This window comes from Ochotona curzoniae, unplaced genomic scaffold, assembly GCF_017591425.1.
Source record: "Ochotona curzoniae isolate NIBS_2020 unplaced genomic scaffold, NIBS_Ocur_1.0 scaffold_4701, whole genome shotgun sequence".
NCBI classification, from domain to species: Eukaryota; Metazoa; Chordata; class Mammalia; order Lagomorpha; family Ochotonidae; genus Ochotona; species Ochotona curzoniae.
In genome coordinates, this window is record NW_024467122.1 from 72,017,477 (window position 1) to 72,160,767 (window position 143,291).

A 143,291-nucleotide genomic window follows, 5' to 3' on the forward strand; every position below is an offset into this window, starting at 1 on the left:
ATCCTCTACCACTTTCCTAGGCCACAAACAGGGAGCTGGTTGGGAAGTGAAGCAGCCAGAACACAAACCAGCTCCCATATGGAATCCTGGCACCTGCAAGGTGAGGATTTAGCCACTGAGCCATCATGCCAGGAAGGTCTGCCTTTTAGAGCTTTCCAGAAAAGAAGCTATCATGTCTGCTCTTAGGTTGTGTTGCAAGTGTGAACGGCTTCATGAAGTCCACGAGGTGTGGGTAGGGCAGCCTCCCAGCCGGATGCTTCCTGGGGTGAGTGGGATAAATGCCCCTCGCTCTTGCAGTAGGGATGATCTCATGGAGCTGTGCCCACATGAGCAGGAATCCCCACATTCTGTCTTCTCTGGACAGCAGGCTAGCAAGACCTGGATGATCAGCTAATATGAATTCTGCTGTCCTACATCAGAGCATCCCATCCTTAACAGGCTGGGAGCTCACCATGAGGCTCCCGGAGTTATCAAAAGAGACCCTGCAGGTGGGCAGTGTTTGGTGCAGCAGTAAGGACCCTGCTTGGGAACCTCACATCCCATCTCAGAGTGCATGGGTTCGAGTCCCAGGCGGTGCCCTCAATTCTAACTTCCTGCTAATGTGTAGCTTGGGAGATAGCAAGCACGGGCTCAAGTGGTTGGGTGTTTGAAACTCACATAGGAGAATACATCGGAAGTTCTACTCCTGGCCCCACCAGTCTGTACAGGCATTCAGCACACCAAGAAGCGGAAGATATTTCTCCCTCTCAAACAAATCAGAAAAACTTTTAATAAGAGAAAACTGCAGCTAATGTCATTTTAAGCGGCACCCGGTGAGTTATAAAATGAGAAATGCCTAAATGAGGATGCAAAAATTGTGGCATATTCGAAATAACCACATTTTTTTTTTACATTGGCCCTTTTAATCCAAAAAGAGAAATAGCAGTGGCATTGATTATATTTGTGATAATCCAGAGATAAATGTAGAAGTCAGCAAAATACCAACAGCAGCTGTGTGGTGAGATGGTGGGCCACAAGTTGGAAGTTGCTGGCTAGATCCTGTGCTTGAGCTTTATTGGTGCCTCTCTGTGGTTCTGTGTGTAATCTCACCTGGGAGAAAGAATCACTTCTTAAAAGAATTTTTTTTTTCATTTGAAAGGCAGTTTTTACGGTGAGAGGAGAGACAGAGACAAAGAGAGGAATCAAAAGTGGAGCAGCAGGGCTCAGCACAGTGGCCTAGGAGCTAAAGTCCTCATCTTGCATGCACTGGCACACTGGGATCCTATATGAGCTTCAGTTCTAATCCCAGCAACCCCGCTTCGCATCCAGCTCCCTGCTTGTGGCCTGAGAAAACAGTCGAGGACAGCCCAAGGCTTTGGAACCCTGCACCCATGTGGGAGACCTGGAAGAGCTCCTGGCTCCTGGCTTCAGATTGGCACAGCGCTAGCCGTTGCAGTCACTTGGGTAGTGAATCATCGGCTGGAAGATCTTTGTCTTTCCTCCTCTCTATATATCTGCCTTTGCAATAAAAATAAATAAATCTCTCTTAAAAAAAAAAAAGTGGAGCAAGACACAAACCATTGCCTATATGGGATACTGACCCTGCAGGCTGAGGATTAGTGTGCTGCACCACTGTGCCGCACCCCCTCCTCCTTTTTTTTTTTCTTTTGATTTATTATTTTAGGATTCTATACTTAAGAATTCCTGTGGCCTGGAAGAATTCAGCAAAATTCTGGAGGCTGGGGAGCTGTCCTGAGGCCATGGAGTTGAGAGGTTCCTCAGAGTGGTGCTCCTCTCTTTGCTGAAGTTCTGCAGGGAGTAATATGAGTCAGCCCTCAGCTGGGCAGAACAAAGCCACGGGATCTGTTCATATATATAAGTGCATACGCACATGGACACACACACATGCATGCATGCTTTATTTTACCACAAGAAGGCACACAGGGAGTAGAGTAAGTACATTTAGTGATGTTACTTGGTGTTTACACTTATAGATGATTTTCACTGTGTATAAGGGAAGGTTGACTATGTTTTAAAATTCTGAAAGCTTTTAAAAATTACTTATTTTGAAGAGACATATACAGGGAGAACTTCCATTGCTGGTTCACTCCTTAAATGCTGATAACAGCTGGACACAGGCACGGCTGGACCCGGGAGCTGGGGACCCAATGTGGCTCTCCCATGTGAAGAGCAGGACCCTAAGTATTTGAGCAATCCCTGCTGCCAGGGTGCTACTTAGCAGGGAGATGGAAGTTAGGGACTGGAGCAGGGCATCGAACCTCAACACCCCAAACACTCCAGTAAGGAATGCAGGCATCTTAACCAGAGTCTGAACCACTGGGAAAAATGGCCCCTTTTAGTTTAGTTTAGTTTAGTTTTTAGAATTCTCATCCTCCATTTTCACTTTTAAAAAACTCTTCAGAAAATCTTGTAGTGGTACAAATATCAATGAAAAGAATGCAAGAATTGGACATGACACCAGGTAAAGCAGAATTCAGAGCAAAAATTTTACTAGGTACAAAGAGAGGCATTCCAAGATGACAGTGAAACTTACTCAACAAAAAGACACAGCAGCCCTGAGTGTGAATGTACCGGCAAACAAAGCTGTAAAATAACTGAAGGGAAACTGAGAGAACTGGAAGGACAGATGGACAAACCACAACTGCAGTGAAGACTCCAGCTCTCCTCTCCGCGTCAGCAAAGAAGAATTCAAATATACCATCAAGATCTCATCAACATTTATAGAACACTCAACTCCTAACCAGCAAAGTACAGTTTTCTTAAACATTTGGTAACAGCATGCCAAGATGGACCATACCCTGAGTCATGAAACAAACCTCAACAGGCATAAAAATGAAAAAGGGGGCTGGTGTTGTGGTGCAATGGATTGTGATCTGCTTCTAATCCCCTTTCCTGCTAATGCACCAGGGAAAGCAACAGACGATGGTCAGCGTGCTTGGGTCCCTGCTACCCATGTGGGAGACCTGGCTGGACGGCTGGAGTTCCTCTCTCTCGCTCTCTCTGCTTTCAAAGAAATGAACTTTTTCCAAATCCTCAAAGCAAGAAGGAAGGAATAATAAAGAAGAGAAGTTAATGAAATAAAAAAATAATAAGGATAAATCAATGAAATAGGCCACTTGTTCTTGGAAAAGATCAGTAGATTATCAAATCTCTAGGAAGATGGGCAAAGAAAGATTGAGGGGAGACATAAGTTATCAGTGACAAGAATGAAACTAGGTTTAAAATAGCACAATAAAAGAATGACAGTCCAATATCGGTCATGAATATAGATGCAACAGAAGATTGGAAAATGGTATATGGTGGCATGTAAAAAGAATTGTAACAAAATATTATTTACTCCAAGTATGTAAGACTGGCTGAATATTTGAAAATCAATTAATGTAACGCATATCAACAGGCCAAAGAAACAGTTGTTGAAGGAAAAATATCTGACATAATTCAACACTTATTTATGATTGAGACTCATAGAAAAAAAAAAGAATAAAGAGAAACTCCTCTACTTGGGCAAACAAATCTAACCAAATAGCTCTTCCTGGAGAAAGATGAAATGGGTTTTCCCAAGATACTGGGAGTAAGGTAAAGACACTTGCTTTTGTCCCTCTTATTCATCAGAGTGCAGGAAATTCTAGCCAGAGTATTAAGTCAAGAAAAGACTGTATAGCTACAAAGATTGAGAGGAAGAAACAACGCTACCTCAGCTAGCTTTGTGGCACAGAAGATTAAGCTGCCGTCTGGGACACCAGTATCTCATACAAACACTGGTTTGAGTCCTGGCCGCTCCTCTTCCAATCCAGCTCCCTGCTGATACATCTGAGAAATCCTCAGAAGACTGCCCAAGTTCTTGAGTCCCTACTACCCACATGGGAAACCTGGAAGAAGCTCCTTGCTCCTGGATTTGATTTGGTCTGTCCCTGGCCATTATATCCATTTGGGAAGTGAACCAATGGATGGAAGATCTCTCTCCATGTAATTCTACTTCTAAACTAGTAAAAATTTTAAAAAGTAAATGTTAAAAGGCAAAGAAAACTCCAAAAAATCACACATACTTCCTAGAATTAATAAAATGAGTTCAGTAAAGTCAAAATCAAGATAAGAAAATTAATTATAAGTTAACTACTAGTAGTAGTAGTATGTAAGCACTGAAATTTGCAATATCATTTTTTAATCCCTCAAAAACGAAAACCTTCAGTGTAACGCTAATATAACATGTATAGGGTTTGTGTAATGAAAACTCCAAGACATTAATGAAAAAATGAGAGTTTAATGAACAGAGAAACCCATTGTTCAACAGATCTGGAGGCTCAGCACAGTGAAGCTGTCACTTCTATCTAGACTGATATATAAGCAATGCAATTCATATCAAAGGCACAGGGAGTTTTTGGTAGACACAGACTAGATTTGTCTAAAATATGAAACAGCAAAGGGACTAGAATGGCTTAAATAATTTTGAAAATCAAGGATAAAGTCGGAACCATCAATCTATCTAATTTATAGGCTTTATTCAAGACTGTATATAACATGTATATAGGAACAGACAGATCTACTGAGCAGAGAATTCAGACAAGCCTACCCACACATACCCAGATCATGTTTGGGCAGGTGCACCAACAATTCCAAGGAGGAACAGAACCTTTGGGGAAAGAGGGTGTGATGAATGTGGAAGAAGAACCTGGACTGAAACTTCATGTTTTATGCAGAAATTATTTCAAAATGGACCAATGTGAAATAAAACTATAAAACTTTCAGAAAAAAGACAAAAAGAAATCTTCTAGATACACATTCACAAAAGGAAAAACTCGTAAGTTTAACTTCATCAAATTTAAAAATGTTTGCTCTCTAAAAAGCATGTTAAAAAGATGCTCAAAAGAAGCTCGAGGGGCCAGCATTGTGGCATAGTAAACCATATGAGTGCTGATGACCATATGATGCTGATGAGTCCCAGATGCTCTACTTCTGATCCAGCTCCCTGACAATGCACCTAGGAAAGAGGAGCTGGATGGCCCAAGTTCTTGGGCCCCTGCATCCATGTGGGCCTGAAGAAACTCTTGGCTCCTGGCTTCAGCCTAGCCCAGATCCAGCCATTGCAGCTATGTGAGGACTGACCAACAGAAAGAACTCTCTAGCTCCCTCACTCCCTCCCTCTCTGTCTGTAACTTTGCCTTTCAAATAAATAAATCATTAAAAAAGAAAAAAGAAGAATCTATAGACTGGATGAAGATATTTGTAAACTACGTTTTCAACAAAGGCCTAGTATCAAGTATATATAAAGAATTCTCAAAACTCAACTGTTAAAAAAAAATCCCATTGCAGAATGAACCCTAAACACTAGGAACTATTTCAGTAAAGAGGATAACCCTGTGGCAAATAAACACCCAAAAAGATGTTCAAAACTATTAGTCATTTGAGGAATGCTAATTAAATGTACCATGAGGTATTAACTGCACACCTATCAGAATTTTTAAAATAAATCCTAGCAGCAGCAACAAATGCTGGCAAGTGTGTTAGCAGCTGCGTCACTCTTGTCCCTGTGGGATGCAAAGTGCCACAGCCACTCTGGAAAAGGCTTGCCAGCTTTGAAAACTTGCTGTGCAACCAGCATCTCATTCAGTAATTACACTCCTGGGTACTGACCCCAGAAAAGTGAACACTTGCATTCCCACAAAAACCTGTAGGAGTATGTGTGTGTATGTGTGTGTATTATATATGTGTATATGTTTGTTTTCACCTGAAAGGCAGTTTTATAGAGAGAAGGAGAGACAGAAAGAAAGATCTTCTATCCACTGGTTCACTCTCCAAGTGGCTGAAATGACCGGAGTCAAGCCAATCCAAAATCAGGAGCCAGTAGCGGTCTCGTTCTCTCATATGGGTGCAAGCTCCCAAGGCTTTGGGACATCCTCTACTGCTTTCCCAGGCACAAGCAGGGAGCTACATGGAAGTGGAGCAGCTGGGACATGAACTGGCATCCATATGGGATGTCGCGCTTAGAGGTAGAAGATTAGCCGACTGGGGCAATGTACTGGCTCAGCAGTTTTTTTCTTTTATTTTATTTTAAAGAATTATTTATTTATTTTTGCTGGAAAGCCATATATACAGAGAGGAGGAGAGACAGAGAGAAAGATCTTCCATCTGTGGATTCACTCCCCAAGTGGCCCCAATGGCCAGAGTTGAACATTAGCTCAACTCTTTGGGGTCTCCCATGCAGGTGCAGGGTCCCAAAGCTTTGGGATGTCCTTGATTGCTTTCCCAGGCCTCAAGCAGGGAGCTGGATGGGAAGCGGGGCCGCCAGGATTAGAACCGGCGCCCATATGGGATCCTGGCACATGCAAGGCAAGGACTTTAGCCGCTAGGCCACCACACTAGACCCTATCAGATTTTTTTTATAACAACTCCAATCTGAAACCCAGATGTCCATCATGGAGTGAGTAGTTAATCCCCCACACATGCAAATGGTGGAGTATTACTGACAGATTCGTGCACTCCCCAGACAATTGTGCTGAGGACAATCCCAAAGAGCTACATAGTTTTGTACTGTATTGTTTGTTAACATTTCTGCAATAACTACACTGCTGCCATGTGGGGCAGGTTGGTGGTTTCCAGGAAGTAAGGAGGCACTGGGGGCAGGAGGGAAGCAGATGTGGCTACCAGAAAAGGCAACTGGATCACCGAGTGGCCCTTGTACTCACAGGAACCATCTCGATGTTGACTATGGCACTGTGCCCTGCCTTCCCAGGGTCTCACCACAGGGGGCAGCTGGGTAGCATGTGGGAGCTCTCCTGGGAGTTCTGACACCTACGCGTGAGCCTACAGTTACCCCCCAATCACAAATTTAATTTAAAAAGAGAAGGAAGAAGCTGGGAGAGGGGTCCATGATGAATCCATAAGGCATGGGATTGCGCTTTACAAAAATTATTTTTTGTATTTCTGTTCTCTGTATTTAGTTTTACAAAAACATCCACAAATTAATATGGTAATAAAAAAAACATCATTAGGATGATCAAGAATGCAAAAGAAATACAATCCACTTATAAATAGTTGGAAAAAGAAACATCCAATAATATTCAAAACTGAATTACTTTCAAAATTATCCCGTGATATACTCTTCCTAAGGTGGAACTGGTAAAAATATAAAGGATAAATTTTAGAAAATACCGAGATGATTAAATTTCAGGAAAATTAACCACTCTCATAATACCAGGTAGGTATGTAAACCGTATAACCTTTCTAGAAACAATGTGCTTATATTAAGCACTAAAAATGTTCGTAACTTCTGATCCAGCAAACCAAAACCAAAGAATGCATCCTAAGGAAAAACGAACGTGTGATCAAGGATGAATGCACAATAGCGTTCACTCCAGCTTTCTTTGCAGTTGAACGTCTTGGAAACGAGCCAACATCTAACAATAGGAAGTGATTCAACAGCTTATATATAGTGCACACAGACAACGGAATATACCACGATCTAAAAATCATGCTCTTGAAGAATATTTAATGATAGGACAAAGGTTCGAGATAAGGGAAAAAAGAAATATGCTAGCAGCTTGTTAAGTGATTTTTTTCCAGGTTATGATATTAGCAATACAAAAAAAACCCCACTATTTCCATTTCTCTGTACATTCCAGAATTTTTATAATGAGTTACTTTTTTAACCTAGGCCATAATGGATTACATTAACCTATCTTAGTTGAGTGTAAAAATACAAGATTAATGTTTTAGGTGATCAAAAAAAATTGCCATAATGTGTCTTTGCTTTACACATGATCTTCACACCACAATTTCACCATGAAATTTCTCCTACATGCAGAACAGTGGGAGATATGTTTACTACCCGGCTTCTATGACTAACATTTTACCATATTTACTTATCTCAAATCCATCTTATTTTTACACATTCCAAAATAAACTCCAGAAATTAATGCATTTCATTTCTAAACACTTCAGTGTGCATATTATTAATTAAGCATCAGTATTTATCTAATGGTTCTATATGTTTTAGCATCTGAAATGTGCTAATCTTAAATGTTTGATAAATCTTGCAAATGTATCATCTACACCCCAATTAGGATATTAAAAAGTCCCTTTCCAGTCACTCCCCATTCCAAAGCTCACAGAGGCAAACTGGTTTGACTTCCATCACTGTAGAATGATTTTGTTTGTTTTATATAAATCGGGGCCAGCATGTGTCATAGCCGATTAAGCCTCCTCTTGCAGTATTGGCATCTCCCATGAGTTCCCTGTTTAGTCCTGGATGCTCCACTTCTGACCCAGCTCCCTGCTTATGGCCTGAAAAAGCAGCGAAGGAACCCAATACTGTGGCATTGCAGCTAAACTCCTCGCCATATGGGCACCGGTTCTAATCCCGGCTGCCCTGCTTCCCATCCAGTTCCCTGCTTGTGGCCTGGGAAAGCAGTCAAGGACAGCCCAAAGCCTTGGGACCCTACACCTACGTGAGAGACCTGGAAGAGGCTCCAGGCTTCAGATTGGTGCAGCACTTCGGGAATGAATCAACGGAAGGAAGATCTTCCTCTCTATCTCTCCTCCTCTCTGTATATCTGTCTTTCCAATAAAAGTAAATAAATCTTGAAAAAAAAAAAAAGCAGTGAAGGATAAACCCTTGGGACCCTATACTCACATGGAAGACCCAGAAGGAGTCCCTGGTTCTTGACTTCAGACCTGCTCCGGTCATTGTTGTAATGTGGGGAGTGAACCAGTGGATGAAGATCTTGCTCTGTTTCTCCTTGCTCTAGGACTCTGCCATTTAAACAAAAATAAGTTTTTAAAAGATACAGAAATAGGATCCAACAGTGCAAGAAAACTTCAAAAAGTTCCCAAAGAATGAAATGAAAAGGTAAATGTGTTTAGGTGAAAAAATTTCATAATTGTTGTACAGGGAAGGGTTTCATAAAGCTTACAGAATATGTATATTATGGAGACTGTGTGTGGATTTCAGGTCTACCTTTCCCTGAAATTTTGAGGTGCCCTTATTTGTACTATAGCCTCTGCTTTGGTTTTACTCAGAAAAATGACTTGTGAGACTTTTCTGAGTTGTGTTCACCAATAATCCACTCCTTTGTGTGGTTGGGTGATGATATTTCATGTTGCAGAGATGCCACAATTTATTCATTCACCAGTTATCAGACACCTCCGTTGCTTCCAATTTAGAGTTACTCAAAAGAGAGTTGTTGTACATTTCCTTGCACAACTTCTTGGTGATTGAGTGTTTTTTTTTTCATTTTTTTTTTTAGGCTAATATCAAGGGGTGGAATTCCTTGGTCACAGGGTCTGCCTACAATTATATAGTTAAAAGAAATTGCTAGAATTTCCCTTTGAGGTTACATGATTCTTCACATTGTCATGATCATGAGTTCTAGTTGCTTCATGACATGTCAGTCTTGGATTTTCTTTTAATGGTAAGTGTGCGTGATAACTCAGTGTGAGTTTAAAATGCATTTGCCTGATGACTAAGGATGTTCTGGTTTTTGCTTTTGTTTGTGCTTTGACAAGAGAGGAGAGAGCATGAATGAGAGAGTGAGAGCTAGGGAGCTGATTCTCCAAATGCCTGCAGTGGCACAGCTGGGCAGTGCCAGTGCTAGAGGCTGGGATTTCAATCCAGGGCTCCACCTGCTGAAGTCCTTCCCGCTGTCTCTCGGGGTGGAGATTAGCAGGACACTGACACTGGAATCAGCGGCTGGGTTAACTGCTAAACACAGGCACTGGGATGTGAGAAGTGAGGTTTTCTGCTTCTTGTTTTCTGTTTGTTTTTTTTTTTTTTTTTTTTTTTAACATTTGTTTATCTATTTGGGCCCAATGCAATGGCTTGGTGGCCAAATCTTTGCCTTAAAGGCTGAGCTGATCCGAAGCCAGGAGCCAGCAGCTTTTTCCTGGCTTCCCATGTGAGTGCAAGGGCCCAATGATCTGGACCATCCTCCACTGCCTTCCCAGGCCACAGACTAGGAATTGGATGAGAAGTGGAGCATCTAGGACAAAGCCAGCAGGTACCCGTGTGGGACATCCTCCTCTGCATTTGAAGGAGGAGGATTAGCTTGTTGAGCCACTTTGCCTGCCCAGGGTACCGAGCTTTTATTGCAGCATTTCCTAAATGTACCACACAACAGGATTTCTCCTTGAACTGTTGAAAACACAGATTCCCAGGCTGCACCCGCAGTGCTAGTGAATCAGTTTGCAGGGGTGAGGGCTGGCTGTCCAACCAGCCCCAGCGAGGCTTATCAGGGATTTGGGTGTATAAGGGGAACCCGTTGGTTTTAGGCAACTTTAACAGTAATGTCTAACACAAAGCAGCCGCTAGTTGCTGAACACCTGTCCATGCTCAGTCTTTGAAATGTGGATGAGAATGAGAAGGGCTGAAATCAGCAACGAGCCATGTGACATCTGCTGTCCAGTGGACAGTGAATTCCAAGCATTGGGCGTTGTCCTTGTCCTGTGGTGCCTGATGGGGCTTGCGCATGTTGGGAGGGAACCTGCCGGGGAGCTGGCTCTGCAGGCTTCTGTGTCAGTTTCACTCTCCATCACTGTCTCAAGGGATATATCTCCACCTTCCCAGCCCAGCACCTTGAGTCTCATTTGCCAAATTCCAGGGGCCAAGATGCACTTGACAATTGATGTTCCAGGTCCCTCCTTATAACAGTGCTGGCAGGGTTAGGAGCCCTCTGATGGGCCAGCACTTAGTCCCTTGATTAACTTGGGAACCATGGAGGTGGTGGCAGGCGGGGAGAGGAGGCAGGGGGAACTTCAGAAACAAAGAATGGCTTGCAATGATGCCTTGGCACAACTGTGGGCCTGAAGGAACCAGTGCGGGTCAGGCAGCCCCCAGCAGCCGCCTGTACTTGTTCCTACACCACTGCCAGTCAGTAGCCATGAGTCAAGTTTGGATTTCTTTCCAACTCCCCTGATGGGATGGTCATGGCCAGCCTTGAGGGTGGCCTCCATCTCAGGCCTGTCCTTGTCTATGAAGCCATTTCCAGCTCCGGTCTGCCCTGCTCACTCGTAGGTTCAGCCTGCCAGCAGACCACCCAAGTCCACAGCTGCTGCTTAGGGACCCACTGTGGGAATCCTCCCAGTGGGAAACCATGAGCTTCGGAACAGCCAGGGAGAAGGGTATCACTTAGCCTCCTTCCCCCGCCTGTGCCAAGTAGAACAAGGTTTCAGCTCAGCCATGCAGGTCTGGGGCCTGACACAAGCCGGATTTCAGTTTCCCTTCTCTGTGAAATCTGTGAGGATTAAGGGAGGTGATGGCTAGGAAGCTCAGAGGCCAACTGGGAGGTCATAAGGTTGTAAGGTGTTTCTCGTTCCAGGCACTGGACAGCGCCAGGTGAGGTCCGGCCCTCCCTGCTGCTCGGAGGATCCAGGAGCCCAGTTGGCTGAAGATTATAAGAACAGGTGCTGCATCCCAGAGCCATGAGAAACACAGCTAGGCTGCCAGGACTCAGCCTGTCTCCGGTCACTGGGTTGGGTTCTATTGTCTCTGGAAGATGCTGCTGCTGGGCCACCGTCTGCCCCTGCCCCCACTCTGGACTTCTCTGTGACCACTCGGTCAGCAGCGGGGCCCAGGACGGGGTCTCCCTTGACAAGTGGCTTGGGCAGACACTGCTTGCCTCCTCTGACCTCTCTTCCACAGTCTCCTCCCTGCCCAGAGTCCCATCCTACTGGCTTTGGGCAGCCAGCACGCTGTGGGGAGGAGCCTCTGTACCTGGGCTGTTACTCCAGGTGCAGACTCTCCTACAGGTGGGCGCAGAGCATGGGGGCAGGAGATGGCTGACTGGGGCGGGGGCACTCGGGGCGAGGGCCAGGGTTTGCCCTGCAGTCACATCTGATACATTTCCCACAGTGCTGTTTCCTGGCTCTAAGGCCACGGGTGAGTCACTCACTGAGCCATCTGTTTATCAGGGATGATGGCACCTCCTGAAGGTGGCTGTGATGATTCAGTGAGATTAACGTGACACTGTATGTGTGGTGCAGGGCAGGCCTGGCACACACACTAGAGCTCAGTGAAGGTCAACTCTTCCCTGCCCCCCAGCTGGCCTTCCTCTCCTTCCATGCCACACACAACTAGGTTCAGTGAAGTTGAAGTGGTCTCAGACAGACTTAGGATCTATCCATTTTTTCCTCCCCACTCAGCCTCAATGTTCCTCATCTATAAAATGGGCATTAAAACATCCTTCTCACAGCTGTGAATGCTTGGTATGATGGGCCCAAGGTCATCATTCATCCATCACACCTTACACTCCATAAATCCCATTTCCTTATCTGCCAGTAAACTTGCAGCCTTCACAGAGGGCGCCTGGACCAGAAACCTGCGTCCACCAGCTCAGCACCTCACGGCCTCAGTACTCAGACCACACCTGGCCCACAGGCCACCTGCCCATCTTACATCTGGAGTCAGAGGCAACTTGTCTTAGAGGGCAGGTTGACCAAGGCTGGAACTGCAAGTGGATGTTAAGACATTGTGAGGAGCTAGGACGGGATAATGCAGAACACTTCAGAAGCTATTATGATTAGATCTGTATGGCAATCCAAACTTCTCTCAAGTAGAGTGACAGAGGAAGGCCGTCCACTCACTTTTCAAATACCTACAACAGCAGTGGCAGGCCAGACCTTGCTGAAGCCAGGAGCCCAGGAACTCCATCTGGGTCTCCCACTGGGGTGGCAGGGGCCCAAGCACTTGGACCCTCTTCCATTGCCTTCCCAGGCACATGAGCAGGAAGCTGGGTGGGAAGCGCTAACTAGCCTGAAAATGAACCAGGCACTGTGATGTGAGCCTCCCAAGAGGCAGCTTCGCCTTCTGTGCCTCTAATATGATCTTTAAATTCCATTCCCCCACAAACTGATGTACCCTCATCTGTGCAAACACAAGAGGAAAAGTGGGCATAGCCCTGCTGGAGAGCACAGTGCAAACTCATCCATGAGCCTGAAAAATATGGCATGCTAAAGAACTATCCAAACTAACCAGTGCAAGTTAAGGGTCTGTGATGTGGCCACGGGCGCTTATGCAAACCTTTTAGGGATGGACAGAAATGGTCACCATGACAGTTAAAAAAAAAAAAGTAGAAAAATAAAAACACCATTTATGAATCTCTGAGTTTGTGAAATAATTTGCTTTATACATTCCTGAGTTTTAGCATACATTCTTTTTGTACAGCATGAAAAACAAAACAGTGAAGATTCAAAACATGGTTAGTTCAGCAATGGGTCCAAGGTTTTGTTGCTCCAGTGTGTGTTTTCAAGCGACTCTTGGCATCTTTCCTGCTTGTATTCCAGTCCGCCATCTCTCTCCTGAGGACACACCACTGAACCCTACTTAGGGATCACAGATACTAGGATCAGGGTCTAGTCCCTACAAGCCCTTCCTATAAACAAACAAAAAAAAAGTGCTGCCTGATCCCTTTCCCCCTTACCTACCAACCCCGAGCTAGCAGCTTTTCCAGGATTCATCTCACACTAGCTCCGTGGCCTCCTACTGGACTCAAAAGAAGCCATCCCCCAAAAATTGTATAAAAAGATTTATTGAAATTTATCAATGACAAACATGTAAAACTCAAAAGTTTGGCTCTTCTGAGGGGCAGGAGAGAACCCGGGGCACAGGCTGCTTGTACAAGAGTTGGATGGAACATGGGTTAGAAAGGACACAGCACTGCTTACAGCGACCGTGGGAGGAACATGAACACACAAGGACATGAGCTAGGAATCCGCAGTCATTTCCGGTCCCTACTAGGTAAGAAAATACAATTTCACGTTAGCTTTTCCGTGCTCAGGTATACAGAAGAAACAACAAAAATCTCAAAGCAAACCAGACCTGCCGTGTCTCCTGTGTACAAGCCTGCCACCATGTTCTGGGCACGGCCATGGATGCATGGGAGAACTCCACCATCTAAAATCACGGGTTCCGGCACCTTCCAGAAAAACACAGGCCAGTTTTCTTGATGTTGCCGACAGACAGATGTCGGCAGGTGAATGCTACCAGGTCCAGTTTATTTGCCATTCCAGCTCACGGCCGCTGGGTTTGGTGTCCTGTCCCCCAGCCCTCAGGACACTGTGTCGTCTCAGCAGCGACAGGAGCCCGCCACCCTCTGGGCAAGGGACCAGGGAAGTGGAACGACAGGGAAGAGCCCTGGAACCCATGCCAAATCCACCTGCCTGCAGACCACTGTTTACAACCCAAGAACTGCAGGGAAATTGCGAGGACCAGAGCTAGACTTGAACAGACACAGCTTCAGGCCTGGGCCCTCCAGGGCTCAGAGTAAATGGATTGAGGTCTAGTGCCCCATCCCTCTGCCAACTCCAGGGACCCGGGACCCACCAGGAAATGTCCCAGCCCATGGCATCGGAGGGGGACAGATGCTTAGTCGGTGTGTACTTACAGGGACGAAACCAGACACAAAGGAAGAGGAGGGGGAAAAAATAAAGGATGGCAGTAAAAATAGTCTTTTATTCCACCCCTCCCGCCCCCCCCCCCGCGACCCCCAGTACACGGTTCCCCTCTCGTTCCCACGGCAACGTTACAATCAGAAAAAAATAAGTTTCAGGGGGGCAGGATTTGGAGGAGGGGGGAGGGGAGACGGGTAAAAACAGTCAAATCACAATAGGAATTTTTTTCAAAATAGTGATTCCGCTCAGTCGTCCTCTTCCCCTTCGTCTTCGGGGTCTCGTTTCCGCTTCTGACCCCTTTCTTCCTCTGCAAGGGCAAGGATTTCTGTTAGACCCCCATCCTGTCTTCGTCACTCCACCCACCAGCTGGGGCAACCCAAGGCAAGGTGGGGCTGGGGTGAGGGTGGGGTGAGCCAGTGTTGGGCATGGCCAGGCTGCTGGGAGCCTAGAGGGAAAGGCCGTCATACCGCCAGCATCTTCCTCTTCCTCCTCATCCACTTCCCCGTCGTTGTAACCTTCCTCATCCTCCTAGGAGAAAACATGACACCAGAAAGTCACAGTGTGCTGGGGTGGACTACGATCCTGCATGCAGGGAGCACGGAAGGATGGCTGCCAGCCCTAGGCCTCCGGGATCCCCAGCCCAGGCCTGCTGCCTCTAGGTCACAGCCCAGCATCAATTCTGAGCTCGGTGCCCCGGGTGTGCAAGCTGCAGGGCACCTGTGATCGCATGCCTGGACTGGGGACATGGGCCCTGAAGACCCTTGGAGGGAGGCAAGCAGGCAGAGAGCTGCTGGCCTGAGCAGATTCCCCCACTGTGCAAAGTAGGCCAGCCTTTCTCTCATCCGTCCGTCCTCAGTCTGGTCTTGAGGCTCAGGATCAGCCGCTGCCTCCCCCTCTTCAGTCCCTGCAGTGGTGTAGTCAAGGCCCCAGAGGCTGTCTGTAGCCCTCCCCCACTCCAACCTGCTCAGGATTCAGCCAGGGGTGTGGCTTCCCCACAACACACAGACACACACACACACACACACACACACACACACACACACACGCGCGGCATCCCTGGGTGGTGAACCCTGCGGCCCCTGGCTGCAAAGTCCTTGGCAACAGATTGCATTACATGAAGAGAAACATCCTTCGGTACTGTCATCAGATAGCACCCTCGCCTGCCTGCCTGCCTGCCTGCCTGCTGAGGCTGAGAGAGAGAGAGAGAGCGTGTGTGTGTGTGTGTGTGTGTGTATGCACACACGCCTTTTTGAGTTCCCCCACCCTAGAAGCGTGCAGATGGTCACTGAGATTACAGCCACAAAACAAGCCCGCACGCTGTCACGCTCGTGACAGGAAGGGCAAGGCCACTAGTCCATCAGCCACAGCACAACTCACTGGCCTGTCCAGCTGGGGGAGGGCAGTGCCTGCCTGTGACCCTGCAGAAGGGACTGTGGAGGGAGAACAAGATGGTCCAAGCCCCTCTCAACAGCTGTTGTATGTGTGCCAGCCTGGGGACACTAGCCGGGGCCGGGTCGAGTGGGGTCGGGCTGGACTGGGCTGGCGGGGAGGCTGCGTCTGAGCCAAGTCTGTGCCACAGCGGATGTCTGTGTCCTCCAGGGAGGGACAGGAAACAGGGAGCGGAGGGGGTGTGCAAGAGGGACACGCAGGCACCTGCTTGGGCCACTGTCCTGTTAAACCTTTCTAGAGCTGGTGCACTTCTGAGCAAGTTATAGAATATGACTCCACGACACCGAGACCGAATATTGACAGTAACAAAGCCCAGGTGCATTGTAGGGGATGGGGGAGGCAGGGCAGGAGCGTGGAGGAGGGCATGGTGTCCACAGCAGGTGGCCAAACTCACACTTTGCCAAATGCCGCCTCAGAGCAGCTTCCTCATGTCCTATCCTCTCAGTGGCCCAGTGAGGAAGGCACTGGGAGCCCTACTTTACAAAGGGACAGGTACAAGGAGGTCCAGTGCACACTCCAAGTGTGTGTGTACGTGCGTGTGTGTGGGGGTGGGCGGGGAATGGGAAGCAGCCTGCACCACGCTCTCCGCCTCTGTACTCTGCCACCCTCACGGCCACCTCCCCTCCAGGTTCGGGCCACCCCAAGGGGTACCATCTCCCCTTCCCCTGACTGGAGGCAGCACTGTCTCCTGCTGCTGCTCCCCCCCACCCGCCCCCGAACTCCGTGGAAGCTGGAAGGGGGCACGTGGACTCTGTCCTTTTCTAACAGACTCATTGGCGAGGAAGGAAAAGCCAGACCCACCTTTAGCAGGTGAATTCTTGCCCCCATCATCTTCTTCCTCACTCCCCAGCCACCCTCCCCAAACCTCCTGCAAACCGGCCCCGTTAAATGGATCCTATCCAGCACCCCTCCTCACCTCCTCCTCTCCACTCACGTCCTCCTCTTCGCCCTCCTCCTCCTCGTCCTCGTCCTCCTCGTCTTCCACTACCTGAGCGTCTTCGTCAAACAACTCTTCTGTGTGAAGGGGACAGGACTGGTGGTGAGCTGGCCTGGCTCACACAGCACAGCCCCGCAGCACCTCTCCCCCAGGCCCATTTAAGCCCAAGGGCAGATTCGAGGATTCAGGGCCAGCAGGGACTGGGATAGGAGCCCTTCTCCTCCCAAGGCCTCCAAAGCTACAGACTTCGTCAGGGAGCGGGTACCCAGGAAAGCCAAGATGGTTTTCTTTTTTTTTTGGGGGGGGGGGGGTAAGAGTGGAGGGGGCGTAGCCAGACTTCTTGATTTCACAGCAAGGAATCTAAGACAGGAGGAACCCATCTTGGTCAAGTACACACACCCAAGTCACTGCAGAGCCAGGTCCAACGCTGGCCCAGGTCCCTGCTTATCTGCAAGACCCTGCTCCTCTACTGTGCAAACCCAGCTCTGTGCCTGAGCAGCGTGGCAGGTGGCTGCTTCTTGAGCCCTTCAGCCAACCAAGCTGCCCTGCAGGTTTCCCCTTGTGTTCTTCCAGAAGTTTCTGCCTCCTGGCAGCGCTGCCAGGGAGCCCTGCAGCCTTCCTCATTTTCAATCCTTGGGGTCCCCAGAGTACCTGAGCAGGCACTCTAGGTGCTGGCCATGTGGTCCTGTGGGTGGCAGCCACCATGGGGCCCCAGTCCCTTGGCTCAGTCCTGCCACCACCTAGGATTCTCCCTCCTCCCCCCATATACAAAGAAGCTGGGGTACACTACAGACATATGGAGAACCTCCCTTCCCAGGATGCTCTGCAAATGAGGGAGACATGCGGGGGACTGTGGGGAGCTGGCCTACAGGGAAGTGACCATTGCAGCTGCAGGCTCTCAGGGCGCCTCTTGCGGTTCCTGCATCCCATTCTCCAGCTGAGTCCCCACAGCTCTCCACTTTGGCCACTCACCATCCTCCTCGTCCTCCTCATCCTCCTCCTCCTCGTCGTCATCCAGGCCCTCCACGTAGCCCTCGGCATCTGAGTCGGAGGCCTCCTTGTCATCCCGGTCGTAGCCATCGAGGTACGTGAGCTGCGGGAGGAGCTCAAACACGTTTTCCCGGTAGTCGTTCAGGTTGGTCACCTCGCAATTGAAAAGGTCTAAGCTCTTGAGGTTTTCTAACTTTTTCTGTAGGTGGCAAAACAGAGTCAAGAGTGAGCAATTTGCAGGTGGTGGGACAGAGAGGGTGGGCAAGAGGCAGTGGGTGACAGGAAACCTAGGTCAGGCTCAGCTCTTCACCAGCCCTGGGCTGTCGACCTCAGCGGACTCATTTGGAAGATGGGGCTTGGACTTGATGATGGTTAAAGCTGCACCCACCAAGTGCACTTTGATTCTGCAAGTGTAGCTTTTGCCTTAGCAGTGACCAGCTGGCCATGGACCAAGGCTCTGCTGGTGTGTGAACCAGGAAATCTACCCAGCCCTGTCTCCAGCGCCGGAGGGGAAGAGGAGGCACCCTGAGCTAACAAATGTCCTCCTCCTGCACCTGCTAAGGTGAACCCAGCGCCTTTTGGAAGTCGACATGTCCTGCCGCTTCTGCAGGTGAGCAGACGGAGCACAGAACCATGCTTTGTCTAACATCTCCCACGGCATCTCACCGAACGCCAGTGTGGGGAAGCTACTGAGGGAGGGACAGAGACACAGAGAGAAGGAGAGAGAGATCTCTAATGGTGAATGAGACACTCAGTGCCCTGCCACAGCCCCTATTCAACATAGCACTTCATAGCACTTGTATAATCAAGTAATGAGGATCAAAAAACTTCTAGGCAGACCTAGACAGTCCTGCCTGCTGCTCTGAGATCACAGCAGGGCTGGGAGGGACTTCCATGGCACGTGCATGCTAGAAGGCCTGGCACAGAAACACCAGCTCACTGCCTTGTAGCCCAGGCCCATGGACAAGCCCCCTGGACAACCATGGAAGACAGGGTGCCTGTTAGGCCAGAATTTACCAAGGCAAGCTGAGGGCTCCACCCTGTTGTTACCCAGCGTGGGGGTGGGGATATGGCTGAGTGTCCCCCTGGATGCTCTGTAGCTGTACTGACAATAGATATGCTGACTGCAGGCTTCCCTGCCCCAGCTGTCCCATCAGGGACACAGCAGCCCATTTTCCCGGACCCCCAGGAATTCGGTCATACAGCTGCTAGGACAAGACCACACTCTGCCTACAGCCCGCCCCTTTCTTTTGGCTGACTGGGGTGTGCTCAGCTCTGTTGAGGCCTCAAGCCTGGTTACCACCACCACCACCACTACCACCACCACACCACCACACCGGGACCAAAGGATTTGTCCACCCCAATCAAGGCTCTGGGTCAGGGCAGCCAGCCTCTGGCTGGGGATTCCGAATGCGAACAGCAGGAGGAGGAAGCCCAGCTTCCCTGGTGGGCAAAAGGCCATGGCCAGCTCCAGGGGCCTCAGTTCCCCTAGGGATGAAGCAGTGATCGCAGTTCTGATTCTACCATCCCACGGCACATCACAGAGTCAAAGGGATTAAGTGGGGAGGAGCAGGAACGTTGGGTACTGGCTCGTCCCTCCCACCTCCCCATCGGGGCCAGGGGAGCACCCAGATGACTTACCAGGGGCTCTATCGTGCTGAGGTCTTTAATTTTATTTCCGCTTAAGTTTAGATGCGTAAGGTTCGGACACTTTTCTGCCAATACTTCCAGGCCCCCTGAGATTCTGTTATCGCTTAGTTCAAGCTGAATGAGGCAGGTAGAGAGACAAGGCAGAAAAGGTGTTCAAACACCTGCTAAGCGGCCCCACCTTCAATCCCAGGAGCCTCGCTCCCCACTCCTTCCTCCCGTCGCCTTTCCGACTGCTCACACTCACCTTCTTGAGTTTGTTTAACTTTGGTAAGTTTGCGACTGAGGTGAGGCCGACGTTGATTGTACTCAAGAATTCCAGTTCTTCAAATTCATCTGTCAGGCCTTCAATTTTGCCTTCATTCGACCGACAGTTGTCCAGGACAAGCTCTTTCACCTGGAAGGGAGGTGCCAGGTCAGCGTGGGAGAGGCGGACGGGGAGGAGACAGAGGACACTAGGGCCCTTTTTTCCATCACTGCCCTGTTGGACAGCAGATAACAGCCTCGTTCATCTTGGCTTTTCCATCACTGGCAATGCTTGATTGAAGAGGGCAGCACCAGGCTGGGCAACAGCAGGAGCAGGCAAGTGACCGATGCCAATGGGAGATAGACCCCCTGACCCCTGCTGCCTTTAGCCAGGCTGGTGATCTCATTCCAACCCCGCAGCCACACTTCCCCAAAGCCCCTCCAGTTGTGAGGGGAGGGGCATCTTTGGACCTCACCCCACTGCTGCCTCCTGGGTGGCTAGCTGCCTGCTTCTTACTCCCAGAGCCCACCACCTTCCTGTCACCTCCATGTGTGTGCCAAGTGCTCTTCAGCCTGCTCCCCAGTTGGCATGTGTCACTGCAGTCACCTGCTTGGCCTGCCCCACCCCAGGGGATGGGGGGTGGGGGCAGCTCTAGGGACTGCTCCCAGACTTCCCTCTTCCAGCCCAGCGCCATCCTAGAGAATTCCCCAAGGATGGAAAGGTTCTGTGCTGGGCTGCATTTGCCATGTGTGGTCACTGAGCCCCTAATTTATGAATTTGGGTGTGCAGGGGCTCCTGGCTGGGCTTCTCAGAGCCCCACATGGAGACAGGGAAACCCACATGCCTGGGGGCGCACAGTGGAATGCTGAGGCCCAGGCCTGCCTGTCTGCCTTCTCCTCGTCCCACATCTGGGTGCTGCAACCCTTCATTTCTGATGAGCTTGACAGGACCAACGCGTGCATGAGGTGGTTAGTGGCACACGGAGCTGAAGGCGAGACAGCGGGCTTGAATGAAGAAGGTAGGAAGAGCACTGAGTTTTCAGCTTGAAATGCCTCCACATAATGAGGCCAGCAAGGGTACCCAGGCGCCTGGAGAAGCCTGCTGGGGTGACCTGACCTCTGAGGGGCGGGGAACTATGCCTGGTGGCACTGGGGCTGCTTGCTAGGCCCTTCAGCACTGTCCTCGCCAACCCCCAACCCCTTTGTAAGGCATGAGCCCCTCAGAGAGGCTTCCCATGGCACAGGCCTGCCCTCAGTCAGCTGCCCTTGTCCCTCAGAGCAGGTCACCTTGCTTCAGTCCCTGCCAGGTCCCTGCACTGGGCCGAGGGTTAACTTGGAAGAAAAGCAGATGGGAACAGAGAAGCTGCCTGCCCTTCCTCCCCATACCCTGGTACCCGAGGACCACTGCTTGGCAAGGGGACGGCTGTTCCCTCCCAGAGCCAACAAGCCTCTCACCATGCCCAGCTTCTTCCTGGGAGGGGACATCCAGTTCCCTAGAGAGGCCAGATGTCTAGGTCAAGCCACCTTCCCAAGGTCACTGGTAAGAAAGCCTGGGAAAAGATTCTGCAAAGCCTCAGGGGTCACGGCCAGTGGAGGGACAGGCAAGAGGGAGACCCACGCTGTTCCTACTGTAAATACTGCAGTAACAGGCCCACGGTCTGTTTTAGTTACTGCCTTCCCTGGGATGCCCTGGGGATTCCCAGGTCCCTGTAAGAGCATACAGTCTGGGCTGCCCTGGAACGGGACACATGTGGTTCTCCTGGACAGGTCAAGGGCTTCTCCCCTCACCACCATCAGTTGAAGACAGGAGGCTGCAGTGCTGGGAGACAAGGCCTTTGCCCTGGGGTGGCACCCTGAGTGCTGCCTGCTGACTGTCCCTGGCCACAACCCGCCTGGGATTCTATAAGCAAATACCAGCTACGCTTCTGGGCCGGCCAGCTCAGGCAGTCCCTGGCTGGTGGCATCACAGAGGCCACTCCTCTGGGGGACAGTGTTAAGCCATGGCTGCTAAGGCCTTTATTAGAAACAGTCATCAGCTCTTTCTGGAGTGTCTGCCAGGTCCACTTCAGTGCCACATGTGCACGCGTAAGACACACATGCACAAAGTCTCACTCCATCACCCTGTACATGGAGTACTTCTGCGGCACCCTCTCTATCTTAGCGTATCATCACTAGCGTGCCAAGGACACAGTAGTCCCCAGACATGATGCCACAGACAGCACCCAACTGCCTCTTCTCAGCATCCTAGTGGGGGAAGGGGAAGGCAGTGCAGGTGAGCTGCCTACCAAGTGTCCAAAACTGGGCGAAGGTCCTCTTGCCCAGCTACAGTCCTGGACACCCCATGGCCACTGTTAACCCTTCCACATGAAAAACCTTGCTTTTATTTCTGGGGGTTATGGAGTGGTATTCTGCTTAAAAAAAGAAACACACACACACTTTATAAAGCCCATTTGCCCTGCCAAGTCCTGGGTGTGAGTGATATGCAAAGTTAAAATTAACCTGAAAATTTGTACTTTGGGATTCGGCTCGCTTCCAATTCCACTGACCATTTAAAAATACCCAAATGTGGCTCCCATCGTAGTCTGACACCCGAAATTACTCTGCCTGCACCAGGAGCTTGTGAAACCCCCAGAGACCAATCTCTATGGGCCCCAGTGCTTCATTCCTTGAGCTGTGGGCAGGGAGCCCCAAAGGCTCCCCAGATGTCAGGCTGCCTGGCTCTGACATTTCCCTGGCTCAAACTTCTGTGACCAAATCAAACGCAATGTACACTCCTTACTCAGAGGGACAACTCGCCAAATTCAAAACTGGAGCTCTCCTGTCCATTCCCACGTTGTACCTTGGTCACCTCCAGTCATTTCTGAGACCGTGTTTGCCTCCAGATGAGGTTTGTGTGACCATGGGAATGGACGTGGTTAGAAGGCAGACTGGGCTACCGGACGACGCCAAGGATCTGACCAGCTCCCACGTATGTGCTTCTGCCTCTGCCACCAAGGTCGTCACCAGCATCTGTGGAACCCACATAGTGCAAACACCAGCCTGGAAATCAGCCCCGGCTTCCCTATGCTTCAAAACCACTTAGGTTCCTAAACATTGCCTCAACGTATGTCTTCTGCGTAAGCTCTACCACCTTCCTCGAATCTCAGGGCTCCTCCCCCAACCTATCCACCCCACAAATCTGGCTCAAGCCTCGCCCCGCTCCGGCTGAGACGCCTCGCATACCCCCAGCTTGAGAATCCCAGGGTGGCAGGCAGCTGCTGGATGAATCATTTAATCGTATATTAAGCACCCAAGCCTCCTAGAGGTCAGCGATTGTCCTTCCTCGTAATCAGACTAGTAGCAGCGCACACCATGCCAGGTGTGGGGCTGGGGACCCATGAGGCGGCAGGGTCTTGGACAGCACCAGGAGGCGAACCAATGCTGCACACACATTACCTTGAACAAGCAAGCCCCGCCACCACCACCACGACGTGGCAAGCCTGGGCCCCAGGAGGCAGGGCAGCTGTATGTGTGCCAACTGACCTGGTCTGCAGCCCTGTGTACACATGCCCTGCTGGCTGACGGCACACGGCGGGGGAGGGAGAATCTGACAGCAGCACAAGGGGTGGTGGCTGGCTGGGAGGAGACAGACGGGCAGCAGGAGGATGGAAGCTGGGAAAAGGGCACTTTTCAAATGCCTCTGCCAGAAGACAGGCACGCTCAGGGCAGACAAGGGGGACTTTGGGGGCAGAGCTAGCTCCAAGGACCCCAGGGTGGTGGTGCCGCCCCCGGCTCACGTGCCTCTAAGGAAGCAGCCAGAGTTGGAGAGGAGAGAAACGGGCAGTGAAAGGATGCTTTGTTTTCCCAGCACTTCCTGAGGCGATCTGGAGAGGTGGACAGAAGGTAGGCAGACCTGGCGCAGCGCCAGAACCTCTATTTATGAGCCTAGCATGCTCCTCGGAGCTTCCGCTTCCTCCGAGGACTGGAACGCAGGGAATCACGTGTCCAGGGCACCCTCCACCGGGAAAAGGGCCACTTGCCTGCCCTTCTATGCGCAGGCATCTTGCTGATGCACCTAGCCACAGCATGGGGCCCCAAGGCAGCTTAGCCAAGAGGCCACCAAGGCCACCATTAGGAAGTTAAGGGAAGACTGTTCCCGTAACACCTGTTGGCGAACCAGGTTGCTTTGCTAGGAGCACACCCTGCCTGGTTTTACTTTCACACTAACCTTGAGCCCGGATTTCCTTTCCCTTCACTGAGCAGGAACCCAAAATTCTTGTAGCTTTGTTTTCCCCCTTGTCCAATTTAGTGTTCAGGTCCCAGACTTTGCACAGAAGAGAAGACTCAAATTCGATTGACCCCGGGTTTTTTTTTTTTTTCAGTGCGTGTGGGCTCTAAATAGGTCAGCTTTTAAATGGGCCATCCCCTGTTGCAGATTCCATTTCTAGCTAGAAGGCCAAACTGTTGGAGACCCGGTTTCAGACAGGGGGTGAGAGAGAGGAGAGATACTTGTGATTTTGTTGCTTATCAATCCTACAGTTCTGCTTCACAGCTGCGGTGGCTGGCAGAACCCTCGCCAGATGCCTTGGAGACAGAAGCCAAGGCTCTGGGTGTTTGCAGGCCAGGGGTCTGACCCACAGACCCACAGCAAGAGGCAGCCTCCCAGCCGGCACCTCAGGGTGCCATGAGGTGTGCCTGGCTGAGGAGGCAGCTCACAGTAAATTTTCTTCTATTACTTAACATCTTTTTTTTTTTTTCCACCCATGACCCACTGTTTGCAAAATGCTGGTTTATCTAGAGCTGAAGTCGGGGAGCCCGAGCATAGTGACTTTGGAGAGACCCTGGGAGGAACAGATCCTGTTTTGGGGCGTGGGCAGCCACACCTGGCAAAGGGCAGGGTCCCACGTGACTTAAAAACAAAAGTATGTCCCTCAGGAAAAAAAAAAAAAACCTCTCTCGGGTATTCAGAACGTGTTTCCTGCCTGGAGAGGGCAAGCCTGGGGTGGGGCAGGTGCACGTGGCCTGGGAAGTGGGTGGCGCCATCCTCCCCATCTCAGGGAACCCAGAAGCAGGGCGCGCCCCCACTGCTGGTGGAGGGGAGGGCCCTGGCCCTGGCCCACACAAACCCTGTGACTCCAGCAGCTCTGAGCTGCCCGGAACCAGCTTTGCTTCTCCCCCAGGCTTCCCCAGGGGGCGTGGGGAGGACTCTGTGTGCCTTTGCCAAAGCAGAGGAGCTGGTTCTACCATGGAGATACCTCCAGCCAGGGCCCCTAATGACTCAGGTGGTGGTGCCTCCCCACTCCCACTCCCCGTGAGCAAGCCTCATTCCAGCCCAAACTGTTTCTGCTACTCCACTTCAAGGACTTGTCAGCTCCACCTCCTACAGGAAGACTTTCCTGATTGCCCAGACCCTACCTGTCCTGATTTAGACACCTACAGAATCAGGCGCTCCCAGAGCTGCAGCAGGGCTGCCCAGGGAGCTGTCTGGGGTCTTAGGTCTGACTTTGCTGGGAGTAGGGAGTCGCAAGCGGCAGGTGAGACGACCAGGTGAAAAATCTAGCGGTTGTTCATTTTCTCCCTGCAATACTGGGAGAGGCACGAATTGGAAGAAAGATCTAATGGTTGCGCTTGACAGAGCAGCTGGAGTTTGAATGAGAACGAGGAAGAGAAGGGAAGGGTGAGACGCACCCAGGTTTGGTGCCAGGAACACTGTCCAGTCAGAGCCCTAGAGCTCAGGCAGCTCACAGCCACTCTTCAGCCTTCTGCGGCTGTCTCATGCACACACTGGATAATGGGGTCCGGGTCCTCTCTGCCTCTGAGAGTCTATGGGTCCATACCCCACCACCACACACCCAAACGCCGTCAGTCCCAGAGGAGGTGGGCAATTTCACGGACCAGGGAGCCAGCACTTGTCGCCTGGGATGTGGGAAAGAAATCTGGGACATGGGGTGGGTCTCCTGGATGGTGAGTAGGATGTTTGGTCTCTGAACACAACAGCAGGAGCACAAGGGAGGAGTCTGGAGGGCACCAGGTCCCAAACATGGGGGCCGGGGGGGCATGGCCTCTGAGGGGGTTCCAGCTCAGACTCCTGGGGCACAGAAAAACCAGAGCACACAGCAGGCTCTCATACCACAGAGGAGCCAGGAGGAGACCCAGAGGCAAGGCAGGGAGGGAAGTGGGGTTCAAGTCAATTTCACCTCCTAAAATGCCACTCTGATCATATCACATCTGGCCTCTTCACTCCCTGGACCAAGGTCCTTCTCAGCTAGGCCTGTGGCTCAAGCACTGGTCCAGCAAGCCCCCACCCAAAGTCCCTCGACTGGAGGGCACTTATTAAAAAAATGTTTTTTGATGGATTTTAAATATTTATTTGGATGCAGACAAAACTTTGGACTCTTTGCTTTGTTCATACCTTGCATTTTCCATGTACTTTCTGAAGATCCCTCATGTATGGATTTCCAAATGCTTAGCACTGAAATAAGTTCATCTTTTAAAGGTTCATTGTCCATGAGCCTTTAAAAATGTTCTTGAATGGCCCGGCGCAGTGGCCTAGCGGCCAAAGTCCTCACCTTGCATCTGGCGGGATCCCATACGGGTGCCGTTTCTAATCCTGGTGGCCCCACTTCCCATCTAGCTCCCTGCTTGTGACCTGGGAAAGCAGTAGGGGAGTGTGGGAGACCCAGAAGAAGCTCCTGGCTCCTGATAGGCTCAGCTCCAGCCGTGAGGCTACTTGGGGAGTGAGCCAGCGGATGTAAGATCTTCCTCTCTGTACATCTGACTTTCCAATAAAAAAAAATCTTAAAGTGCTAAAGCACAGGAACAAACCAAAGAGGAGGGGCCCGCATGTGACAAGTGGTTAAGCTGCTGCTTGGGACACATGCCTCGCCTACAGAGTACTGGGTTCAAGTCCCACCTCCACTTTCAATCCTGCTTCTGAATGCTCATGTGCACCTGGGGAGGCAGGCAGCAAGCGGTGGCTTAGGGAGCTGTATCTCTGACACCCCCGTGGGAAACCCGGACAGAGTCCCACTCTCCAGGCTTTGGCCTGGCTTGGTTTTGGCTCTTGCAGGTCTCTGGAAGAGGGAATCCAACAGGGAAAAGATGGCTCTGTGCCTTTCAAATACATAAAGCTCATGCCAGCTGTGTGGATGGAAACAAGCAGGAGGGATCGAGTTCCTTGGTCAGGGTCCCTAGACATCCTGCACCAAGAGGACCAAACCTCAAATTCCCAAGCTTGAAGAAGGCAAAGGTGGCATCTCAAAACTGGGACAGGAACAAGCGGAGAAGCTCTGACATCTCGGCCTGGGGGCAGGGAGAAGCGTGATAGCTTGTTCTCTGCAATGGTTCTGTGCTACTAAGATATGCGTGCAGGAACAATTGAGAATGAGTTGTCTGCCCAATATAAACCCAACGATCTTTATTTTTACTTGAGAGGGAGAGACACATAACGTTCCCCATCTACTGGTTCAACCCCTAAATACCTGCAGCAGTTGGGGCTGGGGCGGAAGCAGAAGCCAGGGACACAATCCAGTTCTCCCATGAGACATCACTGCTGCTTTGCAGAAATCTGCATTAGGGAAAAGCTGCAGCCAGGAGACAGGAGCATGCTCACCGCAGGTCTAAACACCTGCTCCCAGAGAAGGCTTTAGTCCTTCCCCCTTTTTTTCCCAAATATTTACTTATTTATTTGAAAGGCATGGTGATAGCAAAAAAGGAAAACATCCTCCCATCAATTCATCCCTCAAATGCCTGCTACAGCTAGGGCTGGAAGGGGCCCGGATTCATGGACCATCTTTCATGCCGTCCCAGGTGCCTGAGCAGGAAGCTGGACTGGAAGCACAGGAGCCAGGACCAGAGCCACACTCCAATCTGGGACGCCAGTGTCAAAAGCAGCAGCTTAGCCTGCCAAGGCAATGGTCCTCTTGAGAGACCATCTTGAGACAGGGTCTTCAGATTGTGCCAGCTGTCTCACTGAAAAGGGTGGCTGCTCTGAAAACTGCGTGCCCCATCTCCCTGCAGGGACTCAGAAGGCTGCTCAGTGACCATCGGCAGAGGGCTCTGCGCTCCAAGTGCCAAGGTAACAATACTGTAAGCTCAAGCCCTGCAAAAAAAAAAAATTGAGCCTGGGGTCTTTTCAGCTCTGAGGATGTTGTGACTTGATTGTTTCCCCTTAAAGAAGCATGACTCGCTCAGGGCACAGGCCTGGTTGACTCACTTACCGCTCTTTTACACTCTGTCTATTCCACGCCAGCCATGGCAAGAGGCATTAGATGCGGTAACAACCCAAACTAGATGGCTGTCCTGGGGAGTTTAACATTCCACCACAAGTGCCAATAAACACACTCTGCGAGTAACGTGCATCAAGTCTGCTAAGGAATAAGAGAAAAGCAAGGACACCAAGGGGCCTTATTGTGGAAAAGGTGCTCGGGGCAGGCACAGCCCAGGTGCACGTTCAGTAGGAGATGAAACGGAGAAAATGTCTGGAAAGAGCATCCCAAGAAGGAACAGCCTTGACAAATGCTCTGGCAGTTTAAAAAAAAGTATTTGTCCCACTCACCCTTCCACACACAGCTGAGAGTGGGGTGGGAGACTGCACAGGTCAGATAAGACAGAACCACCTGGACCACTGCACCGGAGACAAGACCTAAAACCCAAGGTTCCCCGGGACCAGCACTGGGGTGCAGCAGGCTGAGCTGTCTGCTGGGGACACCAGCAAGTTATGACCACTCTGCTTCCAACCCAGCTCCTGTTGATGCACCTGGAAAGGTAGCAGAAGGTGCTTCACTTCCCACGCGGGAGGCCTGGATGTAAACCTGGCCTAGACTTTACTGCTGTGACCATCTGGGAGAGTGAACCAGAGAATAGAGATCTTTCTCTTGGCCTGTCAAAAAACTGAATTATTATTTTTAAAGGTTTTTTTTTTTCCCCCTGGCTTACAGGATAAAAGTGCAAGGAGTTATTTTCAGAACCGTGCTCACCCCAGATTTCCCGAGTGAATGGGCTTATGTCGTATCCCAGAAAGGAGCTTTGGGGAGTGCTCTTTTATTTGAAAGAATGACAGAGAGAGAGGGAGAGAAATATCTTCCATCCACAGGCTCACTCCCCAGTTGGCTGCAATGGTCAGGCTGGTCTGGAGCAGTCTGGAGCCAGGAGATTCTTCTGGGTCTTCCATGTGGGTGCAGGAGTCCGAGTACTCAGGCCACGTTCTGTTGAATTTCCAGGTACATTATCAGGAAACAGGATTGGAAGTGGAGCAACTGGTACTCGAACTGGTGCCCATATGGGAGGCAGTGCTCCTGATGAGCACAATGTTAGAAAACCTGGCGGGGCTCCTGGCTTTACCACTCAGGAGCTGTGTGTGGTTCTGGACAAGACTGCATTTCACTGAGACACCATTTGTTCATTTTTAAAACCAATCTCACACATCACCAAGGGCCCCATGAGAGAAGAGGTGTGTGGGGGGGGGCAGGAGGCAGGCAGTAGGAAAGCAGGCTGGCCTGGAGGCCGCTGTCATGAGCACAGTTCCCAGCCAGGACTTGAACCCCAGTGAGCAGAGACCAGCGGTCACGCAGCTCAGATCCCCCCACATTGCCCTGCATGGAGCTCCAAAGGACATCTGCTGAATTGAAAAGCATTACAAACTGGGAAAACACATTACCATCTCTGTCCCTGTTAATCGGTAGTGACCTGCCCACTGTAGAACCATCACTTGATGGAAAGAACACCCTGGGGTGGCGTGCTTAGAGGACCACCTGCAACAGGGTTGGGAATAGGGCCTCACACCTCTGCACTACCCAGGGAAGCAAGCCACGCAAGAAGAAGATAGGACACACACATGCCACCACACCAGACCAAGTCTTGAGCCAGTATCATTGCTTTGCTGCGTGGAGGAGCTAGATCAAGGCCCCTTTGTTCAGTATGATCCTTCTTGCAGTTTCCAACCCAAGAGAAAAAGAAGATACACAGGCTGCTCTTCCTCCCACGTGAGCCTCCATCTTGACCAGCCCACCCACTAGGCACGTCCCAGAGCCTGCTTACACATGGAAGAGCAAAGGGCCTAACTCAGGTCCCCACCCCGAATTCCGGTTTAGGTGCCAGCCTAACAGTCATGAGAACCACCCTTGGATCTGCCTCGCGAGTGCTTGGTATGGCACAGTGTCCCTGTATCATCAGCTTTTCTTATTGATGCAGATTTGGGTTGCTTCCCATCTTTCATTATAACTAACAATTTTGCGATGAAGAAGAGCTTGCCTGTGTCATTTTGCATCTCCCTAGCTTAGCTGTAACAGGGAGCTGGAATTGGCTCCTAGTTTTGACCCATGGAAGTTTCAGGGTCCTGCAATCTGGCCAACTCGCTGCCACCTGCCTGCTCACAGGAACAACTCACTGAACTCCTGTCCATTCATTAAATACTGGTTAGCCCTGGCTAAGTGCCAAGCATAGCAGTAGGTGCTGTCCCGCCCTTGCCGCTTGCCCCCACAGCGTCCAGTCTGAGTAGAACCCACAGAAGGAACCACCACGGTGGCCCTCATAAGCCATCCAACCTGGGGACCAGAACCCCTGCCTGAAAACGGGTGACCAGAGCTATACTTAAAGGTACAGGCTGCCAAGACCCTGGTGAACCCCATGCCAGGCTCTCGGGAAGTGCCCAGCAGCCAGAAAGTCTCGGCTGAACCCAAAGGGAATCTTAGTGAGGGTGGTGGCAAGGGCAGGGAGCGGCTCTGGGGAAAACCAGAAGGCAGGCAGGAATACACAATGGCTTCCTAGCTGGAGCAGCAGCCCAGGAGGGTCCCAGGGCACCTGCAAACCCTGACCCTGGCCCCATCATGAAGGCTCTGAGAAATGGGGAAGCAATCAGTTAAATTTGAAACCGGGAGGAAAATCGCAGAACCTCACACTTATTTGTTCTTAGTCATTCTGCCTCACAGTAAAACGTAAAAGGCAAAGTCTTGGTCTCATCTGTATCATGCTCCCAGGAAAACAATGCAGCAGATATCACTAGAGACAAGAGTATCAAAGATTTCTGTGCCACCCTTGTGCGATCACTGAAGGGGTGGCTGGGAAGCAGGGCAGGAGGCAGAGGCGGGGTGTGGATGGAAGATCACCCCAACATTCCAGGTTCCAAGTTTAGGTCTTCTCAAGGGTGAGGACCCAGCTTTGGACGCAAGCACAGCTCCTCGGGACCTCGTGACCTTTGGCAACCTCAATCCCCTCACCTGATACAGTGGAAAAGATTCCATTCATCTTGCAGCATTTTTGCACAGATTAACCAAGAATAAACACAGTATCTGGCACAGTGGCGCTCAACAAACAGAAAAAAAAAAGTAAAGAAAGAAAGTACACCTGCTTTTCTTATTCTTTAGTCAAAGGATGAAAATCCAGTGGCTTTTTGAGGTACAAAAACAGGAGGCATCAGGTGGTCTGGCCCTGCAACACTGCTCAAATGCTGCCTCCTCTGGGAGGCCTTCTTGAATCATCCATCTATTTAAAAATCTAGTTATTTGAAATAGCATAGGGCCGTCGCAGTAGCCTAGTGGCTAAAGTCTCGCCTTGCACACACTAGGATCCCATATGGGTGCCAGTTCTAATCCCTGCAGCCCCACTTCCCATCTAGCTCCCTGTTTGTGTCCTGGGAAAGCAGTCAAGGACGGCCCAAAGCCTTGGGACCCTGCACCCACGTGGGAGACCTGGAAAAAGTTTCTGGCTCCTGGCTTCGGATCAGCTCAGCTTCGGTCATTGCAGTCACTTGGGGAGTGAATTAGCGGACAGATCTTCCTCTCTGTATATCTGGCTCTTCAATAAAAGTAAATAAATCTTTAAAAAAAAAAAAGAGCAGATTACATGTGCAAATGTGAGAGAGAGAGAGAGAAAGAGAGAGAATCTTCGATCTGCTGGTTCACTCACTAGGTTGGACCCAGCTGAAGCCAAGAGCCAGAAAAGTCACCCTTCTCCCACGTGGGTGGCAGGGGCCCATGTACTTGGGTCAATCTTCACGGTTTTTCTAGGCACATCATCAGAGAGCCGGACCAGACGTGACTCCAGCTTGCTCTTAACACATAAGTGGTTGCTACACCCACTGTGCCAAGACACCAGGCCCCGCTCCATCTCCCTCAGCACAGGTGACGAGCTGCTTGCCTGGGTCACTGCTGTACCTGGCATGCCTAGAAGAGAATGCAGCACAGGGAGGGCACTGGGTCAGCATGAGGGAATGAATGAATGAGTCTTCAAGACTGGGGGTCGGCCAGAAGGAATTCCATTGCTATACCTCTTTTTGCCTCTGCCTCTGGCTAACACCTGATCAGGTTCTCTTGGCAGAAATCAAGCCCATGACCCTGGCTGACATCAGACAGGCTAGCCAAGTACTGATGTGGGACATTTGTGGCCATACAGGGCTCTTAAGGCTAATAAGGTTCCTGTCCCCAAATACGTCTGGTGCTGGGGACCACTCAGACCAACACACACACCTTGCTGGAGTCTCTAGTCAGTCCCTTCCATGTCTGGCCCAGCTCTGTGGTCACTCCTGCTAGTGCCCATGCTGGCCACTGGAACTGAGGGAAGCCTCCTGAGTGCCTAGCAAGGCCAACTGTGCCAAAACCAAGCACCCACTGAGCTCCAAGAGGACACTCAGCAGTCCATTTCTGCTCCTACCACCCCCAGCCCTGCACCAGCAGCCCTGGAGAACCCTCCCTTTAGAACAGGCTCCCAGACTCCAGACCACACCTAAAGGTAGACATACCAGCCCTCCTAGGCAAGACACATACGGGCATGTCTGCCACAGAATTGCCAACCAGACAGGGCCCAGAGGAGCAGAACCACTCATTATGGCTGCGGGCCAGCCTTTGCACATAGCCTTCCGCAGCGCCGACCAGAGGGAACACAGCCTGCTCTTCCTGGGCCACATCCAGGGGTTTGCCCCAAACTCCAGAGGGCATGCAAAATGAAGACCCACCTGGGTGGCTGTGAGAGCCAGTGTGAAGTCCTTAAGACAGAGCAGGAGCACTGCACCTGTCCTCACTGCCTGCCTCACTGGGGAGCCATGCTGAGCTGTGCTGAGCTGTGCCAGGCCTCTCAGTGCTGCCCACAGCAGGTGGTAGGGAGACACAGTAATCAGCATTAACAGAGTGGGGAGACACAGACACACGCCCAGGCCAGATGCTCACAGAACAAGCTGACTACTTGACCTCCATGCTACCTGGGTACACACAACTTGGTGCAGGATCTTCCACACAGTCCAGGAGGCCTTCCTGAGGAAGTGGACCTTGCAGAAGCTCCTAGCAGAGGCTGAGGACTGAAAGCCACCGACCACCCTCCCCCCAACCCAGTTCTACAGCCTGAGGAGGTGCTGGGGCAGAATAAGCCAGTGCCACAGCCCGATTACCTCCACGGAAGGAAGTCCTAGGTCCGGGGTTGCCCTCTAGCCCTTACTACTACTACGATAACAACAGGGGTCTCCGACCCTCACCCAGGAGCTCCCTGTCTGCTTCAGCAGCTTCCAGGGCTAGGCAAAGACCGCTCTCTGCTCTTCTAAGAACTACTACCTCCCCCGACCTCCTCAATCTCAGCAGGCAAAAGCCTTCCTGGGGAACTGGCTCCTGTCACTCAAGCAGCTCCCTCCAGCCTGGGCTTGGGCAGGAAGACTCATCCTCAACAAGCCCTGGGAAGCGGATATGGTCATTCGCTGTTTTGCAGGTGTGCCTACTTCGGACCTGACTGTGAAGAGGGCTGGTAACCTCTCCGTCTTCCAAAGCACCATGAATCTCCCAGTCCCTTGGGGACTGAGGATGAGTCAAACCCGGACCTGAGCAGCAAGTCTTGGGCTACACTCCTGGCAGCAGCCCCATGGGAGACACAGCTAAGTGTACAGTACTAAGTTCTGTATGGCTGGGGTCGCACAGCCAAGAAGCAGATCCCTGTTTCCCAGCAGGCTGGATCAAGCCCCTTCCATTCTGTTTCCAGGCCCCCAGTTTCCACTTTTATATCCTCTGGGTTGACATCTCCTGACCTGCTAGGAACTCCCACTCCCCCCACCCCAATGTAGTGGCTCCCAACTGAGTCTTCTTCAGAGCTTGCTAAAAATACCTGGTGCAGAGCGCCCACGCTGTGGAGTAGAAGCTCGAGTCTTCCCCTGCACCTGACATCCCAAACGGGCACCAGTTTCAGTCCTGGCTGTTCCACCTCCTGCTAAAGCACTGGGTAAGAAGTGGAAGATGGCCCAAATCTTTGGGCCCCTGTACCCTCATCAGACACCTGGAAGAAGCTCCTGGCTTTGGATCAGCCCAGCTCCGGACATTGTGGCCATTTGGGAAGTGAATTTACAGATAGAAGATCACTGTCTCTCTTCTCTATGCCTTTCAGGTAAAAATAAACAAATCTTTTTAAATAAAAAGTGCATGGTAGGAAGAGGGTGTGGGGAGGGGTTGGAGGAATCCCAGGGCCTATGAAACAATGTCATATAATGCAGTGTAATAATAATGATGATGATAATAATAATAATAATAATTAAAAGTGCATGGCACACTGGGCACCACCTAGGGTAGAGTTTAAGAATTTCCTTGGCACCTCCTGGGTGGTCCTGGCACACTGCTGGGATGGAAATCTGCCTTTTGACCATCCCCTTAGTGCCTGTTAATGAACCACCAAGTCCCCAGTGCCACCAAGGGAACCTCCAACCCAGCCCAACACATGTACCCTGGGTAGTAACTCTGTCACTTACTTTAGTGATATGGGCATCCAATTCCTGCTTCACCCTAGAGGCTGGGGCTGCCAGCCATGGCCGGCACACAGGACAAACCAGCAAAGTGCTTCCTGCCCTGTCCCTCACCACTTCATCCACTAGGGCCTGTGGGGAAGGCCACAGCCTGAGTAGAGAGCTGGAAGCCCAGGGTGGGGTTGATTCCCTCACTGATGCATGGTCCAGGAGAAATCAAAGTGTTTCTGGGTCCTTGCCTCTTCACTCCTTCACCAGCCCCTCCTTTCTCCTTCTGCAGGAGGCAGCAGAATCAGAATTCCAGTCTGGTCACAGGGTCCCTGCACCTGCAACAAAGCCTCACCCAGAAACACAGCCACGTTGGCCTCCTCCAAGCTTTGCTCAGATCCTGGGTCCCTGCCCTGCCACCTGCAGCAGACCCTGCCTTGCCACCTGCAGCAGACCCTGCCTCTGACTTCTTCCCAGCCCTAAGAAGGAGAAAGCTGCCCACCTATCTACCAGCTGACTCTAAGTCTATGGTGACGGAGTCCTCTCCCTCTCACTACTTCCAGGCCTCTCTTAACACAGGCACAGGGAGGTTTAGGGGAATGGAGCTATAGGAATGACCTGAGGGGAACTCAGGTGGACCTGGACGTGTGGCATCATCAAATGAACATGCAGCAACAATGGGCCCAGGAAGGCTGCATTACCAGAGAGGGGCTGGAATGTCCTCTGTCCTGCTCATCAGCTGCCAGGGCTGCAAAGAGCCTAACAAGGAGATGGTGTTTGCCAGGGTTCGAGCACCTGCTTCACAGTGGGATGTTCTGAAACTGAGCTACAAATAAACAATGAACTGCAGCAGTGCTCTCCTAAGATAATCTATTGTGGCCAAAGGGGAAAAAATTAAGACTGGAATATTTTTTAACTTCTCCTTTCTCACTTTTTATCCTTGCTGTCATGTTTTATGCTATAGATATGTATTTATATGTAGCATATGCAAATTATCCAGAATTTAAAAAGGTAGACACACACCAGGGCACTTCAAAGTTATCAGGGGCCCAGCGCGGTGGCCTAGTGGCTAAAGTCCTCGCCTTGAATGCGCCGGGATCCTATATGGGCACTGGTTCATATCCCAGCCAGCTTTACTTCCCATCCAGCTCCCTGCTTGTGGCCTGGGAAAGCAGTCAAGGACGGCCTGAAGACTTGGGACCCTACACCTGCGTGGGAGACCTGGAAAAAGTTCCTGGCTCCTGGCTTCAGATCGGTGCAGCACTGGCCGTTGCGCTCACTTGGGGAGTGAATCATCGGACGGAAGATCTTCCTCTCTGTCTCTCCTCCTTTCTGTGTATCTGCCTTTCCAATAAAAATAAATAAATAAATCTTCTTTAAAAATAGATGAACAAAGTTATCAGAAAAGTGAAATTAGAAGATCCATTTTCATGCACACAATTTAAAACAAGTGCATAACTTTTCCATAAAACACATTTTTGTGGATTTTTTCAAGATCCTTCATTTGTACAGATTTAAATATTACTTTTGCATTCAAATAAACTTACATTTTAGTGGTATTCTTCCTGAACTTGGAAGTCCCCATGTACTAAGGAGCTGAGGCTAAATTTCTTTTCTTTTTTCTTTTTTTTTTTTTTTTTTTGGTGATAATGGATGAAAAAAATTTTTTGAAAGACTTGCAGCCCACTGAGCTGGCAACAGCCTCCACCCAACATACACACACACACACACCCCAGAGTCCAGAGGTAGAACTCGTGTCAGCCTGGCAGGAAAGCTGGGTGCCTTGTCTCTGTGGCTTCATGCTTGGTTGCCCAGCCAATGGGTGATGCAAGAGATGGATGCCCTGCTGCTGTCAGTGCTTCCAGAAAGCCAAGTGCAGTGGGCAATGAGAACACATGTGATGGTGAGCAAGACCAGGTCCCCAGGATCACACACAAGGTGCCAGGCTACGATGTTCATCAAGTTCCTCCAGGACTGTGCAATCAAAAATAAAGCAATGGAGAGGCAAGGTTCTAGAAGAGTTTTAGAACAGAGACAGAATCAGCCCTGGATCTGAAGGGGAAGATGAAGGCAGATGAGAGGCCGTGCAGGACCTTGCAGATCTATGCTAAGGCTAACACGATGGCATCTATGTTTCGGTAAAGGTCATCCTGCTGAAGATGGGAGCCTGACTTCCGGGAAACTACGATGGGATGCACAGAGAACTTCAGGCTAGCAACAGGGGATGGTGTTCTGAACTCACAGGACTTGTGATGGATGGAAAGGGGGCCGGGCAGGAGGCGGAGCAGGACAGAGAGACCACAGGCTCCCTTTGGGACCACAGTGCTCTTTGAGCAGAGACCACAGCGAGGAGGCCAGCGTGGCACCTGCAGTGGTGTGTAAGGGAACTTGCACGCAGACAGAACGTAGCATCACAGAGCCCAGCACCAAGGCTTGATCAAGTGTAGTGAAGTCTCACAGGTGGCCAGAGGAACGCAGCTAGAGAACCAGAGACGCATCAGCTGTGGATGCTGAATGCAGAGGCCACAGACAGTTGAGGGATGACAGACACAACGGGAGGGAGAAGGCAGCTCCACGGGGTTGGGGAGCCACTAGAGATGTCTTTACGCTTGTTCTGGGAGGGTGGTTGGCAGTCGGAGTGTGAGGAGCATCCGTTGGGGGAATGGCAAAGTGCCCAGGAGAAGGAAGGAACCATCGGTAAGAAGCAGTGGATGAGAATACAGGATCGCTGAGCTGGGGAGGGGTCTGGGCCTGAATCATCCTTTAGGAAACAGAAGGGGGTGTCCCAGCTTGGACAGGGGCAGTCTGAGAGGTGGACACCTGAAATCGAAACTAATAGTAGTGGGAAAACGAGTGATGGTCAGGGCAACGGTGACACTCTCCCCTTGTAGAAACCACTGCCCCACATCGGGGTCAGGACGCTCCGTGCTGTTCAGATCTCGCGGCTCTACCGAGACCTGGACGCAGCTCAGTGACCAGCACACTGTCTGTGAGCAAAACGAACTGTGCCAGTTCAGTTCTCTAGTTTCTAACCTCTTTCCCATGGAAACAAATGTGACTTTTTTGTACCGTGTGTCTCTTGGTAATGTGTTTTTAAGTGATGCCAGCCATGAGTTCCAGCAGAACAGACCGTAGCATTAATGAATGTTTGCTGTGTGCCTGTGACGGATGGTTACATCTTCATTTCACAGACACCAGCTAGGCCCTGGGAGGGAGAGCAGCTGCCTGGGGGTCCCTGGCTAGAAGTGGGGGACACAGGATGCTCAGTCAGGAAGTTTGGATACAAGGCAATGAAGTGCACTTTCTCTACAACCTACTTAAAAACAAACAAAACTTTATTTTATTTGAAAGGCAAGGTTAGAGAGAGAGATTGGTCTGCCATCCGCTAATTCACTCCCCAGAAGGCCACACTAGCCAGTGCTTGGTCAGCTACCTGGAATGCCCTCCAGGTCTCGTACGTAGGTGTAGGGGTCCAAGTACTCAGGCCATCCTCCACTGCTTTTCCAATATAGTAGGGAGTTGGACTGGAAGTGAAGCAACTGGCACTTGAACCCCCTGTGCCTAGACGGAATGCTGGCACTGCAGGTAATGGCTTAACCTACAACGTCACAATCCAACCCCTCTGCAGGCTTCTCTGACTCAGAGCTGTAAAGTGTGGGTGCCTTCAAGCAACACCCGTAGTGTGCACAGGGATGGGGGGTTGAGAAAGGGGTGCGGCAGTGTGGGTGGCTGAAGGCCACAGGCGCAAGGGCAAGCGAGCTATGGAAGCTGTCTGCAAGGGGAAGGAGTTTAGTTAGGATAATGACGCCTTGTGTGGCTGAAAAGGTTGGGGCTGGGAGTCAGAGAGAGCAGGCAGCTTGAGAACACAGCATCCAGAGCTGATCTGGCTCCAAACAGGAGGCAGCATGACTGGCTCACAGTGCCAAGGGGTCCCCAGAGCAAAGAGTATTTTCTCATTCCCGCAAGCCACAACACAAAAACCCTTCAGTACATGGGGGGAACTTAACACTCACCTTTTAATGTCTTTCAAACATGAACAAGGGACAGAACCAAATCTACAGGTCAAAGCCAGCCAATTTCCTTTTTAACAAACCCCAAAGTATTTTGCATCAAGGAGCAGAGTACGTGGTCATTTCTTGAGTAAGGACTACATGGGTGCAGCAGTGGGTACAGGCCTCTGGGTAGCAGGTATGGAAGTCAACCAATCAGATCAGAACATCTGAACTCTGACCTTGTAATTCCACCACCCCACCTTAGAGTGGGGACGACCAAGGCCCAGGAGGCCCAGACAACGCACTCAGCTCTGTTAATAGCAAAGCTGAGAACAGAACCAAGTCTTTAATAGTTCTCTGGTAATTTCCTCACCAAACCGGAATCTCCAAACATAAATACGCCTGGGAAAAACAGGGCTGACTTTAATCCACGGCAGAGTTGGTAATAGCAGAGTACGTTCGCTGATCTTTCAGATTTGCAGCCTGCAGCCAGTGTGGGAAACGAATCAGTGGGGAGATGAATGCCAGGCACGGCTGCAGAGCCAAGCAAAGCAAACCCAAGCAAGCACCCAAGGGTCACAGGGAGCCCCGGAAGCCCAAGACCCCAGGGACCGGCCGTGGTCTTATTATTTACAGACAACTGGGCTCTTCCCTGCCTTGGCTAGTGGCTCATGGCCATGGGGGCCAGGCTCAGCACCAACGATGACAAATCGCTTTAAATGAGAAGTTCTCAGCACAGCTGCTTTTGCCAACCTCCACAGAGCACCAGTGCTGGGCATCTATTACTGGTGTTGCAGCTCTACTTCAAGGCGACATAGGAGCCACCAGCCAGGTCCCCGTTTCTCCGCTGGTTGGGGGACTGCTAGTGGGTACTTGCCAATAGGCTGGACAGCCAGCTAGAGCAGGAGGAGGACAGGCCAACATAGGACCGGGAGGGGAGGACAAGGTGGCTAGCATCTCCAACGGTGTGTTCCATCTGGACCCCTGAGACCCTCCTAAGCTGAGTCCCCTGCTTCCTTGCAGTGTCTTGATGCCAAGGTAGAGGAGCGGGCAGCCTGGCACTAAGGAGACAGCCTCCACCACAGACCATTAACGGCCCCAAGTTATTTTCTCAGTGTGGTGGGATACATTTGAACTGAACCTCTGGGACACTCAGCACTGAAAACTCAAACCCATGCTTTTACAACAGTGCTACCAACCACGGACATCTAGACCAAGTCCACTGGTGGTGTAGGGTGGCTGAGGAGGAACTGAGGCCTCCAAGTTCAGGATGCTGTGAGGTGAACCAGGATTTGTCATGAACCACCCCCAAACCCCTCTCCCCTGCATAATTCTCTTCCTCTCCAGGCCAGGTCAATCTTCCACTCACTAGCTCATGTCAAAGACACTGGAGAACAGGAAGGCCCCAAGAGCAGGAAACACACATCCCGGGGGCACACAGCACAGGCCAAGACCACCAGGCCCCAAGACTGTCTGTGGCTTCCCCCTCCCTCCTCAGGCAGGCCAGAAAACCTGAGGCTTGCCTTCCTGAACTCCTTTCACCTGACCCAGAGAAGACCAGTCACAGGGGAGGGTCACTGTTTAGCCCCTGAGAACTGGTTAGACACAAGAAGTGGACAAGAAGGCTGTGTGCCACCGAACCGGTCGGCTCCTGCAAACTGTAGGCCGGTTTTTACTCGGCACATATAGAAAGATGTGGAAAGGCTCCAGACACACTGCCCAAAGAAATGCGAGGCTTGCCTCATGCTGGAGAAGAAAACAAAAACAACCCTGGGGTCCCTCCTCCCAGGCGACTAAACCAAGGATGAACTACACGGAGAACATGACACACGAGCACTTTCACCGTAAGAACAAAAACAAATTTCAACGAATCTTTTTTAATTGATAAAACTCAAAATCATACTGGGTGCTTTTTTTTACAGGTCTGCTAAGGAGGTAGGTGGAACTTTCTTTGGAGGGGTAACATTTCACTCGGTTGGGATTCAGCGTGTGTATTTCACATCCAAGCCATTGCCATGTTTACATGTATTAATCATTCTTAGCTCATGAGCTGTCCAAACACAGGCAGCTCAGCCGTAATTTGGGGCTGACTACGATCAACTTCTACCCAGGAGTGGAGCCCGGACCTCTGCATCCCGCATGCTTCCCTGCTAATTTTGGTTAAAATAATAACATCACGCTGGACCCCGAGAGGATGACACCAGCAGTTCCTGAGGTCCACCTAAGGGCATCGGGTTTCACAGTACAAAGACCCAGGCTGCTGCTTGCCAGTTGTCCGGCGTTGCCTGAAAACCTCAGATGATTCACCCTCTGAACAGGGCTAACAGCACACCGCTTGGCATGCCGCTAAGGAGCTGTGGGGAGGATTAAGGGAGATGATCCAGGAGGTGTTAGGGGTATACAATGTCCCAGATACTAAGGACAGGCCAATGGTCAGTGTCCTGGCTGTGTAGTCAGAGGCCAACAGAGAAGGCATCACACGGGAGATGATACCATAGGAGCTGCTGTCTGAGGGGCCGCTCCCTGCCTGCCTGCTCTCAGCACCCAACAGGCCAGATCCTTGTAGACTAACTAGATGTGCCCGTGCTGAGCCGTCCTCAGCATGAGGTCCTCTCCAGGTCATGGTGGCCTTGGAGCTAGGATGTTGAGCTCCAGAACCCAAGAGGATAGGCAGTCTGCATGCGTGGACCTTCAGCTGCAGCTTAATTCCCTCCTTCCCTCCCTCCCTCCGGTGGCATCATTCCAAAGTAAGGGGAGAAAGAAAGGAGTGTCCCCCAAGATGGGGTGCCAAGGATCGCAGCACGAATCCAGGCTCTGCCTGACTCATCACACGATGACCTGCCTATGCCCCCTTGTCCAAGTGTGCAGCAAGAAAAGAACGCTCCCTCCTCCCACAGAGCTGTATGGTGTGTGGAATCTACTTACATACATGTGCCACACACAGCCCAGGTGCTGCAGAAGCAGCAGTTACTGCTGTAAACAATCAATTTTCAACTCAAGCCTCTGCTGTCACCGCCGTGGTACTCGGACCAGCGTTGAAGGCTCCAGCAAACCAGGGCGAAATGGGATTACCATCCCTCCCACCTTACACAGACAGCCTCAAAGATGCAACTGGGGTCAACCAGCAGAAAGCTCCTCCCTCTCTGTGCCCAGGGAATTGCAAGCCAGGCCTGGGCCCTGGTTGGAGCCCAGCTTCCCTACGGAGTCCCCAGCCTCAAAAAGTCCGGTGTGCAACCAAACTCAACTGGCAGTGACCAAGGACAACATGGGCTCAATGTTCTGAGTGACTCTCTAGCTGGCTCGCACAAAACTGGAGTTAACATCAGGCTCCTTGAACCCCATTAGGCAGCAAGTCAGCCTGCAAAACATCATGCGATGTATTCCAAAGGTCACAGTCAGAGCCGGCTTGCAGGGCAGTCTGGGCCGGACATGGCTCCGGCAGACGGAGGGGGGACGTACAGAACAGAGAAAGGCAGTTCACTTTTTTTCTAAAGTGATCCTGGTCTCTTCTTTAGGGTAGGGGTTACTCCGACTGACTATTTAAACTCCCTTCCCTGGGACAAAAATACAGAGTAAGGAGGGAAGCCCCTACAACACCCACCTGCAGCACCTACCTTCCTGGAGGGCGTTTCCCCAACACTTCTATCCACACCTCTGCCTCTGGGGGAAAGAGGCTGGCTATCCTGGGCTCCAGGCTGGCCTTAGAAACCCCCTCTTCCCTCCCCCTTCTCTCCCACCCTGCATCACCCGCAGACCCCTCCCGAGCAAGGCTACCCCCACCCCATCACTTCCGCCCAAGGAGCCAGCAGTGGTGGTGGTGGGGGATCTGGCCGTTCTTAAGGCTACATTTAACTATGTCTGCGCCTGCAGGAGGACCAGCGAACCCTGGAGAGAAGGGCGGGAGGGCAGAGAGCCGCGGGTAGGGGCGGCGCCTCCGGTGGAGTGCGGCCCTTCCAGCGACGCGAGGGGTGCAGACCCCAATCGGAGCACCTTACACAACCCTATGGGGGGGGGGGTCACTGGCGCTACTTCCAAGGTCTCCTCCTCGTTGGAGGCCGTCGGGTCGATGGCGCAAGACTTCACTGCCCCCACCCCCCACCGGCGACAACAGCCACGGTGACAAAATGGCAGCTCGGCGCCCGGCAGTCGTGCCACAGGCGCGCCAAGGGCCCTGGCGGTTCTCCCCAGCCGTACCTCGCAACCGCACCCCCTACCGCTGCCCCTGGCCCCAAGCACGCCTTGGAGCCCTTCAGGGTCGGCCCCAGGGTGGGTCTCAAAATAGGAAAAAAAAAAATTAAAAAAAATCACATTCACAAATGCCGCAGCCGGAGCTCGGAACCTGCTCGGAACGAGCCCACCGGCCCGCCTGGCGCGCGGCTCCCCGCGCCGCCTGCAGCCGCCGAGCCCGCACGCCGAGCCCCGCGCGCACCGCCGTGGGGGAGGGGCGGGGCGGGCCGCGCGAGACCGGGGAACATGGCTGCTCGTCCTAGTTCGCCGTCGCGGCGTGGCCACCAGCCCCGGAGCCGAGTTGGGAGAGGTCCCGAAGGTGGGTGTGGGTGTGTGTGTGTGTGTCTGTGTGCGCGCGGGAGACCGCCCCCGCCACGGGGGTGGGGGGTGGCGCAGAGGGAGGGCGCAGGGGGCGCTCCCCCGGAGCCGTTTGTCTCCGGAACCCGTGCAAAACCCCGGTTCTCCTCCCCCACCCCTTTTGTCCCTCGCTCGCTGGCTCTCGCCCCCTCCCCCGCCGCCTGCGCCCCACCCCGCCCGGAGGCCGGGGCCGGCGTGCGGGCCGCCAGGCTGGCGGGCCAAGGGGGCGCAGCGTGAGAATCCTCCCCGTCCGGCGCGCCGCCGCGCACACTCGCGAACTTTAAAGCCGGTTCGACCCGCTTGCCGTTGCGCTCCCAGGCGGCAGGCGGCCAGCTGCAATCACTCGGACCCTCTCCGCCCCTCCGGGGGCTTCCGGAAAGTACGCGGGAAGACGGAGGCTTCGGCCCCCTCCCCCATCACCACACCCAGCACCCCCCAAATGCTGGGCTGCGGGGTCCAGGCGGCGCGAGAAGCACTCCGCAGGAACTCCCGCCGGGCCAGGGCGCCCCCTCCCCGGCACCCCGCAGGCACTGGCACGTCCACCGGCCGCGGCGAGAGAAGGAGGGACAAAAAGGATCTTGTTTTCAAAAGTCTCACTCCAGCTCGGGGGAGGAACTAGGGGAAGAGGAAGCGAGGCCTGGCTGCGCCAGGGACTCAGGTTTAACGGGCCGGAGGGGCGACGGGTCCGCACTTGGGGGGTCACCCCCCCACCCCCCCGAGTCCCAACTCCGGGGCTTCCCAGAGCCTGCGAGGGTCCCGCCGGGGTCCGCACAGCAGCCCCCGGGGTTCCCCCCCCTTGCCGAGCCGCCAAGTCGCAAGAAATAGCCACGCGTGAAAGCGAGCAGGAGCCAGGAACACGTCCCCCAGCTCGCCTTCCCCTCGTTGGGGTGCGCTCCGGCCTCCCATCCGCGCGTAAGTGTTCCTCCTCCACCAGATCTCGCCGTTCACAGTAGCGGACAGGCGAAAAGTCCACGGCCGGGGCTGCGCGCGCGCCCTGCCCCGCACGACCGTGGGTCCCCCTCTCCACCCCAGCTTCCCGGCCGGCGCCCAGCTCCGCGTCCTAACAAAGTTTCCTGTGCTTGGGTCGGAGCCGGGCGCAGAGGGGGCTGCCGGGGAGTCCGCCCCGAGCTGAACTGGCTTGAAGGGAGGCCGGAAGGGGTTGGGGGGCGAGGACGGGGGAGGGGTAGGAGGAGGCACCCGGGACGCAGAGGCTCGGGGCAAGTTGCAGCTGCAACGGCGGGGAAGAGGCGGGTAGGCGCGGGGACCGCGGGCGCCCAGGGGCAGCGTGGAGAAGCCCTCCCCCTGCCGCGAATTTGTCCTCCGGTGGTCGCCGGGCGAGGAGGAAACCTCAGCATCTGGCCCGAAGGTGGTGTGGAAAGAGTGAGGGAGAAAGAGGAGGAGAGGAAGGCAGGCGGAGGGAGGGAGGGAGAGAAAGGGCGCGTTCACGAACACTACAAAGTTACAAATATGGCTCCCCAGTCTCTCGCTTCATCACTGCGAAGCAGCCAGGACGCACTTTCAACTCGAGCCGCCCCCAACTCCGCGGGCCTCGGCCCACACGGATCGCAAACTAAACCGGACTCGCGGCGCCCAAAACTTATTGTGTGTGTGTGTCTGTGTGCGTGTGTGTCTGTGTGCGTGTGTGTGCGCGCGTGAGAGCCAGCCAGCCAGCCCGGGCGAGCGCGGGAGGGGCGCGCGGTGGCCGCGAGCCCCCCTCCCCGGGACCGGGAAATCCGGCGGGCGGCCCCCTCGCCGCCGCCGCCGCCTCCCGCGCCCGTCCCTGCCCGGCCGAGTCACGGGAGCAGCGGGCCCAGAGGCTTCCGCGGCCCGCACGCGTGCGCCCGCCCGCCGCCCCGCCGCTGCACACTCGCACGCAGCGCCTCGCACCCACCTCGCACACGCGGGCGCACACACACAGGTAGTCACCCAGCAAGGGCAGCGGGCGGCACGGGCTCCGGGAATGGGCTGGGGGGCCTTGCAGCCCGCCGCCCTCCCACCCGCAGCCCTGCGACCCCCGACCCCACACCTCCCGGGCGCCCCCTCCCCTCGAGGAAAAGTGCCTCTCCCCCCACCTCCTCCTCCAGCACGCACACACACACACACATATACATACACACACACAAAGTAGGAGAATGGACCGCCCGAGATATTTTTGGCAAATGCTCACATCAGAGGGCGTCCTGTTCCGCAGCTCTAAATGAATCCGTTTGTCCATCTCCATCTCTCGCGCTCGCTCTCTGCAGAGGCTCCCGCGCCGGCGGAATTCAATCAATAAACCCCGAACCCACGGCCGCGCGTTTTAGGACTTTGAAGGCTCAACCAGCTCCGCGCTCGGTGCTCGAGCCCCCAGCACCCGCGGCGCACACGAACCTGATCGCCGCGGAGGCGGGATCTGCGGCCCCGCGCGGCCGAGCGGCAGCGCCTCGCGCCAATCGCCGCCGAGGGTCTCCGGGCCGCAGCCAATGGCGGCGGCGTGGGGGGGAGGGCCCAATGGGCGGGCTGCGCAGCCGGCCAGGGAGGTTCAGCCATTTGGTTTGTGGTGCCGGAGAACGGACCCCCGTTTAGATTTCGGGGCGGCCGAGGAGCGCGGCGGCTGCTCCCTGGCGGAGCGCGGGGGGTGGGCGGCCTGGCGGGGGTCGGGGAAAGGTGACTGCGCCTCCGGGGCCCGGGCCGCCCGGCCTCGCCAGCCCGCCGCCGCCTCCGCGCTGGGCCGGGGGCGGGGCCGCAGGTGCGTTCGTTCTGCGAGGGGCAGGGGTGCGGCCGGAGGGGGTCGGGTCGGGGTCCCCGCCGCCGGGGGCGGCCCTGCCGGGGCGGCGCAGAGAGGCTGGCAGCCTGAGGTTCCCCAGGGCCGCCCGACGCATGAAAGGCCGCGGGGCGAGGAGGAGGAGGAAAGGGCGCAGAAAGGGGAGGGTCTCCACCCGAGTCTTGGGGACCCTGAGGGTCGCTTTAAGGGTGAAGGGTCCCTGGGCTGCGGCGCCCCAGCCCCTCGGACCACCGCCACCGCCTGGGCCCGCTTGGAACCAGTACCTGACACAGCCCGCAGCAAGCACCTTTGCGTGACTTACCGCGCGGGTTCCTCTCGTCTCTTCTGCCTTCACCTAAGCCCAGCTTGGAGAGAGCGCTCGCCCCTGGGTGCGCGGGGGTCGTGTTTGGGCCCGAGGAGGGTGCTGGCCGTGCGTTGCATGCCTGTCTCGCTGGCTGTGCTGGTGGCTGAGCGGAGGGCAAGGCAGGGGCCGCGCCTCGCATCCCCGCCGCACGCCGACTGCGAACGGCGCGCAGTCCACCTGAGTCACTTGCTTCGACCTGGGTTGCCGGCGTGGCAGTCTTGGGCGTATTCTGCCCCGGTTTCTCGGCTTGCAGCCTTAAGAAAATGAAGTTTTTAAGAGACCTTGAAGCTCGTTGTCCTGGGCAGATTAAGAGACTCATGAGGACCCATCAGCTGCTCGGCTTCCTGCCTGTGGCTGTCCCCTAATCGCCTGCCTCGCGGTCCTGATCCTCCCCGACACCGTGCTTTGCACATGCTTCCCCAAGGTGCACAAACCCGAAGATAGCGTTCTTTTGGGGTGCTGGATACATTGCTTATTTTTGTCAGAGGCAAGGGAGTTGAGGGAGGGAGACCTGTGAAACAGGATTACATAACATCGATACAGTTTCATAAAGTTTGGGAGGAAACACAAAAAGCTACAGTGTAGATAAGACATACTTAGAACAACACACCGAGGGAGGAACCTAGCGTCTTGGATACTCCAACCTGCGGGATTGCAAGCCCGGAGCAAGCCGTGGCGAAGCGTTTCTGTGGCGACCATAAATGCACTTTGAAAGTTGGCCGCGTTTGGTTTACTCTGAGTAGCTGGGAAGCGCCAAGTAAAGCATCCAAGTCGTGGCTTCATTTAGTCCGGATATAAGTAGTATAATTTACTTGTTGGCTTAGCTGACGTCTCTGTCCGCCTCGGATTTTGTTCATCCTACGGAGAGCTATGTGTGTCATTTGGGTTCGTTTGCCTTTCAGTGTATTCTTTTTTGAGCCACGAGGTCTCCCAAGTTGTTGTTTCTGGCGAGGGTTATTTCAAATTGCCTTAAAACAATCTGGTGGGCTCCGTGTGATGACAGTCCTGCCAGTTAATGCTCTCTTGAAAGGCAGATGCTCGTGCTGGGTTTAAAATTCCACCCGCGGGCGGGACCACACTTAGCATGGCCCTGTGGCACGGTGCCTTTCCGGGCCAGTGATCTGCTCGCAGCCAGCCAATCAGAGGCGGAGATGCAGGCCTCCTCGCCCTGGTAAACAAGCGGGAGGCAGGGGAGGATCCCCGGGAAGCCCAAACTCCAGGAGCAAATAGAATTCTGGCTAGAAAAGCGTTACCTGAACACCCAGTCAGAAAGACAAGTGTCACCTGTTTCTACAAGCATTTTGCTTTTTGAAAATACGTTTTGATAGCAGTTCACTCAATGTCAGTCACTACAGAAGTTGAAATATCCAAAGTGTCACCCCATTGAATATTGCCCAGGAGGGAAAATGTCCATTTTGCCTTCGTAAATAAATTTGTAGTTTGGCTTCCAGAGAAATGGAGGCTGATTTTTGAGTTCTTATCAAAAGGAAATCGGGAAATACAGCTTAATTTAAGCTAAGCCATTGGCCAAATATCAGGAAATCTCCTAAATCCTTGTTTTCCAGGGTTCTTTTATTAAGTTCCAATGTAGTGGCTATCGTGATACTAACTAAATGTCCTGAATGAATCTGCATTTCAAAGAACATGGTAAGGAGAGAAGTCCTGTCCCGGGGGTAGCATGGAGTGGCTAACACAGTGGGAATGGGTGGGGTTCCTGACAGCTGGAGAGACCAAAGCAGAATGTGGGTGAGGAGGGAAGCGGGATCTGTCCTCTGCAACTGGATCGGATGCACGCTGAAGACAAATGCACAGTTCACAGTTCAAGCACCTGGAGAGACAGATGGCCTTCGGAAGTCAGGATCCATAGCATCCGGCCTTCCGAAATATTCTCCAGCGAGAATCCAAGAATCCTTGCAAGCCGGTGAGGGTGAGCAGTCCGTCTGCTCTCTGAGCCCTGTGAGCAACCTGTTCCCTCAGGCTCTTGCTGGAAAGTCCTGTGAGTAACCACTGCTATTGTAGCTCCTTCAACCGATTTGTTTGATCTCAAAAGATGCAGACCCTTTGCTTAGCATCCTTTTCTATTCACCATTGACTTTTTGTTCTTGAGCTGGTGTCACACACACTGGAACCAGGCCACAGAACTCTGTCCCCTCCGACAGGGTTCTGCTTGGACCCCAAAGACAATGCTATGGAAAGGCTCCAGGTTAATTACAGTTTCTTTTGTTGCTCTATATAAATAGCTTTTAGAAATGTAGATTATTCTTTTGAAATCCATGGTAACAAATGTGAGGACTACTGCATTTTGATGTGAATAGCAAAGGAATGTTGGGGCCCAAGATGTGAGAAGCCGCTCTTCATTTTTTTTTTTTTTTGCTATTAATCAACAATACTGGATTTTCTTAATAAATTACTTAAGTGACTGAATTATTATCAATGATTTTGATCCTGCAGAAAAAGCACCATTCCATTATGATTGTCCTCAATGACTAAAAATTAAACACTGCAGGCATTTGACCTTGCAGTCAAGACACCAGGTGACCCCGTATCCCACAGCGTGGTGCCCAGGTAGGTTAGGCTCTGCTCATTACTCCAGCTTCCTGCTGACACAGACCATGCCACGCACTAGGAAACTCGGCTTGGGGTCCCAGCTCCTGGCTTTGGCCTGGCCGGGCCTCGACTGTCTGTCTGCAGAGGCAAGCATTTGCAGAATCTAGCAGTGGATGGGAGAGAGTGCCCTACTGTCCGTCCACCCCATCCCACCTTTAGATAAGTAAAATTTAATTTGTTACTAGCAAAAATAAGAAAAATTGGCTCAGCAAGAAGAAAAATGAGAGCTATTGGCTTATATTTTAGCATTTAAATATGGCTATAACGGAAAAAATATCTGAAAGTCAAAATAATAAAGACTGAACATAGGTTGAAAAATTAGAAAAACAAACTGTCTAGACTGCTAATTCATTTTAACCCATCTGGAGTTGAAGAAAGGGACATTATCTATTCTGTTTGAGGCGCAGCGTCATAGCCTACTGGCACAATCCTCGCCATGCATTCACCAGGATCATCCAGCTCCCTGCTTGTGGCCTAGGAAAGCAGAGGAGGATGGCCCAAAGCCTTGGGACCCTGCACCCACGTAGGAGACCTGGAAGAGGCTCCTGGTTCCTGGCTTTGAATCAGCTCAGCTCTGGCCGTTGCAGTCACTTGCAGAATGAACCAGCAAATGGAAGATCTTTCTCTCTGTAAATCTGCCTTTCCAATAAAAACAAATCTTGAAAACTCTATGAAGCTTGAAGTAGTAAAGATCATACTTTACAAAAACGTTTAATATAGTCCCTATTTCCAAATACCACTTCAAGTTTTTAGTAACAGCAAAAAATGTCTCACAGGTTCTGTTTTGTAACAGAAGTTATTATTTGAACTTGTAAATAAGGATCCATTTTTAATTAGTCAACAGTTGTGCTTGAATTAGAGATCAGTTTAATTTACTCTAAAAAACTTGCACATTTTTTCTTAAAAAACATTTATTTATTTTTATCGGAAAGGCAGATTTACAGAGAGGAGAAACAGGAAGATCTTTCATCCTCATGTTCACTCCTCATGTGGCCAGAGCTTAGCCAACCCAAAGCCGGAAACCAGGAGCTTCTGCCAGATCGCCTGTGTGGGTGCAGGATCCTAAGGCTTTAAACCATCCTCAGCTGCTTTTTCAGGCCACAAACAGCTAGCTGGATGAGAAGTGGAGCAGCTGGAACACACAGCAGGGTCCATGCATCCCACGCATGCAAAGCGAGAGTTTACCCCAGTAGATCCCCACAACTGGCATATTTTTTTATGTATTTCCAGTTAAAATGTTATCAGGGGCCCGAAGCAGTGTCCTAGTGGCTCAAGTACTCTCCTTGAATGTGCCGGGATCCCACATGGACGCCAGTTCTAATCCCAGCAACCCTGCTTCCCATCCAGCTCCCTGCTTGTGGCTTGGGAAAGCAGTCGAGGACGGCCCAAAGCCTTAGAACCCTGCACCCTTGTGGGAGACCTGGAGGAAGCTCCTGGCTCCTGGCTTCAAATTGACTCAGCTCCGGCTGTTATGATCACTTGGGGAGTGAATCAGCAGACAGAAGATCTTCCTCTCTGTATATCTGACTTTGAAAAAAAATCTTTAAAAAATAAAGTAAAATGTTATCACAAGAGTGTATATTCTAAGCTTTCTCTGGAAGTTCTGAATCCCAGCGACCTGATTTTTAACATTCATGTGCACGTGGTCAGGCGAGAGTTGGGCGAGGTGTCTGAAGCCTCCACCCTAGTAGAAGGGCATGGCTCTATCTGCAACATTGCTTTTCTGGCCCAGCTGTGTACCTGGACTCAAATTCTCATGCCTCCTTTTGTAAGACCGGTCTGCCACTTTTGCATAGATTTATTCAAAGGAAGCTTGAATCAGTGTGACACCTGCTTTCCACCAGGCTGGACCAACTACTGAGTGAACTCAGAGAAGCTCTGCTCTGGGTAAGGTAGAGTAATAGGCAAATTTGGGATGCAAAAATGTGTGGCAGGGGCTTCAATCACAGCTTTTTGTAATACGGAAAGCAGGGCTGTTCACATGCCTAACCAAAAAAAAAAAAAAAAACTGTTTAAGGTATTTTTTTGTTTTGATTTGTTTTTTTAATAATGGTACAAGGGTGATGGGCTTATGCTGAGTTTGTTTTGTGGGAGGAAGGGGGACTTATTTGTTGTTGAATTTTGTTTTAATAAAGATCTTCCATCAGCTGGTTTGCTCCCCAAATTGTTACAATGGTTGAAGCTGCACTATCTGAAGCCAAGAGCTTCTTCTAGGTCTCCCACATGGGTACGGGATCCCAAGGCTTTGGGCCATCAACCTCAGCTGCTTTCCCAGGTCACAAGCAAGGAGCTGGATGGGAAGTGGAGCAGCCGGGACAGGCGCCCAAATGGGATCTCGGCACTTGGCATGGGGAGGATTAGCCAATTGAGCCATCCTGCTGACCCCTGTTGCTAACTTTGGCAATCAGAAAAACAGACTTTAATGGACAATACAGGTATAACTGGTATTTGAGATGTTTGTGCTAGGAATAATTTTTGGTTGCTGACAACTGAAATTTGTCCTGACTGACCAAGCAGAAGGCAGCTTTTATGAGACTGGCACAGAACCAAAGAGGAATAAGGTCCAAGACAGGAGCAGCTGATGGAACCTTGGGCAGCCTGGAGCACAGAATGGGGCACTGGGGGGACCCCACCCCGGGAAGTCCTCTCATTGCTATGCACCTTGCACCTGCCCCAAGTGGTCGTGGCATCTTGCATCTTTGTACCACGCCCTCAAGGGTCAAAGCCCTCAGCAAGAGTATGTGAAGATGTCCCAGCTGTTGGAAAAAAAAAAAACGAGCTGCCCCCTCAGCTCCCACAGTGGGAAGTGGGACCCTTCTTCCATTTGGTTTATGATTCTGTCCAAAGAGATGTCTGGTGGCATGCTTTCCTGAACCTTAGAAGCAGCGGGATCCATATGGCGTCATGCCCTGACTGTTCCAGTTCCCATGCAGCTCCCTGCTTGTGGCCTGGGAAATTACTTGAGGACGGCCCAAAGCCTTGGGACCCTGAACCTGCATGGGAGACCCAGAAGAAGGTCCTGGCTTCTGACTTCATATTGGCTCAGCTCTGGCTATTGCAGCCACTTGCAAAGTGAACCAGTGGATGGAGGATCTTTCTCTCTGTCTTTCCTTCTCTATGTAAATCTGTTTTTCACTAGAAATAATAAATAAATCTTTAAAAAAAGATTCTGTAGGACCAAGTGTTTTCTGCATTGGAATGTAATTGTTTCCTTGGGTGATGAAATGAAAATCATAGCAGGTTGCTAGTTATTCAACAGATGCCTCTTCTGCCTGCGTCAGAACTTACCTGAGGTTTCCAGCTGTCCTTGCTGCTAGATGGGGTCATGTGACTGAGATCAAGCATGAAGAGTCTGAGTAGAGGTGATGCTGCTGGGGCCAGCGCGGTAGCATATCAGCTTAAGTCCTTGCCTGGCACGTGCAGGTTCTAATCCCAGCAACACTGCTTCCCTTCCAGCTCCCTGCTTGTGGCCTGGGAAAGCAGGGGGGACTGTCCCAGGCCTTGGGACCCTGCACTCATGTGGGAGACCTGAAAGAAGCTCCTGGCTTTGGATCAGCAGAGCTCTGGCCAGTGGAGCCATTTGAGGAGTTAACCAGCGGATGGCAGATCTCATCTATCAAATCTGCCCTTCCAATAAACATAAATGAATGTTAAAAAAAAATTCTTTGAAAAAATGATCACAATTTTTAGACTATAGAGGGGGAACTCAACTTCAGAATACAGGAGTCTTTTCCACCAGGTGCATCTAATTTTGCAAGAATTTGTGACATTTCCAGACCGGGGAGCCGGATGGATACCTTGCAGGAGACCAGGAGGTGCCCTGGGTCCTCAGACTCTGACATATGGTGAGATGGATGTTTCTGAGTTTCCATTACAGTGTTCTTTCGGTCAACAACTGGTTCTCTGTGGCCTGTCTCCTCCCATCAGCACTTAAATAACTCTAGGACACCCCAGACTACCCGCTGTGGATTGAAAGTGTCCCCTCAAAGTTCACGTGTTGGAAGCTGAATCTCTAAATTCCTCTGTTTGGGGTATTAGGAAATGGGGCTCTGGGAGGTCAGCAGGTGCAGATGAGGCCAGAGGAGGGGTCTTTGCAGTGGCATCAGTGTCTTGGTTAGAGGAGGAAGGCGGAGCTGCTTCAGCACGTGTTACCTTCTGCCACAAGACGCCACAGCAGCAAAGCGGCGGGTGCCAGGGACCATGGTCCCGGGCCTCTGGCCTCCACAGTGCTGAGCCACAAATTTTTTTTTTTTTTAATAAACTCTTTGATCCAAAGTATCTTGTTACGATGGAAAGCAGCCGAAGACAGCACATTCCTCATGTTATTTCTAACCCAGCAGATTTCACTCTTCTATATTTTCTCTCATTGACTCTGTAAGTCTTCCGCCCTGTAGTGTCTGTTCTTTTTTCTCCACCAGTGTAAATCCTACCCAAAGTCAGACCAGATCAGGAGCCACGGTCTCCTTGAGGCCTGTGGTGATGTGCTGTGCCCAGCTGAGCTCTTACCCTTCTTACACTCTAATGTGTACCAGGTGGCCACTTACTTCCACATACTATAGCTATTTGCTCCTCCCACAAAAATTACAATAAATCTTTGAAGATAAGATCAACATTCTGCTCCACTGTATTATCCCTCCATTTCAACATTTTAAATAACTGACATATATTAAATGACCTAATAAATGATTTAAACGTAGTGGACAGTACATTTGAAACATGTAAATAATTTTAATTGTCAATACCAAGCAAATACCAATAGGACACTGGGGAAACAGGGATTGTGAAGTAACCTCTTTATTTTTTTCAAACACAAGGGACTGTAACACAGAAGCTTTTCTACTTATAAAAAAGATATATTTTAGAGACTGGCACAATGGCATGGTAAGCTAAGCCTCTGCTTGCTGTGCTAGCATCCCATATTGGTGCTGGGTCGTGTCCTGATGCCCAACTTCTGATCTAGCTCCTTGCTTAGGGCCTGGAAAAGCAGCAGAGGATGGCTCAAGTCCTTGGGCCCCTGCACCCCTGTGAGAGATCCAAATGAAACTCCTGGCTTCAGATCAGCTCAGTTGCAACTGTTGCAGCCATTTGGGGGAATGAATCAGCAGATGGAAGATCTGTCTGTCTCTCCTCTCTGTAATCTTGCCTTTCAATAAAACCAAATCTTAAAAAAAAAAAATAGATTCATGTTAGGCTCCTACTCAGGAACAGTCTATTTTAGGCTTTTATCTGGGAATTAAATTATCTTAAAAGGCAATTTAGGGCCTGACGCGGTGGCCTAGCGGCTAAGGTCCTCGCCTTCAGCGCACCAGAATCCCATATGGGTGCTGGTTCTAATCCCGGCCAGCTCCACTTCCCATCCAGCTCCCTGCTTGTGGTCTGGGAAAGCAGTCAAGGATGGCCCAGAGCCTTGGGACCCTGCACCCGTGTAGGAGACCCAAAAGAGCTCCTGGCTCCTGGCTTTGGATCGGCACAGCACCGGCTATTGCACTCACTCAGGGAGTGAATCATGTGACAGAGGATCTTCCTTTCTGTCTTTCCTCCTCTCTGTATATCTGATTTTGCAATAAAAATAAATAAACCTTTTTTTAAAAAAAGGCAATTTGTAGGAGAAATGGAAATTATAGAGTCCTCTAACTCTAATTTTGAATATGTGCCAGATTTAGAGTATATACTTTTCATTCCTTCAACTTTTTGCATCCCCCCCAAAATAAGAACGCATGATATAACAAAGCTAATCTGTTTTACTTCTAATTAACTTTTGAAGGAAATCTGATCACTCATGTTTCCTAATGCTGTCTTTGGGCTGAGAACATTTTTTTCCTATAATGATGTATTAATATGAAAATCAATATGTAAGTGTTTTGGTTTTCCTCCACTATTTACCTAACACAGAATTTAGCAAAGAAGAGGCTTAGTGTGTTTTAGTAAGCTATAAAGTGTATTAAAAGAGGCATGAAAATAAACAACAGCCCCATAACAATATAGGACTTTGAATGTGCAGTCTGAATTTTAGTGGGAATATTTGGCAAGAAGCTCTTTTTTTTTAAGATTTATTTATTTTTATTGGAAAGTCAGATATTCAGAGAGGAGGAAAGACAGAGAGGAAGATCTTCTGTCACATGATTCACTCCCCAAGCAGCCACAACAGCTAGAGCTGAGCTGATCTGAAGCCAGGAGTCCAGAGCTTCTTCAGGGCTCCCACACGGGTGCAGGTCCCAAGGCTTTGGGCCGTCTTTGACTGCTTTCCCAGGCCACAAGCAGGGAGCTGGATGGGAAGTGGAGCTGGCCGGGATAGAACCAGTGACCATATAGGATCCTGGCACGTTCAAGGCAAGGACTTAAGCTGCTAGGCCACCGCACTGGGCCCGGCAAAAAGCTCTTGAAGTTTAACCTAGCACCATGGTTAGAAATGAGAAAAACATAATAGTTTGTCAAATTCACTTCTTTGAAGAAATAAACCCCCTGAATTCCAGCTATAGTCACAATAAGGTAGCTGGCATGGAATGACCTTTCTGATGTACGTAACAGTGATAACTGGCCAGATTATGCTTATGATATCCAGGCACTGAACACACCCAGGGCAGCATTACGGTCCTTCTGAAAACTCTAGAAGCCATGACGAGGCCAGCCTCACAGTCAGTCATTCCAGCATGGAGCCCAGCAGAGTCACAGGTCTGTAGAACCAGGAAACTGATTGGAGAGCAGACTTTGCACCACACTGGGTTTGGTGGGCAAATGACTTAGAGGAGGGGGCTACAGAGGAGAAACCTGAAAACTTACATAAACTTGCCCCTTGGTTACTCGGGCTCCTGTTAAGATGTCCAGGGACACAGGCAAGTGCCTCCAAGACGGTCTATCGGACCTGAACTGAGATTTCCAAGGTTGTAAAGAGACGGGGATGCAGGCAGCTTGAGCAAAACAACTCCTGACCTACTAGGGTCATTCAGTAGGAGCAGGACTCCTCACTGAAAGGAATATAATCAAGATACCAACTTACTGCAGAGTCAACACCTGTATAGAAGGAGGAGACAGATGGGGAGAAAAAGAACGGAAGAAGGGAGGAAGAAGAAAAATCACTAGATACTCAAGGGGGGAAAATGGATCACTGTGAGTTAGCAGACAAGGACCTCAAAATAACTGCAGTTAGTATGCTTACACAATCAGACATGGGTTCGGCACGAAGCCTAGCAGCTAAAGTCCTCACCTTGCACACACAGGGATCCCATATGGACACCGGTTCTAATCCCAGCAGAACTGCTTTCCATCCAGCTCCCTGCTTGTGGCCTGGGAAAGCAGTCAAGGACAGCCCAAAGCCTTGGGACCCTCTACCTGCCTGGGAGACCTGGAAGAAGCTCCTGGCTCCTGGCTCCTGATTGGCTCAACTCTAGCTGTTGTGGCTGCTTGGGGAGTGAATCAGCAGACAGAAGATCTTCCTCTCGGTATATCTGACTTTCCAATAAAAAAAAAAAAAAAATTTTTTAAAAAAGACAAAAAACTAAAGCAAATGGATGCCAAGATAAAGTACTTCAGCAGAGTGCAAACCTATGAGTAGAAATCAGGTATTCTAGAAATATAAGTTGACATATGTGAAGTTAAGGCCTATTTGCACAGTCAGAGCACCAGTTTGGAATCAAAGCTAGCAATAAGAAATTCCAAACTGACTGAACAGAGAGATGTCAAGTAGAAACAAAAGGTCTAATATATGAACAACTGGAGTTGCAGAGTGAGAGGAGAGAAGGAGGTGGGAAGGGAAGGAGAGGGAAAGAGAAACAGACAACAATATCTGAAGAATAACTGCTGAAAATGTCCATGAACCCAACGAGTGGCAAGGCTTACAGATTTCAATGGCCTCAGAAACCACAGGCAGTGAAAAAAAACCACATCACAATCAAACTTCTGAAAAGCTAAGTTAAAGAAGAAAATCTTAAAAGGTTGTAGGAGGGGGAAAAAAAAAGGAATATCTGCACAGAAAAGATTATGAAGAGATGATCTCTTAGGATAAACCTATGGACAGTAAACAAGTGTAGGATAACATCTTTAAAGCTGTCAGCCCAACATTTTGTGCCAAAAAAAAAAGCCCAAAATTTCAAATGTGAAAAAAGCATCCTCAAATAATACTATGTTGTATCACCAAGAAGATACAATGTTAAACCAGAGGAATTCAGCTGGAGGGAAAATGAATAAATGTAAAAGACTATTTGCTAGTAAAGCAAAAATCCCCCAAATAGTTGTGAAATTTACAACATCGTTAGGAAAGAGAATGCATAAAAAGAGTACAGATGTGTTTGTGGGATAAATGGAGATCAAGTGTTGTGAGATTCTCACACTATCTGTGTGACAGTGACAGCTGACAATGTACTTAGGATACACTCTGTACATTCTGAGAATAGATGCAAATGACTGATAGTAAAAAGAAAATGGAAAAGATAAATGGAGTATTAAAATACCTGATTAATCAAAAAGATATGAAGGGAGGAAGAAAAAAATCAAATGGAAAATAGCAAACAAATAGCAGGAAAGTAGACCAAACTCCTACTTAATTGTTCTACAATTACAGTAAAACTAAAGGAATCAAACATTCAATTTGAATAATCTTCAGGGAGTTAGCTCTGTGGAATAGCAGGTGAAGCTGTCGCCTGTAGCACTGGCATCCCACATGGACCTGGCTGGAGTGCTGGCTGCTCCACTTCTGATTCAAGTTCCTGCTGATGGCCCAGGGGAGCAACAGTGGATATCTCAGGGGCTTGGGCCCCTGCACCCACGTGGGAGACCTGGAAAAAGCTCCTGGCTCCTGGCTTTAGGTCAGCTCAGCTCCGGCCATTGCAATCATTTGGGGAGTGAAGCAGCAGATGGAAGACCTTTCTGTCTCTCCCTCTCTGTGTAAATCTGCCTTCTAAATAAAAATAAATAAATACTTAAAAAAAGAATAAAATGATAGACAAATCTACAAAAATGTTTGGAGAATTTAGCACAGCTTTCTCAACGCCATAGAACAAAAAGATATATTAAAATACAGACTATTCGGGAGTGGCCATTTGGTGCAGCAGTTAAGTAGCCACTTGGCATGTCCCTCCTCTGGTCCTCCTATTGGAGTAGCTGGTTTCAAAACCTTAGGTCTGCTCTCCATTGCAGCTTCCTGCTAGCATTCCCCCTGGAAGGCAGTAGGTGGTTTAATCAACTCTGTAGGTCCCACTGAAAGTGTCCGGGCCACAGAAGTCACGTATCACTCCACACTCCAAGGAGTAGAAACTTGGGAGGAGCAGCGCCCTTCCCCCGACCCTGGAGAAGTGAATGTGGGCGTTAAAAAAGGGCCGGTGTGGTGGCCTAGCAGCTAACGACCTCACCTTGCATGCTCTAGGATCGCATATGGGAACCAGTTCATTCCCTGGCGGCTCCACTTCCCATCCAGCTTCCTGCTTGAGGCCTGGGAAAGCAGTTGAAGATGGCCCAAAGCTTTAGGACCCTGCACCCACTAAGGAGACCCAGAAGAGGCTCCTGGTTTCTGGCTTCGGATCAACTAAGCTCCGGCCATTTGTACTGCTAGGGGAACGAATCAATGGACCAAAGATCTTCCCTTCCCCTCTGTCTCTCCTCCTCTCAGTATATCTGACTTTCCAATAAAAATAAAACAAGTTTTTATCTCAAACTGAGGAAGAAGGGGACATATTCAGAACTGATAAAAGTAATTAAAAAAAGAAAAACTCACCAGAAATTCCCCAAAAAAGGCCACTGACTTTTAACCAAAAAAAAAAAAAAAAAAAAAAAAAAAAAAATCCAAGGTAATTCATCAGCAATTGTATGGGAAAACCAGATAGATAGATATCTCATGGAAAAAATAACCTTGACCTCTATCTCAAAGTATACAGAATTGAGATATATCATATACTTAGTATATGATCTTAAGTTTTTTTTTAAATAGGAGAATATGGTTCTAAATTTAGGTCAGGCAGGTATTTCAGAGAGGGTACCAAACACATAAACTAAAAAATTAGTGAAACATTGAACTGCACAAAAAGTAAAAGAAGGCAAACCACAGTGTGGCTAAAAACATTCCTGGTGCATATATTTAAGAAAACCTCAGATCCAGAATACAGGAATGACTAGAAACCCATAAGCCAAGAGCAGTCACTCCATCAATAAGCCCACACATCAACCTGGGATCAAAGATGTAGACTCAGCCAGTGAGAACACACCACTTGATGGAGGTTAGGGGCATGGAAGGGGAGGCAGCCTGATGGCTCAGCAGGTGCACAGCGCCTGAGCAGGTGAGCAGAGCTGAAATCCTGTCCTGGGTGAGCTCACCAGACGGGGTGAGAAGGTCCTTGTAGGAGGCAGCGCCACATGAGGGCCTCTAGCAGCGAGAGAGCAGGAGAGGCCATTGTGACCAAGGGCAATCCAACGTGGTGCTCTGGAGCGTGAGCCCCACCCAGGGTGACAAGGGGACCCACACCTAAATATAGCTACTAGGGCTCTCATGGCAAAGGAGGCCTAAAGCAGACCTTAGAGCGAGAGCAAGGTAAGGAGGGCACCTGGCATGAAGCGTCAGAAAGTGGGCATGGTGCCAGGGCAACCACATTGGGCACATTGACCAGGGAGGAAGCAGATAGTATATGCCAGAGAGAGGAAACACTGATACAGAAATGGGGGGGGGGGGGCAATGCATACCTTGTTGTGGGTTGGTGCCGTGACACTGTGAGTTAAGCCACTGATTGCAATGCCGACATCCCATTTGGGCTGCCACCTACTAATGCACCTTGGATTGCAGCAGAGAATGGCCTGAGTCCTTGGGTCCCTGCTCCCCACATGGGAGACCCAGCAGAAGCTCTTGGCTCCTGGCTTCAGCATGGCCCAGCCCTGGCTGTTGGAGCCAGGAAACAGCAGATAGATCTTTCTCTTTACCTTTCCCTAACTCTGCCTTTAAAAATCAAATATAAATATAATAAATAAAATGCAAGTCAGTCATATTTTTTTAAGGCAGTGATGTCCTTCTAATGAGCACTCAAAGGGACTAAATCTTGGTTTGTAAAAACCACTTTCACTGCAAGAACCGACGTTTCTCCTTGGAGAAACGGCTGGGCAGAAGCATGGATGATTTCAGATATGCCTGCTCCAGAAAGCACAGAGCTATTCCAAGGACGACAGGGACATGTCAGCAGGTCTCCTAGCGCTGAGCCGTGGGGGTTGGGCAGCGTTGCCACGTGCAGTGCTGGCATTCCACAGCAGAGCTGGTTTGAATCCCAGCTGCTCTGTTTCCAACAGAGCTCCCTGCTAATGTGCCTGGGAAGGCAGCAGCAGATGACCCAGTTCCTTGGGCCACCGCCACTATGTGGGAGCCCTGGGTGGAATCCCTGGCTCCTGGCTTTCACCCAGAACAGCCCCAGTCATTGTGGTCATTTGGGAGAGAAGAGTGAGGAAAGGGTTTCTCTCTTCTTTGGCTTTCAAATAAACAATTTTCTTTTAAGGACAAAGAAAGCCAGCACTGACTTAAATGAGACGCAATTTAAACATGAAAATAAAGGATAAGATCGTGTCAGGCAGCCATAGGTTTACACAGCTATAAATTAACAAATGAACAGATGAAGAGCTTGGGAAACCATGAAAGTCAGCTAATCAGAGTATGTCCCACAGGAATATTGCCTTTTTTTTTTAATTTATTTTTATTGGAAAGTCAGATATACAGAGAGGAGGAGAGCCAGAAAGCAAGATCTTCCATCTGTTGATTCATTCCCCAAGAAGCCACAATGGTTAGAGCTGAGCCTATCCAAAGCCAGGAGCTTCTTCCAGGTCTCCCACACGAGTGCAGGGTCCCAAGAACTTGGGCTGTCCTTGACTGCTTTCCCAGGCCACAAGCAGGGAGCTGGATGGGAAGTGGAGCAGTCAGGGAATGAACTGGTTCCCATATGGGATCCTGGCACAAGCAAGGCGAGGACTTTAGCTGCTAGGCCACCGCACTGGATGGGTAACTGTCCTATTGAAGTGATCAAAGAGGGCAGCGTCGTAAAAAATAAACTCAAGTGACTTTTTTTAGGTGTTTTTATTTTTGATTGGAAAGGCAGAGTTTCAGAAAAAAGGAAAGACAGAGAGAGAGACTAATTTTCCAAGTGCTGGTTTATTTCCCAAATAGCCACAATGACTAGAGCTCAGCCCACCCAAAGCCAGGATCCAGGAACTTCTAGTGGGTTCCTCAAGTGAGTTCAGGGATCCCAGCATCTGAGTCATATTCCATTTCTTTACCAGGCTGTTACCAGGGAGCTGAACTGGAAGAGCAACAGTCAGGATTTGTTTTTTTTTAAAGATTTATTTTTATTATTTTTTCATTGGAAAGGCGGATATACAGAGAGGAGAGACAGAGAGGAAGATCTTCCATCCGATGATTCACTCCCCAAGTGAGCGCAACGGGCCGATACTATGCCGATCCGAAGCCAGGAGCCTCTTCCGGGTCTCCCACGCGGGTGCAGGTTCCCAAAGCTTTGGGCCGTCCTCGACTGCTTTCCCAGGCCACAAGCAGGGAGCTGGAAGGGAAGCGGGGCTGCCGGGATTAGAACCGGCGCCCATATGGGATCCCGGGCGTGCAAGGCGAGGACTTAACCACTTGCGCCACCGCGCCGGGCCCAACAGTCAGGATTTGAATTGATGTCCAAAGGCGATGCCAGCACCACAGGTGGAGGCTTAACCAGCTATGCCACAGTGGCATCTCTTCACATGTGTTTTACGGTTTAACCCGAGTAGCACTAGACAGATCCAAATCTGGGCTGGCCTATCAATTTCAAACATGTCACAGTAACAAAAGTCCAGAAAACCCGAGAATGGTGCCGGCTGGAGACAAAGGATCTGAACAGTGAACATATCTACTTCTTCAGTGAATATCTGAACGGCCTCCTTTTCCTGGAAAGCACAGCACTGAGGCAGACGGAAAGCTCTAACAGAGCTGAGGGAATAGGGCGAGTGTGGGCCTCAGTTCTCATCTCCCAGAGCCAGCGGTGGGCTGTGGCTACGCTGGAAGACGCCCTTGCTGATACAAACACACACTAAAAATCAGGGGCAAGTGGGACAGCAAGTTGGCAATTCAGTGTTCCAGAGGGGGGTGGAAAAACCGCTCTGAGCATTTCTCTAAAGGTCTACTTAGGCCAATGTTGAGGAAAAGTGTGGAACTTAAATTCATACACATTAAGTCGATGACTTGGTGAGGGTGAGCAGCTGATGGACAGATGATTCAACACAAAAATGGTGTGTCCATTTTTCATGAAGTTACACCTATCCAGTAATTCCACTTTCAGAAACATCCACAAAAGGCTGATTCGTTCTTACTGTACTTATTCAACATAGCTCCAAACTGGAAAGTAGCCACCCATGTGGTGTGGCCAAGTGAATGACTGGGTGGGTGTTTAGTGCAGCACCCCTTGGGAGGTCCCATCTTGAACCACAGTGCCTGCTCATGCAGACCCTGGGAGGCAATGGGGATAGCTCGGGGAGTTGGGTGCGTGGCACCCCTGGGGGAGACCTGATTTTGATGTGGACCGTCCCTGCTCCTTGTGGTTGGTTAGGGAGATGGGAATGTGCGCGCTCTCTCTGCCTTTCAAATAAAATAAAAATACAAAGTTCTAACAAGAAGAGATACTGATACACAAGTAAGCAATGGTTTACCCATGCCATAGAACACTTAGGAACAGATAGGAATGAAGAGCTAAGACCTCAAACGATGTGGAGGCAGCACTGGGCTGAGTGAAAGCAGCCACACACAGGCGAGTTTCCCTTGTTACAAGGGACTTCAGGGACAGGTGAAACAAAAAGTAGAATAAACAAAATCCGAGCTGTTGCTCTGGGGGACGGGCGTTGGCAGCAGGCAGCCCTGGGGTGCAGAATATTGGGCAGTCTGGTGAGGTGGTGGTGTGCACGTGTGAAAACTCGACAACCACATCTAAAACCTGTATGTATTACTTCTGTAAAATATGTCTCAATGTATCAAAGGCAAAATGCAAACTTTACTAAGCAGCAGTGATTGAAGATTTTTTTTTAATCAAGCAATTTCTCATTTATTAAAAAAAAGCCACGCTGAGGTTTTAAAGTATATAATTACATAAAGGTAGGTTTTGTCCAAAGGATGCTCAAACCACTAGTTATTTTTGGAGAAAATTGCTAGTTCTGCTATTAACATTCACCCCAAAACTGTGCAGATAAGTGAAAGAGTTAATGCATAAAATCAAGCGCTATGTTTAACAAATGTCATAAATAAAGGAAGTTAGTATTTATCTAGGGTGTAATTGGCAAAGAAACTTCCAAAAATGAAAAATCAGTGCTAGGAATTCTAAAGGAATCGATTTTTGCTCTATGGAATTTTTAAATCAACAGCACTACCTACAGCAGGGGGTTTGCGAAATACATTAGGCAGGCTTGTAGGCAAAAAGGCACTGAATTCTAAGAAAAAGGATGGACGGCGGAAAGGAGGAGGAAGGGCAAAGCAGAGAGGAAAGAAAGCAGAAAAAAGAGGAAAAGGGAGAAACTTAAATGGCCAATCAACCCGGGAGCAGCAACCTGAACTTCTAAGCCGGAGCGATATCGATCAAGTGAAACGAACATGACTGTGTAACTGTGGTACGTCAGGCAGCGGGAGGAAGCCGCGGTCAGCCGGCCGTGGGGGTGTCCTCGCCGGCCCGGGACCCCGAAAGGTTCTGAGCCAGGAAGCCTGCCTTCAGGGGCCCGTCTGCGGACATCCTCACGTCAGCCGCGATGTAAAACACTGCCCACAGTCCCACATCATGGCGTTCCCCCGTCCGACCCTGGCAGCCCACCCTGCGACGAGCCGTGACGACACGGACTTCTCCGAGCTCCTCCAAGGTCAGCGAGGCGGCCCCCCGCGTGGTTCGCGAACGCCAGCCGCTCGGGCGGACCCTCCATTTTCCTCGTCGGGGTTTGATTGGGGTGCCACCCCAGGCACGCACCTCCCGGCGGGGGCAGAGCACGTCCGGGGCGGCCGGCCGAAGCCGAGGCTCCCGAGAGCTGCCGCGGCCACTCCCGTCAGCCCAGCCCGGGGCCGCGGCCGCCTCTGGAGGGCGATGGACTCCCTGCCTCGCCCGCCCAGTCTCCTTGACGAGTTCCTGTCAGCGCGAGCGGCCGCCGGGAAGCGGGTGGTTCTGGGAAATGTAGTTCCCGCGGCCCCGCATTGCGGAGCGTGGCCGTCACAGGCCTCGCTCGCTGCCCGACCTCTCCCTGTCAGAAAGCAGGAGAAAACCTGGGTGATAGACCCCTGAGGGCGTACTGTGTCCTTCATTGGTAAAATGGTTCACCCCCCCGCCCGCATGGGTCGCATTGCTGGCGTATTTTGTTACAAATTCGCGAAGCATCGCACTCATTCATTTGATGTATTTGAGAGGTGTGAGAGGGAGACAGGGTTCCCCCACGTGCTGGTTCACTCCCCAGATGCCCTCGCCAGCCAGCTGGGGTCGGTGGAAGCCAGCAGCTGGCAGCTCCATCACCATAGCCTGCCCGGAACCCACCTGAGGAGGAACCTGGCATTCGGAGCAGAGCAGGGAGGCCAGTCCAGGCACTCACAGGTGAGACACCCCTGAAACTTTTTTTTTTTGTTTTTGAGATTGATGATGACATTCAAAAAGTGTTCACTGGAAACTCTCATGACTGAATACCAGATAGTCCCACCACTGGAGAACGCAGCTTGGCCGTTTCTCAAAAAAGTTAAACAGAGTTAGCGTTATAGTCCAGCAGAATTCTGCGCCTCGGTGTGTACGCAGGAAACTGTGCAAACAGAAATGTAGATACCTGTCTTCATGGCAGAATTATTCATGGTAATTTAAACATGAAGACAAACCTGCGTGCACCAATTCATGAATCAACAGAGGGGTGTATCTCTGCAGTGGAATAGGATTGGCTAGTACAGGAATTATGACACGAATTATCATCTTCAGTAAAAGACACAAGGCCACCCATTGGACAGTTTCATTTGCATAAAAAAAGTGCCCAGGATGGGCTGGGGTCAGGGTGTGAGGAGGGGGTGGCTGTTGCTAAAGGACGTAGTGTTTATTTGGAAAGGAAATGGAAATACTTACCAAAAAATTAAGATTTATTTATTTAAATGGAAAGGCAAATTTACACAGAGAAGGAAACAGAGAGAAACATCCTCCATCTACTGGTTACTCCCCAGTGAGAGTTGAGCTAGGAGCCAGAAGCCTCTTCCAGGTCTCCCACACAGGTGCAGGGTCCCAAGGCTTTGGGCCATCCTCGACTGCTTTCCCGGGCCACAGGCAGGGAGCTGGATGGGAAGTGGAGCAGCCAGGATTAGAACCAGCACCCATATGGGATCCTGGCGCTCACAAGGAGAATTAGCCACTGAGCCACCGTGCTGGGCCCAATACTAGCCATTTTATTGAGTACAACATTGTATTTCATTGCGGTATATTTTCATCATTTGTTGTTTAACTGACACATAAAAAGTAAATACATGTATGCAGGTGTCATTTCCAATCAGGGTAGGTATCTCCGTCTCTTCCAAAATATGTACCATTTCATTGTGGGTTTGGGTTTGCCTTTCAAACTCTACATTTTCAAAGGATGAGTTTAAAAATATAAAACATATATTAATTTTTTTTAATAAACACTATTCACGGAAAGATGTAAGAGGCATTGAAGACACTTGCCATTCGGATCTTGGCTTCTGAATATCCTTCACTGAAGGGAAGAAAAAAATACCAAATGGGCCTGGGATTTTGCTCAAAAAATAATGGGGTGTGTCTAAAGGGACACTGGCCAGACCTGGGACAATTTGAGTCTCTAAATGAGTAATGACTATGATTATTTATAAAATATTGCATGAATAACAATCCATGAATTTATGGTCATAGAGAGGAGAGAGAATGGTGATTTCTTATAGAAGGTTGCCTGCTCTTAGATATAAAAGCAATTATATATATTTTTTGAAAATTACTTTAAATTGAAAGGCAGACACACAGAGAGAAGGATTTAGAAACAGAAAGATTTTCTGTCTGATGGTTCACTCCACATGTGGCCGCAACAGCCAGACCTGAGCTGATCCGAAGCCAGGAGCCAGGAACTTCTTCCAGGTCTCCCACGTGGGCACAGGGTCCCAAGGCTTTGGGCCAGCCTCAACTGCTTTCCCAGGCCACAGGCAGGGAGCTGGATGGGAAATGGAGCAGCCAGGATTAGAGCCGAAGCCCATATGCAATCTCAAAATGTGCAAGGCAAGGGCTTTAGCCGCTAGACTACCGCACTGGGCCCTATAATTTTTTTCTGTAATCACCATTTGCCACACGTAGAGGAATATGCGGCTCGAACAAGATTTGATAGATGTGACAACTGTGAGGTGAAAGACTTTTAGGGAACCACATATTCCTGATCTCATCCTGAAGGTTGTGGATGAGTTGGAAACAGAAGCATATTCCTTTTCAGTCAAGAAATCCAGCAATTGCCGACTTCCGTCTCTTGATTTAACTCAGCATTCCAAACTCTAGGGAATGTGATATATTTCTGTCCCTCCTGCGAGGTCCTGCTGCAATGTGTGGTCCACACGTCAGCACACACTTCTGGCCGCAGCCTGTGCTGCCTAGGCATACAGGCTGTCCCATGGAAGGATACCTGCATGAGACTTAAGCAGCTGAGCTGGGATCCTGGAGAAGTCAGTGTTGTGAAGGCGAGGAAGAAGGAGCGAGGGAGCTGCTGCAGGCGAAGCTGGAGACCTAGTTAAACACCAGTAGCAGCAGAACACGCCTGTGGCCGTAGTGTGGCCAGGGCCTACTGCTCGCTGCGTTCAGATTTTATACATGCATGTTGAAATAATGCAAGTTTGTGAATCTATCAGGCTTTCATGATCATCGGAAATATTTCTTAGTAACACTTCTTAATGAATTGAAAGTTGCAATGCAATTGTCCTTTGTATTCCCTCCCCCGTGGGCCAAGAAATCATCATCACTCGCATGGCTGTCCTAGGAAGGAGATGATGTGACATATGTGTCAAGATATTTGTATGATTTACCACCAAATCACAGGTTCAGCCTGCGAAGAAGATAGATACCTTTGGAATAATTTTTCATTTCACTGGGCACACAGAGCTTTCCCACCTGTTACTGTCTAGCTGCAATATGAACTAGAAACAATATTTCCAGGCGAAATGCAGCTTTTAAAATAGCTCTGCCCAAGAGAAATATAATGGGGGCCACAAGTGTGAGCCCATATGTGATTTTACATTTTATAATAGGTTATAAAAATAAAAGAATACGGGGCCCGGTGCGGTGGCGCAGTGATTAAGGTCCTTGCCTTGCACGCCCGGGATCCCATATGGGCGCCGGTTCTAATCCCGGCAGCCCCACTTCCCTTCCAGCTCCCTGCCTGTGGCCTGGGAAAGCAGTCGAGGACGGCCCAAAGCTTTGGGACCCTGCACCCATGTGGGAGACCCGGAAGAGGCTCCTGGCTTCGGATCGGCATAGTATCAGCCATTGCGCTCACTTGGGGAGTGAATCATCGGACTGAAGATCTTCCTCTCTGTCTCTCCTCTCTGTATATCTGCCTGCCTTTCCAATAAAAAAAAATTAAAAAATAAAAAATAAAAGAATACAAGTAAAGGTAATCTTAATAATGGATTTTATTTAACTCCCAAGTATACAAATGGCTATCATTCCAATAAGTGATCAATACATATAAAATGGTTTAATGAAAAATTTAAGTTTTTGAAATCTGGCATAGAAAGTACGTCAAAGTTTTATAGAAAAAAACTGAATTTAAAACATTTATTTGAGTGCATCTTTTTTTTTAAAGATTTATTTATTTTTATTGCAAAGTCAGATATACAGCAGAGGAGGAGAGACAGAGAGGAAGATCCTCCGACCAATGATTCACTCCCCAAGTGACCGCAATGGTCAGAGCTGAGCTGATCTGAAGCCAGGAGCCAGGAACTTCTCCCAGGTCTCCCACACGGGTGCAGGGTCCCAAGGCTTTGGGCTGTCCTCAACTGCTTTCCCAGGCCACAAGCAGGGAGCTGGATGGGAAGTGGAGCTGCTGGGATCAGGACCGGCACCCATACGGGATCCTGGTGTGTTCAAGGTGAGGACCCTGCAGTTAGGTCACCGCACTGGGCCCTGAGGGCATCTATCTCTATCTATCTATCTATCTATCTATCTATCTATCTATCTATCTATCTATCTATCTATCTATAATCCCTACATAGTTCTTTTTTGTTTGTGTTTTTAGAATACATGCATTTATTTATTTAGAAAGTTAGAGCTACAAAGAAAGAGAGAGAGAGACAGAGAGAGAGAAAGAGAGACAGAGAAAAGTCTTCCATCTACTGATTCACTCCCAAATAACCTCAGGACCAATACTGGACCAGATCAAAGCCAGGAACCTAGAGCTCCTTTTGGGTCTCCCACATGGGCCATCTTCTGCTACCTTCCCCAGGCTGTCGGCAGGGAGATGGGTAGGAAGTGAAGCAGCTGAGATTGAACCTGTGTCCCTGTGGGATGCCCATGAGGTAGGCAGCAGCTTTACTGCATTGGTGGGATGCTGGGATCAAAAGCCAGCGGCAGGAGCCAGATCCAGGCTTTCCGATGTGAAATGTAGGCATCTTGGCCATGTGCAGTCCTGAGACTGTCCCAGCTCTTGCCTCACTTTTCCTCCTGATGCAGGTGCAGTGGCAGCCGCACTGGACACAGGTATTCTCTGGCCTACCCCTGCCTTCTCACCTTGAACACCGCCCCCTTGTGCAGCAGCCCCACCAGGTTCTCCCTGGTTCTGCATCGCTCTTTGCACCTTTCCTTCAGCTAAGATATTCTCTCCATCCATCTGCTGGCTGCGGCTGCCCTTTGCTACCTGATGCAAACTCCATTTCCCCAAGGAGCCTCTGCTGTCCTGGCTCTCACCTCCTCATGCCCACACAGAATCATTTGTCTGATCTAGTTTGTGAACCTACAGGGCAAGACTGCAGGTACCTGCAAAGACAGGTCTTGGTTCTCTCCTCTGCACCACGATGGTGCTGAGTTCACAGTGGGCACTCGGTGGATCCCTCCAGGGCTTGCCAAGGCTTCCCCACAGTGGAGAGAACGGTGTCTAGATAAGTGAATAATGCACTCCTGACCCATGACTGCTTTTGTCTACAGGAAAGCTCCCAGTCCTAGGAGACTTAGTCTTTTAATGGTCTGTGCATGGTAGAAACAGCCTCAGCCCCACAACCCGGCCTGCTGCATTGCCTCTCCAACAGAGGAGCACAGGCCTTTCCCCAGGCCTGGGATCTGGGCTGGCTCTGAGGCTTGCCTTGAGGAGGTGATGGGACAGTAGGATACTCACACAAGCAGATCAGTGTGGACACAGTGGGAGCATAGGAGGGTCAGAAATCTGCTGCTCCCACCCCCATACCTGCTCTGTCAGTGACCTGCCAGGGTGGCTAGAGCAGGGCAGGATGCCTCCTGGGACAAGAAGGGAGCCTGCCAGGGTGTTCTGAAGATTCTTCCAGTATTGCCTGACAACAGGTTCATGAAAACTCTTACCCACATGTGCTGCATGCAGATATTCTTACCCAGAGAGACAAACGAATTAAGTTCTTTGCCAATCATCGTGGGGTGAGGGACAGTGTCCCATGTGTGGGCCACAACACAGAGTTGTGCTCATGTAATTGTAGCAGACACAAGTCTGCTATTGAGCAGTCCCTGAAAAAGCAGATACCATTTACCATGTGCTTCCTTGTGCTGTTGTCTCATTTCGTAACCCTGGTAGAGGAGCCCAAATTCCCCTTATTGTGGAGGAGCGTATACCCCTAGTTGCACATTGAATTAAAGATGGGGTGGGGCTGGGGTTCAGACCCCGGTCCTACTTAGGGTCCACACCCTCCCACCAGATCATGCTGCCTTGCAACTTCTGGGTGGCTCACAGTGAAACCTGCGAGCCCAGGGAGCTGTCTGCCTGGGTTCTGGCCAGACCCTTTGAGAGCTCCTGATTATTTAATACCTTCTTTCTTCTCTGTTCGAGTTTATGCCTGGCATCAACAGCATGCCACCTGCAAGTGTAGACACCTATACACAGCATTCTTCACTCCTGTCCTTATAATAATTTTCTCAGATATTTGCTCACATACACTGAGGACCATATCACCAATGCTATTGTAATTTTTGCTTCAACTGGCAGACTGGTTCTTCAAGACGATGGCAGATCATCTATTATATTTACTTAGTTTGCTCTTTCTGTCATCCTTTCCTTATGCCTCATGGATCACCTGCCTCTCTTGATCATTTTGTTGCTTATGTGTGGAGAACTCCCGTTACCTGTTTTGCTGGCTGGAATCTGTCGGCTTCAGATGATGCTCATTCCTCTTCATCTAAGGATGTCTTCCTTTCGCCTTTGTTATTAGGATATATTGTTGACAGATACCAAAGTCTGATGGACAATTCTTAATCAGTGCTAGAAAACTATTGTGCTAGTTTGTTTGGGCCTCTATAATTTATGATGAAAAATCCACCATCATTAGGATAGTTGTTTCTCGGTCATTAATGCATCATTTAGCTCCTGCTGTTTTGAGACAATTTCCTTGTTTTTCTTAGTTTTAGGAAGTTTGACTATGCCGTGTCTTGGTGGGGATTTCTTTGGGTTTATTCCTCATGGGGATTTTGTTCAGCTTCTTGCATCTAGGTTTATGTCTGTTGCTGAATTCAGCTGCCGTTTATGATTTGAACATTTTTCAGCTCTGTTTTCTTACTCTAACAAAACTAATAATAAATCCTTAACAAGAACTAATACACAATATTTTTTAATCAGCTCTAAGACATTTAAAAGTGAATTTACTTATATCAAGATCCAAGGAACAGGGGCTGATATTGCATGTGGGATGGGCGCTGCCCATCCAGATCTCTGCTAATGCACCTGGGAAAGCAACAGAAGATAGCCTAAGTGCTTGGGCCCTTCACCCACGTGGGAGACCTGGAAGGAGCTCCTGGCTCCTGGCATTGGCCTGGTCCAGCACCAGGCATTGCAGTCATTTAGGGAATGAAACAGTGGAAGATCTCTCTGTGTCTCTCTCCCTCTGTTTCTGTAACACTATCTTTCCAATAGAAAAAAAAAATCTTTAAAAAAAGTTCCAAGGAACTAACAATGTAGCATGGTTACCTGTCTTACAGTCTTTACATTTATGTAATAAAGATTTTTTGGCGGTCCAGCATGATAGCCTAGTGCCTAAAGTCCTTACCTTAAACGCGCTGGGAATCCCATATGGGTGCTGGTTCTAATCCTGGCAGCACCTCTTCCCATCCAGCTCCCTGCCTGTGGCCTGGGAAAGCAGTTGAGGATCGCCCAAAGCTTTGGGACCCTGCACCTGTGTGGGAGACCTGGAAGAGGCTCCTGACTCCTGGCTTTGGATCAGCTCAGCTCTGGCCATTGTGACCAGAGTGAATCAACAGATGGAAGATCTTCCTGTTTGTCTTTGCTCCTCTCTGTATATCTGCCTTTACAATAAAAAAAATTTTTTTGAAAGATTTATTGTAAGTGGACTTAAAGTGACACTCATATGGGATGCTGGCAATACAGACTGTGGCTGGGACTAGAACTGGTGCCTACATGGGTTACTGGTGTCCTAGGCCCCAGCTTAACCTGCTGCAGTGCAATGCTGGGGCCCTTAGAGTCTTTTTTTTTTTTTTTCCAATTTAAGATCATTAGGAATCTCTGTTTTTTTAGTCAAAGAATTTTTGCTTTTGTTCATTTTTTAAAGATTTACTATTATGTATTTGAAAGGGAGAGTGACAGAGGACAGAGAGGACAGAGTGAGTCGTACGGAGAAAGAAACCTTCCATCCACTGGCTCATTTCCCAGGTAGCTACAATGGTCAGAGCTGGACCAGGCTGAAGCTATGAGTCAGGAGATCTGTACTGGTTGCCCATGTGGATAGCACCTGGGAGCCATTACCTGCTTTCCTAGGTGCATTGATAGGAAGATGGACTGGAAGCAGAGCAGCCAGGGCTTGATTGTGGCTCTGATGTTGCCATCATATAGCTGCTTGTTGTACCACAGTGCCAGTCCCATCATATATATTTATTTAAAAAAGAGAAGCCCAATTGACCTGTAATCTGTCCTACCCTCCGTATTTGGATGATTCTTCATGTTGTCATTTTATCTGTTCCTTCATCCTCCATGTTTCTCATAAAGTGGAAATTAGATACAATTAGCTTAAAATCGGGTTTGACGTTTTTAGCAGGAATAGTCACAGGTGAGAATATGTCATTTAAATTACATCACACTGGGTTGCCCATGTGGCATATAGGGTAAAGCCACTTCCTACAATGCCAGCATTCCATATGGGCTTGCGTCCCAGCCACTCCACTTCCAATCCAGCTCCCTGCTAGTATCCTGAGAAAGCAGTGGAAGGTGACCAAAGTTCTTGGGCTCCTTCACTCACCCTGTAAACTCTCTTTGCAAAAGTAACTGCTCGGCAATATTGCTTAGACTGTGTAATGGGGTGTGTGTGACATCTCAGTGTGAGTAGATGCGTGGCAAACTATTTACTCTGTGTTGGGGTGTTGTGTCCTGGACTAGCCCTCCTCCATGTCTAGTGCAAAGGAAGCAGTGGGTGAGCCTCAATAGCTCCTTCTTGAGGAAATTCCAGGCTGGACACCTTTGGAGTGCCCTCTGCAATCTTTCAGGAATGTGTTCACAGCAGCCAAGGAGCCTGGGACTGCATCTCCATCTCCTGTGTGCCTGCAGAGTTTCAAGCACTTGGGCCATCTTCCCCTGCTTTCCCTGGTGCGTTAGCAGGGAGCTGGATGGGAAGTGGAGCAGCAGGGACTTGAGCCAGTGTTGGGATATAGGACGCTGGAGTTGCAAATGATGGTTTAACTTGCTGTGCCACAATGTAGGACTGCCTACACCTGATTTAATGTCCCTTCCACCTAATTCCAACATCTGTGTCATTTGGGAGTCTACTTCCTCGGATGTCCTGATGGTAGGTTGCATTGTTGCTTCATTGGGTGTCTGGTGATTTGGGTAGTGCCTGCTCTTCCTGGTGAACAGTGCGTTGTGGGACCCTGGGTTATGTTATTTCTTTTTCTCTAGAAAAAATATTTCATTTTATTATGGCATCAATTAGTTCCCTGGCAGATCAACTGGATCCCATGGGGCTAGGTTTTGGTTTTTCTTTTTGAGAGTCTATGTATTCATTTTGTCCTTGGTTCCTGGATGTGGTCTCTATCCCTAAGGCATGACCTCCTTGCCACGTTAATGGCAAGCCAACATATTTACCTAACGCATCTATTCAGTTGGACCTAACAAACTTGACCTCACAACTTCTAGAAAACCGCTAATGCTGCCTCCCAGTGCTCAGCCTCCACCTACTTACTGCCTTTGTCAGATTCTTGACCTGGGGACACACAGTTCAGAAGTCACTTAAGGATCCAAAGGAAGTACCCAGGAACATTCTGGGTGTCTTCTCTTTGGGGTTTCTTTGGCACTATCGCTGGGAACTGTAGGTCAGGTCTGACTCTAACTTAGTTTATGGACCATTCTCTGCTTGCGCTTGCCTTCCCCAGACCTAGGAAGTGTGGAAGGGGAAAGGCTAACGGAGTGTCGGCTTGCCGAAGGAGCATCCCTCTGCGAGGTGATGTCCATGCTCCTTCTGCCTTGCATGCGCCCGTCGGAGCCTTCACATACTGGTTTTTAAAAATAGATTGTTCAGAATTTATGATTGTTATTGACAAAGAGTTTACCCAACACAGCGTTGGATTCCATTGCATGAAGTGGAATTGGATAGGTATGTCTTGATTCAGCATACTTAGAATTAAGTTTAAAGATGAAGGAGAGTATTAAAGAAGCAGTATCAATATAGATGTTATTGATTAGATCCTGCTCAATTCTTTAGGTCTTTATAATGATTAATACAATAAATAGACAAGATTTGTTTGAACTGTTAATGTATAAGATGTCTGTGAGTAATTGACTTAAATGTGTTACTTAATGTTTAAATCTTACTTTATAAACCATAGAGACAATTAAAAGCATTTAAGACTCATGAAATACACATATATATATTTACTGAATAAATTTTCAAGTATTACTTACATGGTCTAGATGGGTCTTTTTTGTTAATGAGATAATTGAAATACTTAAAAAAATAAATTGGCTATATTAAATTTGAAAATTTAATTTGAAATAATTAAAACATTTAATTTAATTTGTAGATAGAACCTAAATTAGTCTAAGCTCTTTGCAAATGGTTATTAAAATTCATCAGACTATAAAGAGAATAAGAGTTGATTAATATTTTAAACCAAATTAAGTTTTGCATTTGTGACTTTAATAACTTGACAATTTTAAACTACATAAAAATTTTTTTAATTTTCAAAAAGATTTGTCTATTTCTTATTGGGAGGTCAGATATACAGAGAGGAGGAGAGACAGAGGAAGATCTTCTGTTCACTGATTCACTCCTCAAGTAGCTGCAATGGCTGGAGCTACGCCGATCTGAAGCCAGAGGCCTAGAGCACCGTCCTTCCCCCCTTGCCTCACACCTGGATATTCCACGCAGGTGCAGGGTCCCAAGGCTTTGGGCTGTCCTCAACTGCTTTCCGAGGCCACAAACAGGAAGCTGGATGGGAAGCAGGGACACTGGGATTAGAACCAGTACCATATGAGATGCTAATGTGTGCAAGGCAAGGACTTTAGCCACTAGGCTACTGTGCTGGGCCCTAAACTACATATTTTTAAAAAGATTTATTTGGGCCCGGCGCGATGGAGCAGTGGTTAAGGTCCTCACCTGACACGCCCGGGATCCCATATGGGCACCGGTTCTAATCTCGGCTGCCCCGCTTCTCATCCAGCTCCCTGCCTGTGGCCTGGGAAAGCAGTCGAGGACGGCTCAAAGCTTTGGGACCCTGCACCTGCGTGGGAGACCTGGAAGAGGCTCCTGGCTTCAGATTGGCTCAGCGCCAGCCGTTGCAGCTGCATGGGAGTGAATCATTGGACATAAGATCTTCCTCTCTGTCTCTCCTCTCTGTATATTCGCCTTTCAAATAAAATAAATCTTTTTTAGAAAAGATTTATTTATTTTTATCGGAAAGTCAGATATATAGAGAGGAGGAGAGACAGAGAGGAAGATCTTCCATCTGATGGTTCACTCCCCAAGTGGTCATGTAGGCTGGAGCTGAGCCGATCTGAAGCCAGGAGCACAAAGCTTCTTCTGGGTCTCCTGTATGGATACAGGGTCCCAAGGCTTTGGGCTGTCCCTGACTACTTTCCCAGTCCACAAACAGGGAGCTGGATGGGAAGCGGGGCTGCCAGGATTAGAAACAACTCCCGTATGGGATCCCAGTGCATTCAAGGCAAGTACTTTAGTCACTAGGCTACCGTGCCAGGCCCTATTTATTTTTTAAATGTGTATTTTATCTATTTGAAAGTCAGTTACACCGAGAAAGGAAGAGACTGAAAAATAGAGAGGCCTTCACTCTACTGTTTTGCTCTCCAAAAAGGCCACAAATATTGGGACTGAGCCAGACTGAAGCTAGGAACCAGGATCTTCCTCGGGGTCTCCCGTGTGTTTGCAGGGGCCCAAGTATCAGGCTGACTTTCCCAGATCACTATCCGGGAACTGAGTCAGAAATGGAGCAGCTGGGACTCCCACTGGTACCCACATGTGATGCCAGCATTACAAGTAACAGCTTAACACACTGCATCTCGATGCTTCCTCCCTCACTCCTCCCCACTCCCTGCCATGCATGGTTTTGAAATCTGTAAGACTTGGCTAAAATTGCTCCAGGTAGAGGTGGCATTGTGGTATACTGGGTTAAGCTGGCCCTCGCAGAGCACCAGTTCAAGTCCCAGCGACTTGACTTCTGATCCAGAAGCCTGTTAATAAGCTTGAAAAGGGAGAAAGGATGAGCCAAGCCCTGGTAGCCCTTTCACTCAACCGAGGGACTGTGATGGAGCCAGCGCTCCTGGCCTCTACTTCTCTAGTCCTGGCTATTGTGGCTGTTTGGGAAGTGAACCAGTTACATCTAGGATCAAATTCGCTCCCCTTCTTTCACTCTTGATTGCTCATTCTTGCTGCCACTCTTTCAAATAAATAAACAAAATATTTAAAAGACATACTCCAGATCTCCATTTACTTAACATCTGTTGTTCTCAGTTTCCTTATCTGTAAAATGTAAGAATACTCCCTGACAGTAGAGACTTCAGGAATCATAACTAATGATGATTAATGAAATCTTAATTTTTTAGGGAGAGATGTTCAGTTTTTGTTTTTTTTTTTGTTTTTTTTAAAGATTTATTTTTATTATTTTTTCATTGGAAAGGCGGATATACAGAGAGGAGAGACAGAGAGGAAGATCTTCCGTCCGATGATTCACTCCCCAAGTGAGCGCGATGGTCGATACTATGCCGATCCGAAGCCAGGAGCCTCTTCCGGGTCTCCCACATGGGTGCAGGTTCCCAAAGCTTTGGGCCGTCCTCGACTGCCTTCCCAGGCCACAGGCAGGGAGCTGGAAGGGAAGCGGGGCTGCCGGGATTAGAACTGGCGCCCATATGGGATCCCGGGCGTGCAAGGCGAGGACCTTTAACCACTTGCGCCACCTCGCTGGACCCGATGTTCAGTTTTTGTATCTCTATGTATTTAAGATTTAAATTTTTGTTTTAAAGGCACAATTACAGAGAGATGCTTTTATCTGCTAATTTGCTCCTCATTGGCTGTAATGACCAGAGCTGAGTTGGTTTGAAACCAGGAGCTTCTTCCAGGTTTCCCACATGGATACATGCAAGGAGAGGTCTTGGACCATCCTCTGCTGCTTTCCTGGGCCATAAGCAGGGAGCTAGATTGGAAGTGGAGCAGCTGGGACACAAACCAGAGCCTGTATGGAAGGCTAGCATCTCAGGTGGAAGGGTAGCTTTCTATGCCATGAGCTGGCCTTAATTTATAATGTAAATTTTTTTAAATTTAAGCTTTATTTTTATTATTTTTTTTTATTGGAAAGGCGGATATACAGAGAGGAGAGACAGAGAGGAAGATCTTCCATCTGATGATTCACTCCCCAAGTGAGCGCAATGGCTGATGCTATGCCAATCCGAAGCCAGGAGCCTCTTCCGGGTCTCCCATGCGGGTGCAGGGTCCCAAAGCTTTGGGCTGTCCTCGACTGCTTTCCCAGGCCACAGGCAGGGAGCTGGATGGGAAGTGGGGCAGCCGGGATTAGAACCGGCGCCCATATGGGATCCCGGGTGTGCAAGGTGAGGACCTTTAACCACTGTGCCACTGCGCCGGGCCCTATAATGTAAAATTTTAAAATTTATTTGGAAAGAGTATCATGGAGACAGGAAGAGAGAGAAAGAGAGAGAGAGAAAAAATCTACTCCCCAAATGGACATATTGGCCAGGGAAAAGATAGGACCCTGAAACTCCATCTGGGTATTGGGGCCCAAGCACTTGGGCCATCTTCTGCTGCTTTCTAAGGCACATTAGCCGGGAGTTGGATTGGAAGTGGAGCAACTGGGATTTAAACTGATGCCCATGTGAGATGAAGGTGCTAGCTTAATCCACTATGTCAAAACCCTGACCTCGGTGAGCCAGTTATCGACTTAAGCAGGCAAGTATGCTCGGTTTCACTCTCATGTCCTTGCCCCTGTGGCCTGTCTTGGCCTCTCTCTCAGAGAGCTAACCCTCCTCCAGAAGGGGTGTCTGGTACAACAAATAATCTCTGCTTAGGATGCCTGAATTCTGTGTCTGAGTGTGTGGGAACAACCTCTGGTTCTACTACTGGTTCCAGCTTCCTGCTGGTGTGTACCCAGGAAGGCAGAAGTGATCTCTTCAGCATTTGGATTCCTGCCACCCTGTTGGGAAACCTGGGCAGAATTCCTGGCGCCTGACCTTGGCCCTGTCCGGCCCCTGGTTGTTTTCGGGTAGCTGGGGAGTGAACTAGCAGATGAAAGCAGTCTCTATGTGTCTGCCTTACAAAACAAACAAGGGGCCAATGCAGGGGTCCATCAGGCTAATCGTCCACCTGTGGTGCCGGAATCCTGTAAGGGTGAGGGTTTGAGTACTGGGTGCTCCATTTCTGATCCAGCTCCCTACTAAGGTCATAGGAAATCAGTGGAGAACGGCCCAAGTCTTGTAGTCCCTTCACCCATGTGGGAGGCCCAGAAGAATCTCCTGGCTCCTGGGCTTCAGATTGGATCAGCTCTGGCCATTGTGGCCATTTGGGGAGTGAACCAGCCAATGTAAATCTCTCTGTTTCTCCTTCTCTATAAATCTGCCTCTCAGATAAAAATAAATAAATCTTGAAAATAAACGAAGCAAAAAACACGAAGCCCTACCCTGCTTCACTGGGGCCATTGGGCTCCACTGTATCTCATATCCACACACCTGCAGCATCTTTCACTTGGAGCCATTATTCTTAGCTCACATTACATCCGTGCCAAGATTGTATGTTCCAAAGCCAGGACTTTCTCAGGGATCCCTGGTGCTGATCACAGTGCCGTTGAGATGTGGTCTTGACACAAAAGCAAAGCAATTTCCTTCCCACCTCCTCTCCTTGTTGATAGAACAAGGCCTCATAGAAGAATACTAGTAGGTAACGTATGAGGATCTCCCAGCCCCTTTCCCAAGTACAGGCTGGATGTGGTAACTTGCTTGCTTGCAAAGAGTGAAATATAGAAAGGCCAAAAAAAAAAAAAAAAAACAACCAGGGACGAATGCAATGGTGTATCAAGTTACGGCTCTGCCTACAGTGTGGGCATCCCAAATGGGAACTGGTCTGAACCCTGGCTTCTCCACTTCTGATCCAGATCCCTGTCAATGCACCTGGGAAAATGCAGAGGCTAGTCCAGGTGTTTGGGCCTCTGCACCACGTGGGAGGCTTGGAAGAAACTTCACACTCCTAGCTTCCGACTGGCCTAGCTCCAGCCGTTACGGCTATCTGGGGAGTAAACCAGTGGGTGAAGATCTCTCTCTGTCTTTCCTTCTCTGTAACTCTGCCTTTCAGATAAAAATAAATATTTTTTTAAAGAAGCAAATAAAAAAAAACAGTATGGTATGGAAACCTGGAGGAAAGATGGTATCATCGATGACGTGGGATAGGTGTGGATGTGTTAAGCACTGCTGTGATGTGAGGAGGGTATTGCAGCTGACTGTGACCATGAGCCAATCTCTGGCAAATCCAAACAGAGGGACACTACACAAACACCTGGGGCCCAGCACATAGCCTAGTAGCTAAAATCCTTGCCTTTCATCTGCCAGGATTCCATATAGGCACCAGTTCATGTCCTGGCTGCTCCACTTCCCATCCAGCTCCCTGCTTGTGCCCTGGGAAAGCAGTCAAGGATGACAGAAAGTCTTGGGACCCTGTACCCACACAGGAGATGGAAGAAGCTCCTGGTTCCTGGCTTTGGATTGACTCAGCTCCAGTCTTTGTGACCTCTTGGGGAGTGAACCAGTGGATAACGATCTTTCTGTCTCTTCTTCTTTCTGTGAATGTGCCTTTCCAAGAAAATAAATACACCTTAAAAAAAAAAATCTGGCCCGTATTGTTCCAAACCATCAAGATCACTAAGATAGCAACCAACAAACCAGGAAGCCCTCACAGCTGTCACAGACCACAGTGCCATGACTCAAGAGCCAAGACAATCAACCACGAAACAGAGGGCAGGAATGCAGAGCAAACCTGGTGAAATCCGAGTGAGGTTCACAGTGTAGCTGCTAATAGTGAAGCGATGTTGGCTTTGTGGCTTTAGCTAGTATGTCATGGTCATTGAAGGTGGTGACACTGGGAGAGACTCTAACTGGATGAGGAAGTTCTTGAGCTGTGTTTGCAACTTTAACCCTGTTTATATAACTTTTAAAAAAAATCACTCCTCCAAACACAATGCTCACTTTAGTGGCCTAAAAACTCAAAGGTCCCTATTAGGACACAGCTAGAATGTCTTGTATTTGTGGTGTATGTATTGGTGATGTGGTCAGTTTAAGAGAAGGCCCATGGGCTGCCCCTATCTGATCTTTATGAAGAGAATCTAAGTTGGCACTGAGCTCAGTGATCTGTGATGACCCCCTGAGTGAACTCTGGCCAATGCCATGGTGTTGGAAGTGGATGATATTGCCAAGGATTCTCCATCAGAGAAATGTGCACGAACTTCTCTCCCTCCTTCATGCTTGCTGGGGAGATACATCATGACCAGCAACAGAACGTGAGCCTGTTGATGATTTTTAAGATTTTTTTAAAAGATTTATTTATTTATTGGAAAGTCAGATATACAGAGAGGAGGAGAGACAGAGAGGAAGATCTTCCGTCTGATGATTCACTCCCCAAGTGAGCACAACGGCCAATACTATGCCGATCCGAAGCCAAGAGCCAGGAACTTCTTCCGGGTCTCCCACATGGGTGCAGAGTCCCAAAGCTTTGGGCTGTCCTCGACTGCCTTCCCAGGCCACAAGCAGGGAGCTGGATGGGAAGTGGAGCTGCTGGGATCAGAACCGGTGCCCACATGGGATCCTGGGGCATTCAAGGCAAGGACCTTAGCCACCAGGCCACGCTGCCGGGCCCAATTTTTAAGATTTTTAAAAAGGCATCTCTTTGGAACAGGAGGAGGAAAGGATGGAGGGAGGGAGAGAGCGCGGGTGTGTGTGTAGCAGAGAGAGAGAGGGAGAAAGTGCTTTCGTTCTCTGGTTCTCCCCCCAGATGCCTGTAGTGACTAGTACTGGGAGCTGGTGATGCAATGCAATCTCCTACTGAGCCCTCGCTGTGACCTCCCAGGGGCTGCCTGAGCAGGAAGTCGGAGTCAGAAGCCATGGCAGGGCAGCAAAGCCAGCCCTCTGCTGTGGGATGCACGCATCTTTGCTGGCCTCACCACCGCTGGACGGCTGCTCCTCACATCCAATTCTGATTAACGTAGGATCACCCATGTTCATTTTTTAAGTGAGAAATCCAGAAAGCACATATGAGTAGTTGGAAGAAAATAAGTCTGACCTATAATTCTGCCACATAGAGACAGCTTGTTTTGACATATATGGCTTCACTTAGGAGATAAATAGAAAATACAAGATTAAAAAAGAGAAACTCAACTCATAGGAGCTTATGCGTTGATTGTTGTATTTTACTGTTGACACAGTATTATATTTCGAATACTTATCTAGATGTTTTCGAAAATATGATTGTGATGTGTGTGTAATATCTGTTGTGGTGAGGAGCGATCGAGAGGGTAGCAGAACTGTGACTTGAAGCTGACGGTGCCCTAGCGTCCCTGACGAGGTTTTGTTTTGTTCTGTTTTGTTTTTAGAAAGATTTATTTATTTTAATGGAAAGGCAGATATGCAGAGAGGAGGAGAGACAGAGAGAAAGATCTTCCGTCCGATGATTCACTCCCCAAGTGACTGCAATGGTCAGAGCTGAGTCGATCCCGAAGCCAGGAACCAGGAGCTTCTTCCAGGTCTCCCACATGGGTGCAGGGTCCCAAGGTTTTGGGCTGTCCTCGACTGCCTTCCTAGGTCACAAGCAGGGAGCTGGATGGGAAGCAGGGCCGCTGGGATTAGAACCCATGCCCATATGGGATCCTGGCGCATGCAAGGTGAGGACTTTAACCACCATGCTATTGTGCCGGACCCCAGACGATGTTTTAATCGCTGTCCCACAGGTCAGCTTCAGTGTCTGGGCCTACCCCTAATCTTAACCCTAACAGAGTCTGACAGATTGTCTAAGACTTGGGTGACAGTTAAGGAGTGATTACTAACGACAGTGGTATCTAGTTGTCAAGCACTCACTAGAATCCAAGCCCTACGCTGAAGATGTCAGATGCATGTTAATGTTAATCATCCTGATAATTCTAAAAGGTAAGTCATTAATTTATCCCCACTGAAAAACAAAATAAGATTTGGGGCCAGTACAGTGGCACTTCAAGATAGTCCTCTATTCTGTGGCTCCAGCATCCCATATGGGCACTGGTTTGTGTCCCAGATGTTCCACTTCTGATCCAGCTCCCTGCTTATGGCCTGGGAATGCAGTAGAAGATGGCCCAAGTCCTTGGGACCCTGTACCCATGTAGGAAACCCAGAAGAGGCTCCTGGCTCCTGGCTTTGGCTCAGCTCAGCTCCAACCACTGTGGCCATCTGGGTAGTGAGCCAGAAGATGGAAGACCTTCTCTCTCCTCTCTTTGTAAAATATGCCTTTCGAATAAAAATAAATAAATATTTATAAAAAATAAATAGAAAATAAAAAGGTTTATTTGTTTTACTTGAAATTCAGAGTTACAAAGAGAGAGAGAGAAACACAGAGATCCTCCATCTGGTTCACTCTCCAAGTAGCTGAAGTGGCTAGAGCTGGGCTAGACCGAAGCCAGGAGCCGTGCACTTCTTCTGGGTCTCCCACCTAGAGGCCGGGGCCCAGGGATATGGGCCATCTTCTGCCTCTTTCCTCTCCTATAAGCAGGGAGTTGGATCAAAGGTGGAGCAACTGGAGCTAGAACTGAGGCCCATATGGGATGCTGGTGTCACATGTGGAGGATTAGCCTGATCCACCACCATGCTTGCTTCAGTTTATAAGAAAGGTGCCTCGGTTTCTGAGAGCCCTTGGAGCTGCATTATGCCCTCGACAGGTGGCATGTGTCATAGATCAGACATCACACAGGTCATGCCAAGTCAACTGCTGGACATAGAGTGTTGGTCCCAAAATTTGAGGATTCACTACAGCCTTTCTTAGGTCTTTTATTGCTGAGTCAACATGCCTTCCCACTCACTCTGTCTAATGTGTTCAGAAAAACAACAGAAAAGGTAGGATGTCTTGTCATAAAGCCGGGAAAGGTTGAGCTACTTAGGGGAACCGCTTCTAAACAACATCTTCTATGCATAAGCTGAATACAATCAAGACTGAATAATTTATATTTTCCTATTGACAGCAAAGACTATTTTCAACTTTCTTTTAAAAAAAAGACATTCCTTTACATGCTCACACATACACACCACATGCAAGGCACACATGTGCACATGTCACATACGTGCACATAACCAGACACGCACACACACCACACGCAAGCACATGTACCATACACCACAGACACATGTGCACACATGTCATATACACACCAGACATGCACACACATCACACATACCACACGCGTGCACACATGTCATGTACACACACCAGACACACACACATACCACGTACATGCATACATACCATGCACACACATACACCACTACTTAAATGCCTTGTTGCCTACTCCCAGAGCCCATGTCTTCAGGCTTGGTGTAGGCCTGAAGTGCTGGGGACAGCTCCTGGTAGCAGGTGTAAATAACACATCTCTGAAAGCTTTCTGGATAATTTCAAGTCTTTCCAGCCGACTTCTTGTCAGTCCTGATTACTTGATGGTGACTATTTTTAACCTCGTACCTTGGCAAGGGATGTGTCAGGTTTGCTATTTTCTTGTTCACATGCAGTTGCTTTGTGAGTGTTGTTTTTGATCCCAGGTCCCTTAGAAGGTCCAATTGGATAGCATTTGTCCACTCAAGAGGGTTACCTACGCTAAAAGGAGGTGATGCACTCTATAAATCCAGGGTATCGAGGGCCTGTCAGGCTGCGTGTTGCTACCAAGGACACTGCTGTGAGCTGCTCTGAGCTGTGGAGCCCTGCCCAAGCCCCAGCTTTGTGGGTGTCTTGTGGGTAACATGTGGTCATCCTGTGTCGGGGGTGAGACTGCCAGTGTCACTCCAATCATGAGAACATTTGCATAAGGGGCCGACATTTGGCACAGGGTGCTTAGTGGTCTGGGTCCTGGCTCTCCTGCCTGTTCAGGCTCCCTGCTAACGGCACCAGGGCAGGCTGCAGGTGACAGCTCAGGAGCCAGGTCTCTGCCTTCCGCCTGGAAGACCTGCCCTGAATTCCCACTGCTCTGATTCGAGTTGGTCCAGTCCCAGTTGTTGTGAGCGTTTGTATAGTGAACTAGTGGATGGACAATTTGTTTGTCTGCCTTCTAGATAAAAATAAACTAAATTAAAAAAAAATTTTTTTAATGCTTGGGTGAAATCTATTCACATTGCAAGATGGATCAATGGGTTTTAAAGCAACAGTGCACTAAAAACTCATGGATACCATGTTTTTTCAGATTCCACACTGCAATCAAATGGAAAGCTTGAACACGAGACAAAGCTCCTCCCTGTCCAGTGCCGACTACGCATGAAGCTGAACTCCTTCCTTTGCTACGGCCAGTCATAGACCACAGCACGCGACGTGCACACACAGGTACGAGAACTTGACTTTCTATTAGTCCAGATGTTAAGATTTATAAAAACAGAAATAGTTTTCTGACTATAATTTTTTCTTAGGAAAGTACACATACCCAAGTAGCCCCTTTGTCCACTGTGTCACAAGGGTAGCCTGAAGTCTGTGGGCTGTGTAAGAGTTTACTCTTGGTGTTGTTCATCCTGTGAGTCTAGATGCATGCGTGATGATGTAAGTCCATTTAATATTGTTTACATAGTTGAGAGGGATGCATGCCCACATGAGCCTCTGATTAGGACAAGGAAGGCCAGGTACCAAGGAAGGTGGGTGGAACATATGCTTCAGGGTTTTTTTTCTCCTGGAGCAGTGGGGTGGCGGGGGTGTCATCCCTTGTTGTCAAACTACATCAGCACACAGGGAATGGAGGACAGTCAGTTGGTGACACCTTTGGAACCCTGATGTGGGGAAAAATGTTCTGAGTGGTTTCTCAAGAATGTTACTTGAGTGGTTTTAATAATTCTGAGAAGTTGTTGGCTTCATTGTTCCAGGGTTGAGAAAATCTTTCCAAGGTCTACTGGCTGACAAAGTCCACCTTAGTGCATCCATAGACCCAGGAACATGTTGCAAAGCTTGGCCAGGAGAATTGTCCAACCTGTTCTGCTTTTCATCCTCTAATGAGGCAGCTGACATCCTCTGCTGGCCTAGATAAGCTGGTGTTAATTTGCCCTGTGTGTATTTGGACATGATGTCCACTGCGCAGGCATCAGCCACTGAGGAGGCCCAATACATGTACTCCAAGGTTGGACCACACATCCTGTGAGTTTCCCTGTAGCCAGGGTCTGAGTACAGCAGTCTTGTTGGGGAGGCCCCCAGGAAAACTTGCACAGGGTGACTTCAGACTCAATTCTTGTGCACTCCAGCCAGGGTAAGGTGAGATGAGGTCTGTTACCTGCTCTAGCCAATGCATATACTGGTGGATGCAGCTGCCTGGTTGGTCAGTTCTGCTCCGGCACCATACATCACACAAACTGATGGGTGCTGTGTTCCATCCCAGTCACTGTGCCATAGACATGGTCCTCATGTATAACAGTGGGTGCTACAGTTAGGTTGGGACAACCCCCCAATACCCTCCATCAGGCTGCCCCCAGTCCTGTATTTTGCATGTGCCAGCCTCTGCTGTGGCCTAGCCTGCCCAGCCTGTATCCCATTCAGTTCTCTTTGGCAAGCACCCACTCAGCCCCATGCCAGACCTGGCCTTCACATGTGTCAACAGGTGCTGCTGCCTTGTCCAACCTGGCCTGCCCCCAGGGTCCTTTTCCTTGTGCTCACCAATGATAGGTATGGCCAGGCAGGGGAATGCCCAGAGTTCCCCTGCCAGGCATGTTCCCAGCCCTAGATCTTGTACCTGCCAGGGGGTATTGCAGTCCAACCTGACGTGACTCACACTCAGTTCTGGCACTTGCCAGCTGGGGTTGTGGCCTAGCCTGGCTGGCTTACATCCATTGGCCCTCGTGCATGCCAGTGGGTACAGCAGCCTAGTCCAGCCTGGCCTGCCCCCAGACAGGCTCACATCCAGTGTCAGATCTCACAATCACCAGTGGAAGCAGTCCAGGAAGGGAGTCCCTGAAATTCCCCTACCATCCCAGCCACGGGCACACGGACGCTCTTCACTATGTTCTGCCAGTTCAACCGTCTTCACTTCCAGACTCCAGCAGTCACTAATATTTTTCCTTATTTTGTAGTGCCGCCTGTGCTAGACTATAGCCTCATTATTATTTTAAGAATTTGCAGCATTTTCGACTGTATGCATTGGTCGTCATTTATTTGATCAGTCAGCTATTGATGGACATTTAGCTAATTTCCAAGCTTCTGACATGACCAAGCTGAGTGGAATAAACTGGTACAGTGTAATTCCCATGCGTGACAATGGGAAAACCATAAGAAGACCGCAGGTCAATGGTGTGCGTACTCGGTACTCCTCTTACTGCTGCCAAATTGTCTCATCAGTGCTGTATCAAGTTTGCCTGTAAGGACTGTGTGACGTGTTTTGCTGAATCATTGCCATCCTAGTGTGTTATCAGTCTTTCTTTTTACCAGCCTGGTGGGTTAGACATAATGTTGCCTGAGTTTGAATTTGTATTTCTTTAGTCAGAGTCAAGTTCAACATTTTCATTTGTCAGCATTTCATCAGGTTTCGTTGGTTTCTTCTCTGTGAATCACTTGCTTAAATCCTTTATACACTTCTCCACTGTGCTGTCTTAAAAAATACGAAGAGTCATTTATCTTTTTGATGATTTTTGAGAGGCAGAAAGAGTGAGCCCCTATCCACTAGTTCACTTCCCAAATGCTTGCAACAACTGGGATTGGGCCAAAGTTGAGAGCCTAGGCATTCACTCCGGGTCTCCTGTGTGGAGGACACTCAGTCACTTGAACCATCACTCCTCCCTCCCGGGGCCTGCATTCACAGCACACTGGAGTCGGGGTGGGGTCTGCTATCAAACACAGGCATTTTGCCATGCGATGTGTTTTTTTTTTAACTTCTTTTTGTTAAAATTATTATTATCATTTTATGATACAGTCCATAGGCCCTGGGATTTCCCTTCTCACCTCCCCAAGTCACAATGTGAGTGTTTTAACACCTTGGCTAGACACCTGCCCTCGTCTTAGTACCTTGTATGTCTTTTTGGGGTACATTTTATTTCCTGTACTTGTTTTCTCACTGGTGTGTGTGTGGTCAGACATATTGCACAAATGCAGCTGTTACCTGTACAAGGCAGACTTCACCTTTCTTCCAGCTTTCTTAAGGTCTAATTGACAAAAATTCTACACTATCAAGGTCTGCAACATGATGACTTGGTCTATGTCTGTGACGTAACTACAACAATCCAATTCATTAACCCAACCATCTCCACACTGCGTTGCCGATTTGTGTGTGCATGTGTGTGCAGTGTGTGTGTGTGAGAGACTGAGAGAGAGTGAACACTTAGCGAATTCCAAGCAGATGAAACAGGATGATTTGCGTTCATCTTACCGTTCGTTAGAGCCCAGGGCTTACTGTGGACTACATAATTTTTTTCCTTTTTGTAGGGCTTTCAGCTTCTTCGTAGTCTTCTGAAAGGAATTCCCCTTCCTTATATCAAGATTTCCTCTCTGTGTTTATTCCAATACTTGCAGAATGTCTTGCAGTTTTTACACTGAAGTTTTAACTGACTTGGTGCCATTTTACTGCAAAGCCCCAGGTGGCCACCCAGATGTTCTGCCGCCATTCGCCATTCGCTGAATGTTCCCCCCCCCCCCCACCTGGCTCATTTACCACATCTCTGTTTGTATTTGGATCCACTTTTGGAGTTTCTGTTATTTTCATTGATTTCAGAACTGCACATTTAATTATTGTAGTCTTATGTTTTAATATCTGGTAGACTTATTGACTGCTGTCATTTTTTCATTGAAGATTTATTTATTAATCTATTTGAAAATCAGATATACACACACACATATATATATATTAAAAAAAGACGCACAGACACACATTTTCCATCCTGTTTCATTCTCCAAATGGATACAGTGCTGGACACATCCTGGAGCTGGGACATCTGAAGCCAGGAGCTTCTTCTGGGTCTCCCACAGGGGTGGCAGAAACCCAAGTGCTTGGGCCATCTTCTGCTGCTCTTCCAGGTCCATTAGCACAAACTGGATCAGAAGTGGAGCAGCTGGGATTTGAACAGGTGCCCTTGTGGGATGTCAGCAGAGCGGCGTAGGCTTACCCGACAGCAGCACAACATTCCAGCTGGGCACTGGCTCTATTCTCTATGCCACAGTTATGGCCCTGGCCTCTCATTTTGATCAATTTTTCTGAGTATTGTTACTTATCTGCCTTACTTTAAGCAATATTAGAACAGACTGCCTCTGTGTGTTTCTGTGTGATGACACACACAAAAATGTGTCAGTGACAGCTCTGACAAGTTGATGAATGCTTCTCACACAGGAGGTAAACTCTCAATTGTTAAAATATTTTTGTGTACTTCATTTAAAGCTTTTTGGCCACAGGTCTTGCCCTGGAGCCCATGTCTGCCACCTTGTGGCCACTTCTGACCTTTTTCAGATTGTATTAACCACTGAGAGGCCACCAGTGATATCTCATTAAAACAAAGGTCAGAATTAACAAACAACTGATGGTATTCTGCCATGGCTCCCTTTGAATATCTTTTTTTTTTTTTAATGCACATACGATCTATGTTAAAATATTACTAATGCAATTCAATATTTTTTGTTGAAAAATATAAAAATTTGTAATTAGGATGTTTCAGCTTATAATATACTAATACATTTCAGTGATAACTCAGTTTAGATTTTTTTTCTCACATTTAAAACTTTTGGTCATATTAAACATTCAAGCAAGCTTTTCCATATTTTTAGTTACAGATAATAAGAAAAAACCCTCTGAACATAAATAGATACTTTTAAAAGATTTATTTATTCATTGGAAAGGCAGAGTGAGGGATTTTTCATCTGCTGGGTCACTCCCCAAGTGGATGCAGTAGCTATTTCTGGGCCAAGCCAAGTCCAGAAGCCAGGAACTCCAACTGGGGTCTCCCACGTGGGCGTCACTGGCATCAGCAGTGAGCCAGATCAGAAACAGGCAGCCAGGACCTGAACTGGCATTCCAATATGGCATGTCAGCATTGCACGTGGAGGCTTAACTTGCTGAGTGTCAACACCAGTCCCGCATTCTTACGTAAAAATCTAAGTTAAGGGAGCAAAAAAAAAAAAAAAAAAAAGAATGATATACATTTTGCGATGCTAATGATGAGCTAGTTCATGGATACTTTAAACCACAAGAATGGAAACCAACCAAATTACCTAGCATTTATTTTCCACCAGATAATTTTAATTGAATATACAATTTTTTAAGATATCCATTTCTATAAGATAGAACAAATATTTACATTTTTAAAAGATGTATTTATTTTTATTGGAAAGGCAGATTTGTAGAGAGAAGGAGAGACAAAGAAAGATCTTCCACCTGCTGGTTCACTCCCCAAGTGGCCTCAATGGCTAAAGCTGAGTGGATCTGAAACCAGGAGCCAGGAGTATCTTCAAGGCTCCCAAGGCTTTGGGTCATCCTCTAATGCTTTCCCAAATCACAAACAGGGAGCTGGATGGCAAAGGGAGCAGCCAAGACATGAACTGGAGTCCATATGGTATTTCAGCACATACAAGGCTAGGATTTAGCCACAGAGAGCCTCTGTGCTGGGCCCTAATTTACACTTCTTCCAGTGATAAAGAAGTGCAAGATTAGTTGGGCCATTTGGAGTAGGAGGCAGTGAAGACCACTTGGGGAGTGAACCGGTGGGTGGAAGATCTTTGTCTCTCTTTCTCTCTGTAAATCTGCCTTTCCAATAAAGTAAATAAATCTCTTTTAAAAAGGTGTAAATATATGTTGTATCTCACATGTTGTATTGCCTGGTACTACCCTTGTCTGCCTCCTCCTGCCTCAGGTGTCTCCAACCCAGTTGGACACTTGATGAACTATGAATTTCTGGGGATGACATTTTCCACCCATGGTAACCGGCTTCAGTGTCTAGAACATTCTTCTAGATTCCTTTCTCATCCCCATCTTTCTTCTTTTTTTTTTTTAAAGATTTATTTTTATTTTTTTTTATTGGAAAGTCAGATATACAGAGAGGAGGAGAGACAGAGAGGAAGATCTTCCATCCGATGATTCACTCCCCAAGTGAGCGCAACGGCCAATACTATGCCAATCTGAAGCCAGGAGCCTCTTCCAGGTCTCCCGCGCGGGTGCAGGGTCCCAAAGCTTTGGGCCGTCCTCGACTGCTTTCCCGGGCCACAGGCAGGGAGCTGGAAGGGAAGCGGGGCTGCCAGGACTAGAACTGGCACCCGTATGGGATCCCGGGTGTGCAAGGCGAGGACCTTAACCACTTGCACCATTGCGCCGGGCCCCCGGCCAGTTGATTTTTGACAAAAGTGTCAAGAACATACATTTGCAAAAAACTGTAGTCTCTTCAATAGATGATGCTGGAAAAATTGGACATAAATGTGTAGAAGAATGAAATTAGATCCTTACCTCTCATAATGTTAAAAAAAAAAATCACAGACCTAAATCTAAGACCTGAAACTGTGAAACTGCTAGAGAAGGAGAAATGTTTTTTCTTTTTTTAAGGTATTTGTTTTGGAAGTTAGAGTTGCAGAGAAAGAGGGAGAAACGGAGATTTGTGGAGTGTCATCAAGGTCTCCCACGAGGGAGGGGTCTGAACATTCCTGCTGCCTTTCCAGGCACATACGCAGCAAGCTGAACTGGAAGTGGAGCAGTTGGATCTCTCTCTCTCTTTAAGATCTATCCATTTTTACTTGAAACACAGATTTACAGAAAGAAGGAGGAACAGGAAGATGGATTTTTCCATCTGCTGGTTCGCTCCCCAAGTGGCTGTATTGACTGGAGCTGATCCAAAGCCAGTAGCTTCTTCTGGTCTCCCACACAGGTGCAGGGTTCCAAGGCTTTGGGCCGTCCTCGACTGCTTTCCCAGGCCACAAGCAGGGAGCTGGATGGGAAACTGGCACAGCCGGGACATGAACTGGAGTTCATATGGGATCCTGATGCATAGAAGGTGGCTTCGCATTGCTCAGCTCCTGCAGTTGCAGCCATTTAAGGAGTGAACCAGCAGGTGGAGGATCTTTTCATTAAAAAAAAATTGGGGAAGGGAGATGCGGTTCTTCCACTTGTAGCAAAACAGATGGAACTAGAGAGCATGGTGCTAAATGAAATAAGACTGACAGAAATAAGTGCAGCGTGTTCTCTTTCACACGAGCCTCAATCTGGGCATGGAGTGGTGAGGTGGGGGAGATGAGGGAGTTTGGATGAGGGGTACCGAACCTGAGTCAGACGGCAGGGCTGGGTTTCTGTGTCAGCCAGCGTGGCGAGGAGTCTGGTTTCCAGGACCTGTTGTGCACTGTGGAACAGATGCGAGAGACAAGAGACCTGAAGGTGCAAAGTCGGATCACAGAAGGGGATCTGGCATCACCGCTATCCATCAGTGCACCTTGCAGTTCATACATGTGCACATTCAGTGCTCAGAAAACATCTAAAAATGCTCCATAATCTCCTTGTGGCCCAGGGAGGTCTCGCCCTTGCCCTTTCTGCCTTGCAGACCCTCATTCCAGGGGCTTCTGCCCTACTTCCCGGAGGGAGCCTGCACCCAGGGCCTTGCTGGTCCCCCACAGCTATGATTGTGGGATCGAGCCTTGGTTCACTTCCATGTCTACATGGCTGCCCACTCTTCCTGCACCCCCTGCAGTGCATGCCCAGCTTGCCCCAGGCCCTCTCTGCTCCAGCGCTGTCTGGAAATTGGCTACATGCAGGGGTTTTGTAGATGTCCTTGGATGTGAGCCATTCAGAAGGCTGTTGTGTGCATATGCCCTTGGTCTGAAATGGCCAGTGGACATCACGTCACAGGCCCTGAGAATTCTTTCTTACATGTGGGGATTCAAAAGTGGGTCTCCTGGAAGTGGGGAGGTGAGAGGGAAGGGTGTAGGCAAGGAGATGGAGTAACTGCGGCTACGGGAGGGGTTCAGAGGACGGTTGGAGATAGGAAGGACATCTGCTGTGTATGCAGGCGCAGGTTTGAGCAATTTATTGAGTAATTCAAGACAGCCCAGGGAGAGGATATTGAATGCCCCTAGTACAAGGAAGTCATCACTGAAGTGGCAGGTAGAATTCAGCAAGCCAAGTGCTCAGGTGCCTGAAGGCTGCAGCCTCCCGCTCACGGCTGGTGTTGTGTGGGCGCCCCCTGGTGGCCAACGGCCTAGCCTGTCAGGGAAGTTTGTGCAGACAGCAGGCTTCCTAACCTGGGCTGGCAGGAGTCACTGCCGGTGCCCGCACAGGACACAAGGTCTGCCGGTGGGGATGCAGGCTGCTGGGTTAAAATCAGCACAGAAGAAGCTTCTCAGGAGATGCAGCTGCCTGAGCCGATTTCATTTAGAACGCCAGGTGTACTGTTTCTGTTAAACTTCCTCTCTGCTGATAATAAAACACAAGAACAACTAACAACTTCCTCTGATTCACTCCACATGTCTTTTCTGAGCTTCTAGTAGATGTTCCGTCTCAGCAGCAGAACAATTGTCTTATTTGTTGGACTCTATTCAGTGGGTGCAGTAAGCCTTGGATGATAATACAAAATAAATTACTCCCAAAATAATAGATAAAATGGCAACTTTTTTCTTTTAAGAAAGGAAGAGCTAATCCTGGGCCAACATTGGGGTGCAGTGGGTTAATCTGTTGTTTGTGATGTCAGCATCCCACATGAGCACTGGTTTGAATCCTGGCCACTCCACTTCTGCCCCAGCTCCTGCTAATACATCTGGGAACGCAGTGGAAGATGGCTCCGGTGCCAGGGCCCAGACGGAGTTCTGTGCTTCTGACTTCTACAGCCATTTGAACAGGGAACTGGTAGATGGAAGATCTGTCTCCCCACTTCTGTTTCTCTGTCTCTTCCCCTCTTTCTGCCCTCCTTTCAGGAAAAAGACAGTCCCTGCCCTCACGTGGATTACAGACACCAGTCCAATAGGCACACAGTATAAAGCAGTCATTGGGACTAAGAAGGTCCCCGGAGTCCATCCCAGGCCAGCAAATGCTTCCTTGAAGACACGAGAGCAGGTTGGACCCCTGTGATGCCCAGGGCAGCTTCGCTGTTGTTGGGCAAGTTCTCCGTGCAGTTGGAGGTGGGCTGTCCTTGATATGATGCTCATCTCCTGTCCAAGTGGACAGCCACGGGCCTGTGTGGCCAAACGCAGTTACTTACTCATTCTGTCAGGGTTGCAGGAGAAAATAGCGTAAGTGAGGAAGTGTCCATTCCGGAGACGTGGAGGTTGTGTGTGTAAAACAGGGGCTTGGGAGGGAACAGGAGGGAGCAGCTGAAAGCAGAGAACAGCTTTCAGCAAAAAGGGGCCTCCTGCATCACCAAGGTTGCAGACAGAGGACAAGACGCAGCAGTGAGGAGAATAGAGTGTCTTCTCTTGGACGCAGCTGATCCGCTGTCAGGAAACTCCTTTGGAGAATCATGGGTACAAAGTGCATGAGAGTCACCCAGGGAGAGGGAGGGTGGCTGGGCTAACCTAAGTAGATCACTGCCCTTTCATGGGAGAGACATTTCTGTGATAGCTGAAGAGATGTGAGCAATGTGCGGGTTGAGCTCCCCTGTACGAAGCAAGCTGGGTTGTATAAAAACAGTCCTACAAGCCACCCATCATGTCAACTGCAGCAGACCCCAACACAGACACTGGGCACCTGCTGTGGGCTTTGCATTGTAACAAGGGCCAGGTGAGGCACCTGGCTGCCTGGCGTCTGGGACTTGTGCAGAGGCTGCCTTCAAATGCAGTAATTAGGATGACTGAGTGGGGTCTGATGGGAGTAGAGATGTGTTCCTGAAAGGATTACAAACAGGGCTGACATGATGGCTCAGTTGGCTGATCCTCCCACCTACAAGCAGTGGCATCCTACGCAGATGCTGATGTGTGTCCTGGCTGTTCCACTTCCCATCCAGCTCTCTGCTTGTGGCCTGGGAAGGCAGCAGAGATTGGCCCAAGTCCTGGGCTCCTGCACTCGCATGGGAGACCTGGAGAAAGCTCCTGGCTTCAGATTGGCTCAGTCTGGACATTGCAGTCGTTGGGGGAATGAACCAGCAGAAGGAAAATCATTGTCTCTGATTTTCTTTGCAAATCTGCCTTTCCAATAAAAATAAATAAATCTTTAAAAATATCTTTTAAAAAAAGGGTTAGGAACAACATAACGGATCATAACTGGAGAAATGTGTCTGTGGAGGTTTCCCTCAGACATGCCATTTGGACAACATTTGGAAGCATTAACCGGGTTTAGAAAGAGTTGGTAGCTGTGGTGCTTTAGAAATTGCATGATGCCGTCTAGGGAGTGAACCAGGAGGTGGAAGATCTCTGCCTCTCCTTCTCTCTTTGTATCTCTGCCTTTCAAATAAAAATAAACCAATACATTTTTTTTAAAATGAAAATGGCTCTTTGGATAATATTCAAATCATCAAATTTGAATTAGCCTGAATTAGCCACTTTGCAACTTGAGTTTAACATTTATCATACTTTTCAGAATAATATTGGGAAAAGTACTCCCTCCTCCAGATTTTACAGGTAGAAGGGATGTTTGTAGTTTCTTCCTAAGGTATTTTTAAACCTGATTTTAATGCCTGTTTCACATTGATCAAAGCGAGATGGAGTGACATTCCAGATGCTAAGGCGGGTGGTGTCTGCTGTGTTGCTTAGCGTTTCCAAGGTTCTGTAACACGTGGCATTGTGCCTGCAGTGTCCAAAAGAAGCACATCGGACTTGAGTTTAACAAACCGTTGGACCCAACTCCACATCAGAACAGCATCGCTGTGTCACAATGTCTTCTCAGGTTACTTGCTTACAAGGCTGAATTGTTCCAGAAAGTTAAACCCTCGTGTCCTCACCTTTGGGAACAAATTCTCATCTTACCACCTCCTGGCCACAGTTGGTTATTACCGTGAATTTTAAATAATATACATTATTTGAATTTGGCAAAAACAAAACTTATTACTGCATTATTTGCATACAAACTGAGGTTCAGATGGTCTTTGCCAGTTGACTACTTATTATTTTTTAAGAAATGTCTGTTCATATTTCCTACCCACTTGTCCACATTTTGACGGCTTGTTGAAGTCTTTCCTATTTAATGTATTTTTGTAATATTTTTCCAACACCTAGTTTGTTTTTTAAATTGTGTTTGCAGTTTTGTAAACATTTTACTGTAGCCAAATCTATTGCTACTTTCCTTTGGGTTTCTAATATTGCTTTGGAATTTAGGAAGTTATTTCCCACTTAGAAAGAAATTCCGTCTGAATACAGAGCCTGACCGATGAGCCACTCCATTTCCCTTGACTTGTGGTTTGCCGTTTGCACATTTAGCACTTTGAACCACCTGGACATTTTGGTATAAGATATGAAAACAGAATCTAATTTACTTTCTCTTCAAACTAAGTACTTGAGCACCACAATAAATAACTCCTATTTTCGTGTGATTATTATAAAATGAAGTTATAGAGCTGGCTAGAGGCTGTTGCTCCTTCATTATTGTTGATTTAGAAAGAACAATTCTGCCAAGGCCCCAAGTACTTTTGCTCAATTCTGTTGTTTTCTTTGGGTAAACATAGAAGATGGCTTGCTTCTTCTCCCTTATGTTACAGATTAAGGAATATCATATTACCATTTGCATTTTGTATTAGTGACTATTTTTGCCTATTTGTATTTTATAACCTGATATTGTTTGATTTTCATCAACAACAATAAATTTTGATTTCTATTTACATACACTCTCCTCAAAATTGGAAAGCCAATTTCTTCAATTTGCTGTAACTCAAATCCTCCTAAGTGATTCTCTACTTAAGATGTATTCCTAAAGGGAAATGCTAAATTAAGAAAAAAAATTCTTTCACATAAAGAAGCAATAACTAACAGCCCCCATGTCCTTTGGACTCAAGAACCACGAGAGAACAAGTAGTAGGTAAATTTTGTCATGAGTGGAGGGACACATGAGGGTCACCCATCCCAGGACAGTGCCAAAAATGGACTGCTCTGTCTGCTACATCCAACTGGATTCGAGTCTACTGCCGGAATGTCTTAATATGTTCCATTCTTAGTTGTCAAAACATTGTCTGCCTCCAAAGTCACAGAGGGCTTAAATATATTCAATGATGCCAAAGGAAGAATGCATGCCAAGTTTCTTGGAGCCTGACAAATGACAGGTCAGAGCTGGACCGGTCATCAGGAGCTACAGGTGGGAGGACTGAGGGGAAACAGTCCGTAGTGACAATGGCAGAACTGTATCAGGGACTATGTTTCCATACATCATGGACACATTGCACATTTGCCATGGTGCACACGCTTGGTCCTTCTCTTTCACATCATAATTCACATTCATTGTCTATGAGGGAGAAAAGACCAAGCATCAAAGTCTGCAATTGAAAACAGAGTATGGGAGTCCGAGCCATGTGGCTGTGGCTGGGACAACTCGTACTGGGCCAGGCTTGCTGTTGGGGCTCCTAGCTCCCCATCCACTGCTGCCAAGTGGTGGGCAAATCCTGGGCTTGCAGGTGGCCAGAACAACAATTGAGCTGGACTTCATCCACAGGCCGCCCAGCAGCAACTTCTGGGGTCTTCGGGGTCTGGAATTACTGCCTGGGGACATCCATGGATAAAGCCATAGTATGTGTAGGTGTCCTAAGGGACACTCAAAGACAGGGCCACTGTACTTGCAGGTAAGCAAGGGGACTGAGACCTGATGGTTTGGAGGGGAGAGTCTGGAAGATCTGTTTGGGTCAGACTCATGCACCAGCCCACATGGGTATCTGGAGTTGGGCTTGTTAGCATGGAACATTGCTGATGATCACATGCCAGTCCATGCAAAAGCCATGTCTAGCAGGACTAGATCTCAGTACCTGACTGTTGGGATAGGGGACAGGTCTCATTCAGCAATGCCATGACACTAACTAGCATGCAGGAGAACCACATCCAGGGGTAGACTCTGAGGGGATATGTGTGCCAAACCCTGTGGAAATGCAAGGCCCACTGTTTAGCTCAGGAGTTGGGGTGGTGATGGGCTATGCTAAGTGTGACCATGGAACCTGACATCACTCATGGGTATAAGGACCCAGAATAGTCTGGGAAGGTCCAGGCTACAGTACCTGCATGTGCATCCTAAAAGAGGGTGTGGGCTGGGCCAGGCCAACATTTACCAGCTCATACTAGGCTAAGATTGAAGAGCAGACTATGCCGGGCAAGGACCTAACACCAGCTGGCATGAATGGGATCTGGGTTTGGAAGTGGGCCAAATGGGAGAATGTGGGAAATTCCCCTAGTGGGTCATAGCTCTTGCTGGTGAGCATGTGGTCCAGGCCTGGGAGTCGGGCAAGCTGGGCAAGGTTGCTCCAACTATTGGCTAATGTGTGGGTTGGTTTTAGAGGGGGGCAGACCAAGCAGGGCTGAACCAACCTAAGCTCACCAGCAAGTGCAGATATGAGGCTAGAGCATGGGTCACGTTGGGCTAGGCTGTCACACCTACTGGTTTACATGAGCCAGGGATGGGAGTAGACTGAGCAGGGCCAGGTTCCAATTACCCACCAACAAGAGTTGGGACAGGGTGGCAGGCTGGGTCAGGCCAGGATGCAGCATCTAAGGCAAAGGTCAAGACAGGTGAGGGACTATGCCAAGCTGGGTCAGAGCAACCACTGGCTTGTGCAAGATCTGTGGCTGAAAACAAGCCTGGTTGGGGAGCAAGGGGGACATCCTGGCTGGGTTGTGGTTCTCACTGGTGAATGCGAAGGCCAGAGTGGGGGCTGCTCTCTAGACTGGGTATGATGCAATGTCCCTCGACACAAGTGTGGACTGGGTTTGGGGTGTGCCAGACTGGGCTAGACTCTAGCACTAACTGGTACCCGTGAGAACCAGGGTAGGTGTAGGATGGGCTAGGCTGGGTCTCTGCCACTACTGAGCCATGTGTGAGCTGTGTCTGGATGTGGATCAGACTTGGCCGGGCTGAAACATCTAACAGTAAGAACCAGAGTGGGTTGAAGGCCAGTCAGGAAAGGCAGCTATTCCTGCTATGACAGGAGGTAGACCAAGTAGGGCTGGCCCAGTGGATGGAAGATCTTCCCTCTCTGTCCTTCTCTCTGTAAAATCTGCCTTTCCAATGAAAAGAAAATAAATCTTGTGGGGAAAAAACCCAATAAAGCAGTATTAATATGGAAGTTCCTGACCCTGCTCTGATTTGTCCAGAGCTGGTCTAGTTTGTCCATAGTTAGTATTCCAAAGCTCTTGTGGTTGAATGCTTGTTTTGGTGCAAAAGAAAAAAATCCATACATGATGTTAACATTAGGAAACACCTTCCCACTGTCTTCATCCTTCTAGACAGTTATAGCCAAACACTATATACTGGGCTGTTTCTTATTAGCAGAATTTCATTTTTTTCACAGTTTTGGGGGCAGGGGTGGGGGAGAGTCTAAGATCTGGAGCTCTCTGCTGCTTTGCCCAGGCATATTAGCAGGGATCTGGATTGGAAGCAGAGCAGCCAGGACTTGAATCTCTCCCAAATGGTATGCTGGTGCTGCAGGTGGCAGCTGTACTTGCTAAGCCACAGTGCCAGTTCTGGCTTATGTCTTTTTAGATACTAATCACGTGCTATTTTAACTATGCGGCTTTGTAATATACTTTAAAGTTGTAATATAACGTTTTGTTTCTTTTACTTAAGATTGCTTTAGTTCCTCCAGGTCTTTTGTGGCTCCATACTGATTTTAATAGTGATTTTTTTTCTAGTTTTTTGAAAAACATGATTGGTGTTTTAATGAATAGGGATAACACTGAGTGTGTACACCTCTTGGGTGGTATGCACATTCTATTATCTTGGAGTTTCATAAGTCTTTCCATTCCTTTGTATTTAATTTCTTTCATCAATGATTAATTTTCACGGTGGAGATTTTTCAGCCAATTGGTCAATTTGTTCTCCCTTTTTTTCTTTTTTAAACTTGGAAAGGGGGTTACTTTCTTGATTGCTTCTCAGATGACTCATGTTTGGCTTTGTACGTTGACTTGGTATCCTGTAATTTCATTGAGTTATTATTATTATTATTATTATTATGTCTAAAAGATTTTTGGTGTGGTCTTTCAAGATTTTCTACATTTAAGATTATGCCATCTGTGGGCCTGGGGCCGTGGCCTAGTAGCTAAAGTCCTTGCCTTGAATGCACCGGGATCCCATATGGGTGCCGGTTTTAATCCCAGCAGCCCCACTTCCCATCCAGCTCCCTGCTTGTGGCCCGGGAAAGCAGTCAGGATGGCCCAAAGCTTTGGGATCCTGCACCCACATAGGAGACCCAGAAGAAGTTCCTGGCTTTGGATCAGCTCAGCTCCGGCAGTTGCCATTACTTGGGGAGTGAATCAACAGATGGAAGATTTTCCTCTCTGTCTCTCCTCCTCTCTGTATATCTGACTTTCCAATAAAAATAAAATAAATCTTAAAAGATTATACCATCTATAACAATGACAAGTTGATTTCCTTCTGTCTGACTTCATAGCTCATGTTTCTTTCGATTGCCTTATTGGTTTAGCCAGGATCTACAGAGAAAAGGACAGTGGGCACACTTGTCTCGGTGCAGATCTCAGCTTCCTCCCTCGGATGTGCCTGTTAGCCACCGGCTTGTTGTACGTGGCCTTTACTGCATTGAGGGATGTTCCTCATGCTCCTGACTGGTTCAGAGTTTTCTTATGAATGAATGTTGAGTTTTAGCTTTGCCTTTTCTGAATCTGTTGAGGAGATTATATGATTCTACTCTTCATTCCGTTGAGGTAGTGTATCACATTTATTAACTTGTACTTGTTGAATTAAGTACAGTACATTCCTGGGATGGATCCCTTTTAATCATGGTGAGGCATCTTTATTGCACTGTTGGTTCAGTTTGCTAATATTTTCTTGATGATTTTGTACCTATGCTCATCAGAGAAATTTCCCTGTAGCTTTTTTTCTCTTTAACTATGTCATTGGTTTTGGTATCAAGTCAATGCTAGCGGCCCCAGCATGGTAGCCCTGTGGCTAAAGTCCTCGCCTTGCATATGCCAGGATTGCATCCATCCGATGATTCACTCCCCAGGTGACCACAATGGCTGGTGCTGCCTGATCTGAAGCCAGGAGCCAGGAGCTTCCTCCAGGTCTCCCGTGCAGGTGTAGGGTCCCAAGGGTTTGGATTATCCTTGACTGCTTTCCCAGGCCACAATCAGGGAGCTGGACGGGAATTGGGGCTGTTGGGATTAGAATTGGTGCCTATATGGGATCCCGGCACATGCGAGGTGAGGACTTTAGCCACTAGGCCACGGCACAGGGCCCAGCTTTGTTTATCTTTTTAGAGATCTAGCACTTTGTTTTGATTTGTTTTTGTATTGTCAAGTCTCCATGTTATTCATTTCTGCTCTGAATTTTACTGTTTCTTTCGACCTACTTTGGGGTTTGATTTCTTCTGGTGCTTCCAGGTCTGAGAGGTGCAGTAACAAGCTGTTTGTTTGATATTTTTCTTTTTATTATGCAGGCAGTGTTTGCTTTAAACTTCCCTCTTAGCACTGCTTTTGTTGTATCTCACAGGTTTTGGTATACACTCGATATAATTTCTATTCTTTTAAGTCTGTTGAAATTTGCTTTGTGATCTACCAGGTGATTTCTCCTGGAACTATTTCATGCACAGTTGAATGTTTGTTCTGCTGAGGCTGGGTGGGAAAATCTTGTAGATGTTGGTACAATCAATTGATCTAAGGTGCAATTGACCCTGCTTTTCCTTTGTTGATTTTCTGTTAGGATGATCTGTCCAACTTATAAAATGGACATTAAAGCTCCCTACAATTGCTATGTTGGAGTCTGTCTCCCTTTAGGCTTATTCATATTTGTGTGTTCTGATGTTGGGTACATATATGTTTATGTTAAGCTTCACTGGATCTTTTAAGGAAGTCACAGCTTTTGTGAATGCTGCACTAATGATAAAACCTATCATAATGATGATATAATTAGTTTAAAACGATGACCAAGAGTTTGTGCCACATTGACTCAGAATCATGATCCCCATTTATTGAGTTTAGTTGTGCAGCTCTAATTATCAGAGAAGTACAAAATTTCAAGGTATTATTTGCAGAGATGCATTGGCTAATGCAGCAATTCGGCCATCAAAATTCATTTCCTGACCTGACGCTGTGATGTAGTGGGTTAAACTGTTGCCTGTGATGCCAGCATTCCATAGGGGCACCGGTTCAAGTCCCGGCTACTCTATTTCCAGTTCATCTTCCTGCTATGCACCTGGGAAAGATGCAACAGAGGAGGCCAAGTCCTTTCATCCCTGCTCCTAGGGAGAAGATCTAGAGGAAACCTCTGATTCCTGGCTTCAGCCTGGCCTGACCCTGACTGTTGCAGCCATTTGAGGAGTGAACCAACAGATGGAAGATCTGTTTGTCTCTCCATTTCTCTCTCAATTCTGCCTTTCATATAAAAAATAAAATCCCAGAAGAAGAGAAATAAAACCATGACCTAAGAACCTACTCAAATTAAGAGAATCAAGTTAAAAAGCTGACAGAAGTAGGTGCTTGTTATTTCCTTAAACAAACAGTAAATCACATTTTAGAGCACTTTTAAAAGGTAGCACTTTGCATGACTCAAACAAAAAAAGAAAACAAAACTGTGGAAAAATTAGCAAAAATATCAGTAACTTGAAAGTTCCAGTGTTTGGAAGTTTTGGCAAAACTTTTGAGCAAAGAAGAAAACTACTTTTTTTTTTTAAAAAAAAAAAAGATTTATTTTATTTTTATTGGAAAGGCGGATATACAGAGGAGAGACAGAGAGGAAGATCTTCCGTCCAATGATTCACTCCCCAAGTGAGCGCAGCGGCCAATACTATGCCGGTCCGAAGCCAGGAGCCTCTTCCAGGTCTCCCACGCGGGTGCAGGGTCCCAAAGCTTTGGGCCGTCCTCGATTGCTTTCCCAGGCCACAGGTAGGGAGCTGGATGGGAAACGGGGCTGCCAGGATTAGAACCAGCGCCCATATGGGATCCCGGGCGTGCAAGGTGAGGACCTTAACCACTCTGCCATTGTGCCGGGCCTGAAAACTACTTTTTAATGACACAGTAGATACATGTATTTACAAATTAACTGCGTGAAAAGTCAATTTATTGTTCAAAGAAGGCTGGTCAATTATTTTACAATGAGTCTAATGCACAGATAATATTAATAAAATAATTTGTAAGTGTATGTGATATTTGAACATGCTGGTCAATTTCAAGTAGAATTCTAGTTTTTCTGTTTCAGTACCTCAAACCTGACTAATCAGAACTGTGTGAAATGGTAATGGATTACATGTCTATGCAGCTTGGAGATAGTGTTCGGAGTAGAAGCATGCTGTGATACACATGTGTAATGATAGGTGAGTGTTCTGTAATAGTCAAGGCAGGGAAAGGCACAGGGCCAGAATGTACAACAACATGTTCCTTCTTCTTTGAGAACTCTTCTCCTCCTATAAAAATAAGACGTAATCAGCTGGACCGTCACAGCTCAGTGACAGAGCAAGAATTATCTGTTAACGTGACCCGATTAAAGCTGACCACCAACAAGTGCAATTACAAGATGTGGTATGATGGCTGTCGAATGGGAAATTCTGTGAAGAATGTTTGAACCATGGACAAACTCTTGGTGGTTTTGCAAAATAAGAAATTAATTTTGGATGTGTGGCTTTGGGCAGCTCTAGTAAAGCCCTTGTCTGTGATACTGGCATCACATGTGGATACCAGTTCAAGTCGCAGCTGCTCCACTTCCTGTCCAGCTAATGTGTCTGAGAAAGCAGTGGAAGAAAGCTCAGGTGCTTGGGTCCCTGCACCCACAGGGGGCCTAGGAAGAAGCTCCTTGCTCCAGCTGTGTCCAGGACTGGCCATTTCAACCATTTAGGGAGTGATCAGGGGATGGAAGACTCTCTTTCTCACTGTCTCTAATTCTGACTTTCAAATAAATAAATTTTTAAAAGAAACTAATTTGATATCAGCTGTTTTTCTTGATCATTTAATTACTGTATATAATTACTTAGAAGTTTTCAGGAGAAATTCTTTTTTTTAAAAGACTTATTTTATTTTTATTGGAAGGTCAGATATACAGGGAGGAGGAGAGGCAGAGAGAAAGATCTTCCTTCCAATGATTCACTCCCCAAGTGACAGCAACTGCCAGAGCTGAGCTGATCCGATCCAAAGCCAGGAGCCAGGAACTTCCTCCAGGTCTCCCACTCGGATACAGGGTCCTAAAGCTTTGGGCCATCCTCAACTGCTTTCCCAGGCCACAAGCAGGGAGCTGGCTGGGAAGTGAGGCTGCTGGAATTAGAACCGGCGTCCATATGTGATCCTAGAGCATTAGAAGCGAGGACTTCAGCTGAAAGGCCACCACACCAGGCCCTAGGAGAAATTCTTATGTTCACTTAAGACTAGAATGTATCAAACATTGTTTCTTTAAAGTAGCTGAGAAGGCCCAATGTGATGGCTGAGTGATTAAATCCTCACTTTGCAAGTGCCCGGATTCCATATGGGCACTGGTGCATGTCTGGATTGCCTCACTTTCCATCCAGCTTTCTACTCATGTCCTGGGAAAGCACTGGAGAATGGGCCAAAATGTTGAGACCCTGTACTCATGTGAGACCTGAAAGAGGCTCCTGGATCCTGGCTTTGGATCAGCTCAGCTCTGACCATTGAAGAGTAAATGAGCAAATCCAGGATCTTTCTCTCTGTCTCTCCTTCTCTCCATAAGTCTGATCTACTTTTCTAATAAGTAAAATAATCTTTAAAGAAAAATACAATAGGCCAGAAAATAGATTTAATTTATTATACACAAAGGCCAGAACTTTTGCAAAATCTTTTTGTTGGTTAGGTTTTTTTGTTAAATTAGTATTAAATTATGATTAATTTATTAATATGTAGATAGCAGGTTTCATAAATTTCAAGAATTCCATAGAATTCCAGTAAGTCCAAAAATACAATACTTTCCTCTCTCACCTCACTTTTCTTCTTCATTTTTGAAACACTGTACAAAGCTATTGTATTTACAAAAATGGCACAAAAGTGAATTCAACCGTTCATACATATGCATATGTCATCCACATCTTCAACAGCAAAAGGAGTTCTAACATTACAGGACTGAGTTGGAACACTAGCTCCAATGGAGCTTTTCAACACTGAGTCACACAGGAAACCCCAGAAGGAGCAAGGATTGCCCACGTCAAGTTCTACTGTTAAAGCTGGAACAGGTTTAAGGCCATTCAAGTTCAAGCACAGAAATACACATCTTTCAATTAATTGTGTCTGAATTATCTGACTTCTTACCACTTGAGATCTTAAACTCCTGTTTTACAAAATCCTAAAGGAAAATGCAGAAGAAATCAATACAGTAGAGGTTATGTGAAATAAGAGTAATGTACAAAGCTGTACTTGAAATGAAGCGAGTAAAGCCAAACCATTACAACTATAAAATTTGTTACTTGTTGGGTGCTACACTGGGAGTTAGGTAATATATACAATTGTTTTCAAGTAGATTATGTTGCTCTAATATGTCATCAGTGCACTGTTTTAATAAAAAAAAATCTACACATATGTTTTTCCTTACAGTAGCAGCAAAAGCTACCACTACCTGCAAAGCTGTCAGTTCAGATGACTTAGAGAATAAAAGGAAGTAAGATGTGGATAGGTGATACAGTAAGGAGAGAAAAACGGGAATCAGGAGATTCATGCAGCTCAGCTTTTTTAATCAGCCAGCCAGCTTGCTAGCAACAAGCGAGGTTTTCTGTTGACAAAGTTCCTGTGGAATGGGAGTATGACCGCCAGTAATCTCCGTTTTATCTGTTTTATCCGGGGCTGCAGCACAAAGTTGCTTGTTCTTCATTTTTGCTTTTGCCATGTTGCAATCCCCAGAATCAAAATATTTTTGTCCTTTCTGCAATTGTTTCCTTAAGCAATCAGAACCTCCAGGCTTTGGTCCCGGATGAGCGTACCTTGCTTTTAATTTTGCTTCTCCAGCTTTCTCAGGACTAGTCACTTTTTCTTTCATTTCCCAGCACTCGTCATTGCGATCAACTCCAGCTCTCAAATCTCTTGCAGCTCCGCGGAGGCTGCCTTGGGGACTTCCGCAGGCACACTGCTCCTTCCTAACACCGCTTCTCTGGCTCTCAGACATCCTCTGCTCTTCTTTTCATGTTTTCCCTTCAGTTATTATTATTTTTTTTTTTTGGTATGTGATAGCCTACTTTCAATTTATTTTATAATCACAAATTCAGTGCTGCACTAATAGAAATCTTGTTACTTGTTAGTAAAAGGAGACAGACTACTGTGCATGTGGGTATAGACAACAATCGAGTCTCAAATTGTCAGTTTAGTTCCATAATGTTACATTTTTTAATATTCTCTGTATGAGAGATCATGCTATTTATTTTTGTGGGACTGGTTAGTTTTACTAAGTGTAATGGTCTCAGTTACATTCATTTTGTTGCAGAAGACAGCATTTAATCCGTTTTTTAAAGAACTGAGAAGTATTCCATCATGTGTGTATACTGCAATTCTTTATCCAGGTGACAGACATCTGAGTTGATTCTGTGTCTTAGCCATTGTGAACTGATAATAATTGTAATAAACAAGGGAGTACAGATAACTCGTATTCTGATTTCATTTCTTTTGGGTGAATGTCCAGAGTGGGCTGGCTGGGTCATATAGTACATTTATGTTCAGATATCTGAGGAATCTCTAACCTATCATTTGTAGTGGTTATACTAGTTTACATTTCCACCAACTGTGTATTAGAGTACCTTTTCCCTGCCATTCCTGCTAGCAGTTGTTATATTTTGGTTTTCAGATGATAGCTATTCTAATGTGGTTTTCATTTGTGTTTCCCTGATACGATTTTTATTTGCATTTCCATGATGGCTCAGTGATTCTGAGCATTTTCTTGTGTGTCTGTTGGTTATTTATAGTTCATCCTTGCAAAAAAATGCCTGTTAATATCCTTTGCCCATTTCTTAACTGGGTTGTTTGTTTTATTGTTGAACTTCCTGATATCCTGATTATTAGCATGATGCTCTAACCAACTGAGCTAATTGGCCAAACATAGGCAGACACCCTGAAAATTAGTTCATTATGAGATGTATGATTTGCAAATATTTCCTCCTATTCTGTCAGTTGCCTCCTCACTTTGTTGAGTGTTTCCTTTGCTGTATTGAGGTTTTGTTTCGTTTTGCTCTAAGTGCCTGTGCTTCTAAGGTCTTGCCCAATAAGTCTTTCCTTAGGCCAATGTCATGCAGTGTTGCTACTTAATTTTCCTCTGGTGATTTGATGTTTCAGGCATTAGGTTTAGACTTGTGAACTATTGTGAGATTATTGTGCAGGGTGTAAAGTGGGGGTATTGTTTTATACTTTGATAAGCCGAGACCCAACTTTCAAAACACCATTTATTGAAATGACTATCCTTTATTCATGGAGCAATTTTAGGTTCAACTTTAAAAAAAGAGATTATTTTATTTATTTGAAAGCAGTGAGAGAGAGAGAGAACCTTTATGTCTGCTGGTTCACTGCCCATGTGTTTGCAATGGTCAGAGTGGGGCCAAGCCAATGCTAGGAGCTCCTTTCTCGTCCCCTGTGTGTGTGGTAGGAGCTCAAGCTCTCAGCCATCTTCCGCTGCCTTCGCAGGCACAGTAGCAGGGAGCTGTATGGGGAGTGAGACAGCTGGGACCCCAACCAGTGCTGTGATATGAGGTTCTGGGGTCGTAGGCTTAAGCCATGGACAGTATGACAGTACTAGCCTCCTGTCTCAGTGTTTTGAAGATGTAACTACAGTAGCCAGAATTCCCAATTTTTCTGGTATTTCCATTGTTCTTACTACTCTCATGCAAAGAATGAATGAAACTTTTTTCCACAAACTTTTATTTGTTGCAGAAGCAGATAGCCCTCCCATTCATTGGTTCACTCCCAAATTCCTGCATCAGCCAGGGCTGAACCACACTGAAGCCAGGAGCCAGGAACTCTATCCAGTCTCCCATGTGGCTGACAGGAACCCAAGTACTTGAGCCACCACCTGCTGCATCTCATAGTTCCATTAGCGAGAAGCTGGGTCACAAACAGAGTAGAGAGAACCCAGGGACTTCCATGTAAGATGCAGGCATCCCATATAGCACCCTGAAACCACTGCACCTAACGCCCTCCCCTGAAACATGGTTGAGACTTGCAAAGAAGATGAGAGGACAAAACCAAGTGCTAGTGTGTTGGAGGACTGATTTTCCACGGAAGATCGTGGCAGCTCCACAATCTCGTAGTTCTCAGTGGCACAGAGGGAAAGCCTCGTGTGCACATCTGTGCGTGTTCTCTTGGGATCATTGGGATCTGCTCTGGACAAGTCATGCAGCCTGGTCAGGGCAGCTGGGGAAGGAGCTCCCGACTTGTCCAACTTGTCCCAAGTCCAGATGCAGACTTAATACAAAAAATTGAGAGAACAACTTGAGAGCATGTATCATGAAAAGAAAAACAGAAAAGCATGTAACACATGGAAGGCTCAATGACCGATCATCCCTTCTACTTACGTCAGGTTTAAGGGTGATGCAAGTGCCTGCCACAGTACCTGTCCTTCATCTTCTCAGATGCTTCCCTCTGGGGCAATTGAGGTTTCCTTGCACACAGGTGCTGGGCAGTCCGCTGTGGACTGCTGGACGGGCTTCACCTGCTGGTCTCTGAAGTTCTCCCTGCAGCTCGAGCCACCTTGATTTTCTGTCTTGCAAACTTTCTGCTGTGGCTCTCCCAGTTCCAGCTGCTCCATTTGAGAGGCTCTCCTTCCTGCAGTATCCACTTAAGGAGGGGTCTGGGACAGTGGTAGGGCTCACTTGTTGGTTCCAAGACTCAGGGATCTCTCCTTGTCCTTCCTTGCCTGACCATTGAGTCATGCATTTTTGTCTGTTTTGGGGGAAAGGGAAGGGTTTGTTTCAGGCATACAGGTCAGTCTGGGTACTGGCTTTGTGACACAGTGGGGTGAGCTTTACTCCTGACACCATCATCACATCTGGAGGGTCAGTTTCAGTTCTGGCTGCTCCACTTCTGACCCAGTTTCTTGTGATTGTGCCTGGGAAGGCAGTAGATGATGGCCCAAGTCTGGTCCAAGGAGTCAGAGGGTGCTTCCGGCTCCTGGCTTTGGCCTGGTCCAGCTCTAACTATTGCAGGCATTTGGGAAATGAACCAGCCAATAGATTTCTCACTGTCTCTTCCTCTCTCTGCCCTTTTGTCTTGCAAATAAATAAACAAACAAATATTTGTTTTTAAAAGATAAATCTGCATCCTGTTACTCCATCTTGACCAAGAGCAAAAGTTCTGAAACCTGAATCACATTACCCTTGATATTTTGGTTCATTTCTGCTGTTTTCTTTTTTCAGAAAATAGAAAAAAAATTTTTTTCCTCCTCTCTTAGTCACTGACCAATAAGCAGAGGAATAATTCATTTACATTTTATTTTGGCTGATAATGTGATCATTTCATATTTTGTACGCTGGTAACATTTCATTTTTACTAATGGCAACACATTTTGCCTTTGATTTAAATGTCTAGTTGGAAACCACTTTTCCATTAGCAAATCCAATTTTGAAAATAACAGTAATAAATTACAACAAGTTCTACATAAGCTCTGTATTCCTTTCGAAACATTCACTAGTTAAAAGAAATATGCTAGAAGAAATAAACATTAGCCAAGACTTTGATGGGGGACAGTCTATGAAGAAATAGGGAAAAGGGAGTACATTCTCATGGAATTGGAGTGTAGGTGTTTGGAGAAGAGGGTGCAGCAGGAGTGGAAGGATCTCGCGAGGGAGGAATGAGCTGGAGGAGACGGGGCGTCCCAGGGGAGCTTGGCAAGGCTGGGATCCAGCTTGGCTGCCATGCCTGGAGCCCATACTAGGGCAGCATGGCTCTGGGTTTTATATGTCAAACGCTCACACCCAGAACACAGCTCATGGCGAGCTGAGTTGAGTCTCACTCTCATGCCAGCTTATAAGACCTGAGCAAGCAGCCTGGTGGCTACAGATTTCAGAATTGAGTAGAAAACTAAGCTAGGTTGTGTCTTTGATCTTGGGACTTGAAGAGTTCACGTTTTGGGTATATGGCTACCCCTGCATCTCATTCAAGATTAGGAGACAAATGAGCAATGCATGTCAAATTACGCAAACTAGAACATTCGACCTTCTCAGAAACATAATCACGAAAGCCAAAATGTTTTCCTTTGGGGCTTACAGTGAGCAAGAAGACTAGAATTTTCTAAATTCAGGTTAGGACAGTGTAGGCGCCCCAATCAGTCATGTTTTAGTAAATACATAGTAAGTTTTCTTTCTTGAATTAGTGCTGTAATTCTACTACCGGTTGTGTGCTTTATAGGGAAAATCTCAAACCCACGGATGCCTGATCCTGAAAGCAGAGAGGTAACAAGTGCTCCATGGTGCCTGATGACGGGTGGCAGCAGGGCGAGCCTGGAACTGTGCTAACACGAGAAGGTAGGCAAAGACGTCTTCTGCACTGGTGTGTATAGCGCCTCCTCCTGCTGGTGTCAGAACTGCAGCTTGGGGGACTGCACAACAGAGAATTTCTACAGTCGAAGTATCTGTAGAACCTACATATTAAATCTAGGTGGAGTTGGCTTGATATATTATAGTTGCTCTATATTAAGTAAAAAGTCTGCAAAAGGAGAAGTTTTTTTCCTGCAAAATTTTATTTTTAAATTTATTTGAGAGAGAGAAAGAGGACATTCCATCACTCCTCAAATGCCTACAGTAACTGTGGTTGGGCCAGACCCAAAGCCAGGAGCTGGGAGTATCTGTTTCCCAGGTAGGTGGCAGAAACTCCATGACTTGAGCCATCAATCAGGAGCCGGAAGCAGGAATCAAACCTACGTACTCTGATGTGCGGCACAGATATTGTGACTGCTAGGTGAAAGGTTTGCCCCTAAAATTCATGTATTAATATTTGTAGCAAAAAAAGAAAACAGACAACCACAGAACGTAAAACTTGCCATCTTAGCCCTATTAAAGTGTGCAGTACAGGGGTGTTGATGGCTGTATTTCATGATCTCTAGGGCCTTTTCATATCATGGAGTGGAAACTTTACTCGCCCCTGAAAATAACTCACTTTCTTCTCCTCCTCCCTCCCCAACCCCTGCTTGCCACCATTCTGCCTTCTGCTTGCTGAGGTCTGACTACTTTGTGCTCCTCTGAAGAGTGGACTCAGGCAGTGTGTACTTTTTGTGTTAGACTTATTTCATTTGGAGCAAAGAGTCTCTGTTTTCAAGGTCAGATAACATTCCATTGTATATAGACATCTTACTTTTTTTAAAAAAAAAAAAGTTTAATTTAAAGGCAGAGTTACAGAGGAAAGGGCAGAGGGAGTTCTTCATCGGCTGGTCTACTCCCCAAATGGCTGTAATAACAGGTAGAACTGAGCCTGTCTGAGCTTCCTCCAGACCTCCCATGTGGGTGCAGGGCCCAAGGACTTGGGCCATCCTCTGCTGCCTTCCCAGGCATATTAACAGGATGCTGGATTAGCAATGGAGTAGCCAGGCTTTAAACTGATGTCCAGGAAGGATGCTGATGCTGCAGATGGTGGCTTTACCGGTGATACCACAGCACCAGCCCTACAACATTTTCTTTATCTATTTATCCATCCGCGGACCGTTACATTAAAGTGTATCTAGACCTCCTACCCTGGACACTTTTTAGTGACCAACTGACACAGGTGCAGAAGACATGGAATCGACTGCGATGGTGAGATGTTTAGAAACCGTCAGTGTTCACATGCATTCAGCAGTGAATCAAGAATATTTACAGCATGCCCTGAGTGTCTGAATGCAAGGGGCATATTTGAAATTCTGCTCATCCTTCCTGCAAACCTGCCTTTGTGTCTTCCCCGTGAGGGTGCTGTTGCCCAGCCCTAACCCCAGCCCCTTCCACCAGTGTCTGGGTTCGGGGAGAGGACTCCCCTCCAGGTCCAACTCCACCTCATGAGCATTATCAGACGTGCCCTTCTGTCCTGCCTCTGTGAAATAGAGCCCCTCAGAGCTATGACCTTAGCCACCTCACTATCTCCTACCCATCTTGGATACAAGGTCCTCAGCTGCTGTCCTAACCCTTCCTTGGCATCCTGGGCAGCACTTGTTCTGGCTTCCTCTTCTTTGCTACTCCCGCTTCTGGCTCAGTTAAAACAGTCTGCCTGCCGCCCAGCTCTTTGAGGCTTACCTGCTTTTCCAGGGCTGTGTACCTGTTCATTGAGGATTCCTCACTCACCTGCCTGGTTCTCACGGAGGCAGGCTATGCCGAGCTCCTGGACTCTTTCCAGGCCCTGGGGAGACTTGAGAGCCTGCTATATATGGAACAGCTAATCAGAAGTTTAAGCACAGTTTCAGTAATTGCACATAAATCCTTCTCCAATCCTTAAAAATAGGCACTGATTCAGAGGGGGAAGAAATATTTATTGAGCATCTTGATGTGCCAGATGCTTTCACAATTTCATTTAATCCTCAAAACAACCCAATAAATTAAGTACTAAGCCCTCTTTGTGGTGACCCAGGGAAGTGAAACCACTGACCTCATGTGTTTGTTAGCTAGGGCTGCCATAATGAAATACCGTAGCCTGAGCCGTTTAGTCAACGAAAAATTTATTTCCACACAGGGTTGGAGGTGCTGGCAGCGTTGATTTCTTGGTGGCCTCTCTGCTTGGCTAGCAAGTGGCCATCTTGTCCCTGTATGTCCATGTGGTCTTCACTCTTTGTATGTGTCCTGGCCACCTCCTTTTGTGAGGACACTGGTTTGGGGGTCCATCCGTATGACTTCATTTTATCTCTGATACTTTGTTAAAGGTCCTATCTCCAAAAATAGTCACATTCTGAGATGAATGCTCCAACACAGTTTGGTCTATAATGCCCTGGGCTACACAGCAGCTATGAGCTGGGGTCAGGATTAACCTCTGGTTGGTCCATGCTTGGTTCTCTATGGCATCTACTACCAGATCCTCTGTGAATATGGTGAAATCAAGAACAAATGGCTGATTTCGTTAATTTCAATTCTTCTTTGCCTTTTGGTGGGGTCAACCCAAGACAAAGGATTATCAAGAATCCATGAGAGTGACTTTCTAATGAATCATGGTACAGCATCAGAGTGGGAATATGCATACTATAGGCAGGGCAGTGAGGCTGAGACAAGGAGGTTGTAAAAGTAAAATATGTCAGTTGTTTGGTGATACTAATCTTTGGCCACCATGGTTAATAAGTAAGGTGACACTAATCCAAGGTTGAGCTGACCTTAGTTGGTCCATGTAGGTATACTCTGTAGAAGGTTGTGGTGACCGCTCTGTAATATTATGGCTCTGGTGAAGTCTTTTGTGATGGTTGCCATCAGGCATGGTAACATCCTTCTCTTCATAACCTCCTGGTGTTTTAGGGGGAGAGGGCATGGTTTGGTACAAGTACTGTTGTGATTCTGGCACGTTCCTCCTTTCTGAGCAATATCTTTTCTCTGAAAACAGCGCTGGTCGGTCCTGGGGGTTTAGCTGTCCCTCACTGCTGGATTTCGGCTCGTCCCAGCTGCTGGACGGCTCTTGGCCCACAGGGGGAGGAAGGAGGTTCGCAGCCAGGTGTTGTTGTCACGTCGGAACAACAGGTGGGTTTGAAAGGAGGAGTCTTCAGGCTTCCCTGAAGTGGAGTCCACTGTTGAGTTGAGCTTTGTCTGTTCCCTATACAGTGAATCATCTCAAAGTACTGGGCCAGCATTATTTTGTTGGAAGTTGTACTTTCGCAGAATTCTGACACCCAGAAAGTACAAAGTTTAAAAAGGGAAATTCGAAACAAACCCAACAAGAACATGATGAATCCAGTTTGCATAATGTATTTTTGAGCCAAGAAAGACAACTTTTTCTTTTTTGTAGAGTTATGCCATTGTACCAAATATAACTAAAGAAAAACCAATTTGTAAGATGAATTTAGTTCTGTCAGAAGACTGTATTTAAGAGTACCCTTTGAGCTCCATTTCACAAATTTGATTGTAAATGCTTTTGGAGAAGAATCAAAATTTTGGATGCCAAAAAGCACAAGAATAACAGTGGAATATATTGTTTAAAAGTTATTTGGGAGGTAAAAAGACAGAGAAAACAGAGGGGGGGGAAAGACGGAGATGCAAAAGAGGGAGCTGCCCCTCACTGACTCACCCCCCAAACACCAGGACTAAAGCCTGTGCCAGGACTTGATCAGGGTCCCCCAAAGGGTGGCAGGAACCCCAGTTGCTTGAGCTCCGGCACACCTCCCAGGGTTTGCAAGAAGCAGGAGGCAGGGCACAGACTCTAACCCCGGCACTCCAACATGGGTGTATTAACTGGTAGGCGCCCCTCATGGTTAAAATTAGAATTACAGTTTGGCAAATGACAAGGCAATTGACATTTTTTTAAATTGTGTACAGTATTTTAAAATAACGATCATGATTCATAATGTCATACCAGAAATATTACAGTTCTATAAATTTTACATGTAGAGAACATAAATAGTAAATCCATTAAATACAATTTCTTTTTTTTAACAATTTATTTTATTTTTATTGGAAAGTCAGCTACTGAGAGAGGAGGAGAGGCAGAGAGTAAGATCTTCCATCCAATGATTCCATCCAAATGGCCACAATGGCTGGAGCTGAGTCAATTCGAAACCAGGGGCCTGGAGCATCTTCCGGGTCTCCCCCGCAGGTACAGGGCCCTAGGCTTTGGGCTGTCCTCAACTGCTTTCCCAGGTCACAGGCATGGAGCTGGATGGGAAGTGGGGCCACCAGGATTAAAACTGGTGCCTATATAGGATCCCAACGCATGCAAGGCAAGGACTTTAGCTGTTAGGCTACCACACTGGGCCCTAAATACAACTTCTAAAAGCTTTCTAAAAGCAAGCATCCAAAGGTTTGAGAAACATTTTGTCAAAATTAGATCACAGGGCCCGGCGCGGTGGCGCAAGTGGTTAAAGGTCCTCGCCTTGCACGCCCGGGATCCCATATGGGCACTGGTTCTAATCCCGGCAGCCCCGCTTCCCTTCCAGCTCCCTGCCTGTGGCCTGGGAAAGCAGTCGAGGACAGCCCAAAGCCTTGGGACCCTGCACCCGCGTGGGAGACCCGGAAGAGGCTCCTGGCTTCGGATGGGCTCAGCTCCAGCCGTTGCGGCCGCCTGGGGAGTGAATCATCGGACGGAAGATCTTCCTCTCTGTCTCTCCTCTCTGTATATCCACCTTTCTAATAAAAATAAATCTTTAAAAAAAAAAATTAGATCACAAATCACTGTGAAGTAATGGGCATTCATTCAGTTAGTGTTTTAATAAACTGATTGTTGGAAATATTAGAAAAATAAACAGATAAAAATATTTATTTAGTTATTTATTTGAAAGGTGGAATTACACACACACACACACCGAGGGAGAGTGAGAAGCAGAGATCTTATCTGCTGATTTACTTTCCAAATGGCTGCAGCAGCCAGAGCTTGTCCAGTCAGAAGCTGGGAGTCGGGAGATTTTTTGGAGTCTCCATTATGAGTACTGGGCCCCGTCTTCTATTGCTTAGCAGGAAGCTGGACGGGATGTGGCGCAACCAGGAATGCCCCGAGTGCCCCTGTGGGATTAGGGCACTGCAGATGTTGGCTTAACTCGCTGGAATGCCAGCCCTCCAAAATTAGTTGTTGGAGACATTGTTTCCCTAATTGGCAAAAGCCAAAAGAGGGAAGAGAAGAAATAAGACATTATCTAAACAAAGCACAGAATCTTGGTTTCCTAGTCGAGTTCTTATAAATTTTTTTTTTTTTAAGAACAAATTCATGTTGTAAGATAACCTTGCTTTCAACATGGGTTCTGTTTTCTATCAGTGTATTAGTACCTTGTTTTTATTACTTTTTCTAATTGTAGCCAACCTCATCACATACAGGTATCTTTTCCTGAGATTGATGACTTGCAAAGCTGCAACCTGTTCAGATGCTGTTCACTTTTTCTAGTCCTTGGTTAATTATTCCTCTTCCCCAACTAGACTGATCAGGTCATTCTACTTTAGCACAAAATCTTTACATATGGTTCTCTTTTATCCCAGAAATATCAAAAACACCTCTTCATGGCATTAAGTTTCTTCCCATTTTTCCCTTATTAACTGGCATCTCTTTGACTTCCTGAAGTTTACATTTTGAAGCAACCCTAAAATATTTCAAAATGGAGCAAATTTCTCTTGTTTTTCCAGAGAAGAATAAATGAAATTCTAAACTGTTAAGTGCATTTTAATCAGTCTTGAATTGTGTGTTATATACCAACAGTTTATGAAAGCATATTTAGGGCCTGGCATGATAACCTAATGGTTAAAGTCTTCGTTCTTGCATGCCTGGGATAAGTGCCAGTTCTAATCCTGGCTGCTCCACTTCCCATCCAGCTCCATGCTTGTGGCCTGGAAAAGCTGTCGAAGACAGCCCAAAGCTTTGGGACCCTGCACCTGCATGGGAGACCTGGAAGAGGGTTCTGGCTCCTGGCTCCTGGTTTCAGATTTGCTCAGCTCTGGCTGTTGCATCTACTTACACAGTGAATCAGCAGATGGAAGATCTTCCTTTCTGCCTCTCCCTCTGCAAATCTGACTTTCCAGTAAAAATAAGTAAATCTTAAAAAAAGAAAGTATATTTATTAGCAGACCCAAATATATTGCCCATTTTATAGAATTTAAGAAGTGAATACTTGAATTTATATTTAGAAATATTTCTTAGTCACATCACCTTATTTATTTATTTATTTATTCTGTTTTTGAAATTATTATTATCATATTATTATCATTTTATAATACAGTTCCAGAGGCCTTGGGAGTTCCCCTACCCCTTCCCCTGATCCGCCCCCACTGCCAAACCATTGTAACAGCGTAGTTCCTCAGAAACAGTCTTAAGTCCAACATTGTGGGCATGGACTATGGCAGAGTTCAGCATCCCATTGTCAGGACACATCCAACAGTTTCACTGGGAGTCCATCCTCGATTTGGAAGTAGAGATGTACACTGCATCATATCCTCACATCTGGACATGACAGTCACTATAGATTCTCCCAAGTGAAAAGCCGCAAAACAACCAGCAGGAAGAAAAGCAGAGATTTACAAAGCCATGAGGTTAAACATGCCACTGATATTATGGTGTCCATTGCATATGTGTAGTTACTGTACATATCCTTAAATGAAAAGCCACAAAACAAAATCAACAGCAGGATGAAAAAATGAAATTAAAAATGCCACGAAGTTAATTAACATGCTACTGAATGACTAATGTGTCGCTGAGGAAGTGAAAAAGGAAATCAACAACCTTCTTGAAGAAAATGAAGCTACTGTATGATCTGAGTTATTAAAGAATTTAATGGGGAAAAAACGTGTTTTGAAGAAATGAAGCTAAAAACATCAAAATCCATGAGATGTGGTTTCCGCTGATCTTTGTTGGTGAGATGTATCTCCTGTAGGCAACAAATAGATTGGCTTTACATTTTAATCCCATCTACTAATCTATGATGTTTGACTGAGTTTAAGCCATTTACATTCATGGTTAATACAAATAGGTGGTAGTTTGTTCCTGTCATTTAGCAGTATGTTGTTCATTGATTTAGTCTTCTGTTGTTATTTTACTGGGATGTTCTTCACATTTTTCCTTTGGTTTTGCTGGGCGCTATTCCTTTTCTCTGTCAAGAAAACATCTTAAAGTATCATTTGTAGAGCAGGTTTGGAAGAGGCATATTCTTTTAACTTTTCCTTACTGTGGAAGAATTTTATTTCATTTTCAAAGACAAAGGAAAGTTTTTCTGGGTACATTATTCTGGGCCAAAAATTTTTGCTTTTAGAATCTGGAATATGTTACTCCAATTTCTTCTTGCCAGTAGTTTTCTGTAAGAGGTCTCCTGTGAGTTTCATTGGCATTCCTTTATATGTCAATAGATTTTTTTTTTACATGCACATTTAAGAATCTTTTCCTTGTGTTCACTTGAAGAGAGCTTGATTATCATGTGTCATGGTGAAGATCGCTTTTGATCAAGCCTGTTGGGAGTTCTGTGTCCCTCCTGGATGTTGTTTCTCAATTCTTTCTCCAGATTAGAGATAATATTTATATTTCATTAAATATATTTTTAAACCCAGATTCTCTTTCTGTACCTTCTGGGACTCCCATAATGTTTATATTTGGTCTTGTAATAGTGTTTTCCAATTCTTGAATACTTTTTTTGGCCTGATCCAGCGCTGCTTCCAGCTTTTTGTTTGTTTCTCCCTGGTGACAGGAAATATCTTCCAATTCTGATATTCTTTCTTCTGCTTCATTCATTCATTCTATTTTGGAGACTCTCCACTGTACTTTTAATTTGCTCCACTGTGTTCTTAATTTCTGATATATCAGCTTTCATTTGATTAATTTCCAGTGTGACATATTGCTTAAATTCCTTGAATGCCTGCTTTACGTGCTTCTCATTGTTGATAAAAAGCTTTATAACAAGTGTTTTGAATTCTGTATCCCCATTTTCTTGATGTCTTCCTCAGTGAACTCTGAGGTTGGCAAAGGGTTTTGCTCCTTTGCAGGGGAGTCTTCAGTAATATTCATCATGCCTCTGTTTCTTCTTTTGCTCTTGGTCATTGTACTTCTGGTTATCAGATTCTTCTCCTTGAGGCAGTTTTCTAAGCTGTGTCACCCACAGCTCTGCAGTTTGATTTTACTTATTGTGGTTTGTACCCAGTTCTTTGTTTGCAGTCACTTGTGCCACTCTGTCTAGCAAATTTCTGATCTGTGCTCTTATGTTAAACTTCCACTATGGTCTGCTGGCAAAGGCACCTGATATGAAACTCGTGGAGTTCTTGATCTGCTGGCCATTAGGTCTGGAAGCTACCAGGACCTATTTTGGGGTAAAACATGAAGATTGCCACGTTGTTGCTATTCACTGAGCAAGAAATGAGTTCCCTGTCAGCTTAGTGGATGTGTGCGGTCCGATCCCATAACCATTGCCTCCCTACACAAGATGGTGCCCAATTTGGCTCTAGTCGGGGTTTGGGCTGTGATATCCATCCTGTTCCTGTACCACCTGTTTGGGATCTGCTGCCTGGTCTCTCTCCTGGACAAACCCAACAGAACAGCAGGATGGGCAGTTCTTTATCTGAGTTCACCTCCTGAGTTCCTAATGAACGTCCCTTCCCACCTTGTTGCTGGTGGAGCTCTGGCCAGCCGCTGGTGGAGTTCAGATCGCCACTTGTTGAATGCTGCTGGCTATTAGGTCACTGCAGCACCACACAGTTGTCTCTGCTACTTTCCTGTGTCCATCTGACTCCAGGTGCCCCTCTGCTGTATGTCCATCGTCTCCTGTTTCCTGGAATATTCCCTCTCTGCTTCACCCTGGCTAATGTTTCTCCCTCTGTCTGAACATTTCCTCACCCTATTCCACCATCTTGGTTCTTGCCTACCTTATTTATTTTTAACGTTTATACCTAGATTATGAAAGCTGAGGTAGTAGACAAGCAAAGTCGCCATTTTAATTCTTATTGAAGAAAACCCAATTCGTTCTGTCTTCCTTCTCTATAGCATGCTCCAGATGTCCCCTGCAGGGCTCAATGGGCTGCCATATCTTCGATGTGGACCTGGGCCAGCTGTCCACTACTCTGTCTTTTCCACTGAGGAGGACTAGTTCTCGCAAATAGGCCAAGGACCCAAGCCAATCTTCCCATGATACACTGGAACCACACCATGGGGCTCACAGATCTGGCACCCACTGTGTAGGTGGGCCAAAGATCCGGGTAAGGTGACCTGGGCCCTGCTGGACCCCCCGTCCTTGGGATTCATGGACCTGGCACCCAGTTCTCAGGTGGGACAAGGACCCAGGCCAGGCAACCCAGGCCCTGTCAGACCCATACCCCCTGGGCTCATGAACCCAGCTCCCACCTCCCCCTGACTGTCATGGCTTGCCTCACCTCAGCATCCACTAACAGGTGCTTTAGCCTAGCTCAGTCCAACTGTCCCTTGTTCCAGCTAATGCTGGTGGGTGCTGTAGCCTAGCCAGGTCTAGTCAGCCCCCAGTCCTGGCCCAAATGTGAACTGGATGGTATTGTGGCTCAACCTAGCCCCTCCTGCACCCCATCCTGGTTCTCAGATCTGCCAGTGGATGTTATGAACTGGCCAGCCTGGCACACTCCCAGATCTGACCCACATGTATGCTGGTCGGTACTGTAACCTGGCCTGGTCAGGGCTGCTCCTTGCCTTGGTTCTTGAGCTCATCTGCAAGAACTGCATCCTGACAAAGGAGTTTCCCAAGTTCTGCTATCAGGTTATCTCCCGGTGGCAGATCTGACACACATGCTGTTGGTCTTTGATCCAAGTTGATTTAGTCCACCTCTTGTCCTGGCAGGAACAGTGGCCTTGCCCAATGAGCCCACACCCATTCCCATTCTAACTGTTGGGTGCTGCAGCCCAGCCATATCTGGTCCATACCCAGACACAGCTCATGTGGTTCAGCGGGAGCTGAGACCTAGCCCAGTCCACTCTACACCCATGCTGGCCCTCATGCATACCAGTGGGTGCTGGAGTCTAGCTCAGTTTGGTGCTCCCCAGACCCAGTCCACACCCATCCCGAGGGAGACTGCAGCCATGTCCAACCTAGACCACTGCCCCCATTCTGACTGTCTTGCTCACAGTGGGAATCCCAACCCAGCTGGGGCACCCCCTTAGCCCCCCAACCAGGTCTGTTCCCAACCACAACTCCTGTGCATGTGAATGGAGATTGTTGTTCCACAAAAATTTGCACCCACATGCCCCCACAAATTCTGCCTCCAGTCCTGATTCACTCACGTGCTTCTCAGTGTCATGGCATAGCCACATACCACCATTCCCTGTTCTGATTCTCACTGGTAGGCACCTTGATCTAGCCCTGTCAGCCACAGTATGTGCCTGTGAGTGGTATTCAGTAATGGTCGGTGCTCACTACCCCAGCTCAGGCCTCCCCAGTGAGCTGGTACTATGATCTGACCCTTAAAGCACCTCCTGCTCCCTGCTCCAAACAACTGTCCCAGCACCCTTGCTTATCTGCCAGAACAGTGGCAGTGTCCATGGAAGTCCCTCAGAAGTCATTTCTCTTATGGACATGAACCCTCAGGTTCCTACATGCCAGCACCTGTGCCATCCATGAGACCCCTTATAGACCCACACACCAAAGTCCTCAGTTCTCACTGCCGACCCAAGATCCTGCCAGCCACATCTAGGCAGCTAACGCACCTTTACATGGCAACCCTAAGCTGTAATTTAGGAATCCCAGAAAGCAAATTCACCAGGAAAGGGTCACAGGATGTCACCATGAGCTCCAAAGCTCCAGGGCAAAGGAGGGCAGTTGGGGGCATGTTCCCTACTGTTAAGATCTGCTCATGCTGTCCCCAGTCTGCAAGACCTGAATTCCTGCTCAGAAAACAATCAGCATCAGTCCAAATAGAGTGTGATTGCTCACCTTCGCAGCAACGCTAAGCTGGCTGACCCTTGCAGAAACCATCTTTTCAAAGCACCCTGAATTAAGATCAGTAGGGGCCTGTGCCCAAAAGAGGGGTTCAACCTCAGGGCAGATTCACCAGGGCAGAGGAGGGCAAGCCCGGGAGAGTTGGGCAAAGGGCTCTCTTAGCAGGTTGCTTTGCTGCTTCAGATGGTCCACTTAAATACAGACAGCAGTCAGAGAGAAGAAGGAGGCTCCCTGGAGAATCATGACATTCATTTGAGACCAGAAGGGCATAGCATAGGCTACTAGAGTATTGCAATGGGAATGACCAGAGTGTTGCAAGGGGAACACCACAGCAGCACCATGGGCCTACTGGAGCACAGCAGTAAGCATACCTGGGTATTACAGTGGGAGTAGCAGAATGCCGCTGTGGGGATACTGGAGTAACAGGGCATGCCAGTGGCCACACCAGGGCATCACAATGCCCGTAGAGATGCTGTGTAAACTGTAGGCAGATTCAGGAAGGTTGAGGCAAGGAGATGATTTTAAAGGCAAAAGCAAAGAGGATTCTTTCAGATGTTTTGAGACAATTATCTTCAGCTACAAAGATGAATAAGCAATGTGACATTAGTCTGAGCTTGGACAGACTGTTGATGGGCGGGTGTCCTTGTGGAAGTGCTTTTTGTGTAATGTGGTCTGGGTGGAGTCTTTCACAGTAATTGCTGCCAGGTATTTACCTAGAATGAGGCTTTGTTCATCACCTGGCTTTATTATTGGTTTAGGTTTCATTACAGTTGACACGAGTGACTCCATCTGAACTCTCACAATCCTTGTAATGAGAAAATACACAGATTTTAAAGAAAGATTTCATTTTATGTGTTGGAAGGCAGAGAGAGAGAAGGGGATAGAGATAGAAACGGGGAGAGAGAGAGAGCGATGGAGAGAGAGAGAGAGAGAGAGAGAGAGAGAGAGAGAGAGGTCTACCATCCACTGGCTTCCATCCAAATGTCTGCCACAGTCAGAGCTGGACCAGGCCAGGGCCAGGAGTAGGAGAGTCCATCTGGGTGTCCCATGTGTGCCATGGGTCCAAGCATGTGAGCCATCTTCCACTGCTTCTCCAGGCACATTAGCAGGGAGCTGGATGGGAAGTGAAGCTGCTGGAGTTCAAATTAGTGTGCAAAGGCAGCAGCTTATCCCATTGTGTCAGAATGCTGCCCCTAGTGGTGGTGTTAGCATTTGTAAGGCAACTGATGGCTCTGCAATGCGCACAGCCTCCTTACAAAGCTTCCCACAACTCCTTGCTAAGCTCAGCTCAGGAGCAGTGCTCTTCTCGGGCCTCTCCTCCTTCATCATTTTCCTGGGATAGCTCTCCCTCGTGGCTGTGCATCTAATATAGTTAACATTCTCCATCCTTTACCTGACAAGATGAGCCTCTATATTACTCAGCAGTCATCATTTTCTTGCTCTTGAGTCTTGTAAAACCTATCTGTTTAAAAAGAATAATTACAAGTTTAATTCATATAAGAACTGTAATTTGTAACCACCAACCAAAAATTTTTTAAATTTTATTTTTGGTGATGTTTACATAGTTGAGAAGGAAGCATGCCCATCCTACTAATTAGGATGGGAAGGGTCGAGGAATAGGGGAAAGTTGATGAGGCCATTGCTTCCAATTTTCTTTTTCTTCTTCCTGCGTCTGTGGAAAGGGGGAGATAAGGTAGAAGCCACACCCAGCATCCTAACTGCATCAGTACCCAGGAATGGGGGGTGGCCAGCCGATGCCATCTCACGGTCCCTGATGTGGACCATGCTCCAAGGGTACTGCTCAAGTGGTTCTGATAGTTCTGGAATTGCTGACCAACCAAAAATTTCAGTTTTATTGTTTTATAAGTCTTAGTCATTTGTTTAAAAGACAGAGTTACAGATAGAAAGAAAAAAAGTGAATGAGAGAGAAAGAAAAAAGTCTTTCATTCACTGGTTCACTCCCTAAATGGCCACAATAGAAACGGATGGACCAGGCCAAAGCCAGGAGCCTGGATCTTCATGCAGGTCTCTTGCGTCGGTGGCAGGGGCCTAAGTACCCGGGCCGTCTCCTGTGCCTTCCTGGGAGCGTTAGCAGGGAACTGGGCTGGAAGCAGAGCAGGTGGAACTCAAGTCAGCACTCACACGGGATGTCAGCGCTGCAGACACCAGCCCCACATTTTCAGTTAAAAAACAAAACAAGTAAGAACGTCAAGAGGTCACACAGAGCGACAAGGTTGAAGTAACTCGGGGTCACCTGCTTTAACTTTACAACCATCTACTTGCATGACTTATGCCAGATACCACCTAAGTGTAGTAGCGTTTCACAGCACGGAGCCACAGTGGACAGAAGTCCTGAGAATAAGCAGGAAGCAGACATGCTCATTCTGAGCCTCCGTGCTGCTGTTCACACTCGGCGTGACTGCTGTTGGTTAGAATGGGAGTAGCAGGAGCTGGGTGTTCATCACAGTGGTTGCGATGCGGCTTGGGAACCTGTGTCAGTCGCCTGAGAGTCCGGGCTTTGAGTCCGGGCTGCTCCACTTCTGATCCAGTTGCTTGGTTATGTGCCCCCTGGTGGGCACCAGGGGTGGGTCAGATACTTGGGTTCCTGCCACCCATGTAGGAAACCTGGGTGGAGTTTCTGGCTACCACCAGCTCCAGTTCTTCCTCTGCCACTCTATCTTTCAAATAAATAAGAAGAAGACATTAAAAAATAATGTCACTTAGCAAGTAAAGTTGGTATATTGCTTGAAAGTTTAAAATATAACATTATCTATTAGTATTAACCTGTTTTTTTAAAAAAGATTTATTTTTATTACAAAGTAGGATATACAGAAAGGAAGATCTTCCGTCCTATGATTTACTCCCAAGTGACTGCAACGGCTGGTGCTGTGCCAATCCAAAACCAGGAGCCAGGAACTTCCAGGTCTCCCACGTGGGTGCAGGGTCCCAAGGCTTTGGGCCGTCTTCGACTGCTTTCGCGGGCCACAGTCAGGGAGCTGAATGGGAAGTGGAGCTGCCGGGATTAGAACCGGTGCCCATATGGGTTCCCGGCGCATTCAAGGCAAGGACTTCAGCTGCTAGGCCACGGTGCCGGGCCCGTAAACCGTTTTTCAACTGGAGGAAAACAGGAGATGGTTTTTCCTTCTTTCCTAAGCTACATCCCATTCATTTGGGCTTTCCCAAGCCTGAATCTGTCTCTATCTAGATATCATCCAAGCAAATTTTGAGATATTTTTAAGGCAGGAAGCACAAGTTGTGAGTGGTTCTAAAAAAAGTGTTATTTTTGGAAGGATCAAAACAGGCTGGGGAATGGAGTGGTCAAAACTAACATTTGTGTTATTATTAGTCAAAACTAATAAAAAAAAATTCAGAGTGGTGTGTTATGAGGTCAAGATACCAGATTCAGTTCTGTTTCTATGTTCCAACAATAAATCAGCTGAAAAGGAAATTAAGGCAATTATATATTACAATAGCATCCCCCAAAATAAAGTACATAAAAATATATCTAACCAAGGGGTTGGAAGACTTGGACACTGGATAGTATACAATATTGTTGGAAGAAATTTCAAAGACCTAAATACATGAAATGAAGTTTTGGGTTCATGGCTCATGGGACTTGATGTTCTAAGAGAATCACTTCCTGATTTCATAAATTATGACCAAGCTGTAGCACTCAGAGCAAGGTGGTTTCTCCTTAAGGGAGACATATAAACCAAAGGAGAACATTGTAGAGCCCAGAGTCAAGCTCACACATCTATGGCCGGTTGATTTTTGAGTTTCAGGGTGTTCAGTGGGGACAGAACAATCTCTTTAGCAAATGACGCTGGATAAGCAGATATCCACATGCAACAGAATAAAGTTAGACAACCCCCCACCCACACCACACCAAAAAACAACTTGAAATGGATGAACAATTTTGATATCAACACTAAAAAATAGATTCACGGAAGAAAACTGAGCAGAATTTGCAAGGGATTGGACGTGACAATGAATTCTGAGATGTAGCTACCAGAAGCATGAGCAACTAGAGGGGAAATAAAAACACCACATAATATTTCATCAAAATTCAGAATCTTATGCATTAAAAGACATTATCAAGAAAGTGAAGATAACCATAGAGAGAATATAAAAATCCACATATCTTGGAAGGGTTTAATCTCCAAAATATATTGAAAGCTGTATTAACCACAAAAGACAAAACCTCCATCAGAAAACAAGGACTTGAAGAAAACATTACTGCAAATTACAAAGACAAATGACCCAAAGTCACCTGAAAAAGTGCTCCCCGTCTCAGTAAGATACCACTTTGCTCCCTCTAGAGTAGTCTTAAAGTCAAACAAAAAAGCTGGAAAGTAACAGGTGCCGGTGAAGCTGGAGAGAAATCCCATCTCATGTAGGTCCCTGGTAGGAAAGAAAAATACCCAGCCACAATGGAACCGTGTGGTGTCTCCTCAAAAGTGGGCATAGGGAATGACGAGCAGATCCAAGAATGTCAAAAAATTGCCCCTAAAAACAGGAAACAGGCACACAGCAGCAGATAGGAGCATAAAGAAGTTGACTTCTATACTTATCGTGGAATATTGTTTTTCCCTAAAAAGAAATAAAATGATGAAACTTGCTGCCATGTCAGCGTGCAACACCAGGAGAGTGACTTACAGGGATGTCAGGATAAGTATTTATTGTAAAAATGTCTCCCTTCTCCCGGATCTTCTGTACTGTTCCTTGGATTCTATTTGTCCATTCTCCTGCCGATACTGTTGAGCCTTGCTTATTCATAAGGCAGCACATTGGCATCTACAGAGGAGAGAGAGAGTGTGTTCTTGGGTAGAACTAAAAATACTCTGAGGCTCACATGCTAGAAATCCTTGCCAACTCGTCCCATCCACATTCCAGGACTGCTTTGTCATCCATGAAACAAAACAAAACACACCCCATGCAAACAATGCCGAGTCCTCAGTAGTGAATAGAAAATGAGTTCTCCTGCCTCTCCTGGGGCAGAGCCTGCAGAAACAGGGCACGCCCCAGGTCAGCCTTCCTGTCTTGGGTGTACCCAGGTCTCATTTATAAGCTGATTTCAGTGCAGATCTGTTGGCTAGTGTGACTGCACGTGACCCTGTTTGAACAGATCACATTGAAACATTCTCTAGACTTCCAGAGTTGAAGACCTTCTTGTTTGGAGAGCAAATGCCACTGTTACTAACTTGCTACCAGTTAGTTTGTGCATTTAGAATGCAAAGCATAAGAGTGGTGTGAGAGACACCAGACCAGCGCAGCAGTGTCCAAATCCAGTCCCAAACTTGCAGCGCAGTGGAGGTTCCGCCGCGCTCTAATCCAAGTGTCGTCTGGCCGCTGGCGAGGCTCTGCTGCCCCCAGGTGGTGGAGTCCCTCCCTGGCAAAGCTGCAGGTCTAGGACTGATGAGGCGATGAGCCGACGGACAGAGGCAGGGTAAATGCATTCGTTTACTTATTCGTTTTATAAATATAGTATTTCGACTCTTTTTCCAAGCCCCAAGACAAGCGCGTGAGGGAGTGACATTTGGGATCTGAGATGTGAAAGCTGAATTGAGGTTATATAGGGAAGGGACACCGTGGGAGCTGTCCTGTGCCATGGTTCCTGGAGATCAAGGAAGGCTGTGCGAAGAACTGAGAAAGTGACCCAGGACTTCCTAATCCACTTCTTCTCCCGGGCAGAAAAATCATCTGCAGCCTGAATGTTTTCTATAAATGCTGAGAGTCCAGGGGAAGTACACTGTGGAGCCTGGGGCCCCAGGGGTGCAGAAGGAGCTCTGTTCACCTCACTAAAAAATAAGTGAATGAGAAGGCAACAGGACACCGTACTTGACAGGGTTGTCCTGCAAGACGAGAGGCAAGACGAGAGTAGATGAGTGTCAGACGCAGTGATTCCACAATCAGCAATCGCACTTGCACAGCATGGGCCGGGAAGAGAGAGGAGATTCCAAATCATTGCCTTCACTCGGGCTTCAGCCAGGAGGCCACACAGACACACAGAGCTGAGGAGCTTGGTCTCGGAAAGGAAAACCTGTAGCTGGATTACTATTATTAGCTCCTGTCAGGATTTTGGAACAAGCTCACGTAACAAATGCTCATTCCATTTAGATTCAAACGTGTATTTGTTGAGTCCTTGGCGAGTGCAGAACTGGCTTGGCTGGAGAACGAGCAATGCTGGGTAACTGAGATCTCTCCCTCTAAGACCTTGGTCTAGAGAAGATTGGCTGCCAGATCCTAAAAATACAGCAGTTCACAGAAATAATGCTTGGGACCATTGTGTGGGCTGGGACGACAGAGGGGGCTCTTACGGATGTGCCTGGAAGCAACAGTTGAGTACGGGAGGGCGGACTGTTTTCCTCCAGTTTGGGGGACCGTGCACTGTCAGGCGTGAAAGCTTTCCTAACAAGGTGCTGTCAGAAATGGGAAGCAAAGGGACACCTACAAAGAGATCATGACGTCACTAGAAAAAGCCAGAGAACAGAAAATGATCAGCCCGCAAGCCCACACTCTTTTTGGGGGTAATGAATAAGCCATGTTAGAATATTTTCCAATGGGGTAAGGCAAAGCGTATAGGACACATTTCCGCACAATCTCAGCATCAACCATCCCTTCTCTAAGCATTCGGATTTTGTAAAAACTGTTATTATTATTATTATTATTACTTGCAAGTAGCCTACTCTTTCATAAAAGAATAAATGAAATGGAAGAACATGTTTAGTTCACCAGTAAACTAAAGATCCCTATCTGAGTAATGGCTTGTTCTTTTCTTTTAAAACTTTTAAATTTATTTTTGAAAGCTGGGGGGGGGCGGGGAGGAGAGAGAGAGAAAAAGAGAGAGAGAGAGAAGAGGAGGGAGAGAGAGAGAGCGGGGGTGGGGGGGAGATGCTCTATGTGCTGGTTCACTCCCTAGTAGCCAACAGGGTTCCTCTGGTTCACGCCCCAGGAGGGCTTTGTCAAGCCAAAGCTAGGAGCCTGGATCTCCTCTGTGTCTAATAGGAACCCATGTACTTGGGTAGCTCTCTGCTGCCTTGTCGGGCACATTAGCATGGAACTAGATGGAAGAAGAGTGGCCAAAACTTGGACTCACACTCCTACATGAAATTCCAGTGTTTCAAGCAGCTGCTGAACTTGCTGTGTAACAATGCCTGTCCTGGATGTATCTTCCTTGTGACTATTTCATTCATAGCAAGCACAGGCTCTGTGGGGAGGCATCACCAAGCCCCAGACTAACCCTCTTCATCTTGACTAACCTGGAAGTAACTGATTAAACCTCTGTCAAGTGTAGCCACACAAAGCCACCCACCAACACGGCTCTTAAGGCACTGCTTTGTAATGTTTGTCAAACACCTTATAGAGAATTGTTTCTCCGAGACTACTGTGATTTTATTCTTGAAATTTTCAATATGAACAACATTTTTGGGATTTCAATTTTTTTTTCCTGGAAAAACTGTTCAGATTTTGTTGAATTGGGGCCACTGTTGTGGGGCAGTAAATTGAGCTGTTGTGTTTGAAGTTGGCACTTAGAGGTGCCTCTCCTTTTCCTTCTTCTTCTTTTATAGATTTATTTATTTGAAAAAAACTGCACACACACACACATCTTCCATCTGCTGGTTCAATCCCTAGATGGCCACAAAAGCTAGCACTAGGCCAGGATGAAGCCAGGAGTTGTCTACATGGGTGCAGGGGCTCAAGCCCTCGGGCAATCTTTTACTGCTTTTCCCAGGCCATTAGCAGGGAGCTGGATCAGGAGTAACTGAGACACAAACCAGCATCCTTATGGAATGTTGCCCAAAAGCGATGGCTTTATGTGCTCCACCACAACACCAGCTCCATTCCACTTGTAATCCAGCTTCCTGGATAGTCGAGTCTCTGTCATTAAGGAGGGAGACTCAGAAATGAGAGACTGACTCCAGGCTTTGAGCAGACCCAGCCTGGCTGTTGAGGGCATGTAGAAAGTTAGCAAACAGTTGAGAGAGTTCTGTGTGTTTCTGACTCTCAGCTCTTTACTTTTCTTTTCTTTTCTTTAATTTTCTTTTCTTTTCTTTTCTTTTCTTTTCTTCTACTCTTTCTCTCTTTCTTTCTCTGTTATTCTCTTATTTTAGAACCAGTGCCCATATGGAATCTCAGTACATGCAAGGTAAGGACCTTAGCCGCTAGGCTACTGTGCCTGGCCTGGAAAATGCAATCTTTTACAAAATAAAGCAAACAACAACAACAATCAAGCAAAAAAGAACAACAAAAAACTCTTATGCCCCTTAAGGCATCATTGATGCACCTGCCTACCTCTCTCCCTCCCACCTCAAAATTATGTGCCCTTGCCTCTTGCCAACCTGCTTGAACCATCTTCACTGCTGTACCTTGCTCTTCGACACCTCTGCTTTGACGATTCAGTGGGGAGCAGTCTTCTTCACACTCCATGGTGCCCAGGGGGCCTCCCCACCTCCCTGTGATAAACACTTCACACTTGTTTAATTGCCTTATTCTCTCTTTTCACCAAACAGCTCCTTCGCCACAGGGAACTGGGTTTTGCCCATGGCCAGCCCATGCGGGACTTACTAGCCTGCTGCCCCAAAGGAACCTGCCCAGAGCAGCAGCCTGGGTGTCAAAGACGTGTCCGGCCGCCGCCTGCCTGCAAGTGGACATGCGCATCGGGAGGGCCGCCGCACGCGCTCTCCTTGTCCCGCGCCTTGCTCGCGCCCTGCTCCCAGCCCGCTGCGCTGGTGCACTGGGGACAACCGTTGTCGGGGGGGCGCCGTGGGCCCTGAGGTGGGACTGTCCGCTACTGACAGCGTCTTTCGGGCCTCACGTCCCCGGCCTGGTGGGCCCAGGACGTTCCGATCGCATGGCGGAGTGTTGCGGACGACGCCCATGAAGCCCTTCGTCCTCCTGGTTGCGCTGCTGCTATGGCCTTCGTCCGTGCCGGCATTTCCCGCATTTCGGAGTGAGTGACGACCGCGGTGCCGCGGCCACCCCGGGATGCAATCTGGGAGCCCTCCCGGGCTTCCGGCTTCACGGGTTCCTCCCCTCCCTTGACCGGACCCCGCTGTCCAAGGTCCTGAGGCTTCCGCTGCTGGTGCCCAAGCAGAGGGCAGCGGGGCGGACCCTCCCCAGGGCGCCAGCAGAGAGGAAGAGTTGCAATGTGAATTGCAAGTTAGTGGTGTCACGTAGCAAAGTGTGGACTTCAGATTTCGCTGTTCATAAATCAAGTTTTGTTGGAACACAGCCACGCTCATGCCTTTGTGTACTGTCCAGGGCTGCTTGCCCGCTGTAGCAGCGAAGTCACCACCCACCAGCGTTTTTGCAAAGCCTGAAATATTTGCTATTGTTTCCTTTAGAGAAAAAAAGTTTGATCCAGTGATCAAACTTGGAAAGTTTGTGGGCAGCGATCTGAGCTGGGGTATTTGAGTCCTGTATTTTGTATTTGAGGGGTTGGCCATCTTGTAGTTTGTTGTAAGGTTTCATGTTAGAGTTTGATTTAACCAAATCAGCCAATAGAATCTAACAGGTGGATGTGGAAAAAAAGGTAACAGGTGCATGCTTGTTTCAGAATTGTTGAACGATGTTAGTTTAAAATTGGGTTTAATTCATGAAAATACGACACCACCTAAATGACAAATCTAAGTGATAAATGCTTGTGGGAAAGTAAAAGTGGGGAGGTGTCCTAGATAACTAAACTGGGCCCTTTAAATATTAGCACCTGGAAGTTTTAGCTGTTCTGCTGTGAATTTTTTTCATCATGAAGGAATAGGACATAGTGAAGAGGGTATTTTTTTTTCTAGATATTTATTGGTCTTTATTAATAATGCCGGTCACTGCGTTTGGTAATGGCAGGTCAGTGGGTCACAGCTGACTAATGTAGATGGGGACTTTAACTTAAGTGGCTCCAGCATTGTCATATAATGCATTCTGTGCTGATTCCTCACTTCCCTGTTCTTTTCATTTGAATCCTCTTCCCTTAGCTCTCTTCAAGGTTTGTGAGAAATTAAAGCAGTTCTCAGAAAAAGCAATGCTTTTCTGTTGAATATATAGAAGCCACCAAATATGAGGAAGATACGTACAGACTCTAGGTCATATAAGATATTTTACTCATGTAAAAAAAAATTGTAACAAAAGAATAGTAGAGGAGTAGGCATTTAGCCAGGTGGTTAGAATGGCTGCCCCCGCCCCCATGTGGAAGTATCCGGATTTAGTCCCGACATCTGGCTCTTGATTCCGACTTGCTGCTAATGTAAACCCTAGGAGATGAAAGCGATGACTCGAGTGACTGGCTTTCTGTCATCTGCTTGGGAAACCTAGAAAGTGATCCTGACTTCAAGCTTCAGCCAGGCTGCTGGATAGTGAACTCATGAATGGGCCTCTTTTTCTGTCTCTTTGATTTTTTAAAAAAGAATCCAGTTTCAGTGCTGTGTTTGCTTTATACGTTATACATCCTTCTGTGTCGCCCCGATTGGAATAATTGGTCATAAGAGTCAAACTCCAAGCGTCTGCTCTTCTGTGTCAAAGACGAGGCACGTAGGTGTGTTTAGTGAAAAGTGCAGGTTTGACAAATTGTTTTTCTAGACAGGCAAGATAGTTTTGAGGTTATCTTATGAAATACAACAGCCATGTGAAGTGACTATGTTTTTTGAAAACCTCAGTGCACCTGGTAATGGCCTACAGCTTTCAAACAGAGCTTACTCCAATGTTGTTGATACTGGTTGATACTCATTCAGACTTGAGTCCATGGAAGCGTACACTCCCCTACAGTACATACATCCTGATGGGACTTGTAAACATTTCTTAACTGTATGCCTAAATATTTTATATACCCAATTTTGCATATCTGTTTTTAGTAGCAATGCTTTGCAGTTTTTAAAATAAGACGACTAAATTTTCACTGTACAACTTGCTTTACCTTTGTTTTTTTAAAAAAGATTTATTTTTATTGGAAAGGCAGATATACAGAGAGGAAGATAGTCTGTCCGCAACAGCCAGAGCTGAGCCAATCTAAAGCCAGGAGCCCAGAGCCTCCTCTGGGTGTCCCAAGCAGGTGCAGGGTCCCAAGGTTTTGAGCTGTCCTCGGCTGCTTTCCCAGGCCACAAGCAGGGAACATGAGTGGGAAGTGAGGCCACCAGAATTGGAACTGGTGCCCCATATCGGATCCCAGCATATGCAAGGCTAGGACTTTAGCCACTAGGCTACCGTGCCAGGGCCAATTTGCTCTACTTTTAATGAGAGTTCCTTTACTTAAAAATAGATGAAATAATTTCTAAGAGAACACTAATGTAGCAGTTACATATTAAAATGACTTAATTTTCCTTTTATAATTCTAAGTTACTAAATATCCATGGATCTGAAGTTGCAAAAAAACGAGACTGCTAAATATTAATTATGGGCGTGTTTTTAGCCCATGAATCAATTGTTTATCCCTGTCAGCTTTTACCTAGCCCGGCTAAAAGAGGATCAGTGGTCCAGGTCTCAGTCTGGAATGACAAAAACCCCTGAACTTGCCTCCTCATGCTAACACCACAGAAGGCTCAGTGTGGGAGTCCTTGGCCTCTAACAGAGCCTTCTGATGAGCCACACTAAGCAAGGGAATCATGAGGCTTCTTAAAAGGACTCATGGAAAAATGCAATTCTAAGATCATTGTATTCTGATGTAAAAAAAAAAAAAATTTGAAGTCCACACACAAAGGTTTTTCATAATGTACATTTTCCAGGAACTCTTTGAAGAGCCCTAGGACTAAAATGATCACCAAAGGCAACGTTCAAAGCCGCCACCAGATAAAGGCAAAGTTAGAGTAGAAGTCTCAAGTCCCTAGCACATTCTGAAAGTGAAGTCCAGGCGGCTGTGGGCTGCAAGTCCACTTCCCTCCGTTCCAGTGCCCAGGAAGGCTGTGGCATTTGTGGGAGGTGGGGCAGGTCTCTCAAAACTGTGACTAGAGTGTTGTACTGCGCCTCAGTGACATTTGCGAGAATGAGAGCAGGTGGTCTAGCAGAGGAGTGTTCTGAGAGGGAGCTTCGTGAGTAGCTGGAAGTTTCCTTAGCCTGGCTGCTGTCTTACAGGGGCCACCATATTAGTCCTTAAAAAAGTGCACCTTAGTCTCCTGATAATTTATTTAAGATTAAACATAAGTAATAATTTTTATTACTTAAAAACAAAATAAACAAAATCAGAAAAAAATAAACAGAAAAGTACTAGCTGAAAAGATTTTCTTTTTAAACTATATATATTTATTTTGTAAAAATGTAGTTTATTATACTTAAGTATAATTTTTTCTGAGGCTCGACTCTTCATTTCTTGACTGGTTGCAGCTGCTGTGAGATGCCTGTTGTATTCTTTTGTTAGGATCCCATGCATTTGGTGTCTCATTTTCTGACATTTGCCTGGTTGTTCTCAACCCACTTTGTGTCTTTTCTGCTTTGAATAAGATTAGGCATACAAGACCTGAGTAGGCCAGAGTTCTTGGCAGACCAGAATACCTGGGTTACATATCAGACTCATGTGGTAGGAGTGCTTTCATTATGCTGGTCATTTAGTCAATAGAACTAGAAGAGATAGATTTGAAGTTTATTTGAGTTTATTTTGGTCTCAGTTATATTTTAACATGGCTCATAGGGTAACTTCAGTTTGGTTCTTCTTCACCTGAAGCATTCATCCTCTTTGGTCGTTCCTTGAAGGGTTAAACATGTATTCAAATGACCTAGCCTTTCAGTCATTGATATATAACCATGAGAAATTAAGAACTTGCACCTCAAAGTTCCCAGCAGCTTGACCTATATATAATCTCTTAAAAAGTGGAAACAACCAACAAGCCATCAACTGATGAACACATCAATAAAGTGTGTACCCGCAAAATGGGATGTTCGTTGGCCATAAAAAGGGATGAGGCTTGGATACATGGTACAGCACAGATGACCTGAAAACATTATGCTTAGTGTAAGAAGTCTGTCCACAAAAGACCACATCCGACACCATTCCACTTGGATGAAATGCCTAGAATAGACAAACACACAGGAAAAGAAAATAGGTTAATATTTGCCTAGGATTAGGTGCAGGGGTTAAGGTTTTATCATTTTAAAATCTTTTGCTTATTTTGCTCCATGTCCCAGCTACTTCTCTTCCCATCAAGAATTCCTGCTTGTGGCCTGGAAAACTAGTAAATTTGGCCCAAACCCTTGGGACCCTGCACCCGTGTGGGAGACCCAGAGGAAGCTCCCCACTTCTGGCCTCAGATTACTCAGCTCCGGCCATTGCAGCTGTTGGATGATATTTTCTGTCTGTCCGCTGTGTAAATCTGCCTTTCCAATAAAAATGAATACATCTTTTTAAGATTTATTTTTATTATTTTTTTTATTGGAAAGGCAGATACAGAGAGGAGGAGAGACAGAGAGGAAGATCTTCCGTCTGATGATTCACTCCCCAAGTGAGCGCAACGGCCGATACTATGCCGATCCGAAGCCAGGAGCCTCTTCTGGGTCTCCCATGCGGGTGCAGGGTCCCAAAGCTTTGGGCCGTCCTCAACTGCTCTCCCAGGTCACAGGCAGGGAGCTGGATGGGAAGCGGGGCTGCCGGGATAGAACCGGCGCCCATATGGGAACCCCGGGCGTGCAAGGCGAGGACCTTAACCACTGCGCTACCACGCCGGGCCCTGAATACATCTTTTTTAAAAAAGAAAAAGCTTTTGCTTATTTTAGTAGCAAAGAAAACTTTGTTTTCTTATGCATACTTTTCATGTGCAGTGGATTGACCAGTATGCTATTTCTTATATTCTCCTCTTTTAACTGGCCATTCTGTGGAAAAGATATATGTGTGTGTGTGTGTTTCAAATATATTATTTATTTTTATTTATTTGAAAACGTTTTGCAAGATCTATTTATTTGAAAGTGAGAGCTACATTCAGAGAGGGAAAGACACAGAGAGAAGTCTTCCATCCTCTGGTTCACTTTCCAAATGGCTGCAACGGCAGAGGACCCACGCTTCCTCCAGGTCTCATATGTGGATGGTGGGACTCACGCGCTTGAGCCATCGTCCAATGCTTTCTCAGACACACAAGCAGAGAGCTGAACCAGGAGTGGAACACAAACCAGCACCCACAAGGAGTGGTGGCATGGCAAGTGACAGCCTAACCTGTTATGTCACAATGTCAGTCTCTGTGTTGCTTATTTCTTAAATGTTTACTTCTTGTAGTATACTTAAAGGATGTGGGGGGTGGGGAGATGAGAGAGAGAAGCCCATGTAATGGTTCACTCCTTAAATGTCTCACTGCCAGAGCCAGTGAAACTCCGCTGGGTTCTCCCACTGGGTGGCAGGTCACAAGTGCCTGAGCTATTCCCTGCTAACTCCCACGCTGAACGTCAGCACACAGGTGGACCTGCAGCACCAGGGCTCAGCCAGACATTCCAACACGAGATGAACACAGCCCCAGCAGCATTTTGTTTGCTTGTTTTTTAAGATATACTCTTTCCTTTTTAAAGATTGGTTTATTTTTATTAGAGTCAGATTTACAGAGAGGAAATCTTCTGTCTGCTGATTCACCCCCCAAGTGGCCGGAGCTGAGCCAACCCAAAGCCAGGAGCCAGGAGCCTCCTCCAAGTCTTCCATGTGGGTGCAGGGTCCCAAAGCTTTGGGCCGTCCTCGACTGATTTCCCAGGCCACAGGCAGGGAGCTGGATGGGAAGTGGAGCAGCTGGGACATGAACCAGCACCTATGGAATCCCAGCATATGCAAGGCAAGGACTTTAGCCACTAGGGCCTGGAGAGCAGCATTAAAAAACAAAAAACAAAACAAAACAAACAAACAAAAACCACGAGGTTTATCTTGTTTTGAAAGAGTTACAAAGAGAGAAAGATAGTTCACATCCCAAGTGGCCACAATGGCTGATGCTGGGACAGGCCAAAGCCAGGAGCTTAGATTTCCATCCAAGTCAGAACTAATTGGAACAACTTTCACTGCTTTCCCCGGCACCCCAGTAGGAAGCTGGATTAGAAGAGGGGGAACTGGGACTACGGAAGCAGAGCAGTCCTCACATAGGATGCCAGATCCAATGTCGCCAGGACATCTTAACCTGTTGTGCCATAGCACCTTCTCCTGTGGCCTGTTGAATGAGATTTTAGGGTCCATTGCTCATGTTTACGCAACATGTAAACATTTTTACTTCATTTGAAAGGCAGAGAGACACATGGGGAGATCTTCCATCTGCTGATTAACTCGCTAAAATTACGAGCAACTAGGGCTGAGCTAGGCTGAAGCCAGGAGTATGGAACTCCATCCGGATCTGCCATGTGGGTGCCAGGGACCCGAGTCCAGCAGCCGTTACTTTCTTCCTGCCAGTGCTCACAGCTGTGGAGCTGGACTTGTGTCCAGGCACTGGATGTAAGATGTGGATGGCCCCTCATTGATCACTGTAAATCATTACTTTATCACTTCACTCAGAATAGCATCAAAATTGCTTTCAATGTTACCTTTGTGTGGAATGAATTTATTCTAAGTTGTTGGATGTGAGTTCTCACTCACATTTTATCGTAAGAAAATATTATGTTTAGATTTATATTTGGATTTCTTGTATAGATACAGTTCAGTATATGAAAGATTTCAGTTTAATTGACAGTGCAGCAGCATTTTATCTTTTATTTTATCGCACTCATGTATTTTAATATATTTTGGTCCAACTGATAGGAGTAAATTTTGTTTTATCTCTTAATATCACTTACATTTTAAAACAGAACTGTATTCCTTTGGGATAAAATGTTATCACCATTCTCTATGATAATATGTTGTGGTTTCTCAAAATCCATCCTTACCACTTACAAATTCAGTATACTCATAGACAAGTCACACTTTTCAGGTGTCTCCCCTTTTTCCTTCTCACGACATTGCTCACGTTGGAAGCCCTCCGGAGAGCGCCTGGCACACAGCGGTCGCCCGGTGAGGGAGAGCTGTCATCATCTGTCCAATGGCAGCTGTACAGTTCCTCCTGTAGATTGCCTGCCACCTTTATGCCTGCACTTTTCAGTTGCTTGTTTACTTTCATATGATTTCTGTCCCTCAATCAGTTCTGCTTGTACTGTTTCTAGAAATCTCAACCACCAGTGCACACTCTCGACCTCAGGTACAACCACTCTGTCTTAGACTCCAGAGAGCCTTAAGTCGATGCCATCATGCTGCCTGTGCCAGCTACACAAGAGCAGAGTTCGCTTTTCTCAAGCTGGAGGTCGTCCTCATCTCAGCTGTGTTCTGGAGCCTGGAAAAAATAGAGCGTTGTGAAGAATCCCAGTGAGGAGACAGACTATCCACGGCCCTGTCACCCAGCTTCCAAGAGCAGTGCCCCTGTCCTTTGTCAGAATTTGAATTTTGCTCAATGCTTCCAATTTCTTCTTCTTCCTTAGGAAAGGAGGAAAAAGGTTTCCACAGAAGTCAGGACCAACCCTAAGGATATTTGAGGCGTCACAGTTTTTCACTGCCCTGCCTGAAGACATTTTTAGAAAGATTAAAATTGATTTGGAAAAGCAGTCCTGATGAATAGAACTGAGAAGATCAATATAAAACAGTATCAGTATGTTTGAGGGGAACAAACGCAGGTGGTAGGAAGTGTGTGGAGCGAGGATGGATTTAATAATAGAACAATATGGAGGCAAAACTTGCGGGAAGAAGAAAAGTGAAGTAGGAGGTAGGGTGCTCTGTTGCTAGGCAACGTGTTGCCTGAGTAACAGTGGGGGGGGGGTGAGTACTTCTGTTCTTTTAGTTGTCAACTCTAAGTGTGTCCTCCTCCTGTCTGTAATGCCCTAGCTCATCCCCTAGCCACCCGGTAGGTAGTTTACTTACTAGTTTGAGCAGACAACCGGTCTATTACTGTGAGAAGACAGGCTGATTAATTTGAAAATCAAGGTTTAGCCAACAATAGTGCAGTGTCTTTTTCAAAACATGTAAACCTGTTATTTTTTTTTGCACCTTTTAGATGCGCTTTTTGTAGTTGCTCAGAGTTTAAAGCTTTCCCAAACAGATTTAAAAAAAAAAACACTACTACAGAACCACTAGGGATATTAACATTTATGGAAGTATAGTAAATCTTGACATTCCTGAAAGCAGTTTAAACTAGTAACTGGTGACTAGTCTTGTTTCTTTTTTTTTTTTTTTTCATTTTTTTTTTATTTTGACAAACTTTACATAGTTAATTAGGGTAAAAAGGTTCAAGGGCTACAGGAAAGTGGATAAGACTAGTATTTTTTCCATATTGTTTCCTTCATGTTTAAAGGGGGGTATTAAGGGAGAAGGCCCACCCAATTTCCCACCCTCCCCAGGTCCCGGATGTAGGGTATGCTCTGAGGATCTTGCTCAAGTGGTTTTGATATTTCAACTGTTATGAATCGCTGCCAGTCTTGCCACTCCAAGTACTATGAGGTCTTTGAAAAATCCACTGATTGACATAGTCCATCATAGCTGAGATGGTTGGTTGACCTGTTCTGTCTTCTCTCTTTTCTTGGTAAGGGTTCTGAGTCCAGCATTTAGATTAGGAAGATCTCCAAAGAAATTTTGTCTGAGGTGTTCTCAAACCAGATTCTTGTATGTGCTAACAAGTACAGGGCCCAGCACAGTCCATCGCCTTGATCAGTTGGTAGTTGTAATTGCTGGGTTGGTTCTGTTTTCACTCCCGACTTCCACTGGAACCAATGGGTGTTGCAGTCCAGCCTGGTTCTGCCCAGCACATACGTGGCCCTCACATAAACTAGTGGGAGCTGCAGCCTAGTTGGAGCAACCCACAATAACCCCCACCAGGCCCGCCCCCTACCCTGGTTTGCCAGTATGTGTAGCAGTAATCCAGTCTGTCCCACACCCCTTTCCACCCCAGCTGCTGTCTTAGTTTTATGTCCTCCCGTGGAAGTGGTAACCCAAGAGGGATGAGCCCACTATTACCCTCCCAGGCCTCTCCCACTCCCAGATTACGCATTCTCCAAATAGTTCTGTGGTTTGACTTGACAGAACTAGCCCCTAGTACCAGCCTCTGCCAGCTGATGCTGTAGCTAAGCCCAAACAACCCTCACCCACTCTAATTTTGTTTGCACCAGTAGGAATAATCCGCCCAGCCCAGCTTTTCCCTGATCTAGTTCACATGAGGCGCACACATGTTGTAACCCTGCCTAGTCTGGTCTGCCCCCATCCCAGCTTATGTTCTCCTACGGGAGTAGCTGTCCAGCAAAGGAACCCTCCCTTATTCCCATGCCAGCTCTGCCCCCTCCTTGCTTGTTCTCACGCTAGTTGGGCGCTGCGGTCCCTTCCGGTACAGGCAATCTCACCTTGGCATTCCGTATTGGGCACTAGTCTTTGTTGCGACCAAACCTGGCTCGACCCACACTGGTGCTTAGATTTGCCAGTGGATGATGTGGACAGATTCAGCCTGGTCTTCCCCTGACCCCTGCCAATTGTATGCCAGTGGGTAACTTTCCATGGCCTGTTCTGGGCTGTTTCCTATCATGTTTCTTGCGCTTACCTGCCGGGTCTGTGTCCTGCCAGAGGAGTTGCCCAGGCTCCTCCATCAGAACCTCTCCCAACGCCAGGTTTCACACTTACCAGTGGGTCCATGAGCCAGCCCTACTCAGTCCACCTCCTGTCATAGCAGGAACTGTGGCTTTTCCTGACTGGCCTTCAACCCAATCTGGTTCTTGCTATTGGATGTTTCAGCCCAGCCATGGTTTATCCATACCCACATATGGCTCACACATGGCTCAGTAGGGGGTTGAGACCTTGCCTAGTCCATCGCACATCTGCCCTGGTCCTCCAGGACACCAGGGGGTTTTGGGGTCTGGCCCGGTTCGGTGCATCCAATCCCAGTCCACACTTGTGCCGAGGGAGACTACAACCGTTTCCAGATCAGAATGCAGCCCCCATTCCAGGTCACACGCCCCTTGGCAGGAACCTCAACCCAGCTAGGGTTGTCCCCTTACCTCCCCAACCGGGCCTGTTCCCAGCCATGGATCACTCGCATGCCAGTGGTTGCTCTGACTCAGTTTGGCACAGCCCCTTCCCTGTCCCGACCTCTGCCTTAGACACTGTGGCTTAGCGTCCCTGGCTCATGTGGACCAGTAGGTGCAAGCGCCTAGCTCGGCATGACCTGTGCTCCCTCCTGGTTTCTAGTTTTGCTTGTGGGCTAAGGTTTGCTCAGTCCTGCCTGATCTACTCTGTTCCATTACCAGTCGACACATTAGCCAGCTGTTGGAGCTACTTTTCCCAGCTTGACTAGTCTTGTTTCACTGGGGGTTCTTACATTGCTTTCCCCTTTACCCCTTGAGTTCTTGGGCTTAGCTTCTTGAGCAGTGAATCCAAGCACATGCAGGACAAGGATTTCGCCATTGAGCCTTTGCGACCTGTCACCTGCCAATTCTCTTATTTTATACTTTCTCCTCCATCTCTTTTCTTCACCCTTGCAATTAAATTTTGAAGAAGCACGGTCATATTTCCTGTGCTTTCCTGCAGACTAGATTTTGCTGGCTACAACGTCATGTTGGTTAATACACACCTCCCCTTGTCCTCTGTGTTTTCCATATGGCCTTAGACCCACTGAGAGAGCCTTTCATAGATGGTGTTGTGTTCTATGGGGAAGCATCTAATGACTATGTATCTTGTTGTTGTTATTATTGTTATTGTTATTGTTGTTGTTATTGTTTTAATATTTTTTTTATTGCAAAGCCAGATATAGAGAGAGGAGGAGAGACAGAGAGGAAGTGATTTTCCGTCCAATGATTCACTCCCCAAATGGTCATAATGGCCAGAGCTGAGCTGATCCAAAGCCAGGAACCTGGAGCCTCTCACGGTCTCCCACACGGGTACAGGGTCCCAAGGCTTTGGGCCGTCCTCAGCTGCTTTCACAGGCCGCAAACAAGGAGCTGGATGGGAAATGGAGCTGTCAGGAATAGAACCAGTGCCCATATGGGATCCTGGTGTGTGCAAGGCAAGGACTTTAGCCACTAGGCTACCTTGCCAAGTCCGACTATGTATTTTTTTGTAGTAGGGGCAGCCAGTGCAAATAATTGCAACATGATAATACTCTGATTAGACATGTTTTTTCATATACTATGGAAATGGTTTATAAATTGAATCATTCTCTCACCTTGAACTACTTTTCCATGTGCAGGTAGATCTATATGCAGATAGGTCTACTTCTGTATTGTCTGCTGTTCCATAAATCTGTCAATGCTATATTATTTTCATAGTAAATTTTTATAGTGTTTTTAATATATAGTTTCATTAAATCATAGTAGTAATCCTTGCTTTTCTGATTCCTTTTCTTCCTCCTCATCTTCTCTCCTTCCCTTCTTCCTTCTCCTCCTCCTTCGTTTAAATGAAAGGCAGAGTTAGACAGAGAGATCTTCTGTCCTCTGGTTCACTTCCCAGATGCCATAGTTGCTGGACAATGCCTCATACAATTAGGACTTATGTTCAGATTCATGATTAGGTAGTTTCGTTGTTACGTGAGCAGCGTCTTCATTCTCATTGTATCTTCTAACTGGTTAATCTTTTTTATATGGAACTTTACATCTCATGACTTAATTTCTCTTAGCTGCAATTCTTCAATTACTTCTTCTGTATAAATAGGTTTATAGTTATATCATCTGCATAGAGAGATGGTTTTATATCTTTGTTCCCAGTTCTCATGCCTCCTGTTATTTTCCTTGTCTAATTGCAGTGACTAACATCTCCAACACAATGTTTACTAGGAATGGGGAAATATCTGCATCTGGTTCCTGTTTTTAGTATTTTTAGCAGGAAAGCCTCTGCATCTTATTAAATGAGATACGGAGCATCTGTTTAATACTGTTTTGGGAAACCATTATATTTTTCTGTATATTTTCTAGGAATATTTCGTTTTTTTATTTTAAAATGAAAAATATGTTTAGGAGAAATACATTTATAGAAAACAATGGTATTTTACACTGTGCTCTGTAGCTTTTCAAATATTTTCTAATATAGAATTAATTTGGTTGTGTGTGATAAAAGGTCAGATATGGCACTTTAATTTTATAGTCAAATAAGTATTCAAGGAAATTAACTAGTTAACCTGGGTCGTGCTCATAGAAAGTGGTAGAGCCAAGATCACAAACAGTGATTTTATTTTTACCACACAACGCAACATGTTCGTTTTAATAAATATTTTCTTTTATGAAACTTTAGACTCAGAACAATGCATTTTATAAATGAATATATATTATGTAAGTTGAATATATGAGTTATTTGCTTTTTAGAATATAACTTTTATTTATGATGGGCTTCAAAATGTTTATGGAAAACCCACATTATTGTTTTTTCTTTGTAAGATTTTTTTAAAGATTTATTTTTTAAAATAAATATTTATATGTCAGATATACAAAGAGGACGAGAGACAGAAAGATCTTCCATCCTCCCCAAGTGATCACAAGGGCTGGTGTTGCGCCAATCCAAAGCCAGGAGCCAGGAACTTCTTCCGGGTATCCCACACAGGTGCAGGGTCCCAAGGCTATGGGGCATCCTTCACTGCTTTCCCAGGCCACAAGCAGGGAGCTGGCTGGGAAGCAGGGCTGCTGGGATTAGAACTGGCGCCCATATGGGATCCCGACACTTTCAAGGCAAGGACTTGAGCCACTAGGCCACCGCGCCAGGCCCTCTTTGTAAGATTATAACCTGCTCCAAAGGCAGAAGAACTGTGAGCGATAGGAAGAGAGAAGGAAAGAACGAGAGAGAGACAGAGGAATGTGTTGTTCACTCCCCAGATGACCAAGTGCTGGCCAGGCCAAAGCCGGACCTCCGTCCTGGCCTCCCATGTGGGTGGTAGTGGCCCAAATGACTGGCCTGACTTTTAGTGTTTTCTCAGGCATGTTAGTATCAGCTCAGTGGACTCAAACTGGCACCGCGATGTGGTTGTCACCATTGCAGGTGCAATTCAACCCACTGCACCTCAGTGCCACTCTCTAGCATTATGTTTAAATTCCAGGTCCCCACAAACTTTTTGCACATGTGTACCCTGTGTTTTGAAAGTGAAACATCACGGATAAGTCTAACGTTGCCTTTAATGACAAAATTCAGCCCCGTATCCCCTCCTCAGAGGCACTTACCTGCGTGAGTTTGACGTTATTCTTCTAGTCCATTTCAAAATAATCATCATGTGAGTGACCTTGAAAAAAAAGTATTATAAATACAGTTTCAAAATCCACCTTATGCTCTATGAAGACACTTCTGCAGATTCGTGGCAAGTGGACTTAAAAATGTTGACTGAAAAAAACTGCATAGATTTAAACTTATCGCACACGAAGTAATCTTTTCATTCTGTATTCCCCAGAGTTTTCCAGTGCCCTCAGGCACACACATCTTCCTTTGCCCCCGGTCTGGGGGGAGGCAAGGTGCCTCAGTGTGGTGCAAAGCACAGCCTCTGCTGCCGGAACCTCAGTCTCCACACAAGTCTGCTTCCTCTCCACCATCACCTTGCCTCACTAAGTTGTTCTCATGACAAATTCTCAGAAATGTAGAAAGATGCTTTCCATTTGGACTGAACTTCCATCTGGTCTTTCAGAGTTGTAGCAGAGTAATTCATGAAAAGAGGAGAAACATACAAATATGAGAGTTAGGCAACTTTTGAGTATTGTGTTGTTACCAAAAATCCAAATAAAAAAATGCCTCCTGAATGGACACTTGATTTCCTTAAGGCTATAGAAGAGTTAAAAATTCTGGCAAAAACTAAAACTAAAACAAAACCCTGCTTTCTCGAATTAAAATCAATTTGAATACATGATAATGAGAAAATCATTTAAAACCTACATATGATACAAAATCGCAGCAATGGGGCTGGTGCTGTGGCTCTCACCTGTGGAGCCACCATGCCGTGTAGGCATTGGTTTGAGACCCCACAGCTCCACTTCTGACCTGGCTCCCTTCTTATGGCGGGGGAAAGCAGGAAAGCAGCAAAGGATGGCGCAAGTCCTTGACCTCCTGCCTCCTGGCTTGAGTTGGTTCAGCTCCAGTTATTGCTGTCATTTGGGGCATGAACCAGCAGATAGAAGGTCTCTCTGTCTCTCCTTTTCTCTATAACTCTGCCTTTCAAATAAAAAATAAGTCTTTTTTTTTAATAAACAAAATGCAGCACTTACAACATTTCTGACTCCAGAGTAGGGAAGTGAAACACAATTCCAGAACATTTTATTCGATGATCTTTCCTGTTCTCCCTGCTGGAAATAAATCTTTGCTAGTCAGATGCTGCAAAAATTCCAATAAACAATAGAAATGTCACTTTATTGCTCAGTGAAGTGTTAATGATATTATACCAGGTTGAAAGAGTTTTCTGTAGTGAGCCAGATAGTATTTTCAGCCTTGCATACCACTTTGGCCTTTTATAGCGACCCTACTGTTGTGTTGCAGCAAACATACCCAGAAGCAACACATAAAAAATGGGCAAA

General features: G+C 47.6%; 3 protein-coding genes and 1 long non-coding RNA gene across 6 annotated transcripts in view; 2 read left to right on the forward strand and 2 right to left on the reverse strand.

The window, feature by feature from the left end:
- Positions 1–13,905: 13,905 nt before the first annotated feature.
- ANP32A (acidic nuclear phosphoprotein 32 family member A) lies at positions 13,906–45,264 on the reverse strand. 3 transcript variants are annotated; one of them, XM_040970105.1, is made up of 7 exons: positions 45,066–45,264; positions 19,650–19,799; positions 19,397–19,519; positions 17,738–17,954; positions 16,745–16,824; positions 14,847–14,907; positions 13,906–14,686 (listed from the first exon to the last, which is right to left on the reverse strand). In XM_040970105.1, exons 1-7 carry the CDS (start codon positions 45,117–45,119, stop codon positions 14,625–14,627), a joined length of 747 nt encoding a protein of 248 aa, XP_040826039.1. In that variant the 5' UTR covers positions 45,120–45,264; the 3' UTR covers positions 13,906–14,624. The 3 variants fall into 3 exon arrangements, with proteins under 3 accessions (XP_040826039.1, XP_040826038.1, XP_040826037.1); XM_040970104.1 differs by having other exon boundaries at positions 16,745–16,839; XM_040970103.1 differs by having other exon boundaries at positions 16,745–16,842.
- LOC121149440 lies at positions 43,079–109,102 on the forward strand. Its single transcript, XR_005882654.1, has 3 exons — positions 43,079–43,810; positions 83,670–83,806; positions 108,788–109,102. It is a non-coding gene; the product is annotated as an uncharacterized LOC121149440 (long non-coding RNA).
- LOC121149439 (cAMP-regulated phosphoprotein 19-like) lies at positions 104,142–104,445 on the reverse strand. The gene has a single exon (XM_040970106.1). The coding sequence runs from the start codon at positions 104,439–104,441 to the stop codon at positions 104,142–104,144; it is 300 nt and encodes a 99-aa protein (XP_040826040.1). The 5' UTR covers positions 104,442–104,445.
- A 19,578-nt stretch (positions 109,103–128,680) lies between the features above and the next one.
- Positions 128,681–143,291, forward strand: part of SPESP1 (sperm equatorial segment protein 1) — a 16,843-nt gene continuing 2,232 nt past the window's right edge. The window contains exon 1 of the mRNA XM_040969182.1: positions 128,681–128,835. Within this exon, the coding sequence (XP_040825116.1) occupies positions 128,763–128,835 (73 nt within the window). The 5' untranslated portion in view covers positions 128,681–128,762. The remainder of the gene's footprint in view (positions 128,836–143,291) is intronic.

Coding starts and splice junctions, on each gene's coding strand:
- LOC121149439 (XM_040970106.1), bottom strand. CDS start 104,441: ATGAAAGAAAAAGTGACTAGTCCTGAGAAAGCTGGAGAAGCAAAATTA.
- ANP32A (XM_040970103.1), bottom strand. CDS start 45,119: ATGGAGATGGACAAACGGATTCATTTAGAGCTGCGGAACAGGACGCCC. Junction 19,800..45,065: donor GGAACAGGACGCCCTCTGAT/GTGAGCATTTGC, acceptor CCTCCCTTCCAG/GTGAAAGAGCTTGTCCTGGA. Junction 16,843..17,737: donor TGAGGAGGACGAGGAGGATG/GTGAGTGGCCAA, acceptor CCCTTCACACAG/AAGAGTTGTTTGACGAAGAC.